This window comes from Pelodiscus sinensis, chromosome 5, assembly GCF_052426305.1.
Source record: "Pelodiscus sinensis isolate ZL-2025 chromosome 5, ASM5242630v1, whole genome shotgun sequence".
Lineage (NCBI taxonomy): Eukaryota > Metazoa > Chordata > Testudines > Trionychidae > Pelodiscus > Pelodiscus sinensis.
The window spans coordinates 108481297-108625475 of NC_143056.1; the positions used below are offsets into that span (position 1 = coordinate 108481297).

The 144179-nt window shown below is 44.1% G+C and overlaps 1 protein-coding gene across 6 annotated transcripts; it reads left to right on the forward strand.

Annotated features, from left to right (window-relative positions):
- Positions 1–323: 323 nt before the first annotated feature.
- Positions 324–115600, forward strand: STK33 (serine/threonine kinase 33). Of its 6 annotated transcripts, none has more exons than XM_075927997.2 (14): positions 327–566; positions 45202–45481; positions 50687–50803; positions 52513–52626; positions 54738–54773; positions 55967–56105; positions 57146–57234; positions 71339–71423; positions 73169–73244; positions 81774–81886; positions 82159–82244; positions 111165–111410; positions 113531–113614; positions 114786–115600. In XM_075927997.2, the coding sequence occupies exons 1-14, from the start codon at positions 436–438 to the stop codon at positions 114951–114953; spliced, it is 1764 nt and encodes a 587-aa protein (XP_075784112.1). In that variant the 5' UTR covers positions 327–435; the 3' UTR covers positions 114954–115600. The 6 variants fall into 6 exon arrangements, with proteins under 6 accessions (XP_075784116.1, XP_075784112.1, XP_075784115.1 ...); XM_075927996.2 differs by having other exon boundaries at positions 337–566; positions 54738–54842; XM_075928002.2 differs by lacking the exon at positions 327–566 and adding an exon at positions 588–824 and having other exon boundaries at positions 54738–54842.
- The last annotated feature ends 28579 nt before the right edge of the window (positions 115601–144179 follow it).

Genomic DNA, 144179 nt, shown 5'->3' on the forward strand with positions numbered 1-144179 from the left:
TAATTTGCACAAGTTCTCAAGCACAGTACCTTGAAGTACTGTACTGCATTTGCAAACCAAAGGCAGATTCAGCACCCTTGGCTAACATTGGACCGACAGCAACATCTGGCCATAGGCAGATGGGGTGTAATCTGGCATCCCCGAGAGTGTTGCCCCCCGTTTTGAATTGACAGCATCCAGCTAATGTCAGTTTCGTGTGCCGTTTAGAAGTTAACCTCCTGCATCTGTGAAGGGGGGGAACCTCTTCCCGCCAGTGAGGGGCTGAGGTGCGGGGAGGATCCTGCCCCAGCAGTGTGGGGCAGGGACTGTGAGGGGGGAACCCCTTTGCCCACCACAGCCGGGGGGAGTATATCTGTGACTCTCAGGGCGGGCGTCCCTCCTCCTCCCGCCCCCGGCAGCTCGGCCCGCGGAGGGGACCAGCGGCTCCGCGCTCTGATGAGGTTGTCCCCGCGCGGCCCCTGTACCCTGTGCAGTTCCCGGGCAGGGGCCGAGCGAAAAGTTTCCGAGCGAGCGAGCGAGCGGCCGGCGGCCGGGCCCGAGGGCGGCGGGGGACGAGCGGGGCCGGGGTGAGTGCCCGGCGCGGCCCGAGTTCCCGGGGGCTAGAGTCGGCCGAGCGGGAGCTCGCACGTTGTCCGGTTGCTGTGGCAACGCCCTGGATGCGCAGGCCGGGCCGGGCCCCCTGCAGCGCGGGTGGGGCAGCCCCGGTCTCTGCCCCGGCGGCACAGCCTGCCAGAACCGGACAGCTGCTGCGCCGCGGGCCGTGCTCTGAGCCCGGCGCTGCAGGGCGGTATCGCGCGGCCCCGGCCCCCGCTGGGCGCGGAGAGGTAAGCGCAGCCTCCCCGGCCTGCGGCCCCTGCCGGGCGGGTGGGTCACAGCTCCGGGCGCGCCCCGGCTCTCAGGCTGTCCCCACCCGCCCGGCTCCTGTTCTCGCTGCCCGCCCCGCCGCTCAGCTGGACCAGGGGTCCCCCCGCCTGCCTGCGAGGGCTGGAAAGCGGCGCCGCGTCGCTGTGATCGCCCTTGGCGCCCTGCTCCGCCCGCCCAGCCGCCCGCCATCCTTGGGCACCGCTCGGAAGTTCCAGCGCGCCCTTACGCGGGGCGCTTCGGCGGCAGGGGCAGAGGCCTGTGCCCGGCCTCGGGGCTGCCTGTGAGGCAGCAGTGGGCGCTGAGCGGGCTTTTGTTCCAGCCCCCTTGCTTGCGGCGGGGGTGGCGGTTTTCGGTGCAGCTGCGCTCACGTGGGAAGTGGGACTGCGATTTCATGGCTTGATCCTTGTAGGTAAACCCAGAGAGCGGAGCTGGTTTTGCTACCGACTCCTCTCTGGTGCGTCCTCAAGACGCGGGCGTGCCCCTGCAGACTATATCTCCTCAAAGTTCGTCTGCATTCAACGTGCAGCGTGGAAACACCATGGCTTCATTCGGGTTTCAGTTGTTAGGCATGACGGGGTTGTTGCCAGTGCAGCCCTGCATTTGTACAGATATTGTCAAGGCCAAGTCATCGGCTTCTGGTTTTGTATGACACTGCAGCCCCTGCCTGCCCCAATTAAGTTGGTAAATTCCATCGTAATAGTAAAACTATTTATAAGCAATTGAGGAAGGAGACTTCAGAACAGCTCTAAGTCCTGCTGCTGCTGCTGGCACTTGTTTTCAAATCAGTTGGATTGTATAAAGACTGTCACTGTTTTCTGTTTTGAAATAAGGTTAATGTTAACAAATTTCATTAAAGCAGTATTTTCAGCTGAAAGATATAGGTAAAGGTTGTCTTCAAAATAAAACAGGTGGGCAGAATGCATAATAGGTCTTGAGAAATGAAGCAAATATATGGTTTGTTAAAAGGGCACTTACATTTTTGTGTAAAATGCCCTTCCTTAAAAGAACGTAATGGTGAAAGTCCTCTATTTTCTAAATACCTAATTTAAAATCTACAATTCTATTGTAATTAAATTTAAAACAAAGACAACCCCTCTGATCTAATGGTCTGCAGAGCCTTAAAGTTTTGTGCTCTTCTGAAACTTCACTTACCTGTCAAATACTACAGAGCTATGCTGACCTCCTAGATCAGTGTATTTCAGACTACTTGTCATTACTCAGTACTGGGTTGCGGCAGGGTTATCAGTTTGGGGCTGCTAAGGCAGCTACCTGCCTGACCTGGCACCACAGACTGTGCAGCGCCCAGAAGTGGATGGCAGCAGACCTGCCTCCTAGGTGAGGGGAGGAAGGGTGTGCACAGGGCTCAGTGCACTGCTCCTGCCCTGAGCGCTAACTCTGCACTCCCATTGAGGGAACCTGCTGCTGGCTGCTTCTGGGATGCAGCATGATATGTGGTGTAAGGAGAGGCAGGAAACCTGCTGTTGCATCTTCGCAGTTCTGTTGATTGGGAGTCGCTCAAGGTAAGCCCCTTATGCCCCATCCCTGACCCCCACCCTCAAGACAGAGCCCCCTTCTACACCCCAAAGTTTTCATCCTCAGCCCCATGTTGGAGCTCACAGTCTAATCAGATTATTTTGGGTTGTGGGCATCAACAATTTTCTTCAACTGTTCCAGATGTGAAAACTTTCTCTAGCAAGGCAGTTAGAAGATTATATTGTTAAAGGAGGATTGCCATAAGAGACAAAACTTTTGCTAATGTGACACATTATAGGAACTTTTAAAAATACACTTTAGAAAACAAATTTCTCTGAGTTTTTATGTTGAGTCTCCTGCTTCTCATCCCCCACCACCACCTCAAAGAACTGTTATTCTGGTAACAGTACAGCGGCTAAGAGTTGAGTTAGGATGGAGACTTTTTAGACCTGGTCTCTAGGCCAAGGCTAGTCTGATCAACTATTGCTGCCATTGCTTCGAGGGATACCATTTTCCAGAAATCCATTTAGTATATTTTGTAAACACTAAATTCAGTTAAAACATTTATTACTGATTTAAAACAAATATAAAATATTTAATAATTCTGTAAAAATTTAACTAATGCTACAATAGGAGTGAGGACACATTTGTGTGTTTTATGCCACCAAGACTGATTTTTTTTTAATTCATTCACAGAAATACCTAGACTTGTGAATTTTATTTGGCAGTTATTTTTGTTTGCATTATAGCCATTAATTTCTGATCCTTAATGTAAATTAGTTGGAAAATGATAAATCTCTATTAGAAAATATCCTGGTTGCTATGATAATGGCAATTAAGTAGATATAATTAGTGGGTGTTTGTAAAATTGCAGTTGAAAATGACTGCCTTCCAACAAGGTTCACTTGTGTGTGTTTTTTTTACTTTGTCCAGCCCAATCCAAAATAATAACTTTCCTATACTTTTTCTGTTTCATTTGAAATGTTTGTTTACTTGTGCTAGATCAGCATGGCATCTGGATAGGCAGATAAAACTTCTAGGTTTTCCAGACTATTATACTAGATGAATACACCTTTCCTCCAGCAGTTTATTAAGATGTACAGTTCTGATTATTAAATCCTTCCTGAAATATTAAAATAATGTCATGACTGCAGGGTTTTAGAATATGAGACAATAGACTAATATAATTTTTGTGTCCTTGCTGTAGAATAATGAACTATTTTTTTCTAATTTCCAGTTACTTGTCATCTTAAATCTCGCAAAAATGCAGCATTGTGTATAAAAGACAACAAGAAAGAGGCCGTCTTATGTTAAATGCCCTTTCTGGAATTTAAGGATAGCCTACAAGACTTAACTACTTTCTGTCCTCAATGTTTTGTTGAACATAGTTAAAAGTTATGAAGAGCTATGTATGCATCTTAATGAAATGCTTATCTGAAATGGCACTGATAGCCTGCTGTGAGATCAATTTGCAATCAAAAAACTGAATGTACTTGATGCTCAATTTAGCCCACACTAAATATTTCACATTCTCTGTCTATAGTAAACCAAAAGGGTCTTAAGAATTCAAGTATTAGCATTTGCTCTTTACACTCAGTGGAATAGTACTGTTAAAGCCTATCTGTGATGGAGTGTGAAGTTTCAGGTGCCACTGTTTGAAAATTATTTGTATATCAGTGGCAGGCAACCTGCAGCATAAGGGCCACTCTGCGTCCAAAGTGCTGCTACTTTGTTGGCACACCATGCAAATTCTAGGTATGCAAGTGCAGTTAGCAAAACTGCCCTATTCTGGGAGATTGTATTGGTTACGACAATTATGCGGCCCACTCACTTGCTTAGGTTGGCTATTGCTCCCTTACCTTGTTGGTGTGCATAGCAGTTTGTGTTTTCCTCTTTATATCAGTGTATGCAACTGTGGATATAAAAATTCCACGTTATTTCTATTGAAGCTCTTTTCCAAGATGCATATTTATAACCTCTATTGTCAGTTACCTAAGCCCCATTACTAAAAAAATGTTCATTTAAAACAACTTTCAAGCCTTTTGCAGATTAGAGAAATGTCATTTCTTGAGATTATAATTACATTTATATTAGGCTTTCTGATATTGAATCCTCTGTTTCTATCAAATACAATCCCCTCTCACCAGTCCTTTAGTTGTTCTTTCTGAAATTATTTTTTAAACTTTATTTTATGGTAGAACCTCAAAGTTACAAACACCACAGGAATGGAGGTTGTTCATAACTGAATACAGGCAGTCCCCGGGTTACGTACAAGATAGGGACTGTAGGTTTGTTCTTAAGTTGAATTTGTATGTAAGTTGGAACTGGCATCCAGATTCAGCCGCTGTTGAAACTGACCAGCAGCAGCTGAATCGGACACGCCTGGGGCAGAGCAGCTGGGGTGCTGCTGGGTTGGTCCCGCAGCGCTGCTCCTCGGCGCTACTGGACCAACCCGGCAGCACCCCAGCTGCTCTGCCCCAGGTGTTCCCAAGTCAGCCGCTGCTGAAACTGACTAGCTGCTGACTACAGGAAGCCCGAGGCAGAGCTGCTCTGCCCCGGGCTTCCTGGAATTAGCCGCTGATCAGTTTCAACAGCGGCTGAATCTGGACGCCTGGGACAGAGCAGCTGGGGCGCTGCCGGGTAGGTCCCCACAGCGCCGCACGTTGGCGCTGCAGGGACCAACCCGGCAGCACCCCAGCTGCTCTACCTCAGGTGTCCCCAAGTCAGCCGCTGCTGAAACTGATCAGCGGCTGATTCCAGGAAGCCCAGGGCAGAGCAGCTCTGCCTCGGGCTTCCTGTAGTCAGCCGCTGATAGTTTCAGCAGCGGCTAACTTGGGGACGCCTGGGACAGAGGAGCTGGGGTGCTGCTGGGTTGGTCCAGTAGCGCTGCACCTCGGCGCTGTGGGACCAACCCAGCAGCCCCCCAGCTGCTCTACCCCAGGCGCTGGCGAGAAAAGCCTGGTCTGCTGGGGGGGAGCGCAGCTAGTGCGCCCCCCCCCATGCCCAGCAGACCAGGGAGACACGGAGCGGCTTTTCTCGCTGCGGAGGACACGGGCGGTGGGACCGCGGTGTGTCTTGGCGGTCCCGCCGCCCGCGTCCTCAGCGGCGAGAAAAGCCGCTCCGTGTCTCCCTGGTCTGCTGGGGGGTGGGGGGCGCTAGCTCCGCGTCTCCCTGGTCTGCTGGGGGGAAGCGCCCCCCGCGCCGCCAGAGGCGGTGACAGTGGGGTTCGTAACTTGGGGTCCGAAGTAAGTCGGACCGACGTAACCCGGGGACTGTCTGTAAAGCATTATGGTGTTTCTTTCAAAAGTTTACAGCTGAACATTGACTGACAATACAATTTTGAAGCTTTACCATGCAGAATAAAAATGCTACTTTTTACCATTCTAAATTAAATTAAACAGGCATAGAAACTGTTTCCTTGTAAAATCTTTTTTAAACTTTATCTTTTTCATCATTTATGTTTTTAATGCAATCGTTGTCGAAGTGCAATCCATGGACATTATAGGTAGGCTGTGGCTGGAGGCTCAGGTGCCCTGCAGCATGGAGCCTGCACTGGTGCTCCAGCCCTGTGTGCCCACCACAAGGTTGGAACGCCAGAACCAGCTTTCTGCTGTCTGGAAGTTTTCCCCACTGTTTTCATTGGCTGTAATCATGGCCAATGGGAGTAGCAGAGGCAGTGCCTGGGCGTGGTGGGGGGAGGGAAGCCAGGTAAGCGCCCCCCATCCCCTGCATACTCAGACCTCTCAGCCCTCCCCTGCACATCCCTCCACTGTGTTCCCATATCCTCACCTCACTCCAATACCCTCCCTTGCTCCTGCACCCTCCCTCCCAACCAGACCCCTCCCACGCCAGCCCACTCCTGCACCCTCCCTCCTACCCAGATTCCTCCACTCTCAGCCTGTTCCTGTATCCAGCTGCACTGATAGCCACAGTGAGCCCCGGTGAGGCCAAGAGCAGTCAGTTCTTAGCACTGCCCAGACCGTGGTGCTGGGCCCACGTAGCCCTCAAAGCTGTACAGAATGGCATTTGGGCACTCCCGCGGCATTTCATGGAGCTCTGGGCCCCTTTGAATGGCTGGGCCTCATGGCAATTGTCCCCTCTGCCCTCCTGTCAGCAGGCCTGCCTACACCCTACTTCCTGTCCAGACCCCATGCTTCTACCCCCTCCTGGACCCATTTTGTCATCATGGGTGGTTGGCTGGTGGTCGCTGGAAAGGTTTGCATTGAGTGGAGTGGGCCATGGGCCAAAAAGTTTGAGAACCATTGTTCTACTGTATGTTAGTCCCATTGTCCTAGGCATTAAGCATAAAACTGAATACAATTCCAGGCCCAAAGTATTTTTAAGATAAGAATTTGCTGGATTAGGATTTTTTAAAAAATATTTTGAAATATGCACTGATCTTTCTAATACATAAAGGCTGCGTCTAGATTGGCATGATTTTTCGGAAATGCTTTTAACGGAAAAATTTTCCGTTAAAAGCATTTTCGGAACAAAGCATCTAGATTGGCACGGATGATTTTCCGCAAAAGCACTTTTCCGCAAAAAAGCCCCAATCGCCATTTTCGCAGTCGGGGCTTTTTTGCGGAAAACAAATCTGAGCTGTCTACACTGGCCCTTTTGCGCAAAAGCTTTGCGCAAAAGGGACTTTTGCCTGAACGGGAGCAGAATAGTATTTCTGCAAGAAGCGCTGATTTCTTACAGTAGGAAGTCAGTGCTTTTGCGGAAATTCAAGCAGCCAGTGTAGACAGCTGGCAAGTTTTTCCGGAAAAGCGGTTGATTTTCCGGAAAAACTGGCCAGTCTAGACACAGCCAAGGTGTACTACCAAAAGTCCATCTAAACCAGTATCCTGTCTTTTGTCAGTGGTCAATGCCAGGTGTCCCAGAGGGAATGAACAAAACAGGGGCTCATCAAGTGATCCCTCCTCTCTCAATCATTCCCAGTCCTGACAAACAGGCTAGGGAGACCATCTCTGTCCATCCTAGCTAATAGCCATTGATGAATCTATTCTCCATGAATTGATCTTTCTGAACCCTTTTGTAATCTTGGCCTTCATAACATCCTATATCAAGGCGTTCCACCAGTCGAGTTTGTTGTGTGCAGAAATACATCCTTTTGTTTGTTTAAAACCTGCCAGTTAATTTAATTTGGTGACTCCTATTTCTTGCTTTATAGGAAGGAATAAATAATTTTTCCTTATCTACTTTCTCCACACCAATCATGATTTTACAGACTTTTATCATATCCCTCTGTAGTTATCTCTTTTCCAAGCAGAAATTTCCCAGCCTTGGTGAGAGATGTGGCAGATCCTTAATATCCCTAATTCATACCCAGAATTTTATATACATGGTTAGGATTATATTTTCCAACGTGCATTACTTTGCATTTATTAACATAGAATTTCATCTGCCATTTTGAGACCCAGTCACCCAGTTTTGAGAGATCCTTTTGAAGCTTTTACAGTCTGCTTTGGATTTAACTACCTTGAGCAATTTTGTATCATCTGTAAATTTTCTACCTCATTGATTATTTCTTTCTCTACAGTAACCAAGAAAATTCCCATTCACTCCAATGAGAGTAGGATGAGATTGTAGAATGAGATTAGGTTTCTTGTGTAGTAATTTCTATTTGTCCAGGGACCCAGAGATAAGAATTCTTTCCTTGAATGTCTAAAAATATTAGTTTTCACAATCGCTAGAGAAACTAACCAAAGTCTTAGAGCATGTCTGTTTTGCAAGGGAAGGTGTGAATATAACATGTCTAGGAATACACATACTAGCTTTATCTAGCTAGAGTTGGTAACAATAGCAATGAAGACATGGCGGCATGGGTTTCCTCTTATGTTAGTTGCCCCTGTTGTGTACATGGGTTGCTTGTCCATGCTGAAGCCTGTGCCACCATGTTTTCATTGCTATTATTGATACTCATGCTAGCTAGATGAAAAATAGTATAGATGTGCTTACCTGAGTGACAAATATTCCTCATTTGCAGTTTATACAAGTATACTGGAGTTTTGGTCTCATCTGATTTTTCTGGAGATGAAAATATGGTCATAGTGATAAAAATGGGTGAGGTAATACCTTTTATTGGACCCACTTCTGGACCAACCATCTTGTCTTTCTAATATCCTGGGACCAACATGGCTCCAGCAATACTACAGATGGAATATGTCCAGAGCTTGTGACATGAGCATGTGGACTTTTTTTTTTTTTCAAATTATTGCAGTGTTGAAGACCATTGTTTTAGCCCTTGTCTGTTCTACAGAACTTCTCTTCGCTTTGAGGGATAGATCATGCATCCAAATTCAGTCTTAGTGTAAATGGATTAAATTCCCTTGAATGACATTATGAAATTGATTTTTTATTCTGTTTGTTGAACTTGCCTTTTATTCAAACCTTGTGGCAAACCCTTCAGCTGGAGAACTGAAAGTATTAAGAATTTTAGTTTTATATAATACATTATTATAATTCTGACTTGTGGAAAACTGATTTTGGTGAGTCAAGAATGGAATTAATTATCTTTAAGAACTTATTAGAAATAAATGGAAATGACTGGAATATCTAAAATATTTTAATTACCTATAAAACACATTTAGAGCTAAGGTCTGCACTGATACATGCAGTATCAATAGTCGATATGGGAAAAGACTGAATATGCGGGGATGGATGATGGTCTTTTTATCGCAGAAGATTTTCCCTGGCCCTAATAATTAATACATTTCTAGGGTATTTCAGATGAATTGCGTTATATTTCATATGTATGAGGAAAAAAGGAACACATTTTACACCTTTTTTCAAAGACCATTCTTTTTTCCTTCATGAAGACATCTAAGTGTTCTTTTTGGTATTTCTTTGTTAATTTTCACTTTTTATAGATATGCAAAATCATCTTTAGTTAAAGATTCATCCACAATTTCTGCTAGGCTTCTTGTAGTCTTGATTAATTATCTGCTTCAAATGATGTTTAACTCTTTAAATCATGCAGAAAATTGAAGAAATAAAGGAGGCTATTCAGCTGTAATTTGAAAATTGTCCAATGTGGGTGTCATAGAATGGTATATTTGTGATAGTATCTGTGATGGGGAGTCTGCCTTGTACTGGCCCAATAAGAGTTAAAACCAGTCTAGGGAGGCTGAGTGGTAGGCAGCCACAGGTGAGACTGCAGATAATTTCAGAGCCAGATGGGACTATATAAATAAGAGCACAGGGAGGTGGAGGAAGACACTCACTCTTGCTCAGTCTGTGGAGCAGGAGGAACCTGGCTTCCAAAAAAGCTGCAGAGGCTTCCTGAGACTGAGTAGTGCTGGGAAGCTCTGATCTGACTTCATTCCCAGGCTGCAGTGCCTTAGGCTACGGCTACGTCTAGACTGCATCCCTCTGCTAACAGTTTAAATGAGCCCAGGATTTAAATATCCCAGGCTTCATTTGCATACTCACGTTCCAACACTGTGCCAATCAGGCTCCGCGTCGAAAGTGAAAGTAAAGTGTAGCCATGGCTCTGACGCGTTTCTGCCGACAGCAGGGGCTTTTTCAGCAGATCCTTTACTCATTTTTTGAGGAGTACAGGATCTGCCGAAAAAGCCCCCATTGTCGGCAGAAACGCGGCAGAGCCATACCTACACTTTACTTGCACTTTCAGTGCTGAGCCTGATCGGCACAGCGTTGGAACGTGAGTATGCAAATGAAGCCCAAATAGAAGAAGGGAGCAGGTCCATACTAGGGATGTTACATTTAGTTTAATCAACTAATCCATTAGTTGATGGATTTTCCGTCAATTAGTCGATAAGTGGGGAAGCCAACAGGCTCTTAATACATTTAAAAGGCTGGTGTGCAGCGCGGGGGACCTGGGGCGAGCCAGGAATCAGCTGTCCTGGCTCACACTGGGTCCCTCCAGCTGCACTTTAGCCTTTTAAATGTATTAAGATAGAGGCAGCAATGGGGGTGGGGGTGGGGATGGGAGAAAGGGGAAGGGGAGTAACTAGTCGAAGGACTAGTCAACTATCTGATAAGCTTTTGCTTATCACTAGTTGACTAGTCGCTTACATCCCTAGTCCACACTCCTTGCCTATGATGAGTGGCCATTTCAGACTGTAGTTCGCCCCTGAGGCAAGGGGCTAGATGACAGAATGGGGGGGGGGGGCACTGTGGCAGGGCAGTACTCAGAGGGGATAGTACAGTGGTCTGGGAGAGATGTGAGTTCTAATGTAAGGTGGCAGAACCATTAATACATAAATAGGTAACAACAGTAGGTGTAACCAGCAGGAGGCACCTCAGTGGTGAGTTGCACCATATTACATCATCATATTAAGCTGTTTATTGTTCTGCTTCGCTTTTCTTCTCAGCTGAAATTTTAGCTGAACAATGAATGAAGGAGCGGGCCTTAGCGTTCTAATGGGTGGAACTATGGAAAAACGCTTCTGTATCCTGTAGACATACTTTATATCACGGTGCATTAAATATAACCACAAACCATGCATCGAATACAGTATTGTGTCGAATATATGGTTTTGATGTTTTTCTAGACTGAAAAATACAAATATGTTCTTTAAACAATACCTACTCTGGTAAATACTTTTGAAGATCTCTTATGTACATATAGAAAATTTTCCTTAGGAGAGTGTAGATAGCAAGCCAAGTAGAAAAATATGCATAGCAGACTTCTTAAAGTATTGTCTTCTTTTTTTCTAAAAGGACACTAAAACATATTTAATTAGAAAATAGTATGTGTATGTGTATATAAAATTTATAATTGTGGACAAAATAATATTTATACCTCTTGCCATCCGCAGACCTCTTAAGTATTTCACAGTATAAGAAATGTTCCACGTCGTTAGCCAAAATATCTAACTGTTCCATATAGAAAATGAACTTATCCTTCATAAAGCAGAATGTCTATTGATTTTGTTTATTTACTTTACTAAAATATGTTAATATTTTGAAATATCTCCAATAGCGTCCTTATTTTCTTTGTAAAACTAGCCATCCTGGTATGCTTCATTATATTTAGTGTAATTGTGTTTGCCTTGAAGTCAGCAGGTTAAGAGGTCAGCATCTTTTGTAACAGTTTTGTGCTATTCTCTTTCATCATTTATACGTAATTTTATTTGTGTTAGGAAAACAAACAAGAAGTCGGGAAAATGCAGTCCCTGACTTATTAGTCATCTTTATAAAAATAAAATGATCACTTACAAAGCTGATATGGAATGATCTCTGTACTTTTTATGGATTTCTGGGTTCCTTTGACGTGGAATGGTGATATGAGCAACATCTAAAAGATTTTCAAAAAGTAGTTGCTTCTCTTTTGAAGGGCCTTGCATGATACATGCAAGAACTAAACATTATATGATCTAACATAGTTTAAGAGAAGGAGAAAAAGGCAATAGAGGAGAAAAATACAACAGCCTGTTTAGTATATATGTCAAGATATGCGCTCTGTCTCTTGTCATATTAAAAGTATTGTTTTACAAGAATGTAGAGTGCACTTCTAAATACCATATATAACATTTTAAAATGATTTTTTAGTGATACTCGATATAGGAAATGTGCAAAATCCTGTATATGTAGTTGTCAAGTGACAAATCTTTTTCCAAAGGAACAGAGATTTGCATGTAGTATATGCTCATTGACTTTGAAGTAGTGATGTGATGAAAATCTGTTTTGTAAACTTTTTTTTATTCTTGATGGTCTCAAATCAGTGCATTTGTCAGCAAAATGGCACACTTCTCAGTGCAAATACTACATGCTCTCCTGGAGTTAAAATACTTTTAAAATATTATAAAAATATGTAAAGACGCAGCTTTTTTGGTCTACAGGTGTTTACTATGGAAACTTACAGTTGTAATACCTCATCTATAATTTTTAAAATTAACTATGACATTAGTAATCTGGATAATTAGTCTCTGATATTGCTGGTGCCTTTTTTGACCTCAAAAGACCTTGTTCATCGTGATATTTACAGCGAGTCTATTTTTCAGAGGTGAAGTGCAATCATAACTGCCAATGAAGTTAACAGGATTGTGAGTGCTCAAACTTTGAAAATTGAGACCATGGTGTGTTCAGATTTATACAAATATGCTCTGCATATTTTCTGCATGGAATTCTGAACGAGTCCAGTAATAAATGCATGTGCCTGTGATTTGCGACGTGTAGGGGAAATGTCGTCATGCTTTTGTTAATAAGATAACAATACACATTTTCTTATTCCAAATATAATTTACAATACATTTATCATAATAAAAGTATGTGTCTTCAAAGGAACTGTTCTCAGAGTTTGTGCCAGCTGACATTGAAATTCAGCAGCTGCAATGTTCGATGTGCAAGGAGAGCCTGCTGTCTCTACTGTTTGTGCCATTGTATACATCTGGATAATGCATTCAGTGGCAATCTTAGAGTCCTTTCATGATACTAGGAAGAAAACTAACTTCAGTATCAGGTAAAGCTGCAGGTTACCAAAACCTATTTGTTTTTGTGCTGAACTGGAGCCTTGACATGTAATAATAGGGAATGCAAATACAAACAGTTACAGTTAGTTTGCAAGTACATTGCCTATAGCTTGAAATGCATTCTTGGTAGATGAGAAGTGCTGTAACTTATTCAGCAGCGGAAAGTGAAAAATAATTCACATTTGCCCAGGGTGGATAAAAATCAACTATTAAAAAAAAACAACCCAGATGTTTTAAAATTTAAATTGGAATTTTTTTTTGATAAAATGCTTTTTGAAGAAAACTATCTAAAGATAATTTTAATTAAAATACTTTATAGCTCAAAGATATCTAAGTATAGAATAGGGATTATAAATTCTAATACTATAGTATGAGACAATATATTCATATAATGTTTAATTAAAAGTTTTGTAAATGAGTTCCAATAGTTCATGGATTAGAAGCCCCAATTTTATTAGGTTCCAGAGGCTTCTGTATAGATTAATCTTTTGATCTCCCCATTGGGACTCAAATAGTATCTTCTAGACTGAGCACTGAGATGCTTAGTTATGCAGTTCTCAAATTGTGGATGAGTATCTCCAGAGATAATGTGCTTGTTAACAGCAAAAATGTTTTTAAATAAAGAATATGGAGAGGTGAGAAATAACAGACCTCAACCCTATTGTCCCTCTGTAAATTTGTGTACACAGAGTCAATCCCTTACCTCGCTCTAAAAGTGCAGTTTCAAAAAGTTCAATGAATAGAAAATTGTTGGAGGTGGAATAGATCTGGACAAGGAGAAGAAGTATGGAGATAAATATGAGAAAGGAGAGACAGAGTAGAAACAACAGTGAAACTGTTTGAGTAGCATATTCTAGAAGTCCTGAGGTCTTTCTGAGTGTAGCCTTCATTGATTTGAGATTTATCATTCTCTCACTAGAAGGGAAAACTTTGTAATAGCAGAAGGCTGTAAAAGAGACCCAGTTTGGGAATATTTTAATGAAGTTCCTCTACCTATGGGTAAGGTAAGCATGCGTGCAAAATGCAAACAGTGCAACAAAGAAATGCAAGGCCTGGTTGCCCAAATGAAACAACATCATGAGAAGTGTTCCTTCTCAGGAGGAAGCTCCGTTGAAGATGATGAGAGGAACATATCTGAACATGCAAGATCTTCAGGTTGGTAAACTTTTTTTATTTCATACCTCTTTCTTAAGGACGGCCTGTCTTACTTCTGATTTATGCCTGCATTCTCATTCTTGAGCAAAAAATATAGTTGTTTTATGCAGTTGTGATAAAAATAGGTAGCTGAAATAGGTAGGTCTTCCTTTTACAATTCCACTTTTAAAGTAGCACTGAGTGTCAGTGAATGCAATGAGCAGTGTGGTAATAATAAATAACTTCATTGACTTATTTTGTTTAGGAGAATCCATCTTCAACATATAGAATTATGAAGACTGTCCACCTTCAAGATCTCCAACCTTTTTTTATAGTTTCAGAGTTATCCACCAATGATAGTGTTTCAGTCACATCATTTATGTCACATAGCCACAGTCACCTGTAGCAAAAAGAAAAAAACCCCTCTACAGTCACCTGTAGCAAAAAGAAAAAAAAACCCTCTATCATCCAGAAACACAACCACAGATAAGTTTGTGATAAGAACCAGCAGATTACAAAAAGAGGTAATTTAATGAAAAAAAGTGACTGGTTTCTTTATGTAACAAACTCTCCTTTCCATATTATTGAGAACTCACACTTCATTAACATGTTCAGTCATTAAGACCAGGGTATAGTCAATCCTACAGAACAGATGTCACAGGCAAATTGCTGGACAAAGTGTATGAAAGACTTTTTGCACACTGCTGAATTTCTCCACAGGGTAAAACTGTTATCCTGAGTTGGGTGGAGCAATGTCCCAAATGATCCTGTTGTATGTGCTTGTTTGACAACAGAAGTATGGAACGTCCTCCTTACAGAAACAAACGATACACCAGGAAAAACACTCCCAGCAGATTACTCACAAGAAGTGGCAGTAAAAGCTATAACAAACTTAGAAAAAAACATTCAAATGCATAGTACGCAGTTTGGTCACAGATAATGCTGCAAATGTTTCCAAGATGAGAAGAAGTTTAGAAGAGAGTGAAGAGAGTTCCAAGCTAATAACATACAGTTGCAGTGCTCATCTGATGCACCTCCTAGCCAAAGACGTCAGTGTTCCAGAAATAAAGACTAATGTTCAAATTGTAAAATACTTCTGTAACAACCAATTTGCAGCAGCTGCTCTGAAAAAAGTGGGAGGAAGCAAGCTAGCTCTCCCACAAGATCATAGAATCATAGAGCTGGAAGAGACCTCAGGAGGTCATCAAGTCCAGCCCCCTACCCAAAGCAGGATCAATCCCAACTAAATCAACCTAGCCAGGGCTTTGTCAAGCTGAGTCTTAAAAACCTCTAGGGATGGAGATTCCACCACCTCTCGAGGTAATCCATTCCAGTACTTTACCACCTTCCTAGTGAAATAGTTTTTCCTAATATCCAACCTAGACCTCCCCCATTGTAACTTGAGACCATTGTTCCTTGTTCTGCCATCTGTCACTACTGAGAACAGCCTCTCTCTATCCTCTTTGGAACCTCCTTTCAGGAAATTGAAGGCTGCTATCAAATCCCCCATCACTCTTCTCTTCTGCAGACTAAACAAACCCAAATCCCTCAGCCTCTCCTCATAGGTCATTTGCTCCAGCCCCCTAATCATTTTGGTTGCTCTCCGCTGGACCCCCTCCAATGCGTCCACATCGTTTCTATAGTGGGAGCCTAGAACTGGACACAATACTTCAGATATGGCCTCACTAGCGCCTAATAAAGGGGAATAATCACTTCTCTAGATCTACTGGCAATGCTCCTCCTAATGCACCTTTCTATGCCATTAGCCTTTTCGGCTACAAGGGCACACTGTTGACTCATATCCATCTTCTCATCCATTGTAATCCCCAGGTCCTTTTCTGCAGAACTGCAACTTTGCCAGTCGGTCCCCAGCCTGTAACAATGCTTGGGATTCTTCTGTTCCAAGAGCGGGACTCTGCACTTGTCCTTGTTGAACCTCATCAGATTTCTTGTAGCCCAATCCTCCAAATTGTCTAGGTCACTCTGGACCCTATCCCTACCCTCCAGCATATCTACTTCTCCCCCTAGCTTAGTGTCATCTGCAAACTTGGTGAGGGTGAATCCATCTCCTCATCTGGGTCATTAATAAAGATGTTGAACAAACCCAACTCTAGAACCAGTTCTTGGGGAATTCCATTAGGAACTGACTGCCAACCAGACATTGAACCGTTGATCACTACCGTTTGGGCCCAACAATCTAGCCAGCTTTCTATCCACCTTACAGTCCATTTATCCAATCTATACTTCCTTAACTTGCTGGCAAGAATATTGTGTGACACCATGTCAAAAGCTTTGCTAACGTCAAGGTATATCACATCCACTGACTTTCTCATATCCACAGAGCCAGTTACCTCATCATAGAAGCTAATTATATTGGTCAGGCATGACTTGTCCTTAGTGAATCCATGTTGACTATTCATGATCACTTTCCCCTCTTCCAAGTGCTTCAAAATGGATTCTTTGAGAATCCCCTCCATGGTTTTTCCGGGGACTGAGATAAGGCTGACTGGTCTGTAGTTCCCTGGATTGTCCTTCTTCCCTTTTTTAAAGATGTGTGATGGAACTCAGTAGTAGACTGTTATGAGCAAGAACTGGCCTAACCCAATGACAGTTTGTGAATAAAATTGTTGAAGAAAAATAGATGGCACCATCACAGCCAAAGTTCTCAACATTGGGCTTAAGAGAAATGTTGAACATACGCTGAGTACTCTGAAGCCTGTTTCCGTAACCTTGAACAAAATGCAGGGATATAGCTGTTTTATTGCTGATACTGTTGAAACTTGGAAGGAACTGAGTGGGATCATAAAAAGTGAAATATACCAAGACAGAGTTAAGTTACAAGCATTAACAAAAAAAACAAAAAACAACAACAACAACACTTTCTCCAGTTTATTTTCTTGCAAATATTCTCAGTACTTGGAACCAGGGTCAAACTTTTACTGGTGAAAAAAAGTTGGCAATAACATGGGTATCCAGCAATCATCCCTCCATAATGCCAACTATAATAAACTTCAGAATCCTAAGTGTGAACCGTTAAAGAAATAAAGGCTTGCTGCTGATGTTTTAAAGAAAGTTACACCAGTGTATTAATGGAGGTCATTTAAGCACTTGGATTCAGAGACTGTTGAAGTGATTATCTCATTTTTAACGTCTGCTGATGTAGAATGAATATTTTCTTTCTTTGGATTAATTCATTCAAAATTGAGAAATAGTTTAGGACCTGACAAAGCAGGAAAGCTTTTTTTTTTTTTTTTTTTTTTTTAATTTTCCAGATTGTGAACAAGCAGGATAGTGAAGATGACTGAGTTAGTTGCAGAAGCCAATATTTTAAGTTTCTCACGTTGACCTGGCTGATATTGTCTATTTTTGTTTTTTTAAATAAAATATTTCATTTAACCATATTTTAGTTAAAAAATGTTTTAACAAAAACAAACAAATGTGATTTTAAAAAAATGGATATTTAACTAAATTCAAAAATACATATGCTTGTTTTGTTATAATATGTTTGCTGTTGACCAAAATTAAAAAAAAATCGAGCATACAGAACATTATTGTTTAAGTTAAATGAAACAATTATCTGTCTGGTGATTTTCTCCTAATACAGCATGCAAGGAAATCCTTGAAATATTAATGATTAACTTGTTGAATTGGAGATAGTTCACCTCCCAATGACTTCATAAATATCTGCTTCAGTTACCTTTGGTAAATGAAATAACCAAACAATTATTCATTTTCTGATATAGCTGTTAATGTGATTTTTTTTTTCAAAATAAATCACTGTTTAAAAATGTATAGTGTTTATCTTCTAAAATGAAACCTACATCTATATCTGAGTTGTAAAGAATATATATTAAGGTTATGACAACCAACAAGAATTCACTTTTATATTAAAAAATTATTAAATCGAGTCTTCCTGACTAGTGATTTAAATCAGTTTGATTTAAATCAAATCCACTATGCTTTTGCCTCAAGAAAATCAGTGGTGTGAAGGAGAAAGTTACCTGATGTCAAATGAAGGTGCTAAAATGATCTAGAAAGTAACTGAAGACACTAGGCTTGTGGAAAGACTTCTTTCAAACTCTAGAGCTAATGTTTTTTATATCTAGTGTTGAGAATTACTCTGATTTGCTCATTTGACACTTGTTTTTATTTATTCATAAGTTCTTTTTGTGTTCCTGCTGGTGCAATTCCTTTTTCATGCAATGTCCTTTTGTCAAGCTGTGAACTGAAAATCATGTTCTGGATTAGCTTTCATTATGTACTGCATAACTAATGTTAGTGGACAAAGATTTTTTATAATTTACACTAGAGATGCAGATTGCTTGTTCTTTGTATTTAATATAAAGGCGTGTAAATGATATGTTTACACAAGCCAAATAAAATGTATTCCATAAAGTAAACATTTTAGAATTTAGAGGAAGTTTCCACAAATTCAGAAAAATTCTTGATAAATGGTGGTTGCTTCATTCTAAGGGGTTAATGCAGAAATACCAGATTGTAGGAGACTAATTTTGTTATAAGAGGAGTGAGATTCCACTGAAATATATTGACGTAATTCAAGACATATGCTCTATCAAAGAGCTATATCACAAATTTAAAAAACCATGCATCCCAACATGCCTTCCACATGTAAATTTGTTAATCCCACCATTTCCACCATTCTTTTCTATCTAGTCCTTTTCCAGAAACAAATAGAGATATTTCTTAAATTCAATACCTGCTAATGTTTAATTTCTGATACAAAGCAAGTACCAGGTTTCCTCACTGAGACCAGCAATTGTGGGACAAAGAATGTAAGACATGAGTAAATTTCTCTAAATAACTAAAAAGTTCAGAATTCTAAAATTTTTTTTGAGGAAAAACCCCACATAAAACCAGTGTAAGAGTTTTTACTGTAAAGTATCGCAAATGCGTTTTACTCCAGCCATTCTTGAAAAAGGAACTGATCCATACTAAGTAATTCGGTTTAAAAGTAGTGTACTCTCTGTACAGTATGAACACACCTAAAGAATATGCACCTACGCAGATTTAACAATGTACATTTATTTAATTAAAGAGTTTTGAAGACATAGGACTTGGCTACTTGCAGAAATTATTTGTTGTGTAAATTAGAAAAATGTTGGGGAAAAAAGAGCACCACAAGCCTGGCATCTTTTGGATTTAATATCTAAATAAAGGATTTTTAAGGTAACCCTTACACGGATGTGTAGGTTTTTAATGACCGAATACTCAGAGAGCTTATTTCTTCAGTCACTTAGAAAGCAGTTTGTAGAATTGGAGAAGTTCTGAAATGAAAACCATATCTTGCAAATTGATTCCATATTTCAGAAATAAATCGTGCAATTTTAAAATTAGAGATAATTGCTAACTGTTGAATATAAACTCTTGATTTATATCTTTGTAAACTGACCTCCAAGTTTGAGAAGATACAGTATTTTTTATAAATAAGTCAATTCTATCTATGCGATTAAAGAAAGAAAATGTGGAACAAAGATGCCACCTTGTGGGAGATAATTTAGTTGGTATCATTGCCTGCTTGTTAGGTTTTGGTTGTTTGCATCATAAGCACTCTTAGTTGCATTTCAGTTTCATTTTGCACTCAATTTTTTGGATTTGAATGATGTACCTATATGTAATAACTACAGTTGTGCCTTTCTAGGCTCATATGCATAATGAATTGCCAGAATCATTAAGTGTAATTTCTTCTGTGCCCCCTTCACCACATAATTTTGGCACCAAATTCCTTAATCCTTTGCTTTTCTGTATTAAATTGCAATTGCCTGACTTATTCATACTATCTGTTTATATAAATATTTAGAGCAGGAATGGGGAACCTTTTTTGGGCTGGGAGCCACTGACCCACAGAAAAAATCAGTCAGGAGCCACACACAAGTTAGAAGGAAAACAAAAAGAACAAACAAACCCAAACCCTCATTGATGTGGTTTCCTACTGAAGAAGAAAGACACTCCAGTCCCCTCATTCGCCTCACACAGCAGAGCTGGTAGGTAGGCTTGCCAGATACTTTCACCAAAAATACTGAACAAGGCCAAGGGTATTTACTGTTTTTTTTTGTTTTTTGTTTTTGTTTTACTGGACAGGGGCCAGATAAAACGGACTGCCTGGACGAAAACCGGACACCTGGCAACCTTAGGGGCAGGCTAGTAGACTTTGTGTACTCCCATGGGGCTGGAGCTCCATTACGGACACCCCAATACTGGGGAGGAGCCCTGAGCCTTGGGAGCTGGATCTAAGCAAGCTGGGGGCTGTATCTGGCCCCTGGGCTTGAGGTTTCCTACCTCTGGTTTAGAGAATACTGTTCAACATGTAAGCAGAGGCTGAACTACTGCTTGTTATCAGCCAGCTAAAAGGAGAGAGCTGCCCTGGGCATGGGTATGATCACTCTAGTTGTTTAGCTCTGCAAGGGTATGTCTACACTACCACCCTAGTTTGAACTAGGGTGGTTAATGTAGTCATACGGAGTTGCAAATGAAGCCTGGGATTTGAATTTCCTGGGCTTCATTTGCATAATGCCGGGCGGCGCCATTTTTAAAAAAGGATAGGAACTTGCATGTCCTGGCCACATTTCAATTCAGTATGTAGAATGTAATTCACCAAAATCCCTCTTGCAATTGCAGTTAGAAATTGGCTTTCAGTTCCTAATGTAAACTCTTGTGTGGTGTTTGCTGTTTAAATAGTTTCTATTGTTACAACTCTTTGTATAGTTTGTAAAGCACATTGGGATTAAAGGTGTCATATAAAATGTAAGTTATTTTTATTGTGTCCAACTTGTCTGAGCATATCCAGAACCATATTTCTTCTGTCATTTGGTTCTTAGAAATTGATTCATTTTAGGTGTTGTGTTTTGGAAAAAGGCATGCTGGTCTTTTAATACAGGGTCTTCAAGTATGAGTCAACCTGTAGTAAATCCTTTTAGAATATGCTTACTTTTGCTTTTTAGCTTTTTGTGTCGGGGTTATAGCTTAAATTATCTGAGTCCTACGCCTATGGGTTGCATTGGAGGGGGGAATCTTCTTTTTACCTTGGTTGTAAATGTGATTTTAAAATACTAATTGTATAAATAAATATTTGAACCATATGCATTCTTTTTTATTTTATACTGTATAGCTCTTTTGAGAGCTTTGATTAATTTCCTTTTGTGGGAGGAAATTAATCCTTTGGGAGGTAGAGAAGTTCCAGTCTGAGAATCTAAGGTTCACCAGCATATGTAGTTGGGAATTTACTCTTTCCTGCAATTTAATATTTCACCTTCAAACAAAGATTTGCTTCACTATATGACCTAGGTAAACAAACTGATGTACAACCAGTCATCAGGAGAAAAGGTGTTTTTCTGTTTTCTCTGTGGCTATGTATACACTACAGTAAACTTCCGATAATCCGGCACCTTTAGGACCCAGGCGGTGCTGGATTATCAAATATGCTGGACTATAGGAAGGGGGGGCTATGAGGGGTCTCGGGTGGGGTGGATGCCACCCCAGACATCTCATAGCCCCCCCTTCCGACAGTCCAGCTCTGCCCCAGGCATCCCTGATTCAGCCGCTGCTGGTCAGTTTCAGCAGCGGCTGAATCAGGGACACCTGCAGCAGAGCAGCTGGAGTGCTGCCGGGTTGGTCCGGTAGCGCCGACCCTTGGCGCTGCGAGACCAACCCAGCAGCACCCCAGCTGCTCTGCCCCAGGTGTCCCCAAGTCAGCCGCTGCTGATACTGATCAGCGGCTGACTCCAGGAAGCCCGAGGCAGAGCTGCTTTGCTCTGGGCTTCCTGGAGTCAGCCGTTGGTCAGTTTCAGCAGTGGCTGAATCAGGATGCCTGGGGCAGAGCAGCTGGGGGGCTGCCGAGTTGGTCCCACAGCGCCGAAGAGTGGCGCTCCTGGACCCCAAGTCAGCCGCTGCTGAAACTGATCAGCGGCTGACTCCAGGAAGCCCGAGGCAGAGCTGGTCTGCCTCGGGCTTCCTGGAGTCAGCTGCTGATCAGTATCAGCAGCGGCTGAATCGGGGACAGCTGGGGTGCTGCCGGTTTGGTCCCGCAGCCCCGAGGGGCAGCGCTATGGGACCGACCGGCAGCACTCCAGCTGCTCTGTCCCCGGCTTCTCTGATTCAGCCGCTGGTCAGTTTTAGCAGCGGCTGAATCGGGGAAGCTGGGGGCAGAGCAGCTCCAATGGTCCGGCTACCCGGAGCACTTCCGGGTTCCTGATGGTTCCGGACCATCAGGAGTACCGGACCATCAGGAGTGCTGGACCATCGGAGTTTTACTGTACTTTGTTACTTTGAAATAAGTTATTTTGAAATAATAACTCCTAAAATAACTATTTTGAAATAAGCTTATTCCTCTTCACAAACAGGAGTTATTATTTTGAAATAACAAGCCCATTATTTCAAAATAAGAGGCTTGGTAGTGTGGACGCTCACCTTCTTATTTTGAAATAACTCCCCAGTATAGGCATGCTCGATGTCATGCTATCTGGAGTGCCTACCTCAGTGTACACTGCCAAAAACAGGGCAGACTCCCCAAAGTGGCAGTGTGTTTTACATTTGAATTGCACCAACTCAGTAACAAATGCAAACTTGTGGCTCAGTATATCGGTCTTAAATATAGAGGCACAGATGAACACCTTAGACCACTGGTGGGCAACTGGTGGCCCATTGACCGCATGCAGCTTGTCAGGGTAAGCTACTGGTGGGCTGCCAGAAAAGTTATTTACCTTGTGTCAGCAAGAATGGCAGTCTGTAGCTCCCATTGGTCTTGGTTTGCTGTTTCTGCCAATGGAGCTGCAGTAAATGGTGTCCAGCCTACACAGCTTCCTGCAGCTCCCATTGGCTAGGAACAGCAAACTGCACCCAATGGGAGCTGCAGGCGGCTGCAGATGCAAGGTGGACAACTTGTCTGGTGGGCCACCAGCAGCTTACCTTGATGAGCCATATGAGGCTCATGGGCTGCAGGTTGTCTACCACCTTAGAGTATTTCTATACTGCAGAGTTTTTCCAGTAAAACTATACTTAACGTCCACACTGCAATTGTGTTCTTTTAACAGAAAGTTGAAAGAGCATGGGTTTTTCTGACAGCAGTAAACCTCTTTCTCTGAGGAAGAAACCTTTTTCTGAAAGAGCTCTTTTAGAAAAAGGCGTGTATGGACGGGGAAGAGGTTTTTTTTTTTTTTTTTTTTTCTCAAAAGAAGAGGCCTCCAGGAAAAAGCACAGGTGCCCTGGTGACCACTCCGTCCATAGTTATTACAACTTAAATGCGAGATAGTGTTCAATCAATGTGGACGCTATCTTTAGAAAAAGCAGATCGCTTTTTCAGTGCATTTTTGGTGTGTGAACTCTCTCTGTCAAAAGAAGTTTTCTGGAAGATCTCTTATGGAAAAGCTTCTTCCAAAAGAAGCCTGCAGTCTAGATGTCTGACACAATAGTCAGGTTGCTTCCAGTCCCAAGAGACCAGTTGCTTACGCCAGATCAAGTAGTATCTTAAATCTGATACCAAAGAAAACACCTGTAGCCAATTCTGTAATAAATTAACTGGAGATTTATGAATTAGGAAAAAGAGTAATTTATGGGTTAAAGTAAGGAAGCATGTAATACAAATGTTATTACAATTTAAGTCCTAAGACTGACAAAGTTATAGTGATCTGTCAATTCAAAATGTTTTCCAGGGTAAACTGTGGGAAAATCCTCTAGGAATCTATTGTTTCAGTTTAGAAATTGTGGTTCTGTGACAGTTCAAACAGCAAAGAGATGAAAAGTTTTCCCCTGTGTTCATATGTATAACTTCTTTTTATTAACCAAAGCTGATAGAGGGGTGATAGGAATATACTTTGAGACTTTGATCTCACAGGCAATGGCAATTTGCTTTCCATGTGCTGGAATTAGCGTTTTCCTGTTAAAATTTATCATGTGCATTACACAAGGCTACTTTCTCATTTGATGGGTTACTGAGGTAGAGGGGTACAGTGTGTGTATATATATGTTTACTATTACTTTATAACATGAGGTATAGTTGAGTGAGAACAATACATGCAACATTCTACAAGCATTACAGCACACTTTTATTAACTTAACATCCAATATTAATTTTGACAGTGCTAACACAGAGGTAAACAAACCAGTTTCTGGCTATGCATTTGTGTTTGGTGATGCCGGGGGCCTTGGCATAAACTAAATGAGATCAGGTCTTTCTGCCTCTCATACTACCTTGAATTTTAAAAGAAAGAGTTTAAGAATGACATCCCTTGCTTTTTTTTTCCCTGTAAATTCTATTTTTTTTTATAATTCCTTTGACTTATTCAGTAAAATAAGTGATACAGGACACTGTAAATTTGCACAGTACCATATAATAGTGCCAAAATATTAGTTTTTTTTGTCCTGAATTTTTACAAGTGGAAAAGTGTAGAGTCCTGCTCTTGGAACAGAAGAATCCCAAGCATTGTTACAGGCTAGGAACCGACTGGCAAAGTTGCAGTTCTGCAGAAAAGGACCTGGAGATTACAGTGGATGAGAAGATGGATATGAGTGAACAGTGTGCCCTTGTAGCCAAGAAGGCTAATAGCATATTAGGTTGCATTAGGAGGAGAATTGCCAGCAGATCTAGAGAAGTGATTATTCTCCTTTATTCGGCTCTGGTGAGGCCATATCTGAAGTATTGTGTCCAGTTCTAGGCCCCCACTATAGAAAGGATGTGTACGCATTGGAGGGGGTCCAGCGGAGAGCAACCAAAATGATTAGGGGGCTGGAGCAAATGACCTATGAGGAGAGGCTGAGGGATTTGGGTTTGTTTAGTCTGCAGAAGAGAAGAGTGATGGGAGATTTGATAGCAGCCTTCAACTTCCTGAAGGGAGGTTCCAAAGAGGAAGGAGGGAGGCTGTTCACAGTAGTGATGGATGGCAGGACAAGGAACAATGGTCTCAAGTTACTATGGGGGAGGTCTAGGTTGGATATTAGGAAAAACTATTTCACTAGGAGGGTGGTGAAGCACTGGAATGGGTTACCTAGAGAGGTGGTAGAATCTCCATCCCTAGAGGTTTTTAAGTCTTGGCTGGACAAAGCGCTGGCTTGGCTGATTTAGTTGGGATTGGTCCTGCCTTGGGCAGGGAGCTGGACTTGATGACCTCCTGAGGTCTCTTCCAGCTCTATGATTCTATAGTCTAGATGCACAAATAAAAAATATTTTTAGAAGAACAACATTTGACAGAGTGGGATATGGACACTGCTGTTTGAATGCTTCATGCAATGGAATGCTGTTTAATTTTCATAAAGGCAATTGCACACTTTTTCTGCACTAATGTTTTTATTTATCATGGCATAATCTCTTCTTTTTACAATGTTGCTTGCTTTAGTCAAGGTTTCAGTTCTTACTGTGATTTAGTCTTTAGGTCTCAGTAAAATCCTTAATTTAAGTGATGTCAATAATTTCCCTGTTTTCTCCTTTCCTTTAGTGGGGTCTTTGTTCAGGAGTCTTCTGGGTTAGGCAGAAAGCATCTTTTCTTACCTACCCCATCTGTTTGCTTTCTGTGACTTCCCTTACTTTGGATCCATAGATCTGTTCCACTTCTCAGTAGCCTAACCTGCCACTGCTGCCAATTACCCTCTCTAAGTTTGGCAGCTCAGAAAGTCTTTTTAAGGGCTAGTTTCATGTGGAACTCCTTGCCAGAGGAGGCTGTGAAGGCTAGGACAATAACAGAGTTTAAAGTGAAGCTAGATAATTTCATGGAGGTTAGGTGCATAAAAGGCTATTAGCCAGGGGATAAAATGGTGTCCTTGGTCTCTGTCTGTCAGAGGCTGGAGAGGGATGGCAGGAGACAAATCGCTTGATCGTTGTCTTTGGTCCACCCTCTCTGGGGCACCTGGTGCTGGCCACTGTCGGTAGACAGGATACTGGGCTAGATGGACCTTTGGTCTGACCCAGTACAGCCATTCTTATGTTCTTATGACTATGACAGTTGTGTGAATTTATGGTATCTGGGAGCCACATTTTAAGAATATGACTTTCCTTGTATTTGGATTTGCACAGTTATTAAGCACGTTATCTTCATTTTTATAGCCCACTATATTCCTTCCAAATATTTAAAATATTTAATATACTGCAAGACAGATTACAGTTATAGTTATACTTACTGTCTTTCTTGATTTAAAATATTCAGTTGTGTGTATGGTTCTGAAGACCTATGTGACTGTGTTTGGTGTTTGGGGTTACTATTGAAATTTGGTATTTTATGTGTACTACTTCTCTACAACCTGTTCAGAAGTTACGAGCGATGGGAAATATACTCTGGAAAGTCAAAGTCTATTGTGGCCAGGGAGAGACAGATTTAAGATTGCTGAAGTTTCTGCTTGAAGTACTTTGAACAGAGATCTATTTGTGTCAAAATCACTTTGTGTAAGAAGGGGATAGACTCCAAGGGTACAATCTGGATATTGATACAGACCTAGTTAGGTGAAATAAATACTATTGGGAATTATGATTAGGGGAGACTTTAAGTTCCCAGTTGTAGACTGGAAGACAAGTACTACTGATAATGATAATAATCCCGATAGTACAGGTTGTGATACCTGACACATTTATTCATTAAGTACTAATTGAACCAACACAAAGCCGTGTAATTTTAGATTTAATACTAGCAAATAGAAAAACTGGTTGTTGAGGACCATCTTGGTTTGAGTGAGTTTATTCAGTTTAAATTGAATGGAAGGATAAACAAAAATAGGTTTGCAGTTATGGTACTTGATTTCAAAAGTGTGAACTTAATTTGTTAGGAAGTAGGGAAGTGTACTGGGGTAAGGAATTCAAGGACTTGAATGTGGAGGAGATTTGAAGTTACTTTAAGTCAAAGTTGCAGAAACATGCAGAAGCCTCCAAAACAACCAGGGGAACAACATTCTCAAGGAAGGGTTGCAGACCAAATTAGATTAGCAAGCATCTCAAACAGATATCAAGAGAAAAAAATCTAAAAAGAATGAAAAAGGGACCATTAAAAGAAGTGTAGGGAAAAGGTGAAAACTGTGAAAAGCCATGCAGAGTTGTACCTTATAAATGTGGGTGTAATAAGTACTGCTAATCTGCTGCTGGGCCATCAGCTACAGTGGCCCTGCCACTACACCACCACCCTTCCAGAAACCCCATTGTGCATTGCGTCTGTCTTCCTCTTTGGAAGAGGAGTGAGGAAGGACATGGCAAACAAGTGTAAGGTCACCGGAGGAGTCTGGCAGGGAATTGAGGCAGCTTGGACAAGTGCTGCTTGGTGGCTTGAGGTGCTGGCAGCTTGGCCCCAGGGGGTCTCTGAGGCAGGGAAGCTACCAGCTCAGTCCATACTCAAAAGGGAGCTCAGGCCAGTGCTGTGTCCAGCTCAGGGGACTGGTGTCTTTTTGACTGGTGCTTGGGGGGCGGGTTGGTGGCACAGCCCGACACTGTAACTGTCTCAGCTCACCTGAGGTGGGGAGGGCGTGTTTTAAGGAAGAAGCACTTGGGAGGCGGGCAGGCCAGGCCAGGCCAGGGATTCTCCAGTCTCAGGAATGGAGGTTGTTCCTCAGGGCTCCTCCTTTTAAGGGAGAGTTTTTGGTGTTCTGATATGCTGAGGGCATAGCCTCTGCCAGAAAGGTGGGGCCTGTACCCACCATGCATGCTTATAAAAGTAGCTAAAATAGTAAAAGGTTCTTTAGCCACGTAACTAGAAAACAAGGGAAGAAGTGGGACTGCTAAATACTGAGGATGATGTGGAGATTAAGAATAGCCTAGGCATTGCCAACATATTACTTAATAAGTAATAAGTTCTTAATAAGAGTATGAGGAGCTTAGGGACAGAAGCAGGCAGCTAATGAGATCAAGGCTTTGGAAATAGAAAGTCAAAATGGAAGTCCAAACTTGAGTTTAATGGGACCAAATTTGAGTCCTGGATTATCTCCATCCAAGGATATTAAAGGAACAGGCACATATTATAGACTAAATAGCAAGAATGTTTTAATGAATCTGTGAACTTAGGGCTTATACCCCTATGACTGGAAGATTCCAAACATAGCAGCTATATTTAAGAAAGGGGAAAAAGGTGATCTGGAAACTCCAGTTGTATGCAAGATCTTAGAATATATTTTGAAAGAAAAAATAGTTAAGGACCTAGAGGTTAATGGAAATTAGGATAAAATACAATATGGTTTTACAAAAGTTAAGATTGTGCTACACCAACCTGATCTAGTCTACCTGGATTTCAATAAAACATTTGATGCAGCGCCACAAGGGAAATTAGTTAAATTGGAGAAGATGGGGATTAAATCAAAAGGGGGATAAGGAACTGATAACAAGAGAAACTACAATGACTCTTGCTGAAAAGTGAAATCACAGGCTGGAGGGAGTTTAGAGGAATTCCTCAGGAATTGATCTTGGGACCAATCTTAACAGTTTAATTGATGACCTTGGCAAAATAAAATGGGAATATTATAATCAAAATTGTAGATGACACAAAGTTGGGAAGTAACTGCTAATACAGAGAAGGACCAGAATATTGTACAAGATGACCTTGAAAACTGGAGTAATAGAAAAGGGTTGAAATGTGCTGGTCAGAATGAGAAGTCATGCACATAGTAACAACATGAATTTTACTGTAAATTGTGGATGTATCACTTGGAAGGGTCAGATGAGAAGAAAGACCTGGATATATTGGTCAATCACAGGATGACTATGAGCTGCCAATGGGATGCAGCTGCGAAAAAAAAGTAGGGTAGTCTTAGGATACATCAGGAAAGTATTTCCAGTAAACATATGGGAATATTATTACCTTGATAAAAGGTACAGTAATGGTAATACTCATTTGAAATATGTGTGAAGTTCAGTAGTTTATTTTAAGACTGAGCTTGATAAGTTTAGGGGATTCAATGCGGAGATTGTCTACAATGGCATATGGCCCATATGTGATTAACAACAAATACCCCTAGCAGCTAACTGGAGGACAGAATATTCTTTTTACAAGCTCATCTGATTTTAGTTAAACACAAAATAAATTCCATGAATATTATGTCAGACCTTGAAATGTGAGTTTGCAATAATCAGGGAGGAAGCCAGACTTTAGTCTTAGGCTGATGTTAAGGAATTCTGGTTACACAGCACTCCGAGGATTTTTAAGCACTAGTCAACAGGCAATAAGGAATTAAATTTCACTTGTCTAGGCTGGTTTTTTATTGTTGTTGTTATCCATGGCTTCCCAACAATAAGATTCTTCTATTTATAACCATTCTGTTAATTTGTTGACCATTCCCTTGGGACTATATGCTTGTGTGGCTTTTTTTTTAATACTTCACTGAATATTTCTAATGTGTTGGTTAGTAGCCACTAAGTTTGATGTCTGGTAGTGGTTTAATGTTATCACAATAAATTTATTTTCATAGATATGATTTAGTGCTCTGATTTTTAAGAATCAGAGGGTTGCTTAGACACTTCTTTGGAATTAGTACTTAGGCCATATGCACGCCCAAACTGGAGGTGTGGCTAAATACGGATGCATGAAAGTAGCCATAGATCTTAGTACATCTCTGCAAAAAATAAACCCAGTCCTTTGTGTCTATGCCTTGTTTCGAGTCACTGTTTTGCTAAATTTTACTTACAATACCTTTAATTACAAACACAAAAAGGAAGTTTACAAGAAGTGGAAATTTGGACAGAAAACCAGAGAAGAGTATAAATCTATTGCTCAAGCATGCAGGGATGCCAAAGCTCAATTGGAATTGCAACTAGCAAGCGATGTGAAAGGTAACAAGAAAGGCTTCTACAGCCATTTTAGCAATAAGAGGGTGATCAGGGAGGGTGTGGGGTCCTTATTGGATGAGGGAGGTAACCTAGTGACAAAAGATGTGGGAAAAGCTGAAGTACTCAATGCCTTCTTTGCCTTTGTCTTCACGGACAAGGTCAGCTCCTAGACTGCTGCACTGGGCAGCACAGTATGGGGAGGAGGTGGCAACCCTTCATGGAGAAGGAATAGGTTAAGACCCATTTAGAAAAGATGGACATACACAGATCCATGGGGCTAGAACTAATGCATCAAGAGTGCTGAGGGAGTTGGCTGATGTGATTGAAAATAGTGGCCACTGGTTCTGCAAAAACTCATGGTGATTGGGGGAAGTTTCCCCTGGTACTTTTTCAAACAATAGTGCAAATCTGATCACTACATTTCTCATTTGTGTCTTTTGAAAAGTATCGGGCAGCACTCACCTCTCATGAGTGCCCCCTCTAGCTAAGTGCATGTGCCTGTACGCTCTCTTCTTTCAAAGTTTCTTTGGCAACTCAACTGAAAAGCCTCTTCAGCAACTCAGCCCTCCAGCTGAGAAACATCGCCTGTGTGTGAATCACTCAAACTCCTTCTGGGTACACATTTAACGGGCCCATCTTGGCGCTCTTTGTATAGAGTCTCCGAGTCTGTTCCCTCAGTCCATTCCCCACTCGGAGACAAATGGTGTCCCAGGCCTTCTCCTCCTGGTGACAGCTTCCTCACCCTCTCTTCAGGGCTTTATCCCAGAATCCCATCCTAGTCTATTCAATGTGTTCACTCACCAAGGTGCTCTCCACTTGGAGCTGTCTGTGGTGCTGCTGCTCCCTCAGCCAGACAGTCTCTGATCTCCAGAGACACTGACTACTTCTTCTTTATTACCTTTTTGGGGTGTGACAGGACCACAGAGCTTCTGGCTAGGGGTGCTCAGGGCCTGGTCCACTCCATTACACTGCCTCTTTAGTTTTTTGAAGTTCTTTAATAAAAGGTGAAAGAGTCAATCTTTTGAACTTGCACAGAGTTCTTTGGGATCTGGGAAATGTACTCAGAGAGTCACAGATAAATGGAAGGTAGAACAGATTGATTAGCATAAGTAGCTAACCTATTCCAAGGGACCATTCAAGGCAAAGGGGCCTGCTAACACACTTCCAGTAAGGGGGAAAAGAAAGGGAGGGAGGTCAGCTGTAGGGAGTGGTTAGTGATTACAGACTGTGTAATATAAGCCATAAATCCAGTCTCTCTTCTGTCCCTGAGTATAAGCTCCCAGGCTAGTTTTTTGAAATCCGTGTGCAAGTTTCCTTTGAGACCACGGCAGTGGAGCTGACAGCCTCACTGGGCTGCGGAGCAAGGTGTGGGGGGCCTGGTCTCAGAAGGGATGGGGCTGGGAGCAGCCAGTCCTCAGTGCTGCCTGGAGTAGGGATGTTAATGAGTAACCCATTACCTGGTAATCATGACCCTTAATAGGTGATACTTACTGAATAATGGATACTGGGGAAGCTAGAGACTCGTGTGGGGCCAGAAGCAGCAGCCCTGAAAGCAGTAGTGGCTCTGCTGGCCCTGTGCAGGGCTGCCGCTTCCGGCAGCCTCATTGCATGGAGCCAGAAGCTGTTTCATCGCCTTGTAGATGTTTGGCATGGGCTGGAGCTTGAGCTCTAGTATCCTGTGAGATGGAAGGGTCCCAGAGCTTGGACTGCAGCTCAGGCCCAAAAATCTACATTGCAGTTAAGCAGCCCCTAAGTCCTCATGGGCCAGGCGTGGGTGTCTAATTGCCGAGTAGATATACCCTTGAAGTATGTTTCTCACTCACAGAAATTAGTCCAATAAGATATATTGCCTTATCCACTTTATGTCTCTAAAACAATTAGATCTGCCCAGAAGAGACTGTCAGTTCTCTGTGCTGCTCTGTTGTCTAGATTATGGCTTTCATCTTTGGTTAGACTCCCAGGCTATTCTTCTCCTCTGGATATTTGGGGAATGCTTAACAGTGCCCCCTAAAATGTTTGATCTTTGCAGACTAAAATTGATATGACTTAAATAAAACTACAGACAGTAACACTTTGTTGGAGAAAAGTGTTAATTATTTATTTGCGTCTATGTGGTTGATCCACTCAATTGCTTTGGGTGAATTTTGCATTCTTTATATTTAAGTTGGAGTTAAAATATTGTCATTTTTGGACCGTAACAAGCACACTTGCCAGTATAATTATAAGTAGGTGCTCAAGAGAAATATATCCATATCTTACTATATGTGAAAAGCGGTACTCTATTATAAAAATAGTTTCTTGTACATGTAGTTGCTTTGGCTTGCTATGGCAACGTTTCTTCCCTTTTTTTTGAATTCTCCTCTGTTTTCTCTCTCTCTGTAGATGGTGAGCTGATGTCAGTGAGTTCTTTTCCCCCAAAGTGCTGGTCTTGTCCCCTTCCATGATACTATCACTGTGTGGCTAGGTTACTCACTACAGGCGGATGGAATACACAGCCTCTGCTAAGGCTGCAGATAATGCTTTAACAGTCACTGTTGTGTAAGCAGCATGTAGACCAGGTGTGCCATCAGTGGCATGCGAGCTGATTTTCATTGGCATGGGGGTGGGAACTCAGTCCCACTGCTGCCCTGCCTCTTGAGCCTCATAGCTGGCCAGTCCAGGTAGGGAGATTTAGGTAATTGGCGGGAGCGGGAGGGGAGGAACCTGGACCTTATCAAGCAGCTGCTAAAGGAGGAGCAGCAAGATAAGGAGGTGTTAATGACTTAGATTTACAAACACCTAAAGCAGTGGTCTCCAACCTTTTTACACCCAAGATCACTTTTTAAGTCTCAGAACAGGCGAAGATCTGCTGCCCCGCCCCTTCCTCAAAGCCCCGCCCTCTCTATTTTCTTGTCCATCACTTGCTATCCCTAGCCCTTATACACTCTGTTAAACAGTTTATTTTTAAATTATGCAATATATAAAATTAAAATCACATGTTTATAGTTATGAAATAAATGGTCTGTTTTTAATTCATGCTATTTAAATGTCAAATGAAGCATTTACAATTATACATTTTGTGTTCTGCTATTTTGTAAATCTAAAATCAAGTATTGATAATTATATATTTTTTCTTCCAATAACAAAGTCTCAGTGTGACACCTGTGACTGAACAGTATCTGCCAGTGTCTTGAAGTCTGGGTTGTAGTCTGAGATTGCTAGTCGTATACAGTCCATCAGATGGGCATCTGTGATCCTTCGCTCAGCCTGGGAAGCTTGCTCCAGCACAGCTGGAGCTAGATGCAGCCTCCCTGGGCTGAGTGCAGGGCAGCCGGGCTGGAGGGAAGAGAAGTGGCTGCCTGGCCAGCTGGCCATGGCGCTCAGCCAGGTGCACCAAGCTCCACATGAGCAGGCGCAGAGGAGAAGCCACCGATCAGCTGGAGCGCGGGGCAGCCGCTTTCAGCTGAAAGCCATAGTCAGCTTGCTGGGGTGTTTCAGCCCTCTCGACCTCCCAGCTCCCACCATTCCTCGCAGCTACTCACCTGTGTTGTTGCTCGGTGAGCAGCTGCTCCTCAAATGAGGAAATCTAATGTAAATGTACTGCGCAGGTGTGCAGTTCAGAGAGGGCTCAAGAGCTACTCTTAGAGCCCCTGAGATCTACCGGTAGATCACGATCTACTGGTTGGTGACCACAGACCTAAAGAGATAGATAGGTGCCTAATGGTAATTGCATTTATTTTCATTTGACTTCTAATGGGAGTTAGACATCTGGGGTTTTCTGGAGTGCAGAGCAGGGTAGGCATGTATCTGCCTCTTCTGGCACCCAAATACCTTTGTATATCTGGGTCTAGAGCTAAAAAACAAAGCTAAAGGCTCTGATGGGAATTGTGAACAAAAGCATAACTCATGATTTTTCCATGTGTTATCAGAACTGGCTGAAATATGATGACCTATTTTTACAGAGGGGAAAAACAAAGTATTAACTTACAAATTCATTTTCATTTCAAAGTGTGCCAAATGGACCCATTTTTTATTTTTTACCCTTTTTCAAAATGTCCTACATCTTTTCTATTACCCCTCCAAAGAAGTTAGTGAAATTTTTCCTTTACAAAAAGCCCCTCCAAAAACTGGCACTAACTAGTTTGAAGTTTGAGTTAGTGAAAAAGCATGAAATTTTTTACACAAGAGGGACCATTTTGTCAGTGTCGACAGATTGGGATGAGATAGTTTTGTTTTAGAAAATATTCTTTTTCTGCTCCCTAAAAGAAAAAAAAAACTTCAAAAATTTCAACCAGCTCAGTATTACATTCATACACTTGCGTGCATCTTCAGCTCCTCTTAGCGCTACCAGGAGATGTGTGTATTCCACTCCTTACAGAGGCGAGTTTTTAATTACAGTGCAGACCTACCCTCAGCACACTAACTCAGCTAAAGGTAGTGTGTGTATGTCTCCTTGAACTGTAACTTACACCTCCAGCTGTAGTGTAGATGTACCCTTGGGGGCGTACCTGAGCTCACTCAAGAAGTCTGTGATCTAGCCAAGAATTAAGCTTGTGTATCCCAAAGTAAGAAAGAAAAAGATTCTTGTAACAGAATGTTTTTGAAGTGTTGCAGATATCTAAAACTCTGATCTTACTGATTTAAAAAAAAATCCTGTGTTACTAAAACGGTGAAATCTGCATCTTTATTTATTAATGAAGGTGCCGTAAGTAGGACTATTATTGTTGATACTTTTTAAAGTTGGCACACAGACCCATAAATAGAAGTGAATAAGTTAAATCTTGGCATGTCACTTTTGAAAGGTTGCTGATTCCTGCCTTAAATAAGAAAAAGGCATCTCAGCCCAAAGTTTCATGGCCACTAGTCAGCTCTCACCTAGAGCTTTTATGCCTAGTTTAATTTCTTACGAGGTTTCTGCATTTTTTCCTGTATTGCATGACTTGGCTGATATAATTAGCAACTTGACCACAACATTAGCTTTTCACGGGAGGATGTATTTCCCTATTTTCCATTTTCTTTATTTTCAGGGAAGCATAAGAATAAACTTCAGTGACTAATGGGGGAAAGCTGTCTAAATCGCACATTTCATCTCACACACATACACAAAACAAAAAAACACGGGAAAGAACAGAATTTCAGTGAGACAACATAAAAAACCATTCTGTTAAAGAACATGATTAACCCGTCACACATATCAACAATTTGCCTGGCTCTCTAGTTTTGTAAACTTGGTACCAAAGTACTGTTTACATACCTAACATTTTACTTGGCTCTACAATGCATGCCATTGCAAAATCAGGCATGCAGCTTTTTGTGTACAGCAAACTGAGCCACTTCTTTGGCTCAGTTAACAACTTTTTAAACAAAATTGAGATGAAACCAAAATACAGGCAGTCCCCGGGTTACGTACAAGATAGGGACTATAGGTTTATTCTTAAGTTGAATTTGTATGTAAGTCGGAACTGGCTCCAGATTCAGCCGCTGCTGCTGAAACTGACCAGGGGCTGACTACAGGAAGCTGGAGGCAGAATTGCTCTGCCCCCAGCTTCCTGGAATCAGCCACTGATCAGTTTCAACAGCAGCTGAATCTTGAGCCTGGGACAGAACAGCTGGGCTGCCAGGTAGGTCCCTGCAGGACCAACCCGGCAGCACCCCAGCTGCTCTACCCCAGGGTCCACAACAAAAGCCTGGTCTGCTGGGGGGGGGCGCACTAGCTGCGCCCCCCCACCAGACCAGGGACACGGGGAGCAAAGCCGCAGCGGCGGCAGGGTGCCGCGCCTCTGAGGCTTTGCTCTGGCAAAGCCTCAGAGGTGTGGGACCCCGCCGCCGCTGCGGCTTTCGTCCGGGTGTCCCTGGTCTGTTGGAGACGGTCCCCAGCAGACCAGAGGCACCGGGAGCAAAGTGGCAGCGGCGGCGGGGTGCTGCGCCTCTGAGCCTTTGGCACGGGACCCCGCCGCCGCTGCCGCTTTGCTCCCGGTGTCTCTGGTCTGCTGGAGACGGTCCCCAGCAGACCAGGGACACCCGGTGCAAAGCCGGGGAGGCGGAGGGGTCCCGCGCCTCTGAGGCTTTGCTGTGGCCCCGTTCGTAAGAGCGGATCCGACATAAGTTGGATCCGCATAACTCGGGGACTGCCTGTAGTCAAATTAACAACAGAGAATGTTTGAGAACGTTGTGAATAGTAATAACAACTAAAAGGGCTCTGGCGTATCTCTTAAGTATAATAATTTAACCTGCTTAATTTAAAAGATTGAATGGCCTGTTTTCACTGGTTTCAATGGTATTTTTTTATACATTGAAATTTTAAGACTGTGAATTACAGATGGTGAACCTATTTAAAGATTTTACACAATCTAATATAGAAGTGCTTCATCTTCTTGGTCTAACATTCTACCTGTACAGCCTACCCAGGAGCCAGCATGAAAGAGGAAAATTGAGGCCTCTAAGAAAAATGGCTAGTAAATAGGGGAGAAGTTATGTTGGTGTCTATTGTAAAAATGGAACTTTCACATTTATTTTAAAACAGAGTTGGACACTTTGTTCTGTGGGCATACACAGCATGTGTCACTGAGAATCCCCATGGCCAGTGTTCCCTGTAAGCTGTGCACTTGGGCAGAGGCCCAGAAGAGATTCAGATGCAGCCTAGATGATAAGCAGAGCACTCACAGTGCCCACAGCTGGCAGTATGTGTTTCTATTTGTGGTGCACATTTGCACATGCCTCATGCACATAACAAAATTTATTCCTTACATGGATAGAAAAAATAGAGGGAACATTGCCCATGGCTATTCATAAATGCAGGTGATATATAATCTTTGCATGATTATATAGTTATTAATTGGCAGGTGCAGCTTTTGCAGTACACAGTCAAACACTGATAAACAAAAGCTACTTGATGCAGTTTTTTTCCTGTTCAGTGTTTCAGAGAACAAGCTTTTTGTCCATTTCCCGGTTGTCTTGGATTGGTCTGCTGAGAGAATATTTTTGAACATCTGATAGATTTTTCATTAGCAAGGGATATATACTCAGTTTTTTTCTCTTTAATGAATGTACCCGACTTGAGAGAAACAATATTACTCCTAAAAGTATTTGTGGGTTCATGAGAACAAGTCTTAGTAAGGAATTTGGGCCTTCTGGGTTCTGTTCACGTTACAAATAAAATAACAATAACAGTTCAAAATAATAATAATAAGTAATACTAGAGCATCTGTATTGCACTTAAAGTATTTAGCAGTCATTAGTATTTTACAAACATTGACAACACCATAGTGTGGGAAGTAGCATTACCTTCATTTAACAGATAAGGAAAATGAGGCAGAGAAGAAATTACTTTGCATCCACAGAGGAAGTTAGTAATTGATAAATTTGCAATTTTGAGGTTTAGAAGCAGATCTACTCAGATAAAAGATTAATATCCAATTATGTTGAAACTCTTAATTCTGAGTACCATCTCTGCTAAAATCATGTTGGAATTGAAGTAAAAGAAAATGTAACATGTTAATGAGATGCATATTTAAAGTCTTGTATTTCATGTCCTGTGAGAACTAGGAATTAACACTTTTTACCCAATAGAAAGCTGAAATTTAAGTGTGTGAACACTCCTCTTTTCACAAACAGAAAAAGTGTCTATTAATGTATCTGCCTTGCCCAATAACAATTGTATGTATCCCTGAGTTAAGTCTCTCTGGATCCCTCACAGTTGTTAACTTTGATCAAAAGCACTTAAAACACTTTTGAGTTGTAAAGAAAAAGTAACTTCAGATTGTGCTTTGATCACATTTAATTCGCCATGGCAAAAATAGATAGTTTCAAGTATGTGAGAAAAATGTTCCTTGTGCTTCTAGTATCAGTTGCTAGCATACTCACATATGAATTATTCACTTTTTCTTCTCCCTCTGCTGCTTCCCTCTTTGCACCACATGTACTCCATTGCCCTGCTATATTAAAAAAAAAACAGTAAATTTCTCACTTTTCTCCACACAAGCCTTTTCAGTTATATAAAACTTACTTTTTTCATTATTTGATAGAAACAGGCAGTGATATTAATGCCAGGAATTGAGTGCTAGAATATTTGAGGATTTGATAACATTATATTTTCAAATTAGGAGTTTGGATCTTAACTCCTTATGTTTTGTTTTTAATGATAAGAAGAGAAAATAAAGAAATCAAACAATGCCCTTTGCTCACTAGAATTGCTCTCCTGTGGATTCACCTCTTATCTTTTCTCATTTTTCTATTTGTGGTAAATAATTCTCTGACACTTATTGTTGACTGTCTAACTGGTTGATTAGATCCTCTGAAATAGTGTCTAGTATAAGGAACTAATAAAGCATTGGAAAAGGGTTATTACATAGGTGCTTTTTAGGGCTGGCCTATTTTAGCTAGTTTTGTTGAGATTGTAAAAACTGCATGGAAGGTCATATGACTCTCAGAACATAATTAAAGTGCATGGAAAAAGAAGTCTCAAGAAAACAGCCAATGTAGGATCAATGTTTTCCACTGTTAGAAGTGCTTTGATTTACAGCTGAAGCAGGTCCTTTTTCTTTTTTCTTTTCCTGTTTTACCTTTTAAACTATTTCCTCTGGTCTGTTTGGGTCAGATAGGAAGATCCATGAGGGTTTTGTAAAAAGTATCCATCCTTTTCTGCATAGTTTAATTGATTATCATAACCAGAAATTTATCCTTTAATGCACTGACCAGCTGAGAGAGGACTCTAAGCTGATAAGCACCATTCCACAAGATTCTACCTTGCAAAATCCTTGAACCAGACAAACAATTCAGGATAACATATAATGTTAGCCCCCTTAAAAGAAAAATTTGTTGCTGTTTTCTTTTTTAAAGTAAGCAGAACTATTTCATGACCACAATTAAAGTCCTCCTTCATGCCCCTTTCCCTATTGTAAGCAGGGGAATGGTCCCGCTATTGTGGGGAACTTTCCTGGCTTCTATACCACCCCGGTGAAATGGGCCAGCGAAAGGATCTGAGTCCCCGCTCCCACTTCCTTTACCCCACGGCTCCCTGATCCTGAGGGCTCCCTCTCCACTCTCCTGTGTAACAGAGTCCTCGAAACCCCAGCAAGGCTGGGCCCAGGTTTCCTGGGGCTTAATCCCCTACCTTGTAGTCACTAGGGGCAGGAGTTAGGGTGTCCCCATTCCGAGGTGCTCTCTTTACACTGCAGGCCTTCATAAGGTTCAAAGCAAATACAATTTATTAAACATCAACTGATTAAAGAGAAAATAAGAAAAAATGAGAATGGTTAAATAAGAACACACAGCCCTGCTCTCTGTAGCACAGGGACATCAAAACAGCAGCCTGCAGAGTGTAAGGACAGTCCACAGTCTCTTCCTTATAGGCCCCTTAGAGGCCCTGGATGTGCTGCGGGGGGGGTGCCTGCAGGCTGGACACGCTTGCTCTGGCAGTGACCACACAGCCTAAAGCTCTAAGTGGCCAGACCCCTCTCCCAGTCCAGAGCCTCTCCCCACACTTTGCAGGTCCCAGCTGCTCACCACATCCAGCTGCAGTTTACACAATGCTGATATCACCCCTGACTCGAAATTCCTCCCCTGGTCTGAGTGTAACCATGCTGGACAACCATAATACATAAACCAGTGTTTTAGGAGGGCTTCAGCCGTTGTCTGCGCTGTCTGGTTTCTAGTTGGAACTGCAACAGTGAATCGGGTAAACATATCTGTGAGAACCAGTACGTTCTCATATCCCTCTGAAGATTTCTCTAGCCGAGTGTAGTCCATTGCTAAGACCTCCATTGGGGCAGTCTTCACATTAGTGCAGGTCAAAGGGGCCCGAGTGGGCGGAAACACATCCTTGGCTAGGGCACACCACTTGCACTGACGGATCCATGCTGTTACATCACTAGCCATTGTAGGCCAGTAATAGTTCTTCCTCATCACCTCAAGAGTGCTTCTGTCTCCAAAATGCCCTCCATGGTCATGCCTGGCTTCATAAACTTGTCGGCGTAGTGACACTGGAACCACTAACTGCCACACTTCTTCGCCATCACGAGGATGACAGATTACATGGAACAGCACTCCACGGTGCAACCTAAGTCGCTCCCACTGTCTGGTCAGCTTCTTAGACTGAGGGTATTTGGCCCCAAAACTCCGGTCTGGCCTTATCCGGTTCATGACTGCCTCTAAGACCGGCCCAAGGTCCCCTTCTTTTTGCAGGGTGCGAATCTCTTCTCATGAATACCCTGAGATTATTGCATCCTCCCCTTCTACCAGGTTTTGTGATACCTCTTTTACCATCACTTCACCCTCTGGCTTCGGAATCTCTAGCCACAAACAGGCCCGCACAACATCTGCAGGAATGACCAGAAAGTCCTTTTCAAGGTCTTCACCCTCTTCTAATTCCTCTTCCAAAGGCAATCTAGACAGGATGTCAGCACTGATATTCTGTCTTCCAGGTTTATACTGTACTTCAAAAGTGAATTCAGCAAGTTGGGCCACCCACCGGTGTTCAATCGCACCTAAGTTAGCAGTGGACAGGTATCGGAGAGGATTGTGGTCTGAGATTACAGTGAACTTAGAGTACATTAGATAATCCTTAAATTTTTCAGTAATAGCCCACTTCAAGGCCAGCAATTCTAGCTTAAAAGCACTGTAGTTTTTGTCATTTCTTTCTGACCTCCTCAGCCCTTGGCTCGCATATGCGATCACACGCTCAACCCCCTCCTGCTTCTGGCTGAGCACTGCACCCAGGCCATGTAGGCTTCCATCTGTTGTCACCATAAATGGCAGGCTAAAGTCAGGATATGCAAGCACAGGTGGTGTCATCAGCCGGCGTTTTAGTTCATCAAAAGCTGCCTGACAGGCATCATCCCATACAAAGCATTGATCCCTTTTTTTCCTTTCAGTTGGTTGGCCCACCAGTCCATATAGTGGCGCAGCAATGTGTGCGAACTTTGGAACAAATCGTCTATAATAGCTCATGAAACCCAAAGCTTGTCGCACTTGCTTGGCATTCTTTGGAACTGGCCAGTTTTCCAGAGCCCTAGTCTTCTCCTCGTCTACCTGGATTCCATCCTTCGAAATCACATGGCCCAAAAATTTGACTCTCTCACGTAAGAGGCAGCACTTGCTTGGCTTCAGCTTCAACCCATGTTCCTTCAGTCGTGTGAAGACTACATCCAGTTTTTCTATATGACTCTCGAAATCTTTGGAAAACACAATAACATCATCCAAGTATATTAGTAAAGTGTCTAGGATGTAGTCTCCCAACACCCCTTCCATTAGTCTCTGGAACGTAGCAGGTGCATTGCACAAGCCGAATGGCATACACGTCCATTCAGACAGCCCAAACGGAGTTGTCACTGCTGTCTTTTCCTGGTCCTGTTCTTCCATTGCAACCTGGAAATAGCCAGAAGTCAAATCAAGAGTTGAAAACACTCTGGCACTTCCTAATGCATCTAGGGACTCTTCCACCCGGGGTAGCGGGTAAGCATCCTTGTGTGTTACTTCATTCAATTTCCTGTAATCACAGCAGAATCGCACCCCACCATCCTTTTTTATTACAATCACTGCAGGCGATGCCCAGGGGCTGTGGCTTTCTTTAAGGACACCTTGAGCCACTAGGTCCAGGATGTGCCTTTTTACCTCCTGGAACACTTGTGGTGAAATCCGCCAGTGTCTCTGTTTTATTGGGATAGCATCTCCAGTGGGTATTCGGTGTGTCACTGTGGTGGTGTAACCGAAGTCTCGGTCATCCCTGGAAAAGACCTCTTGATGTTTCTCCAGCAGTGCCCGTAAATGGCCGACCTGCATAGGGGTTAACTGTTGGAGATCCACTTGGACTGGAATGATTAACTCTCCATCAGGTGCCTCTTGAGGTGTGGTAACCTGTGCTCCATTCTCCAACCTTGTCACTTGCAGCTCATCTCCCTTTTCTTCCAGGACTACTCCTCCTGGGGGTACTACTTCTTCGGGTCTGTGTACCTCTGCCACTCTAGTGTGAGGGTACAGCTTTATGGCCTTTTTACTTGAGTTTAGCAGCCTGACTGGCACTTTTCTCTTGCTGGCATTAGCAAGTACGTTCGCAACCAGTAGTCCATGAGGTAGACTGGCCCCTCGTGTTGGCTCAACAATCCATCGAATCCGCCTAGCACTGCTAACGTCCATCAACAATCTTCTCACTCTAGGGAGGTATAACTATCTTCTGTCTCCCTGCCACCTTAACATAGCCAATCTGTCCTGTGGGACCAGGAAAACATCCTTGTCTCTCCACTTGGGCCAGTACCCGCTTCAATGCAGCATCCCTCCTAGGCTCCCCATGCCGGTTCATTTCTTGGGTTCCTTCCCCCACAAATAGTAATTCTTTCAACTCTCTTATTATATTAATCCCGAGAATTCTGGTACTCTGTTCCCCATCAACATCTTCTCCGAAGCTGGATCCTTTAGGATAAAGATGCATTTTCCCGGGATTATCCGACCCATATACCCTACATCAGCTTCAAGGGTACGTCTACACTACAACGTTAATTCGAACTAACTTAGTTCGAATTAGTTAATTCGAACTAAGCTAATTCGAACTAACGGATCTAGACTAAAAACTAGTTCGAATTAGCGTTTTGCTAATTCGAACTAGCATGTCCACATTAAGTGGACCCTGAACCAGGCTTAAGGATGGCCGGAAGCAGTGCCGGCAGGGCATCAGAGGAGGACTTAGAGCGTGGAGATGCTGTCTCAGGCTAGCCGAGGGCTGTGCTTAAAGGGTCCCGACCCCCACCCCGGACAGACAGTTCTCAGGGGTTTTCTGCTTGCAAAGCAGTCCTGGCTTGGAGTGCCCGGAGTACCCACACTGGGCACATCACAGCACTCGGCCATCAGACCGGCTGCACTTGCTGCAGGCTGCCATCTGGGGAGAGGGGGCAATTGGGGGGCTGCAGGAGAGGTTCCACCCCAAAAACCCGCAGAGCCAGCTCAGTCCTCCCCATCGGGGGCATGTACCCCATTCCTCCCTCACCTCCTTCCACTTACCCCTCCCTAGCCCCCCTTCCTGATGTACAAAATAAAGAAAACGTTTCTTCCAACATTGACTCTGTCTTTATTGAACAAAACTGGGGGAGACTGGGAAAAGGAGGTGGGAGAGGGGAAGAGAGAGGCTGGGAGAGGGGAGGGCAACTAAAATGATCAGGGGTTGGGAACAGGTCCCATATGAAGAGAGGCTAAAGAGACTGTGACTTCTCATCTTAGAAAAGAGGAGATGGAGGGGGGACAGGATAGAGGTCTCTAAAAGCAGGAGTTGGGTGGAGAGGTTGCATACAGAAAAGTTCTTCATTAGTTCCCATAAAGAAGGACTAGAGGACACCAAAGGAAAGGAATGGGTAACAGGCTTCAAACTAGTAACAGAAAGTTGTTCTTCACAAAGCACAGAGTCAACCTGTGGAACTCCTTGCTGCAGGAGGCTGTGAAGGCTAGAACTAGAACAGAGTTTAAAGGGAAGTGAGATCAAGTCATGGAGGTTGGGTCCATGGAGTGGTATTAGCCAGTGGGTAGGAGTGGTGTCCCTGCCCAAAGTTTGTGGAAGGCTGGAGAGGGATGGCACAAGACAAATGGCTTGGTCACTGTCTTCGGTCCATCCCCTCCAGGGTCCCTAGGGTTGGCCGCTGTTGGCAGACAGGCTACTGGGCTAGATGGAACTTTGGTCTGACCCAGGACGGCCATTGTAAGCTCAGGGCTCAGGGTCGGGGGTCTCAGTGGACCACCTTGATTTTCATGCACTCCTGCTCCTGGGTGGCCAGGCTGGCACCTCTCCTGCCCTAGCCGGCCACGTTCCTGTGCCTAGGGCGGAGATCGTGGACAAGGTCCACGATGTCCGCACTAGCCCAGGAGGGTGCCCACCTCTTGCGGTCCCCGGCAAGCTCCCGGGAGCTGCCAGCCTGGTCCCGGGAAGAGGGGGAGGGCTGGGGGGCATCGGGTGGGTGGCTCGATCCGTGCCAGGTGCAGGGTCTGCTGGCTGGGTGCTGGCAGGCTTGCACCTGGCACGGGCACCGTAGCCAGCCCGTGCCCCTTTAAGGGGTCCGGGGCCGGGAGGAGGGCAGATGAATTTCCCTGGTGTTGGCCAGAGTGGCCACCAGGGCAACCTGGGGAGGGCTAGCCTCCCACTAGTTCGAATTAAGGGTCTACACAGCCCGTAATTCGAACTAGTAAGTTCGAACTAGGCTTAATCCTCGTGGAATGAGGATTACCTAGTTCGAACTAAGCGCTCCGTTAGTTCGAATTAAATTCGAACTAATGGAGCGCTAGTGTAGCGCCTATGAAAGTTAGTTCGAACTAACGGACGTTTGTAGTGTAGACATACCCCAAGGTACCCCACAACAGGGATAGCTAATCCATTAGCTGCTGTTAGCTGTACAAACCGGGTATTATGCATGGTCAGATCTCTCTCTTGTGCAGTAATGATGGTTCTTGGTGATGTATGTACTCATGGGAGTGCCATACTCCATCCTCCTCCCCCTTTACATCAGAGCTCTAGCAATGGAATCTGTGGTAGAGCAGGAACTGAGGAGGGATTGCCAGGCAAGGAACAGCATATATGTAGGCGGCACAGACACTGCTACCAAAGTTCTCTAATCAGCAGCACAGGAATGAAGACACACCTATAATGGAGCACCCACAGAGACATGCATCTCAAAGAACCATGGATTCTGTGCAAGGTTAGTATCTTTTTCTTATCTGGTGAGATTAAAAGATCTCTCAGTAAAAAAGCAGTACATCAAAGGAGAATATACTCTTTATTATTATGCTAAATTTAGGGGCTCTTTATTATTAGTGTGACAGCAATGTGTTCTTAAAGAAGAGAACTTTAATGAGGGACAGGAAAGGAACTAATGGACTTAAAAATACCCCAGTTATATTATCAGACATAGTATCCTAATATTAGGATTCCTAGGGTGATCAACAAGAAGGAACATTAGCTTTTGTGTGCAAAACCCACTTCAGATGAGATGATCTATAGAATATATGTTGAGAATTTCATCTCTATTTTCTGAAGAAATACAATCTTGGGTACAGTTAACTAGAGAGTATATTCCTTTAACGAGAGTATCTTCACCAAATGCAGTGGGTCCCATGTGAATCAAGAAATACACAAGTATCCAGCAGACCTTGCTTATTGCTGGGCCTCCCCATTTTGGCAAAGCCAATGTATAACTTCCCACAGTGCCAGCTAAAAGCAGAAATTAATATTTGTTGCTTTAATCCAAATCAGCCACTTTACAGATTTAATTAAGTATTTTGAAATATTTTAATAAATGTGTTTATATCCCTTTTATAAAAAAAGAAACATCTAGAAAATAAATGTGGAAAACAATCTTGTTCTGGGAATAGGAAAAATTCTGCAATTCCCCTAATGTGCCAGGTTTGGATAGAAAAGATTGAGGATAATTTTCTTAACTACAACTTCTGTTTTTCCAGATCTGCTGCACAGTCCAGTTTCAACTAGTTCCTAGTCAGTGCGGGAGATATTCATAATAAGAACATAAGGTTTTTTGTGCCACAGATTCACAAATTGTGACCTTCACATTCTTCTCCTTAACTTTTTTCTTCTTCCTTCAACAGTGGAGACGTTTTCCTGCCAGTCTTTGTGCTGCCATTTAATTTGCACATCAAGTTTGATAACACTGAACAGATGACTGATCTCAGTCAGGGAAAGAAGACCGTAAAATGCACCAAGTGCTCTGCTTCATTTCAGTCAAGCAATGTTGTATTTTTTTGCTCCAATTGCAACAAGGGTCCAGTGTGCTCCAGAGGTGCTCTGCTAGAAACATCTGATTTTTCAAGTTCCCATGATGACACCCAGTATCACCAGTCAGAGGAACAAATCTCTCTTGCAGCAGAGGTGAGCAGACTGGGTTTAGAAATACTGTTCCTTTCTACCCATTTTTCCCCCCCACAATGGCTTATGTTCATTTTTGCTTAGAACATACTATATACTCCAGTAGAGTGCTCTCAGAAATATGTATATAGTAGAATGGCCCATATATATATATATATATATATATATATATATATATATATATATATATATATATATATAGTAGTAGACGTGCGGCGCTCTGGGGACCTACCCGGCAGCACCCAAGCTGCTCTGGCCCAGGGCAGAGCAGCTCTGCCTCGGGCTTCCTGTAGTCAGCCGCTGATCAGTTTCAGCAGCGGCTGACTTGGGGACGCCTGGGGCAGAGCAGCTGGGGTGCTGCTGGGTTGGTCCAGTAGTGCCGCACCTCGGCGCTGTGGGACCAACCCGGCAGCCCCCCAGCTGCTCTATCCCAGGCATCAGCGAGAAAAGCCTGGTCTGCTGGGGGAGGGGAGCACTAGCTGCGCTCCCCCACCCCACCAACAGACCAGGGAGACGCGGAACAGCTTTTCTCGCCGCGGAGGACGTGGGCGGTGGGACCACAGCGCGTCTCGGCGGTCCCGCTGCCTGCGTCCTCTGCTGCGAGAAAAGCCTGGTCTGCTTGGGGGGGGGAATAGCTGCCCCCCCCAGCAGACCAGGGAGACGTGTAGCGGCTTTTCTCGCCACGGAGGATGCAGGCAGCCTGACTGCGGCGCGTCTCGGCGGTCCCGCCGCCCGTGTACTCCGCGGCGAGAAAAGCCGCTCCGCGTTTCCCTGGTCTGCTGGAGGGAAGCGCCCCCCGCGCCGCCAGAGGCGGCGACAGTGGGGGAGGCACCCCGCACTAGCGGCCCCCTCCCGGTTCGTAATTAGGGGTCCGACATAAGTCGGACCAATGTAACCCGGGGACTGCCTGTACTCTGAGACAAATTACATTATTGTTCTAAGAAATGTGTCTGGACTACACAATGAAATTAACTGTCAAGAAAGTGCTGGTAATGCATTTAGTAAACTATCTAGAAAAATCCATATATGGGTAGTCTTGACCCAATTTAGTAAAAGCATATGCTAAAGTTCTTTGCTAATGGATGATTTGTTGAATCATGTCCTGAACAAGGATGGACTTAATAACTTTTGCTGAATCAAGGCTTTGAATAGAAGTGGCCTAATTTTTAGAAGTGCTGAGTACTTTTAAATTCCCTTCAAGTCAAGAACGGGTGTGTTCAGCACATTTGAAAATCAGGCTTTTGATTTAGGAATCTTACTTTAGGTATTGACATTTGAATCTATATGTCAGTTTATTTCCCCCCTCCCCAATCTTTTTCACTTTTAGTAATCTTAGGTGTATTAATAGTACAGAAGAATAATTGTATGCTATAATAAAAGTTGGTAAAATTCAGACAAAAGTATCCTTATGTTGACTGTCTTTAATATCTCCTTAGGCCATTTTTTATGTAGAGTTTCTTTTTTTAAGTATTGTTCTTGGAGTAGTTAATGTATTGATTGGGGACATATTTTTCTTATATCACAATCTCCTCTCTAATATTGAAGGTTCTAAAATTGTACAATTGGAAGCTTTAAAAGCCTTTGTTGGAGGAGTTTGTATTAAATATACATCTGAAAAGAATAAAATGAAAAAAGCACTTAAAACTGAATGTCAGAAGAAAATCCATAATTTGGGATAGATTAACATAAATGGGCCCCCTTTAAAGAAGCACTTCTCAATTGATGGATGCAAAGTAAATATCATCTAAGTCAGTCCTATACTGAACATACTGTCGGTGACTTGTTTTCCAGAATTTCTGTAAGTGGGGAGGCAAAATAGGAAATGTGTTTAGCAAAGACAACTAAACTACATTCAGCCTCAGTAATTCCCTCAATTTAAATAGGACAGGGAATCAGATAATACTGTACAATAGTCTCTATTGGTAACGTCAGCTGCATGTATGGTAAACCTATAGCTGACTACTTGGCCACTGGTATGTAAGGAATATTGAACTCTAAACTTGCCAGGAGATATGTGATGCTTGAAAATAAATGAGGAAATTACACTGGAATGGCAATCATCTTCTAAAATATAAGAAACTCTTTTTATATGCTCCTTTGCATTATTTAATACAGTGTCAGATTCACAGAATTATATTTCATTTTATTTCAAAGAATATCTTATCAACTGAAGACATATTTTCTTGTTCTTCAGCATAATTATTGCAGATAATTGTTATTTTTAAAATTTATAACTAGCAGTTATACCTGCCGTTGCTCGGCTCTGTACCTGAAGGATTTTTTTTGGGGGGAGGATAAATGAAAAATATATATGTGTTGTTTCAGTTATTGTATTTTTTGAAAATGAAGGCTGGAGTGAGAGTTTAGAGTGAAGGGGGCAGGAGGTAGGTGGCTTAGGGTAGAAGATTGGGAGGTGTGAGGGGTCTCATAGCAGTGGGAAGAGTTGCTGAAGTCAAGGCAGGTAGGAAGTGCAGAACTCAGGACAGGAAGGTGGAGGGCTTACCGGGACCGCCCATGGTGGTGAGGGTGGTGCTGCTCTGGTGGCAACTCCTCCCAAGGGGGTTGGGACAGCACTTCCCTGCCAGCACCCTCTCACAGTTGTCCTCCCCTGCCACCTGCAGGCTGTCTGGTGGGAACCAGGCTCTGGAAGCTGTCCCCTCCCCCCCTGCCTGCAAGCTGTCTTGGGGTGAGTCTCTGGGGGCTGCCGCGTCCTGCAGCGACACTCCCCTCTCCCTTGCAGCTGCAGTTTCTCCATGGGTGGGCAGGCTCCAGGGTTGGGTTGGGGGGGGGAATCCTTACTGGTGTGCTGACAGGCAAGATGGTGGAGTCCCAGGGCTTCTGGCCACTCTCTTGGTGCTGCAACTACCCCCGTGGCAACTCTCAGTATCACATCCCTCCGCTCTCTGCCCCCTCCCATTTCATGTTATGGGAAATAGTCTCATTCCCAGCACTTCCCGCTTTCCAGGCACAACCAAACCCTGACCTTGGTTTAAGTTAGAGGAAGAGGAAGCTGCATTCCGAATTTTGTGGTCCTAGTTCATTTATGGTTTTGAAGGAGTTGTTGAACAAACGGACAGACACACTCTAAACTATATATAGAGACAAATGTTTATATGGTGGCCATCACCTTCGTATGCGGGTAAAACAAATGCCTTGAAGCTGTTTCTGTAGGTCAGTCTGTAACTAAGAAAGTCAAGGGCATTTGTTGGACTAGTCATACAAAGACCAGTATTATTCTTTATTGTGTTTCTGCTCTCTTATGATTATTCATTTACCAGCTCTATGTGAGTTTTTGTGTCCCCAACACACACTCATTTCTAAATACAATTACATTCCTTTCACACAGGTCCCATTTTAGAAAAGCACATACGCACATGTTTAATTTTGTGCAAATGAGTAAGGGTACATCAACACTAGCCCCCTAGATCAATCTAGGGAGGCTAATGAGGGCGACCAGAATTGCAAATCAAGCCTGGGATTTAAATATCCTGCACTTGATTTGCATGTTCCCGGCTGGTCGCCATTTCAGAAATTGACTAGCCCAAGTAACTGCCCATGTCTACACACGGCAGTGAAACGGGATTCCGGAATCAAGCCCTAAATCGAATTAGGTGGTATTCCTCGTGGAATGAGGTTTACCACCTAATTCGATTTAGGGGCTTTATTTCGGAATCCCATTTCACTGCTGCATGTAGACGTGGGCAGTTACTTGGGCTAGTCAATTTCTAAAATGGCGACCAGCCGGGAACATGCAAATCAAGTGCAGGATATTTAAATCCCAGGCTTGATTTGCAATTCCGGTTGCCCTCATTAGCCTCCCTAGGTTGATCTACGGGCCTAGTGCAGACGTACCCAATGTGCTTATCTTCAAAGATGTGAGTAGTATGATTAACATCAATACATGTCTAAAGCTAAGAACTTAAGTGCTTTTGCTCGATGGGCCTCAGTCATTAATTTTGGCTATAATGGCCAAAATGGCTGTATATGTTTACCTATAATGGCTATAACATTTACCTTCACCTTCACAAAAGATTTAAATGTGGACTTCTTTATTCTACCATCCAAAAAATTGAAAGATTGAGACTCAAACTGATAGGATCTAGAATTGGAAAGGAAATGTTTTACTCATCACATTGACTCTTTGAGATTTCAGAAATTTTCCTGTCCTTTGATTTTTTTTCAAAGAAGCGAAAGTGTACCATCCAGGAATTTGCTGATTCAGACCAGGGACTGGAGTGTCAATCTTCCATATCCTAGATGTATACCTATCCACTAGACTATTTGGTTTTCTGAGGTGGATCTGTCTCAGTCACTCCTGTTGGAGCTGTTCTACTTTTGTAAAAATAATTAAATATTTATTGAAACAGGAACTTAAACCCAAATTTACTACATCCCACGTTAGTGCTCTAAGCACTGGACTATAGTCAGTGGAATAACTCTATCAGGAGAGATTGAGAAATCCACTCACAATAGACCATGGATTCAAGCTGGGTCCTATGTGAGTTCCTGAATCATTTTTTCACTCCCTACCACCAAACTTCCTTTTGGCTTTGGCTATAAAGTTCATCCAGAACCTGCAAAACCTAATGAAATGGGTACGTTCTCACAAAAAGTTTGTTTTCAACACATCTTTATTTTCTGACAAAAACCCAGTTATTCAAAATTCTCTGAGCATCTTCAGCAGGAACTGTAGTGTGATGTGTGTGTGAAATTCGTAAACACACCTTAAAATTGGCAGTGTAGCACCATGTGATATTTCCATAGTCTATTGGTACTACTTTGAAAATACGAGTGAATTATGTATAAAGATGCCATGTTATTAAATATGGTTATTAAATATGTACCTTCGTTAAGCAGGTACAAATCTGCTGTTTAATGAAATAGTTCTGTTACAATGGGCTATATTCTGCCTTAATGTATGCAAGCACTCGAGATCTAAAAAAGACAAAACATTCTTGGTTTTTACATAATCCTATATGGATATTTTTGCCATCTTCAATTTATTGACTATTAATTTTAGGTGATGTGGAATCCTGTAATTTATTTTAAATTCATGTTTTATAAATCTTGTCCATCTTTTAAACTCTGTGATTTAGTATATTATGTATCTGACAATAGGAGGTATACTGAAATGCCAGAAATAAGCTAAGAATTTTAAAAATTAGTGAATTCTAGTTTAATTTTATGCTTCATATTTTTTGTACAAAGATGCCAAAATCAGAACTAGTAGACTCGTACAAAAAAATGCTCCCCCAGTCAACTCGCAACAGTAGCGCAGAAAACAAAGTTCGTCACACACGAATAGATGATGGAGCTGCTATTCAGGTATGTAGCCACTTTTATCATTAATATCCTGTGGATCCTAAGATTTAACTGTTCTGCCTCAGTAGATAGAGACATTTAGCTTTGTTTATATAACATTCAGTTGTTTCTTGGAATCTAAACACACCCTCCCCCCAGAACATTTTGATCTTTCAGCATCTTCTTCCTAAAATGGATTGTAGCTATTGTTCATTCAAAGGAATCGGAGTCATGATTGTCTGTCTTAAGGTTCCTGTTTACTATATTTAGCTAACCAGTAGCCAGATTCTTTTTTTTGGGAGCCCAGATTGTTTCCCAATCCCTGCTACCACAGTAGAGCTCCGAGACCTTTTGAAAAGGCAAATACAAAAACAAACAAACAAATCCCCCAAAACCAAAACACCCCCCCCACACCTCCTCTTGTTTTGAAAAGGCAAATACAAAAACACCCCAAAATAACATTCATCTCTTGTTTAAATGATAGGCTTACACTTTTTTTTAAAGTACCAAGAAAAGGGGTATTCCAGATATTTTAGAATCCCGTTCTTTGTGCTCATTTATCTCAGACCTAATAGAGAATACCTTGTGAGCCACCTGACTTCAAAATGCTTGGTTAATAAAGATTTGTTTTTCTTCATGAATGTTGCTTGAAAGGTGCATAAATCAGTGCTTTAAAATGATCAATGTGCAGCACTTCATTTGAAATCCATCCTGTGTTTCAGGACTTTAATTTGTTACAGCAGTGACATTATTCTTAACTGGGAGAACACTCCTCTTCTTCCCCCGACACATGAAAGAACATACTCAAATATACAGTTCATTGATTGGGGCTACATGCTAGTGAAGAGAAGTTAACCCAAAGATCCATCCAAAGGTGTGCTGAGAAGTCAGTACAGTGTTCACAACAGACATTGTTCTCTCTTGTATTTGCATCTGTTATTTTTTGGAAATATGTTAAAATTAACATAAGTACATTAGAAATGTCTTTGGAGTAAAAAGAAAACTGGAGCAGCAACCCAATAGTTTTCTTTGCTGGTCACCTTTAAAGATTCTAAGCTTTTGTTTAAAAGAAAAAAAAGTTTAAACTCTCAAATTATTAAGAACTTGAGCCGGAGGGCATTAAAGTCAGTTGAAAGACTCTGATTGAATGCCTATTGCAGTCATTGATAGCCTATCATGTACATATAGATTTACAAATCACAGTTTCATAGGAAGTTTGAGTTTGCCTCTTGTTAACTACTGTCAGTATAGAAGAATTGTGACTTATATGTATTTTCTTTCGCAACATATTTGCTGTTCTAAGGCTAAACTACCATTGAACATGCTGGGAGTCTTGCCTTGTTAGGTCCGCATGTTTATGTTTTAACTTACATTATTCATTTGGAACTGTGATCAGCATCTGGCATCCTAATTTGTAGAATAATAAATAGTTAGATGATGAAACAAAATTCTTTATTGATTTGCCCACAAAATTTTCAGGTGGAGAATTCTTACTGATATCTATATAACTCTTCACAGGTTTAGCTTTTTATATCAACTGCCACTGAAAACGAACCACGTGTTCTCTTAAAAATGAATGTAACTTTTAATTTTGGTGTATCTGAATAGGGTTCATTATTTGTTGAACAGATCTTTTAAACCTTCAAACCCAGATATTTTTAACAGTGATAGCTGTATTCTTCCACCAAAGATTTTTAAAACAAAACCTCTTTTTCTGGTCTCTGTTTTATTAGCAAATCTATTATTTTGGAAGAAAATTGGGACAAGGCAGCTTTGGGGTGGTAATTGAAGTAAAACACAAGGAAACCGGCAAAAAATGGGCGATCAAAAAAGTTAATAGGGAAAAGGTAAATATGTAGATCTGTGACTTATTTTAAACCTTTCTTACTTTTCCTTTGATTTTTCTATCCAAATCTGTTTCTGCAGTATTTTTGTGCATCTCCTCACTATTGTTGTGTATCCAAATGCCAATTGCAATCATTGCATATTGTGACACTGTACCGCATATTCTTCATAGTGAAGTTAATATGATATAATCGTATCTTAATTAGGATGTATTTTATGCAAGATAAGTCGCATGAGGTGTCATTGGAAAGGTTGTGATTTGCTGAATATTTGTATCCATGTGTCACATGGCCAGTATTCCTAACTTCAGATACAAAGTATCTGTATTTCAAATGTGCTTACATCTGGGAAATGCCCACTATACAAGATGCTTTCAGCCTAGATAGCGGGCAGGTAAGGACCATCAGGGAATAGTAAGCCTTAGGAGAAACTCATGTTCCACCTGGGGAGTCTTCCTGAAGATTCTCCATACTGTCTCTGAATAATGGCTGCTGTGACACTACAAGGACCGGTGCTGGACTCCATTTTGGTATGTCAGTATTTTTCCACTGACCAGCATGGGAACCAAGCTTTGAAATGAAGGGTTCTCACCATGTGCAAAAGCTACATAAGGCAGGGGGGTAATATGGTCTTGGTTCTTCACTGACATCCACCGAAGAAAGCTCCTAAAAACACCTTAGCAACAAAGACTGAACTGGGGGAAGCACTGGTCCCACCCCTTCCAGGAGTGCAGAGCTGCCCCCGACCTTTCCCAGAGGCCCACAGAGGCTGTTGGCTCTGCTAGTGGTACCCCAGGTCCAAGTGGCAACCCAGGGGAACCCGTCACACGTGTATTTATTCTTACTGTTTAGTTGATATTCTCACCGTCTCTTCCTTGTAGCAGAAAGTATGAGTCACATCAAATTTTAAATATTAAAAATGTAATATAAAATGTAATTTGGGATTCTTACTCCTACATGAAATCACAATTGAAGAAAAAATTTGCTGGATCAGACCTTTAATTATTCAACTCTATTAAGAGATTGTTGTATGTTAAGTGAAAGCCGTTTAAAGTTTATTTCTTTTTTGCCAAAGAATTTTTAAAAATCCAAAATAAAACAATAGTTTAGTTTCAAAATTATGTGAACATGGTTTGAGCTTTGATGCCAGATTTCAGCCAGCGGTAGACTGTTATATAGCTGAATAAGGTGCAATACTTCTAAAATTTAAATATTAGCAGCCCCTGTTATTTTGGTGTGTAACAGGCTGCTAGCTGATCCAGATTTAGAGCTATTGTGTTATTGCTCATAGTTTTACCATTATCAAATTGCTAAACTGACTGATTAATTCTCCTTAATTAAGTTAGTGCAAACAAGTTAGGAAAATAATTCTTATAATCATGTCTTATCATATGACAAAAATAGTAAGCTTGTGTTTGATCATATTTGGATGGGAAACCTCCAAGACGAGTAGGTAGTATCAAGTTGGATGGAAGAGTACAAAGCCCAGTGTGGTGTTCTGTCTGTTACTTTCTAATGAACAAGACAAAAATTATTTGTGTTCAGTTGAGATCCCCATGCAAATGTTCACAGGATTAGAGGTGGTAGCTCCATTGAGCTGGCCAGCTTCCAACTTGAGTAATTACATTTTGTTTATCTCCATTCCCCTGCTATCCTTCTTAATTTTCTGTCCTGAGTGTTTGTGTAGCATTGCTGTAAGTGTTAAACAGGGGCCATGTTCTTTCCATGTTAACTCAAGTAATTCCTTTTTGTGTTTCTCACACACGTGTGTTTTCCAATTTTTTCCATCTTAGGGAAAGTAATTAATCACTGTTTTCTTTCTTACATGTATTCACATGTTCACACAATGTTATGTGGTGCTTCGGAAACGTTTATAATGGAGTGACTACATATAAATAGAAGCTATTATTAATCAAAAAAGCGAAACTATAATGGTATCAACCCCAAAGTTATATTGCAGTTATTTTTGTAACTCTTTTTCTAAATGTAAGACCTATTAATTTTTGTTAACACATTCTCTACATATTGTTAACAGAAATTGCCATTGTGGAATATATACGGTCATATCATGAATATTGTTATGTTTTCTTATGCATTTTCCATCAATAATTAAGGCTGGAAGCTCTGCTGTGAAGCTACTTGAACGGGAGGTGAGCATCTTAAAAAGAGTGAACCATGAGCATATAATACATTTAGAAGAAGTGTTTGAGACCCCTAAGGTAAGGGTTCTTTACCTGCAATACCATGAATGCTATTAATATTTAACGAAAAGTAAAAAGATCTGTAGAAGCCTTCTTTTCTGCATTCTGAGGTAATTCCTCTTGGCTTCTGGTACACTTCCCTCTCTTACAGAATGTTTCTGCTCACGAGTGGTGACTAGAAAATTGTGGAGAAATTTGTATTTTAATTTTTCCTAAGTACTTTCTAGGCTATTCTAGGCAGTAAATTTCAATCCTTCTGCCAGCAGTTGAAAATATAACCAAAACTTCTGGTGATATCACTTCCATTTTAAAGGAACTAGCTTACTTGCTCTACATACTTAGGTGCCTGTTTCCAGTAAGAGAAGACAACTCTTCTTTTTGGCTAGCATGGGCTTGGCCATGGTGATCCTGCCACTTTTTACAAGCAGAAAACACTCAGCCAGAAGCTGGCTTTCAGTTTTGGTTTGTCCTGTTTACTCAGACATGGCTGGAAGACCAGAGCAATGTTCCCTCTATTTTTTTCCATCTATGTGCAGAATAATTTATGTGCACGATCACAAAAAAAAAAAAACCTACCTGTGGGCACTCTGCTAATCAAGTGGGCAGCATTTGAATCTCTCCAGAGTGACTGTACAAGCGCACAACTTACAAGGAACACAGGACCAGAGCTTGACTGAAGTTTTTTTGAAAGCGAATTAATGTCATTTTCTTAGTTGTTTACTATACAGTTTGTAAAAGGGGGTTGTTGGTGTGTTGGAGAGTACAGAGCTCAAGGACGTTGTAATGATGCCACTGAATGATGTCCATTACAGTGGCACAGATCATTTTTGATGAGCTGTAATAATATATTCTATCTTCTATTTAATAGTCAAAGGTTGTTTATGTAATGTGTATTATACCTTTATTTATAGTTCATTGAAGAATATCATATGTATCTTTAGATTTAATGATGCTTCTATAGGATTCTCTTTTTTTAATATGTTAACAATGTGTTGGATGAAGCACACTTAGAATAACCTTTAAAATCAAATTTTTAATTTATTGTACATGTTTTTGAAAATATGAGAATTTGAATATTTTGAGTACTAAAATAATTGTATATAAAAGGGGAAATCACTATTTTGGTTCTTTATTAATGTTAGCGGATGTTCCTTGTAATGGAGCTGTGCGAGGACGGAGAACTTAAAGAAATTCTTCGCAAGAAGGGACGTTTTACAGAGAATGAGACAAGGCATATAATTCAAAGCCTTGCATCAGCAATAGCTTATCTTCACAAAAAAGGCAAGGATGTACATTTCTCGCTTTTATTCATTGGCTCTGAATGTCATTTTGTTTGTTTAAGAGCAATAGTGATCTTTGTTTATATATTTTATTTACTAGTGTACTGTTGTCCGTGTGGCCAAAAAGTGAAATGTGGTACATTAGTGCTTTCCCCCACTATTTAAATTAACATTTCCTTTTACTTCTTTGTTCCTGCACCATTTATCTGACAATAACATGAATTTCTTCTTAAGTCTCCACCACTTTGCATTACAGCTTATTTCAGCAGCTAAGTAAATAGCCTATTACAGAGAAGAGAAAGAAACAGGCATGTAGTGCTCCAGATATTCCTTAATTGTCTGTCCTCCACTTAGTGGTATGCAGTCTACATCAGCATTTTCATTCACACCAGGGAAGTGTTAAAACCCTGTGCAGCGCATGACAGAGTTAACAAATTCAGGCAGAAAACTAGAGTTCAGTGTATCCAGTTATTTTCCCCTACATGATAGGAGTGTGAAGATTTGTATTTGAATAACAGAAAAACGTATTCATCTCTATATTTTGGAATTAGTTGGAGGAATTAGCAGCTCCTCTTTCTGTCCCACCCAGACATATGTTTCCTTGTCTGTGGAATGGCCCCTTCTTTAAGGCAAGTATGGCTTTGGTCTTCTCTCTATTTTTCGTAGGCAGAGAAAGGGGGAAAAGCAGTCTACAGTCCCATCCCCTTTAGTCTGTTGGATTTGAGATGAGACTAGACTTGTGAAAATATATGCACATTTTGTAAATCTATAATCCTCTGGTTTTTTTCTACAAAATATTCACAGGTCTTCTACTATACAATCAGAGCAATGCAAACTGTTTTTCTTAGTACAGATCACCAGGATGATGGATCCAAATTTGATCCAGTTTTGGAATCTTCATATAAGACTCCTTGGATCAAAGGACTAAATGCATTGATATTGAAACTGATTTGAATATGTAATTTCCATAAGAAAACATTTGTCAGAATATTTTGACTACAAGAGAAAAACATTTATATTTATTGTTCTCTTACTTGACAGATATTGTTCATAGAGATCTAAAACTGGAAAACATTTTAGTTAAAAGTGGTGAAATTGATGAACAACATGAAATTAAATTAAATATAAAGGTAAGATTAGAAATTATACCAAGTCTTTGTTTTGATCAATGGTTTAAATGCCCAGGTATCAAATTCAAGCTCTGAGCCATGCCTGTTTATAGTTTTAAATAGAGCTGTAATATTGTGTTACTAAGAACACAAGGAAACCTGCCCAACCTAATGCAGATATTATTGACATGAATAATTTTGGAAGCTAAGTGCCACTGCTGAAAGCCTTTTTTGGGGGGGGGGGGGAGGAGGAGAAGAGGGTTCAAATATCAGTGGTATGCTTTGAGGTTAGTTGAAAAAATCCTTAAAAAAGCATACCTTACTAATCTAGTTCTACCTTAGGTAGTAGTTTCAAAGTTTTAGTAACAGTAAATTAACAGGAATTCTAAGCTATAATTTTTAAATTATGACCATTGCCTATTTAATGTAAATGTATTAATAATTTAGGGAAAAAGCACATCTAGACTAAGCCCTCGATTTAAAAATAAATGTTTGTATAATTTTAGATTTGTGGGTATTAATAACAATTTACTAAATAAACTCAGTGTACCATGTACTTCTGGATTTTAATTGCAATAATTGGCTAAGAAATCATATGTTATATAATATACTAGTTATTCGCCATTTTAATAGGATCTGCTGTCAAATGTGCCTTTTGGGCAGCTCGGGAGAGCGGGGTACTAAAGCCCGTCATACTGGGACACTGCTTGCTCTCCTTCCCCTCAGGGAGCAAGGGGAAAGTATACAGTTTTCATCACTTACCCCTCTGCTCCCCATCTCACCAGCCAGGAGTGAGAGGAATGCACACAAGCTGTTTACCTTCCTCTCATTCTCTGATCATCAGGAGAAGAGGAAAAACAGTAAACAGCATCCAGGGACAAGGGTCTTTAGCACCCCCTGCCCTCTCCAAATGGCACTCTTGACTGTCGTGCGTTATTCCAACTTCATAGAACTGAAGTGTTGAATTCTGGATCTGCTCCAGTAGATACAGCCGTATGTTCTATATTGTGCCATACATGCAATATAAAACATACTGCTTTATCGATATAAACACAAACTATATATGCAAACATAACCACAATATCAAGCATACTGATTTATCCATATAGTATCTCATACATTGTGTAGTACTAGTGTACCTCATCTATGTGTATCCAGCCTATGTGTACCTTGCAAAACTTATTTTCATTCTGAGAAACATAAAATTCTGGATCTTCATCTCTCACCCAGTGTACAAGTAGCAGGGGGCACTTCTGACTTGGCATGAGTCAAAATACTCTTTCTGTTCTCACACCCAATTCTTTGTCTAGCAGTGCAAACAGAACAGTGACTCAGTTCTCCTGGCTTATCCAGTGACAGCCTTGTTTTCATAACTCCATTTAGAATTACTGCAAGCAAGATCTTTCTTTTCCTTCTCTCTGCTGTCCCTCTGGGCACAAAGATTTGTCTGGGTTGGATTCTTTAATGGGGATATCTGCAGAGGTCTTTCCCTCTGTTTACCTTGCCCTCCTCCTGGTAGAATAGGTCTGATGGAGCAATCTGAAGACCAAGGGACAAAAGTGAGAGTTTCGGCTGGGGAGACTCTTCCCTGGTTAATGGCAGAACAAGTGGTTGCAGGATAGGGGAGACACAGAATACAGCCTTCCCCACCCTGTTTTACAGGAAGGATCTATGTACAAGTATGTGGCTTGTAGAAAACCTCTCTTCTTATTTTCCCTATGTCCTTTCAATCATAATCTTACTCTCCCTTATTCTTCTCCCTTTTTTATCCTCTTCAAAATCAATTGCTGCCATTCCTCCCACAAAAGATTTTGTGGGGCAAGGAGCAATTAATTTAAATTATAGCTGTGCTCAGCCCATCATCTTTTTGTGGGACCTTCATGCTGTTGCTCCTGTTCTTGCTGCTCTCCTAAGATTTTTACATGTGTCCTTCAGCAGGAGAATTGCTGTGACCTGCACTCTGCCCTTGCCCATCTCTGCGGCTTTTCAGACTTGGGAGTGTGGAGGCTGTGAGCTTTATTTCTCTCTCTCTAGCTCTGAGCAATAGTGCCTGCCAGAATCTTCACAATTCATTTGACCACTAGAAGCAGCAGCAACAGGACTGTGGAGTCTAGTTAAATCCCGGGCTTCAATTGCAAGTTCGAATGCCTACATTAGCCACCCTAGTTCGAACTAGGGTGGCAGTGTAGACATACCCTCGTATAGCTCAGAAATATTGTGTATAAGGGAGCAAAGGGACCAAATACAATATTAATAGAAATGTATCCATGTTAGTCTAGTCTAGTCGAAACAAAAAACAGGACTATGTGGTACTTTAAAGACTAACAAGATGGTTTATTAAGTGATGAGCTTTCGTGGGCCAGACCCACTTCCTCAGATCAAATTGTGGAAGAAAATTGGCATGACCATATGTAGGAGGTTCTGGACTAGTTCACCCCCAACAAGGCTAATGTCACCCGTGTTTATTGGTCCTATGGGACAGTCCTGTAGCCACAGGCACAACCTGCAGCGGAAACCCGCCCTGTTCACATTCCTTTTCTTCTCTCTCAATGCACGCCCGAGGCTGCTTCTCCGGCCAACGGCGTAGGGGGGTTCGGGCCCACCCCCTCTCCGAACCCCGGCCCAGGGCCCTGAAGGCAGGGACTCACGGTCCCTCCCTAGCGGATGGGGGAAGTACTCCAAAACACACCTGCTCACGGGCTCCACGACCCCGCCCTGGGCCGCTTCCTATTCCGCCCTTCCTAAGGGCCGGTTCCTACCACGTATCCCAGCCTCACCTCTCCTTCCTCCTTGCTCACTGATTCTTCATTGAGTAGTGTCCCCGAGGGTGCTCCACTCGAGGTGCTGGGCTCGTCCCGGTGCCACAAACCGGAGGAATTTTCACTAGCAGTAGCCCCCTGCCAGACCGCGCATGCGCGAGTGCCCCTTCACGCCTTTCATCTGAGCGCAGTCCGGTCTTGTCAGTTTCTCTCCAACCGTCCGCAGCCGCAGACGGAGTTAGTTTAGGCTCCCTTCCTCTCTCTGAGGAGAAAGGGAAATTTTCCTAGTTATAGTTTGTTACTTGGTTAGTGATAGGTAGTTGACTGTTATACTGTTTCTAGTTGTAGTTCCCTTAAAAAAAAAAAAAAGCCATTTTTTTTTCTTCAGCGGCCGGTCAGTGCCTTCCTGACTGAAATTGACTCAGACTAAATAAACAACAAAGGACTCAAGGATGCCAGGATCACCTGGCTTCAAGAAGTGCCTCCAGTGCCAGGAGGCTATCCCCATCTCAGATGGACACTCCCGGTGTGTCAGATGTGTCGGGGACACTCATGTCCCAGCGAAGTGTGGCCACTGCGCGAAGATGACAGCTCGCGCCAGAAAGGATCGGGAGCTGAGTTTGAGAGTCCTTTTGTTCAGCAAGGCTCTCCAAGCTCCAGAGGTCTCCGAGCCGCGCTCTGCATCTACTGAGCACGCTGGGCAAGCCCGCAAGATCCACGGGACGCCGGGCGGCACCGCGGACAAGCCGGGGAGCTCTGGCTATGCGCCGAGACTCCCCGCGGGCAAGGCAGGCAAGGGCCGTAGCTCTTCTGCCCCAACTGCAGCCTGCCCCAAAAGCTCCGCTCCGACACCCAAGAAGGGGTCACGAGCAGAGTCGGTGCCGGCAACGGCTTTAACGGCCATTGCGGAGCCGGCAAGAGAAGCCCCAGCACCGGGAGTTCCGGCGCATGCGCGCCTGCAGCCAGCTGTGTCAGCACCCACAGCGCCTTGCCTAGGTGCTGCTCCGGGTTCCTCGGTGCCGGGCATATCGGCACCGGATGCACCTCCGCCGCAGGAGTCTCTGCCAGCCCAGCCTCCTGGTTTCACATTCCCGGATGATCAAGCTGCACCGAGCCTTTACTTTGCCGACGTTCAAGTGGCAGAGGCTTCTTCACTGTCTGCTGTTCTGCCACAAGCACCTCCTCAGCCTGCCTGCAATGCCTCGGTGCCAACCAAAGCACAGCAAAAGTCTGCAAGGGTCCAGACGCTATCAATAACGCCGGACAGTGTAACCTTCTCACCTGGACCTGATTCACCTGTCTCGTCCCATGCTGATTGCCGTCGTCGTATTCACCGTTACACGACCTGCAGGGAACCCTACTATAGGTCACCTCGTCATTCACCGCCACGTCGGTACTATCGGGACCGCTACTCGTGGTCTCCTTCACGCTACTATAGGAGATCCCTTTCACCACGATCCCCAAGATGTACAGAGTGTCCTCGTTGGTATGACACAGTGAGAAGATACAGCCGTTCTCCCTGCCGCAGCCGGAGGCATGACTGATGTTATCACGAGTGCTCTTCTCGTTCATCTCACTGCAGAAGGTATTCACGATCGCGGTCACCGCAATCTTCTCGGCATGAATCTCCGCACGGTCTGGACGAGTCTACTCCTTATGTTGCCCCACCATCCTTGGCTGGGGATTTGGATTCGCAATATCAGGAGGATAAGCAGGACCACACTCCTCTTCAGGGACAGCAGAGCCCTGATTCCCCGGCGCAGCGTTCCTCATCCTCGCCGGATGACGCAGTGATCCCTGCGGACTTGTCTCCTACGGAGGACCACAAGCAGTTCCAGGAGCTCTTCAAGAGGGTTGCACAATCCCAGGACGTTCAGACCGCGGACGTGCAACAGAAACAACATCGGTTGCTTAAGAATCTACAACCTTCCCAAAAGTCAAAGCTCGCTTTTCCCTTTGATGATGCTATACTGGAGATTGCCAACGACATCTGGCAGACGCCGGCCACATTGCTACCAACTAATAAGCGGTCGGACAAGAAGTACTTCATCACTCAGAAGGATATGGAGTTTCTGTTTACACATCCTCAGCCTAACTCCCTTGTGGTGGACGCGGCACAACAGAGAACAAGATCGTCTCAGACCAAGAATCCCTCAAACGACAAGGAGGCCAAACAACTGGATATCTTGGGCAGGAAAGTATATTCCTCCTCTACTTCTGCTCTGAGGATGTGTAACTTTGCAGCACAGCTAGCAAACCACGATTTCGATAACTATTCGAAACTGGTCCCTCTATTTGAGCACTTGCCGATTCCAAACATCAGATGCTCAAGGCAGTGATACAAGAGGGCTATACGGTCGCCCGAACAGCCTTGCAGATCGCCCTTGACATGGCTGACGCAGCTGCTAGATCTGCAGCTTCGGCCATAGTCATGCGTCGGGCGTTTTGGCTACACCAGGCCGCTGTCCTGAAGGAGTTGCAGGCCAAGGTGGAGGATTTGCCCTTCGATCGCAAGTCGCTATTTGCTCAGTCAACAGATCAGGTCTTCCACTCGGGCAAGGATACACGTACAACTTTGAGAACGCTAAGGATGTGCACCCCCCCCCTACAAACGTAGGAAATACATACCCTACAATAGGCAAAGACCATTCTCCTATGCGACGCCACGCACCAGGCCATATGAGCAACAGAGGCCAAGATAACGGCCCCAGAAGCGTCGCCAGCAACCTAACAAGATGTCTGTCCAGCAGCAGGGCCGACAGCAGGTTTGATGGGTTGATCGAGGGACTTCGGACCACCCCGTTAACAGAGACTCGGGACATCACAAAAGGCGTATTCCATCATCGTCTCAGGCCTTATCAGCATCGTTGGGCTCTCATATCCACCGACCGGTGGGTTCACGACGTAATCACTTCAGGATATGTCATCCCCTTCACCTCTCTTCCCCCTCCCTCCCCTCCTGCCCCGTCCCTTTTCAGGGACCCCTCTCACGAGACTCTTCTACATCAAGAGGTGTCGCGCCTTCTCTCATTGGGGCAGTGGAAAGGGTGCCGACACCCTTTTTGGGGAGAGGGTTCTACTCTCGCTATTTCCTCACCCATAAGAAATCAGGGGGTTGGAGGCCTATCCTGGACCTACGTCGGATCAACCGTCATCTGAGAAGGCAAAAATTCAAGATGGTCACGTTATCTTCGATCATCCCGGCTCTCGACAAAGGGGATTGGTTCGCGTCCCTCGATCTTCAGGACGCCTACTTCCATATAACGATACACCCGGCGCACAGAAGATTCCTTCGGTTCACAGTGGGGTCCGACCACTATCAATATCGCGTGCTGCCTTTTGGACTATTGGCGGCCCCACGGGTTTTCTCCAAGACCCTGGCGGTAGTGACGGCCTACCTGCGACGCCTCGATATTACAATCTTTCCATACCTGGACGATTGCTACGAGGCTTCTACACTCGACGAGGCTACGAGGGCAGTGTCTATAACTACCACTTTGTTCACAGCCCTCGGGCTCATAATCAATACCGAGAAGTCCTTCCTAACACCTACTCGCGACCTGGAGTTTATCGGAGCAAGATTCAACTCCCTAACCGTGAGGGCATACTTGCCGGTAAAGAGGTTTCAACTCATACAGGACCTGGTACAATCAATATCAATTTCCCCAAAGTCCCGAATACTTACCTGTCTGTAACTATTGGGACACATGGCAGCCACCACATATGTGGTTCCGCATGCCAGACTCCATATGCGAAGTCTTCAACATTGGCTGTTCACCGTGTACACGCCCCAGGTGCTCAGTACGAACAGGGTGGTTTCTCTGCCTAGTCAGGTGCGGACTTCCCTGACATGGTGGAACAGCCCCAACAACATGCTAACAGGGGTCCCCTTTCATGCCCGAAAACCATCTCTACAAATCACTACAGATGCCTCTCTGCTCGGCTGGGGCGCCCACCTTCGGGAGCTCCGTGCGCAGGGTCTCTGGACGCCCCAGGTATCGCTACAGCATATAAATTTTCTCGAGCTAAGAGCAGTCTTCAAGGCCTGCAAACACTTTCTGCCCATCATCCGAGGACACTCCATACAGATTCTCACCGACAACATATGCACGGTGTATTACATCAACAAGCGGGGGGGGGGGGTCACATTCCCGCTCCCTGTGTGTGGAGGCTGTGCGCCTGTGGAATTGGGCTATTCAACAAGGTATCACCATAACTGCAGCATACCTTTCTGGCAAGGACAATGTAATTGCCGATACTCTGAGCAGGCATTTCCTCTCACAGCACGAGTGGGAATTGCATCCCGAAGTGCTCCGCGACATCTTCTTGCAATGGGGCTTTCCCAAGGTGGACTTGTTCACCACTCGATACAACAGGAAATGTCCTCAGTATTGCTCACGAGCAGGCATCGGCACAGACTCTCTCGGGGATGCCTTCCTCCTGGACTGGGATCGCCACCAATTGCTATACATCTTTCCTCCTCTTCCACTCATTCCAAGGGTTTTGGAGAAGATAGCACTGGGTGGCGCAACAGTGATTCTGATAGCACCTTTCTGGCCCAGGCAGATCTGGTTAACACAGCTGTCGAGAATGTCAGCGGCCTATCCATGACGACTACCGCAGCTGTCCAACTTGCTATCTCAGAAACACGGCACGATTCTTCACCCAGCCATCGACCGCATGCACCTCACGGCATGGCTCCTAGTTGGCTCCAAGCTTCAGAACTCTCATGTTCCCAGGAAATGAGACGCATGTTGATTAACAGTAGGCGCAGTACAACGCGTAAATCCTATCTCTATAAATGGCGTCGTTTCCATTCGTGGTGCTTGGCAAGGGATCTTGACCCTCACTTGTCGTCTATACAACACATACTGGATTATGTGATACATCTAAAGACGACGGGACTGTTTCTTCCCTAAGGGTGCATCTAGCGGCAATTTCAGCCTTCCGTCTTCCTGTTGACGATTATTCAGTGTTCGCCCACCCTATCACCAAGAGATTTCTGAAGGGGTTAGGCAACTTGTATCCGACCCACAGGATCCCACCAGAGTCTTGGGACTTGCCTCTAATATTGGACACTCTGACTCGCACGCCCTTTGAGCCGCTTGCAACGTGTGGTCTACGGATGCTCACGATGAAAACTGTGTTTCTACTTGCCATCACGTCGGCGCGTCGAGTAAGCGAATTAGCAGCTCTTTCTGCTGATCCGCCGTATACGCAATTCTTCAGTCATGCAGCAGTACTGCGTGTCCAACCAGCGTTTTTGCCAAAGGTCAACTCTGCTTTCCATATAAATGAGCCCATAATTCTACCGACTTTCCACCCAGAGCCTCACTCCTCATTGGAAGAAGCACGTCTACACACCCTAGATGTCAGGCGAGCACTGGCTTTTTACCTTGACAGAACTCGGGTCTTTAGGAAATCTCAACGGCTTTTCCTTTCTACAGCCGAACGCTCCAAGGGCAAACTACTTTCTGCACAGCGTATTTCCCGTTTGGTCGTTGCTTGCATCACACAATGTGACGCCTTGCGCAACAAATCTCTTCCGAGCGGTCTTCGTGCTCATTCCACCCGGGGCATAGCAACATCCATTGCCTATCTTCACCGAGTACCATTGCAGGACATATGCTGTGCGGCAACCTGGTCATCCACCCTCACATTCGCTAAACACTATGCCCTTGTGAACATACTTACCTCCGATTCGAGGGTAACTCAGGCTGTCTTGTCTACAGCCCGAAGGTGATAGGTCCGAAGCACTCATGTCATGTTGGACCACTGCTGTGTACTCACCTCGAGTGGAGCAGCTTCGGGGACACTACTCGATGAAGAAAAGAGAGTTACTCACCTGGTGCAGTAACATCTGTTCTTCGAGATGTGTGTCCCCGTGGGTGCTCCATGTCCCACCCTCCTCCCTGCTTCGGAGCTTCTATTTATATCTTTCAGATGCTTCCGGTTGGGAGGAAACTGATAAGACCGGACTGCGCTCAGATGAAAGGCGCGAAGGGGCACTCACGCATGCGCGGTCTGGCAGGGGGCTACTGCTAGTGAAAATTCCTCCGGTTTGCGGCGCCGGGATGAGCCCAGCACCTCGAGTGGAGCGCCCACGGGGACACACATCTCGAAGAACAGATGTTACTGCACCAGGTGAGTAACTCTCTTTTCTCCGTTTTTCTATCCCCCCTCTGCGGTGCCAGACCCGGGTTTAAATCCCCCGCCGGTCCTGTCCCTTCACGTCATCTCCTCCGCCCAGCAACCCCCCTTCCCTCGTGACGTCACACGCCGGCGCCTCTCTAGCCCCTCCTCCCTGGGCCTCGCCCAGAGGCTCTCCTTGCCCCCCATCATTCGCCGCGCCGAGCCCCGACTCAGCAGCGCGGCCCGCCGCCCCGGAGGAGCGCCGGCTCTCCACCCCCCGGCGTGTCCATCCGCTGTCACCCTGGGTACCCCGAGTGCAGGGCGGGAGCGCCCCGTCACACCACTCCCCCTTCACTTCGTCCCTTATACTCGCCCCATCCCCCGAGTCTCCCTCGGGTATCCTTGAGAGGCAGTCCGCATTTTGGTGGGCGTTCCCCGGCCGGTGCACAATCTTGAACTTGTATGGCTGCAGACTCAGGTACCATCGGAGTATTCGTGGGTTGGTATCCTTCATGGTGTTGAGCCACTTCAGGGGGGCGTGGTCTGTTACCAGGGTAAAACAGGCCCCTGTGCTCGTGGCGAGGTTGCTCCAGCTGTCCCGTCTCGCCTTCTGTGCCCGAAGGTGCAATCCATCAAGGGACAGTCCTTTTTGAAGTGCCCCTCTTGGCCGCACTGGAAGCGGGCTCCTCGCGGGCTAGGGCTGACCTTAGGGTTGGGCGCTCCAGGGTCCCCACTCGCCTCAGGTTAGCTTCCGCTACTCCCCGGCGGGTTCCAGACCGGGGCCAGCTTCCGTTCTACCCCTGGCCCCCACGACGGTCGGCGGGTTGGTTCCACCCGATGCGAGGTGTCCAGCCCCCCGCCAGGAGATGTGCTTCGCCGGGGTCCCGACGGGGTAATGGGAGGGTGCTTCCCTCCCGTCTCTTCCGCCACCATAAATCGTTCTATCAAAATAATCGCTTCCTCTAGTGACTCAGGCCAGTGTCGGCGCACCCATTTTTGCCCTTCAGCGGGCAGGATCCTGATATACTGCTCCAGCACCACCTGTTCCGCCACCTGCAACCCTGTCTTGCTTGCGGGTTCAAGCCACCTCATGCCGGCCTCCCTTACCCGTTGCCCCAGAGCCCGGGGTCGCTCCTTTGGGTCGTAATGGGTGTCCCGGAACCTCTGCCGATGCGTCTCTGGGGATATGCGCAGCTGTTCCCAGGGGACTCGTCTCCCCACCTGGTGCGCCTCCCCCTGCCGTCGCCCCTTTGCGGATCTCCTTTAGCATTTGCCGCTGCTGGTCCTGGAACTGGGTCATCATTTCTTGCAGCACCTGGTTCTGATGCTGCTGTTGCTGCTTCTGGTTGTCTGCCAGCCACTCTATAATCTTGTTGACTTCCATATTGAACCTTGTGGATAAGCCAACGATAATATGTATGTGGCCAAGACCTATCTCTCCCGAGAAACACAAAAAAAATAATTGACCTTCTTCCCCCGCCCCTCTTCTTTTTTTTTTTTTTGTGTGTGTGTGTGCCACACCGCTCCCTAGAGCCCCTTCTTGTTCCCGGGGCTCAGGGACCTGCCCACATTCTCCACCACATGTAGGAGGTTCTGGACTAGTTCACCCCCAACAAGGCTAATGTCACCTGTGTTTATTGGTCCTGCGGGACAGTCCTGTAGCCACAGGCACAACCCACAGCGGAAACCCGCCCTGTTCACATTCCTTTTCTTCTCTCTCAATGCACGCCCGAGGCTGCCTCTCCGGCCAACGGCGTAGGGGGTTCGGGCCCACCCCCTCTCCGAACCCCGGCCCAGGGCCCTGAAGGCAGGGACTCATGGTCCCTCCCTAGCGGATGGGGGAAGTACCCCAAAACACACCTGCTCACGGGCTCCACGACCCCGCCCTGGGCTGCTTCCTACTCCGCCCTTCCTAAGGGCCGGTCCCTACCATGTATCCCAGCCTCACCTCTCCTTCCTCCTTGCTCACTGATTCTCCATTTTTCTCTCTCCCCTCCGCAGTGCCAGACCCGGGTTTAAATCCCCCGCCAACCCTGTCCCCGCACGTCATCTCCTCCGCGCCGCCCTGCAACCTCCCCTCCCCCGTAACGTCACACGCTGGCACCTCTCTAGCCCCTCCTCCCTGGGCCTCGCCCAGAGGCTCTCCTTGCCCCTCATCATTCGCCGCACCAAGCCCCGACTCGGCAGCGTGGCCCGCCGCCCCGGAGGCTCTCCACCCCCCGGCCTGTCCATCTGCCGTCACCCCGGGTACCCCGAGTGCGGGGCGGGAGCGCCCCGTCACACCATATAATAGATTTGTCCTTTTCATATGTGTTCACTTTTTTTGACTGTATCCCTTTGGTATATATGGTTGTGCCAATTTTCTTCCACAATTTGATCTGAGGAAGTGGGTCTGGCCCACGAAAGCTCATCACCTAATAAACCATCTTGGTAGTCTTTAAAGTGCCACATAATCCTGTTTTTTGTTTCGAATACAATACGTTACCCTTTCAATATTTAATGTAAAGTTGGGGAAATTATTCCCAGTGTTAAAAATGAGTGGAATGAATGAATGAAATAGTGAACTGCTCAGTTTAAAGAAAATAAAAATAAATGTGTTAAATTAAAACATTGCTCACTTCAGACTTCTCATGAGACACACCTCTCATTTCCATGAGAGTCCAAACTGGTTAGCAGATATAAAAATAACCTTGGGTGTGCTTCAGACCCACAAAACCATATAATGCAGCTTTCTAGCTAAAATAAACAATAGTGAATTTTAATTTGTAATAGCGAGACTTTCTAAATTGTCTTTGCATCTCTTATCTTTTAACCTACTCGCACTCAGCTTCACACAGGATAAAACTTTACTTTGGTTTTTAAACTATACATAAGGAAAAAAGATGTTTGAGGGTTTTTCAGTCCAAATTTCGGAACCTTTATCTTCATTTCTTGGTTCAAGGAATGTGCTGGGATCCCACTCTGTTCTCTGGATCAGACCAGCAGAACATTGCCCACAAAACTGCTTGTAATAATTATTAATTTTCCACCCCCTGCCTTGAATATTAAGGAGACAGCCTGAGAGCTTAAGGGTGCCCTCAGTGACTTAATAGGAAGGCATTAATATTTTGAGCGCAGTGGAGAATGTGTTTAGCGAAGAAGAGTGCATTGGACCCTTGGACCCAAGCTGCTGATCAGCCAACTGACTGTCTCTGAAGAGCTGCAGAAGAATCTTTCTACACTCTTTTCTTTGGGTCAGGCAGCTGAAGCATTGTCTCTTCCCTGTTGCTGCTTTTTCCCTTTCGACTTTCCTACTGCAGTGCAGGGAGCATGCAATCAGTGGGAGGAGTGGGCCCATATGGGAGCATGCTCTAGTCTAGGGTGGGGCAGACTATAGTCTGTGGGCCGGTGCAGCCGAATGAGCCATTGGATCTGGCCTCCCCCACTTGGCACTCAGTGAAGCCAGTTGCAGGGCTATACGTGCACCTCTGAATGCTAAGAGCCCGAGAGAGTGGGCGAGAGGTTTCTCACATGGCTCCCACCCCCAGTAGCTCCCATTGGCTAGTTTCTGGCCAGTAGCACCTGCCTGTTTTCAGGAGAGGCAGCATGTGAAGTGCCCCTCCCTTCTCATTTCCCAAGCTCACAGCAACAAACACAGGCCTCTGAGCACACAGGCGCGGAAGGTAGGGACCCTGGCTAAAGAACCTGCTGGGCTGCTGGCTGGGAGCCACCCAGGTAAGGTCTCCTAGAGAGAACATACCACTGGAACCTCAGCCCCTCCCTCCTCTAATGCTCTTCCCCTCCTTCATCCCTACCCCATGTAACCCAAACTTTCTGTACCTCTGTTGCAGCTCCCGTACACCTTCCAGACATTGCATCCCCTCCAGTACCCCTCCTCAGGTCACAGCCCCCTCTTAGACTTGCACCCCAGTCTGCTAACTCGGGTCAGAACCCAAATCCCTGCCACTCCCTCTAGCACTCCTGCCCCAGGTTACAACCCCCTCCCAGACCATGCACCCCTTCCTCCTATACCCTTCCTCTAGGCCAGAAACCTCTCTTGAACCTATACCCCTCCCAGACCCTGCACCTCAATTCCCTGCCCCAGGAAACAACCCAAACACCTGCATCCCTACCCTAGGTCACGTTCCCCTCCCAGACTCTGCACCCTCTTCTGCATCCCAGTTGGCTGCCCCAGGTCACAATCCCCTACTTCACCCAAAGTCCCTCCTAGATTCCCCATCCCAATCCTTTATGCCTTCTGCACCCAACCTCCATCCCATACCCCTGTACCTCCTCCATTAATATCATGGAAGAGTGTGGCCCTCAACCACTTACCAAATTATTGGAGTGATCTCTCCTATCAGAAATTATTGCCTTCCCCTGCTCTAGTCACTGCTAGAGTAAGGAGTTGTTTTCTGCAGCAGTCCAAACTCTGTGTGGTTCTCTATAAACAGCTCTCTGGTTTTCCAGAAGTTTGTTTTTTCTTGACATGACCTGACTTCTGGTCCTCCCTCTCCTTGCTCTACCATGGTCTGTATTTGATGTAGGGATGTGGAAGGTTCATTGGGGGGCTGGAGCAGCTCCCAGCCCACTGTGAGCAAAGGGCTGCTCCAGCCCTATGGGGCTTGGCACAGACAGGGATACCCCAACCTGGCTGAAGCAGGCCCTGATGCACTGCAGGCAGAGGCTGCTCTGGCTGGCCTGGTGAAGCCACTGCCTGTGGTGGGGGAGCTGATCCAGCCTGTCCCCCTTTTTATTCGGTTAACCGGTTAAACATTATATTTAAGCGGGTAACCAATTAAATGGGATTTTACATCTCTAATTTGATCAGAGATTTGATTCGTAGTAGACTTCAGGTGAGCCTCCAGTCTGACCTGTCAACAAAGAAAACAAAATGATTAACAGGAATTTGACCATTGGCCTTAGCATATTTCTCTTTGGTGAGCTCTTGGTCTACTCTAAGGTTATCTTGCATACCAGGAAGACCTTTTAAATATCTTGTGCTTGGATAGCAGAACAAGTTGCCTAGCAAGGTAGTTTTGGAACAAACATTATCAATGTTTGATACAGTTCAACAGACATGTATGAAAGAAATGGGGTAGAGTCCTTCCTGCTTGATCTAGGAGACTGAGTGACATGATTTGACAGACTCTCTCTGACTACAGCAGTTTTGCTACAATGTACTGTGAGCTAGACAGAAGAACTTCAGCTTTGTGCCTATGTGGAGAGTTTCATTACTGTGTTGTTTCCTGTAGGTGACTGATTTTGGTTTAGCTGTACAGAAAGCAGGTGGTAGCGAAAGCATGTTTCAGTCTACATGTGGGACTCCTACATACATGGGTAAGTTCAGCATTTCACACTGTTTGTGGGTGTTTTTATTGTCATCACATGAAGAAATGCAATGATAACTCACCATGTTCTTTCTTGCTACAGATAACCAGAGAGAGGGGCCTGTTTCTAAGCTCCTTTTGTCAGGAGCTCCCCCTTCCCTTATAGGCACAGGCATTCCAGATCAGACCAATGACCTGTCTAGTCTGGTATCCTGTCTCTGGCAGTAGTCTAGACCAGTGGTTCCCAACCTTTTTTTATACCACGGACCAGCAAATCCATTCACAAACTTGTGGTGGACCATTTTATTTGCATATTCATTATTTACATATTTATATATGTAAATAATGAATACACAAATATGCAAACAAAATGTTGCCAGTACATAATAGATCAGAGTTTACAGATACAACACTAAAAGAATTTCACGGAAAGAAAGCCCGAGCCTGTCTCTGGAGTTCCTGCAAGCAGGGACTGCGAGTCCTCCCTGCTGTGGGGGCCGAGCCCAGCGATCACTTCCTTCCTCCTTGCCTGCTACCACCACTGGGTCCTAGTGCTACACCTCCTTGCTTGAGCTCCTTCCCAGAGTCCTTGTCCGCTGCTGCTGGGTCCTAGCCCGACACCTACCCCTGCACTTGGGAAGTGTGTCACTGCCCAGTAGTCAGCAGTTTGCGGCCCCACAGGCATTTCAGCATGCAAAAAATTGGTATCTCAAAATATTTTTTAAAAGGAGGATTCTTGATTTATAGCTTTTGATACATTTGTCAAATTCTGACAATGGAAATACTACTTTACATGTATTGTGTACCAGTTGTGATATGGTGACAGTATTTTAAAGTACATTCTGTAGCTTGGTAGCTTCAAAGCAAGAGTTAGATGCTTTGAAAGGGAGACTTTAAGTAACAACAAAATGTTAAATAACCCATGAAAATATTATTGAGGTTGAGACAATTCATCAGACTTTGTTGAGGTGCTGGGAGAACACCTACTAAGACAGCCAGTGTCAATTTGCTGCATAGGTCGAGGTACTGATGCATGAAGCATTTAGCTTTCTCTCTGGGGCAAAACATGTCATCTTCATTGATTCTGGGAATGAGGACTTCAAGTCTTGCAGTGAACTCATGGCCTTCAGTCCCATGATGTAGTAGATAAAGCACCACCAGTTTGGTCTCAAAGCAGCATTTTTAAAACATATGGCTATACCAACATAAAAATGGTTAGTGAACACATTACAGTGTATGCATTTTGTAATGCAGGACACGTAGAAATAAAGATATAAAGCTATTTGCATATTGAAGAACATTTTTATTTTCATAAAGATTGTTAATTTAAATAAATGTAGAGCACTGTACAGAATATGTGTTAGATGATACGTGCTACCAAAAGCCCTTATATCTTACAAAGAAAAAGTGAAACACGTAGTTTTCGAAAAGGAAACATGTTTATGTTGCGTCATACAATACTTTAACTCAGTATTCTAGAAATAATGTTTTAACACTTTACAACTGGAAAAACAATACCACATTTAGTCACACAGTTACTGTCACAATCCCATTAGCAGCTAAATGATAAAAGTGAGGACATGTCAACATGAATTGTTAAGGCCTGTACATTATTCATTTAAACATCTGCTGTTGGTTCTTTTTTCATAAGGGAATAAATTATACCACATCAGCACATTCTTCATGCTTTGTGTGTAAGCATTTAAAAGTAATTTTTTTCTATTATTAATATTATTTTTTCTGCTTGGTTGGTAGCCCCAGAAGTTATCAGTGCCCATGATTATAGTCAACAATGTGACATTTGGAGCATAGGAGTCATTATGTACATGCTGTAAGTAGTTTGTAAAATCAATATAACATCTATTGTCCCTTTATAATAAAACTGCTTATGAATTTTCCTTAAAATAAAAGGTAAAAGAGTTATAGTCTAGAGATCTTTGAAATAACAACTGATGTGAAATCTATTACAAATGAATGTTCCAAAAAGTGAGCTAAATGTATGCTCCTATTTTGAAGAATATATATTTAGTTTATGAACTAGTTTATGAACTAGTCTTTAAATAACATCTGATTACAGAAGATTGCATTGTAATTCTAAAAAAATAAACTAAAGATTTAGGTGTTGTCTTTTTAACATTCTGGCTTGAGGGAATTGGCCACTGACTTGGAAATTACAGGGAGAAGCCTCAAATGGAATGTGCAACCTTAGTAAAAAGGCTGCATACTCAAGGTAGCGTGCAAGGCTTGGTCTAAATGGTGCTGCAGTGTGAACTGGATGTTGCTCCAGCAGCCTTGTGTTGATGGCATGAGCTAGAAAGTATCTAATGCACGTTAACATAGTCCTGTATGAAATGTGACTACATCAATGTGAATTAGGTACCTTTTAGTGTGTGTCACCACATCTGCATGTGATAATTGCAGCAGGACACAGAGCATTCTACAGTTCATGCCACTCTGTTTTGCACTGCAGCATCTTGGGTACTTTTTCCAGTTTATAATCGCTGGCAGGCAGTTATGGCGTGCAAGGGCTGCATAGCCTCCCTGCACAGGTGGTCTGTCCTCATGTAGCTGTAATGAAGAAATTCCACTTAATTCTGGGTCTTACATGTCAGACTGAATTTGAGTCTTTGTGATTTACTTAGATAGCTATCAAAGCATGCTGTAGTAGGAAGGAAAAATCCAGCTTTACATTTACAGGACTGTATGCATGTCTTTCATAAAGCTTCATGTAATTTAGCAGCATTACTATGTTTAAACAGCAATACATTAATTGTCACCAAATTATGATCTGTTATTTCTTAGAGAAATATCTCAAAATCAGCAGATAAATCACATGAACATAACCCAATTATTAAAAACAATTTACGACAAAAAACTTATAGCATAATACAGTCTATAAAGGATGAAAAGTCAGAATTACATAACGTAAAGGTCACATTGCTTTCAGATGCTCTTTTTGAGTTAATATTTGCTTATTCTTAATTTTTCTCTTGGTTTCTTTCTCTTAGCTGGCTTCTCTCTAAATCATGGTTTTAATGCATTGATTTCAGAGCTGTGCTTCCTTCTATTTGATCCACTGGCATGCTTTCTATCCTAAGACATCTCTTTACATGCAATCTGATCCTTTTATGTCCTAGCCTTGGTACATGCAAACTCATGTGTACATGTACAATTTACGTTCTCATACCTTCCCTTTCTTCTGGATTTTTAAACATCTTTCTTCATATGTTAGTTCCTCGATCTCTCTTTTTTTGTTTATTTTGCGACTAACCCACCTTTGTTTTTGTTCACAGCATGACAAAGGCCTCATCACCCCTTTATTACCTGTGTTCTTATTTGTTTCTTCTGTGTGTTGTGTTAAGTGCACTTTATTATGCTTATGCATCATGAGTTTATGGTCCCACTTTATGATATTAATGTTGGCATGGCAATTGTTACAGTTGCACAATATATAGAATTATAATAGCATATATTATAAAATGGTCATCTGAAATAGGGTGATTTGATTGCAGACACAGCTCAGAATTCTTTTTAGCCAATCAGCATAATTCACTGCTCAGAATTTGTAAAATTCAGTGAATAGTGTAGGTAGCAGTCACAACTCAGAACTTCTGACCTTATTCCTTCTTAGCAATATAAATATTTTTAAATTAGCATTTTATAATTACAACCATGTCAGAACAATGTTGCATTATTGACACCTGATTGTACTGAAAGCACAAGATTGAACATGAGTTAACAGATTCCACTTCACACTTTTTATTGCTTAATTTGAAAATAGCATTAGAGAAAGTCATAGGATATTCTTCAGTTTTTAACTCTGTTTTTGTAAGTGGCACCTCCCTCATCATCATGGCATAAGAGTCTGCTCTTCCCTTACAGAGTTTAAAGAAGCTTATTACAACTATTACTGCCACTATCACAACTTTGATCGTTCTAGGCTACTATTAATGCCTCCCTAGACATGCTTCATCATGACACAAAGTGTATTAGTGCCGTGACAGGCTTGATCTCTACTTATCTGGGGAGCATAAGGTGACTCATGAATTCAGTTTTCATGAATGATAATGTGCAGGACTGTCTCTGCATAATGGGGCAAGGCCAGCATGATGCATTTTTATATATAATTTAAATGGCGATGTACTTTCCATTTTGTTTCTATTTTAATATGTGGTAATAGAATAATGAACAATAGTAATCAACGAAGAGAGTCCATTAAAGTGCAGAAGTATGTTAGCCCACTGGTGAATAAAGGCATATTAATGCCCAGTGTAAGTATGTCCTAAATCCTGTTGTGTATTGGTAAAGAGTTTCTTTGTCATGTGTAATCAGCACTGCTTTGTAGCAATTCAGAGAGTGCTAATAGAGACAGCTAGCTACTTGCTCTGTAGGTAGAGCTTTTTCCTAAGGAGGCAAATGTAGCCCTTCCTCCTCTCCCCCACGCCACTTGACTAGTGTATATATTGCTCATCGCAGCAGTGTGTAACTAACAACAGATATGGGGTACACAGCTTCCCCCCCCACACTGTCCATTACTTACAGCATCACAGATTAAAATGAAGCCATGCCTAAAATTTTATTTTCTTGAAATTGAGTTCCATGTGGATAAGTGCCAGGGAAGGGAGAGGAAAAAGTAGTGAAGAGTAAAAGAGAACAGAGTAGTTTCTGTTAAAAGTGATTTTGAGATTGAAGCTTTAGGGGAGGAAAAAGTGCTAAAATATTAATTTTATGTTTTACCTTAACAATATTAAAAATTAAAACAAAGTAAAAGAAATCCCAGGTAAGAATTCTATACCTTGATATAAAGTGACAGACATCCTTCATTAGAAGATGCCAACTACATTTTAAGTGGCTATTTCTGTGTTTTGAGATGACAGCTAAAAACTTCATTTGTGGCAAATAATTATTTCATGAATTTAGGTTTTATTTCTGTTTTCAGTTATGCACAAGCAGAATGTATTCACTGTTTGAAATTATTTGCCATGTAAGTCTTTTATCTGTAGATTGTTCATAAGCAACTTGTTACAAATATTTGAAATTTTATTTCTGTTGGTTAGTGTCATGGTGTATATGTACCTCATCCTGTGAGGGCTAGGTCACAGGGGTGTATAGACGTCACTTGTACTCTCATCAATCCATTGGTGACCTGAATCAGTCCATCACCCCGAGGAAGCATGGCCTGATAACTTGAGTCCATGTAGTATTTCTTTGGTCACAGGTCAATACAGTCTAGTGACTAGAGTCTTTACAGTAGTCCTTGGGTTGCAGGGCAGCATGGCCAAATAGAGTCTATATAGTAGCACTTTGGTCACAGGGCGGTATAGCCTAATGGGTAAAGTCTATGATGGGAGGGGTACCTTTTTTTTTTTTTTTTTTTTTTGTGGGTCAGGGGTCGCTAACCTGCAGAGATATCAGTGAGGGGGTGCACAAAAGTGAGAAACCAGAAACAAAACGCCAAAAACCAACCACACACCCATGTGCGCGCACACAAAAATTGTTGTGGTATGATGTTCTTTTTTATTGTTTTTATTTAGAATTTTAATGTGATGGCTGAATTTGCTTTTTGCAGCGAACGGGTTCCCTGCTGCAGCCAGCCTGTTGTGGGAAGTGGGGGGAGAAAAGCTGGCCCACTGTGGCCTCCCCTTCCTCCCGAAAGGTGCCCCATGCAGGGAAGGATCTCCGGGGCTTCCCTTCCCTCCCACTCTGGGAATGGATTCCCCCCTCCCTCTTCTCTCCTCTGGTCCCGCACACCTCCTTACCCACAAAAGGAGTTTTGCTAGCAGCCTCTGCAGCTGGTGGAGGTGGGAAGGCAGCTGCAGCCTCTTTTTCATTGCTGTCTCCCAAAACGCCACTGGGCTCCATCATGTGGAGCTTCTCCCTCCTGCCAGATCTCATGTGTGCGCCTCTACCACACGCAGAAGAAGAACCAGAAGTATCCAACTGCACTGCAGGGGAGGCTGGGGGAAGATTTTAAAGCGGTCCCGGGACCTTCCTGAGATGTTTCACAGCTGCTGGAAGAAAAGACAGTAGAAAAATACACTCCTTGGACTTTAGAAAAGCAGATTTTGACTCCCTCCGAGACCTGATGTGCAGAATCCACTGGGATGCTAACATGAAGGGGAAAGGAGTCCAGGACAGCTGGCAGGATTTTAAAGAAGCCTTATTGAAGGCACAGAGAGAAACCATCCTGATGTGTAGCAAGAGAGGCAAACATGGTAGGAGACCGGATTGGCTTACAGTGGAAATCCTTGGTGAACTTAAGCACAAAAAGGGAGCTTACAAAAAGTGGAAACTTGGACAAATGACCAGGGAGGGGTATAAATGTATAACTCGAGAATGCCGGGGGGTTATCAGGAAGGCGAAAGCGCAATTGGAATTGCGACTAGCAAAGGATGTGAAGGATAACAAGAAAGGTTTCTACAGGCATGTTAACAAGAAGAAGGTGATCAGAGAGGATGTGGGGCCCCTACTGGATGAAGGCCGTAACCTAGTGACAGATGATGTGGGGAAAGCTGAAGTACTCAATGCCTTCTTTGCCTCTGTTTTCACGGACAATGTGGGCTCCCGGACTAATGTGCTGAGTGACGCAAGATGGGATGAAGATGGACAGCCCTTGGTGGGTAAAGAACAGGTTAGGAACTATTTAGAAAAGCTAAACGTACACAAATCCATGGGTCCAGACTTAATGCATCCGAGGGTACTGAGGGAGTTGGCAAATGTCATTGAGGAGCCTTTGGCCATTGTCTTTGAAAAGTCATGGTGATTGGGGGAGATCCCGGATGATTGGAAAAAGGCAAATGTAGTGCCCATCTTCAAAAAAGGGAAGAAGGACGATCCAGAGAACTATAGGCCGGTCAGTCTTACCTCGATTCCTGGAAAAATCATGGAAGGGATGCTTAAGGAATCCATTTTGAGGCACTTGGAAGAGAGAAAACGTGATCAGGAATAGTCAGCATGGATTCACAAAGGGCAAGTTGTGCCTGACCAATTTGAGTCTATGATGAGGTAACTGGCTCGGTGGACATGGGAAAATCAGTGGATGTGATATACCTTGACTTTAGCAAGACTTTTGATACGGTCTCCCACAATATTTTTGCCAGCAAGTTAAGGGAATGTGGATTGGATAAATGGATGGTAAGATGGATAGAAAGCTGGCTAGAAGTGTAGTGATCAATGGCTCGGTGTCAGGATGGCGATCGGTTTCTAATGGAGTGCCCCAAGGTTCGGATCTAGGATGGGTTTTGTTCAATATCTTTATTAATGACATGAGGATGAGGGGATGGATTGCACCCTCAGCAAGTTTGCAGATGACACTAAGCTAGGGGGAGAGATAGATACGCTCGAGGGCAGAGATAGGTTCCAGAGTGACTTAGAGAAATTGGAGGATTGGGCCACAAGAAATCTGATGAGGTTCAACAGGGATAAGTGCAGAGTCCTGCACTTGGGACGGAAGAATCCCAAGCATTGTTACAGGCTGGGGAACAACCAGCTAAGTAGTAGTTCTGCAGAAAAGGACTTGGGGGTTACAGTGGATGAGAAGCTGGATATGAGTCAACAGTGTGCCCTTGTAGCCAAGAAGGCTAATAGCATATTAGGTTGCATTAAGAGGAGCATTGCCAGCAGATCCAGAGGTGTGATTGTTCCCCTTTATTTGGCTCTGGTGTGGCCACATCTGGAGTATTGTGTCCAGTTCTGGGCCCCTCACTACAAAAAGGATGTGGATGCATTGGAGAGGGTCCAGCGGAGGGCAACCAAAATGATTAGGGGGCTGGAGCATATGACCTATGAGGAGAGGCTGAGGGAGTTGGGTCTGTTTAGTCTGCAGAAGCAAAGAGTGAGGGGGGATTTGATAGCAGCCTTCAACTTCCTGAAGGGAGGTTCCAAAGAGGATGGAGAAAGGCTGTTCTCAGTAGTGACAAATGGCAGAACAAGGAGCAATGGTCTCAAGTTGTGGTGGGAGATGTCCAGGTTGGATATTAGGAAAAACTATTTCACTAGAAGAGTGGTGAAGCACTGGAATGGGTTACCTAGGGAGGTAGTGGAATCTCCGTCCTTAGAGGTGTTTAAATCTCGGCTTGACAAAGCCCTGTCTGGGTTGAAGTAGTTGGAATTGGTCCTGCCTAGAGCAGGGGGCTGGACATGATGACCTTCTGAGGCCTCTTCCAGCTCTATGGTTCTATGATTCTATGACCCCTCCACCCCTCTGAAAGCCAGATGAAATTGTTTGGTGGGCTGGATCTGGCTCGCGGGCTGGAGGTTCCCCACCCCTGGTCTATAAAGTCGCTCCTATGCCACAGGGCAGCATGGTCCAATGGCCAGAGTCTCTGAAATTCTCAGGATCCAGAGGCAGGTCCTTCCTCTCCAATGACCAGCCCAGACTGAGCCTTTTATACTGCCCCAGCTTTTAGTATAGCTGGGAGGCAGGACTTCCTCCACCCCTCCCCTGGCCCAGTGCAGAATATGCACACCCTATCACAGTTTTTATTGAAACATAGGTCAGATATTTGTGCTGTCTGATGTAATCATAAATACTTTGCATTTATAAGTCCAAAATTTAGTTCAATTAATACTATATAGTAATCACTTAGAATTTGGTGTTTCTATGAAGATTGCTGGTAGTAAACTACAATATTCATTGAAATCAAACACAAAATGATCAAGAACATAGGCAAAGGAAAATCATTTATTTAGTATTTGCACAAATGTTTTAATGCATATTTGTCTAGCTTTGTTTTGAATGTGTTTGTTTTTATTCACATTAGTCAGCATAGGATAAAATACAATGTAATATGGATTGTGTTACCTGAATTGGCAGACATGAAGTCCAAGACCTTGTAGTCTAGTCATTTGTTTTTATATTGTACTTATTATCAAGGATGTTGTTATATAATTTTTATGATATGCAGAAATAACAAGGGCTATCTGGTACACACGCATGTCTCCTAGATATTTTTCCTGACACTTTTGTAGACTTATCTTCTTACTCCATTTTTTTGGATACATTAGTGTAGACCAGTGTTTCTCAAACTGTGCTCCATGGAGCCCCAACGCTCCATGAGACATCTCCAGGGGCTCCTTGAGGTTGACAAACAGGAAACATCGATAGGTACAACACATACAATCAGTGGACCGCTGGGCTCCAGAGCCCAAAGGGCCCAGAGGGCTCCAGAGCCCAAAAAGTTTGAGAACCGCTGGTATAGACTATACCAAATCAGGCAGTCTCCATATGTAGCTCAATGAAGTGTCAAAATATGACTACATACTACGGCTGTGAAATTGTAACTGTGTACATAGTTAACCGCTATTCTTGGGCTCTTCGGTTAACCTTAATGGTTATACTCATTCTCCCTGTGCACACTGGGTCTTGGGGAGCTACCTGCCTCACACACTGTGCTGCTGCCTCTGTGTTGGAGGCCGCAGCATGGGAAATGAGAGAGTGACAGGACAGGCAGGAGTCAGCACACCCGGGAAGCTGCCTTAAAAGCCAGTTTCCAGTGCGCACTGGCTCTCAAGGTGCTGATATAAGTAAATACATTTTAACATGTCCCTACATACAGTAAATGCCAAATTTAAAAAGATCAAAGTTACTAAATTTCATCTCGTGCATTTTTTTCCTGAAAGGACGTTATGATTTTCCAGGTTTCTCTTTCAAAGATTTATGTAAATTATTTTCAATTTATTGATTTAAAAAAATGTTTTAACTGCTAGTGGTACAAACTCAACCTGGCCTCTGAGAACTGAACTAGGCATTTGGGGGATTGGAACTGCTGTTTGAACAATCTCATGCAAAATAATTTATTAGGTTTAAAAGTCTGCTGGGACCGTGATGACTGTGGTTCAACTACCTGCATAATACAAACCACAGAGCATCATCCAATAATTCCTAAATTGAGCCCAATGACTTGTGGTTGAACTAGACCATATCTCCTAGAAAGACAACCAGTCTTGATTTAAAGATTTCAGCTGATAGAGAACAATCACATGTCTTGGTAAATTGTTTCAGCAGTCTATTATCCTCATTGTTAAAAAATTGTTCCTTATTTCCAGTTTGAATTTTTCTAGCTTCAGCTTCCAACCATTGGATCTTGTAGTACCATTTTCTGCCAAATTAATTAATATCTCACAGATATTTATCTTCTCCCTGTGTGGTTACCTAGTGACTGTGATTAAGTTATCTCTTTAACTTCTCATTGATAAACCCCTTAAATTCCCCTAGTGAGACACATTTTTCAGATCGTGAACCATTCTAGATCCCTTCTGAAATGTCGCCAGTCATACTGGTCTGTTTTATTTTGTGTGCCTGTTGTTCCATCACTGGAAAATAGTAAGAATTTATTAATTTAATTTACTTTTGTTGCAGATTATGTGGTGACCCACCTTTTGTAGCAAGCTCAGAAGAAAAACTTTTTGAACTAATAAAGAAAGGAAACCTGCACTTTAATAATCCTATATGGCAAACAGTTAGTGAGGCTGGTAAGTACTCATCTGAAAAAACAAATGCCATCAATACAGCAATGAACTCCGCAAACAATTACAGTATTGTGGATGGCTTTAAGGAATGTGTATTCTCATAAAAATAAATTTGAATCCATGAAATAATTTAAGTGAATTTTTTCTTAAACTAACTTCATCTCATTATAAGTAAAATATTCTCGACTGAATTAAAGCACTAAAAGACATGTGGGAGATGTGTTGGGTTTATTACAATGAATAAAAATGAGATTGATAAAAGTTTCTTTTTATAGCTAAACATGTATTGCAGCTACTTCTGAGAGTAGATCCTGCTCACCGAATCACAGCTAATGAATTACTTGATAACCTGTGGATAACAGTAAGTTATGAGGTTTTTCAAATTTCTTCCTCTTTTATGTGTTTTTTCTAACCGAACTTTGACCTTCTAGCCATGGATTCTGTATTGCCTCTGTTCTTTCCAACAAACAGACGTATCCTCCTATTTGAGTCTAATCTAGTTCCCACTGAAATCAGTAGGAGTATATCCACTGACTCCAGTGATTTTGAGGTCAACATAAATTTGCCTGGCTGTTTCATCTCCATTAAGAAGTACAGCAATCAAGGTTTAGCTGACTAAATCTCACAAAATACCTATAATTTTGGTCAATATCTGTTTTTTAGATCTGCAAATTGAGCCACAGAAAAATAATGACTGTCCCATGACAGGTAACTTATAGAGCCAGGAAAAAAATCCAGAACTTCTAAACATATTGTCCGAGTTTGGTAATTACTGCACAATGATGCAGGACATCCAAACTATGAGAATGTTGAACACTCAGGTAGTTATCAAAACACACGTATCCCATTGTGCAACTTATTGGAAGGTAAGACAGAAGGGACGAAGATGGGAAGATAGCAACAAAATAGTAATGGTACCAACCTCATTGCTCTTGCAGCTGGACTCAGTGCTAAGAGAACACAGAGGCATTCTGGGAATGTATATGCCTCCATACCGTAGGAGATGGTATCCTCCCTACCAGAGACAGAGAGACCCTACATTTGGCAGACAGCAACACCATAGGCCATTCGACCAGAATCGCTCCAGGATGAGGAAGCTGTGGCAGCAACCCAACAGCACTCGTTTGTCCAATCACCAAGCCTCCAAGCAGCAAGTTTGAAGCTTTGGTCGAGGGCCTGCAGGACTTCTCTACTCCACCAGTGCCTTCTGAATAGGTTATATTCCATTGCCGTTTGTGCCCTTTCTGTAGCAAGTGGACAGCAGTTACCGTGGACCACTGGGTCCTAGAGGTTATCAAGTGCAGATATTCCATTCCCCCATTTCAGTTCCCCAACCTCCCTACCCTCCCCATCCCTCTTTAGGGACCCCTCTCACAAAACACTGCTTCATCAAGAGGTGCATCACTTTCTTACGGATAGGAGCTATATAGAGGGTATCAGTATCAGGGCAGGGGATTTTACTCCAATTACTTCCTCACAGGAAAAAAAGAACTGGCAGTTGGAGACCCATTCTCGACCTCCACTATCTAACCATACCTCTGCAAACAACTATTCAAGATGGTCACACTCACCACAATTATTCTGCCACTGGATGATGGAGACTGGTTTGCAGCCCTCGACTTCCAGGACGTGTACTTTCATATAACCATACACCCAGTGCACAGATGCTTTTTCTGCTTTACGGTTGCTTCATACCATTTCCAGTACAGAGTTCTTCCTTTTGGATTTTTATCTGCTCCCAGAGTCTTTTCCAAGACCATGGCTGTAGCCGCGGCACACCAACGTCACAGAAGCATTAACATATTTCCATACCTAGACAATTGCCTCATTCGAGGCAACATATGTTGCACATATATATAGGTTGCAACAGTGATCTGTATTTTTATATTTCAATCAAATAACATCACAGCATCTACAGCCACTTCTGTCAAGGATGAGTGTACTGAAAAGTGGAGACCCAGGAATTTGCTGATTTAACAGAGCCCTAGATACAAGTTATCAAACTTAATTATAAGTTGTGCCATCCTGACAAAACTCTCTGAGGTCAATAGGGCTGCAGACAGCAATCTTTCTTCTTCAAGTGATGTCCCAGTGGATGCTCCACTGTAGGTGACGGGTCACCTGGAGCTGCAGATCAGAGCCTTGCAAAGCAGTTGCTCCCATTGAGCCGCACATGCACAGAAGGCATCTGGCACCACTCCTGGCCGAGTGTGCAGCTCACATGGCTCAACCCCTCTCTTTCAGTTCCTCTCTAACTGCCTTCATCAGCGGACAGAACTCCAACATCTCTCTCTCAGCCTATTACCTCATGTAGTGCTTCTATAGTTAACAGTTAGTTAGTTACCTTTAATAAGTTTATAATAGTTAGCTCAATAGTTTATTAGTAGTTTCCCATGTTTATTTTACAAAAGAAAAAAGAAGAGTTTCTTCCCCTCAGGGGACTTGAACACAGCTTTGCTGCTCAGGGGCAGCACAAACTGCATTTCTACTGGCTCTTCCCCGTTTAAAGAAAGAAAGAAGGAAAGATCACAGATAACTTATATGTCGAGCCCCTTGAGCTTCAAAAAATGTGAGGAGTGCCGAGAGCCCATGCCAGTATCACTATGCATACAGTGTTTGGGGGAAACCCACGCACCACAGAAATGTGAACACTGTTCTTCCCTCATGGTGAGTGCTAGGAAAGATAGAGAGCTCTACCTCAAGATGATACTATTTGATAAGGCTTTACAGCTAGCTGATGCTCATAAAGCCTCCCAACTGTGGGAAGACCCCCCCCCCCCCACAAAAGAGAGCAACCTCTCAGCTCAATGGAAAAACTTCCAAAAACAGAGCTTCTCCATCTCGCTCTCTTCCACCTTCCTCCTCCCCAAGAACCAGCAGGGGAGAGAGACATGGCACCTCAGGGACCTCCACTACCAAAGCAGCTGGCAGAGTTTCCGTGCTAATGCTGAGACCATTGCACACTTCCTCGGTGCCTAGAGAAGCCCGAGAGCACTCCATGAATGCGGCAGCACATGAAAAGCTGGCACTGCAAAAACCATGGCGCCGCAAGGAAAATTGACTCGCTCAGCTAAAGCGGCACCAGCTTTAACAGTACAGTGTGCTCCCATGGTCCGATGGTGCACACTGACCCACAACTGAGGTGGGAAGCAGAGGAAGTGCCACAATCAGCAGCTGATAATTCCAGCAGGCATCAGGACTCATGCCGTCCTTCTGCAGTTCTATCACCTGCAGTGTCCTCAAATACTACAATCTCCAGAACGGTCTCACCATGGTCCTTTACCTGATGATGACCAGGCGACTGCATTCTCCTCATGAAATGCATCACCGATAGGGTCACGCCCACACCATTATAGATTCAGACCACATCAAAACCCCTGGTAGTCACACTGGGCTTACCTTCTCCCATCTGCACCTTACCCACCGCAGTGGGTGCCTTGGGAATATTGGGGCCCACACAGACATCGGTCCTCAATTCACTCCACACCGGCAAGAAGAGGCTTGCCTCCAACCCGGTCCCTCCCTCCTATGGAAGACTCAGAGGAGGAGGACGGACAAGTGCTTGACAGAGACCAAGACTCTCATACACTTGATGCATTCCCAATAGACAATTCTCCATCAATATCAGATGACACGGTCATACCATCTGATACATCCCCAATAGACTACATTAAGCAATTTCAAGAGCTTTTTAAAAGAGTGGCGACAAGCCAACAAGTCTCTCCCCAAGAGATACAGGGAGAACAACACCGTTTGTTAAAAAAATCTACACCCTACATTACACAGGAAGATTGCCTTACCTATAGATGAGGCAATTATGGAAATATCAGTTGAGTTATGGAAAACACTTGCATCTATTCAGCCTATCAACAAGAGGGAAATTAGAAGATACTTTGTTCCCCCAAAGGACATGGAATTTCTGTTCACACACCACCAAGCGAACTCCTTGGTGGTGGAATTGACCCACAGAGGTCCAAACTACCACAGTATAGATCAGGCAATCAAGACAAAGATCACAAAAAATTAGATCACTTCGGCAGAAAGGTCTATTCTTCTTCTACACTGAAATCGAGAACTGTGAATTACTCTGCTCATTTGGCAAAACAGGATTTTGATAATTTTTCAAAATTGGGGGATTTCATGGAACACTTCCCTGATTCAGAGACCTGTCCTGAAGGCAATAGTCCATGAGGGCCACACGATTGCCTGTCCTGCCCTACAAATAACACTGGATATTGCTAATATCACGGCTAGGGCGACAGCTACAGTGGTGGTAATGCGCAGGGCATCCTGATTACAGGCCTCCTGTGTTCCTTGAGAACTTCAGTTCAAAGTCGAAGACCTACCATTTGACAAACTAAAGTTATTCGCAGCCAAAACAGATGAGATCCTGCATCGTAGTAAAGATTCAAGAACTACGCTCTGAACTTTGGGCATGTATACCCCGCCCTATAGTCGTAAACAATAAACCCTCTATAATCCCTGTAATCACAACAGATATGGACAATATAATCGACCACCACAGAGGCTTTACGAGGATACCAGGTCAAGACAGAAGCCATAGAGAAGATGCTCCAACCAGGGCTGCCCGTCCACCAACCAAACCACAAAGCAGCAAATTTGAGGGTATGGTAGAGGGTCTGCAAAATCTCCCTCATGATCCAATGCCAGTGCAATACCGCCATCTTTTCACCCACCATTTGCGTCCCTTCTTAACACAATGGGAGTCTATACCATCAGACCGATGGGCATTGGAAATAATTTGCGTAGGATATACTATCCCCTTTACCTCTATCCACCCCCTACCCTGTCCCTCTTCAGGGACCCCTCTCACGAGGTCCTACTAAAATAAGAGATTAATCATCTCCTGATGTTTGGGGCTATATAGAGAGTACCCGAGGAATTTCATGGAAGGGGGTTCTTCTCAAATTACTTCTTGACAGAGAGAAAAAATGGAGGGTTGGAGGCCAATCCTCGAACTCCACAAACTGAACAAATTTCTGAAGAAACAATGATTCCATATGGTCACGCTAAATACACTTATTCTAGCATTAGATCAAGAGGACTGGTTCGCAGCCTTCGATGTGCAGGATGCCTACTTTAATGTCGCTAGAGTAAGTATCTCATATTAAATGATGATATTGATATAGTAGGCATCCGAAAAACTTGGAATGAAGATAGTGGCACACAGTAATACGAGGGTACAAAATATATCAGAAGGATATATCAGGCCTGCTGGTAGAGGAGTGGCATTATATGTGAAAGAAAGTATAGAATCAAATAAAATAAAAGTCTTGAATGAACCAAACTATACCATATCTCTATGATTAGTAATTAGATGCACTAATAAGAATATAGCAGTAGGGATATATTACAACCCATTTGATCAGGTTGGTGATAGTGAATGAAATAATCAGGGAGATTAGAGAGACTATTAAAATTTTAAAATCCCACAATTATAAGGTGGGATTTTCAACTATCCCTATATGTAAAGATACTATAGGGGAGGCTCAACTTAAATGTATACCCCAAAATTAAAAAAAAAAAACCATAGAAAGAGAACCAAAAAATATGCCGCTGTGACCAAACAAAAAAGTAAAAGAAGCAGTGAGAAACAAAAAGGCATTGTTTAAAAAGTGGACATTAAAGCCTAGCGAGTTAAATAGAAAGGAGCATAAAGTCTGGCAAACGAAGTGTAAAGATACAATTAGGAAGGCCAAAAAGGAATTTGAAGAACAGTTAGCCAGAAAGTAATAGCAACAAATGTTTTAAGTACATCAGAAACAGAAAGCCTGATAAACAGCCAGTGGGCTACTGAACAGTCGAGACACTGAATGAGTACTCATGGATGATAAGGTCATTCCAGAGAAACTAACTGAATTATTTGCATTGGTCTTCATGGCTGAGGACATGAGGGAGATTCCCAAACTTGAACCATTCGTGACAAATCTGAGGAATTGTCCCAGATTGAGGTATCATTAGAGGATGGTTTGGAACAAATTGATAAACTAAACAGTAATAAGTCACCAGAACCAGATGGCTTTCACCCAAGAGTTCTGAAGGAACTCAAATGTGAAACTGCAGAACTATGAACTGTGGTTTGTCATTTAAAACAGCTTCTGTACCAAATGACTAGAAGATTTTTTTGTGATACCAATTTTTAAAAAGGGCTCCAGAAGCGATCCCAGCAATTACAGGCTGGTAAGCTTGAGTTCAGTACCAGGCAAACTGGCTGAAACTATAATATAGAATATATACAGATGATATGCAGATATACAGATGAATATATGAACTTTGTTCGATAAAAGTCAACATGTTTTTTGTAATGGGAAACCATGCCTCACCAATCTATTAGAATTCTTTGAGAGGGTCAACATGCATGTAAACAAGGAGGATCCAGTGTATACAGTGTACTTAGATTTCCTGAAAACCTTTGACAGGATTCCTCACCAAGGGCTCTGAAGTAAGCTGTTGCAGGATAAGAGATAAGGTCCTCTCATGGATTTGTAATTGGTTAAAAGATAGGAAACAATGGGGGGTATAAATGGTCAGTTTTGTGAATTAAGAGAGGTAGTGATATCCCTCAAGTGCCTACTGGGACCAGTCCAATTCAACATAATCGTAAATGATCTGGAGAAAGGGGTAATCAGTAAAGTTGGAAACTTTGCAGATGATACAAAACTGCTCAACTGTGAAGTCCACAGCAGACTGTGGAGAGCTTTCAAATGATCTCACAACACTGGGTGACTGGGCAACAAAATGGCAGATGAAATTCTTTGTTGATAGTTGCAAAGTAATGCACATTGGAAAACATAATCCCAGCTATACATAAAAAATGAAGGGGTCTGAGGGTATGTCTACACTATAAAGTTAATTCGAACTAACAGCCGTTAGTTCGAATTAACTTTAATAGGCGCTACACATACAAACCACTAGTTCGAACTTAATTCGAACTAGCGGAGCACTTAATTCGAACTAGGTAAACCTCATTCTACGAGGACTAACGCCTAGTTCGAATTAAGTAGTTCGAATTAAGGGCTGTGTAGCCACTTAATTCGAACTAGTGGGAGGCTAGCCCTTCCCAGCTTGCCCTGGTGGCCACTCTGGGCACCACCAGGGAAACTTGTCTGCCCCGCTCCCGTCCCCGGAGCCCTTAAAGGACCTCGGTCTGGCTATGGTGCCCGTTCCAGGTGCAAGCCTGCCAGGACCCAGCCAGCAGACCCTGCACCTGGCACGGCATGAACCCGCCACCCGCTGCCACCCAGCCCTCCACCTCTTTCCAGGACCAGGCTGGCGGCTCCCAGGAGCTTGCCCGGGGCTGCAAGAGGCGGGCGCCCGCCTGGTCTAGTGCGGAGACCGTGGATCTCATCGAGGTTTGGGGGGAAGCCTCCAGCGTCCACGACCTCCACACTAGACACAGAAAAGTGGCCGTCTAGGGCAGGATAGCTGCCAGCCTGGCCACCCAGGAGCAGATTTGCATGAAAATCAAGGTGGTCCAGTGAGACCTCCGACCCTGAGCTTAGAACATAAGAACATAAGAATGGCTGTACTGGGTCAGACCAAAGGTCTATCTAGCCCAGTAGCCTGTCTGCCGACAGCGGCCAACACTAGGTACCTTGCAGGGGATGGACCGAAGACAATGACCAAGCCATTTGTCTCGTGCCATCTATCTCCAGCCTTCCACAAACAGAGGCCAGGGACACCATTTCTACCCCTTGGCTAATACCACTCCATGGACCCGACCTCCATGAATTTTTCTAACTTCTCTTTAAACTCTGTTAGGGTATGTCTACACTACCCCACTAGTTCGAACTAGCGGGGTAATGTATGCATACCGAACTTGCTAATGAAGCCCGGGATTTGAATTTCCCGGGCTTCATTAGCATAAAGCCGGCGCCGCCATTTTTAAAAGCTGGCTATTGCGAACCCCGTGCCGCGCGGCTACACGCGGCACGGGCTAGATAGTTCGAACTACGTAGCCATTCCGAACTATCCATGGAACGAGGAGTACAGATAGTTCGGAATGGCTACGTAGTTCGAACTATCTAGCCCGTGCCGCGTGTAGCCGCGTGGCACGGGGTTCGCAATAGCCGGCTTTTAAAAATGGCGGCGCCGGCTTTATGCTAATGAAGCCCGGGAAATTCAAATCCCGGGCTTCATTAGCAAGTTCGGTATGCATACATTACCCCGCTAGTTCGAACTAGCGGGGTAGTGTAGACATACCCTTATAGTTCTAGTCTTCACAGCCTCCTGCAGCAAGGAGTTCCACAGGTTGACTATTTGATTTGTGAAGAAGAACTTTCTGTTATTAGTTTGAAGCCTGCTACCCATTCATTTCATTTGGTGTCTTCTAGTCCTTCTTTTATGGGAACTAATGAAGAACTTTTCTTTATGCACTCTCTCCACACCACTCATGCTTTTATAGACCTCTATCATATCCCCCCTCAGTCTCCTCTTTTCTAAGCTGAAAAGTCCCAGTCTCTTTAGCCTCTCTTCATATGGGATCTGTTCCAAACCCCTCATCATTTTAGTCGCCCTCCCCTCTCCCACCCTCTCTCTTCCCCTCTCCCACCTCCTTTTCTCAGTCTCCCCAAGTTTTGTTAAATAAAGAGAGTTTCTATTTTTGACCACACGTTTTCTTTATTTTGTACATCAGGAAGGGGGGGTAGGGAGGGGTAAGTGGAAGGAGGTGAGGGAGGAATGGGGTACGAGCCCCCGATGAGGAGGACTGGAGTGGCTCTGCGGGCTCCTCGGGGTGGAAACTCTCCTGCAGCCCCCCGATTAACCCCCCCGGATGGCAGCCTGCGGCTGATGGCCAAGTGCTGTGATGTGCCAAGTGTGGGCACTCAGGGCACTCCAAGCCAGGACTGCTTTGCAAGCGGGGAAGCCCTGAGAACTGTCTGTCCGGGGTGGGGGTCGGGTCCCTTTAAGCACAGCCCTCGGCTAGTCTGAGGCAGCAGCTCCACGCTCTAAGTCCTAATCTGATGCCCTGACGGCACTGCTTCCGGCCATCCTTAACCTCGATTCAGGGTCCACTCAGTGTGGACATGCTAGTTCGAATTAGCAAAACGCTAATTCGAACTAGTTTTTAAGTCTAGATGCGCTAATTTGAATTAGCTTAGTTTGAATTAACTAATTCGAACTAAGTTAGTTCGAATTAGTGCTGTAGTGTAGACCTACCCTAAATTATCTGTTACCACTCAACAGAGAGATCTTAGCATCTAAAAGGATCCATTCAATCTGCAGTAGCAGTCAAAAAAGGAAACAGAATGTTGGGAATCATTAAAAAGGGATAGATAATAAGACAGAAAATACTTGATTTCCTCTTTATAAATCCATATAAAGTGCAGATGTGGTTGCCTCATGTTTAAAAAGATACATTGGCATTGGAAAAGATTCAGAAACAGAAAATAAAAATGATTAGGAATAGGGAACAACTATCATATGAAGAGTTTAATTAAGACTGGACTTTTCTGCTGGGAAAAGAGACCACTAAGGAAGGATATGATAGAGGCTTAAAAAATCACGAATGGTATAGCACAAGTAAATAAGGAAGTGCTATTTAATCCTTCTTGTTACACAAGAACTAGGGGATCACCAAGTGAAATTAAGGTTTACAACAAAAGGAAATATTTCTTCACAAAATGCACGGTCAACCTATGGAACTCCCTGCCAGAGGATGTTGTGAAGGTGAAGACTTTAACAGGGTTAAAAAAAGAAACTAGATAAACTCATGGAGGATAGGTCCATCAATGGCTATTAGCCGTATAGGGCAGGGATGGTCTCCCTAGCCTCTGTTTGTCAGGGTTGGGAATGGGCAACTAGGGATGGATCATTTGACGATTACCATTTTTGTTCATTCCCTCTGAAGCACCTAGCACTGGCCACTGTCAGAAGACAGGATACTGGACTAGACTGACTTTTGGTCTGACCAGTATGGCCATTCTTTTATTCTTCTACCACCACTCTGGTAAATTAAGCTGCAGTAATGCATAACTGACCTCTAAACGAATTCCCATGATAACTGACTTTATTTAAATAATAGGTACATTTAACGTGGCTGCTGCCTTAAATGGAGAAGGATCTTCTGTTGAATATTTCAATATCTCTGTTCAGACCTGAGTTCTGCAATTGTTTTTATTAGTAATCTGTTTGGAGTAAATGAAATAAAACATTTGTTTTCTTATACATGAGGCGCCAATAATGTAGTGTGTTAGAAGAATAGTTAAAAGTTTTTTTCCGTTTCTAGTAATTAACTCACTAGATTTGCAAAGGAGTGTAAAGCGAGGATATGAGGACTTTCAGTGCTAAGTGATACTACTTATGAGTTGTCTTCAGTGTTCCTTAAGTTGTCTGAGGGATCTGTAGCTCCTGTTTAACTTCAGTGGGAGTTGTAGGTGCTCAATATTATTGAAAATCAAGCCACTAGTTTCTACTTCATGCTTATGCTTTGATAACATTTTTTATTTTTGCAGTGTCCAGATGGGTAACATGAAAGTGCATTATCATGTAGAGATTTGTAGTGCATTAAAAAAAATAAAAAATTAACCCCTCGGTACCACATGACACACAAGCTCCTGCATAAAAGTAATGCATTTGACATTACAGTTCCCCACAAGGAAATTCAACCACCTATAACAGAAAGTTATAAAGTAACAGGTCATCCTGCAGAACAAAAAGTGAAATGTCAAAGATAAATGTGGCAAAATAATAAAACATTTTTTTCTAGAATTACATTGCATGTACAGTAAAATCAACAAACGCTATGACCAGTGTTAGATAGTAATTACCACAGCTAGTAATTCCAGACCATATGTAGTTTGGCTGTGGGCTGTGCAAAGAATTGTTGATTAATTATTTACAAATACTAATTAATACAATTTTATTTCTAGTTTTGATTATTTTTGATATACACTATTTCGCTGCTTTTTAACTTTTCCTTTTCATCATCTGAAAAAATAGGCAAAAAATAAGACTGTAATCGAGGAATCTTGTTAGGGTCAGAAGAAGGCGAATTATTGTATGGAAAGTAGGATGCTGTGTATAAAGGATCTGCTGGTATTTTATATTTTGCACACCATCAACATAATCCTATTCAGGAATTTTTAGAACCAATATAGTTTATTATGTGCATAGTTTAGTCAGTCCTATAATTTCCTATCTAGTGTTCAACACTGATATTTGCACACAGCCTATATTCCATTTTCTTTCTATCTAGCACTGTATATTTTAAGCGAGAAGGTACTACATCTCTTTTTTGCTTCACTGCCCACTGAGAATGTCTGAGATGTTTTCTCAGCTCTGAGACTGGCAGAGGGTGCTGTTTCCTTTCAGACAAGGGGTTTAGATATTCTCCTGCTGTTAATATTTTTTTCTTGGTACAGTCTATGGACATTGTTGAAGGTGAACTCTTCCACAGTTTGGATGTTTTATCATTTTCTGGTGCTGCTGCTGTGATAAAATTTCTCTCTGGTGAAATTACCAGTACATTATTGTGCTTGACTTGGAACCAGGAGGCACAGCATTTTTCGGAGTATAAGCTCCTAGACAGAGAATGTGATTTTTTGTTGTCATTTCTTTTGGCTAGACATTTCTCAAAATCAACCTTCTCTGGAAAAAAAACCTTGTACTATTTAATTTATAGCCCCATTTCAATGAAACATTTAAGTGTGAATGTTAAACCCATTGCTGTTCTGCAGATTACATAAATGTGTGCTTCACTCCCATTTAAGTTACTCCTATTTAAGCATGTTCCTAAAGTTACATAATGCCATAAAGCCCAGATTTCTAAAGGTATTTAGGCATTGCCTCAAAAATGAAGTTACTGGGTCAGGTCCTAACTGTTTGACTCTCACAACATTCTTGAAAAATAGATCAGTGTTTATATCTATAGAATGTATATCGCTGAGAAATGTGAGTTCCCTAAGGAAATTAATGAAGTTCTGAGTCTCAAAAGTGATTTTAGGAGCCCAAGTCATCTCTCTCTCTCTCTCTCTCTCTCTCTCTCTCTCTCTTTTATTTATATATATATATAAAAAATTTTTCCTGTGGGATGACAGAGTGATGTCATGCATCACTCTGTGTCCCTCAACCCCTCCCTCTGCTTGCAGCCCTTACCTCCATCCTCAGCTGCATGGCTTCCCCCGTGCTCCATGCAGCTTCCCCCCTTTTCCCCTCCCGCGTGCATGTTGTGGGCAGGAGCTACACGGCCTCTGGCCGGGCATGTCCCAATCCCCCCAGAGGCTGTGGAGCAGAAGAGCCAAGCTCGGCACAGCTTGGGCCTGGCCCCTCCTGTTGGCTGGGGGGAGGCAAAGCCAGGGCTGACACAGCCTTGGCTCAGTTCCTCCCGGTGGCTGGGGGGCCCAAGAGCCAGGGCCGCCAGGGGGCAGAGAGGAAAAGTTGGGCCGGGGTGGCCTTAGATCCTCTCCGGCAGTAGGTAGGGGGAGAAACCAGGACTGGGTGGCCTCGACCGCGGGCCTTCCCCAGCCAAGGGGGGTGTTGGTATGCGTTGTCAGCAGTGGGCACAGCTCCCAGATGATTTTTCAATGAGATTTAGTCTCCAAAATCAGCTAGGTTTTGCAATGCTGAGCAGAACAATGACTAAAAGAATGTTTAAGTAGTTTAGGTATGGAAGTAATCCTAGTAATGGTATTGGTCCATGAAAATGGTAGATTTATAAATAATGCAGAAAACGCAGAATTGTGCAATAAATATTTCTGTTCTTTATTTGGGGAAAAGCAGATATAGTCTCTTCATATGGTGATAACACTTTCCATTCCAGTAGTATCTCGGGAGGATGTTAAACTGAAGCTACTAAAGCTCGACCTTTTTAGATCAGCAGATCCAGATTCTTTTATCCATAGGTGCTGACTTCATGGGGACTGCAAGTCTGGAGTACCCACAGGGGAAAATTAGTGGGCACAGAGCACCCACTGATGCCAAGCTCCCCCCTCTGTCCTCCTCCCCCTGCACCTCTCATGTGCGGCTGTTCCAATTGACTTACTACTCCTCTGTCCTCCTAGCACTTCTGGAGGGCTACGAACAGCTGATTCCTAGTGTTCAGGAAGCTTCAGGAGGGAGGGGGAGGAGCAGAGATGGGGCACACACTGGGAAAAGGAGTGGTAGAGACTTGGGGAAAAGGGTGGAGCAGGGGCAGAGTGGGGCGAGTCAGGCAAGTCAGGTAAGTCTGCATGTATGCTTGCATCCAAGTGTTTTAAAAGAGCTGGTTATGAAATTCACAAGACCATGATTGTTGACTTTCTATAAATCTTGGAGAACTGGGGAAGTTCCAAAAGACTGGAAATAAAGCTCATGATGTGCCAATTTTTAAAAATGGGTAAGTGGAATGACTAGGGTAATTTTAGTCCTTTCAGCCTGGCATCGATCTCAAGCAAAATAACGGAGTGACTTATATGGGACTCAATTAGTAAAGAATTAAAGAAGGGTAATGTAGTCAATATAAATTACCATGGGCTTATGGAAAATAGATATGTTCAATCTAACATGTTTTATAAGTTTGATTGCTAACCATGAACATTGATGTCATTTATTTACATTTCTGTCCGGCATTTGGCCACACGGCATTTTGATTTAAAACTAAAACAATAGAAAATTAACCTGACACATTTTGTGTATTAAAAACTGGCTAACTGATAGGCTTCAAATTAGAATTGCAAATGAGGAATCATCTCCAAGCATATGTTTATCCAATGGGATCTCACTGGGATTAGGCTCTATCCTTAACATTTTTCTCGATGTTTCAGAGGGATAGTCGAGTTAGTTTAGTAGTCTAATAGCACCTTAAAAACTAAATAGTTGCAAGAGGCTGATAACCCTTAGTTTGCACTTGGAAAGGAAAATGACCAACACCAGATTCTACACAGACATCAAGAACCATTAGCACCTTCATTGGTTGGTTGGTTAAGTCATTAAGGTGTGGAAGATAATGTGTGAGCCATCCGATATCCTGGTTCATACCATTTGCATAAGAATTAAACTTGTGAATGAAGTTAAGTTCCAACCTGGTGGTCTCCAACCGTTTTACACCCAAGATCACTTTTTAAATCTCAGAACAGGTGAAGATCTACCGCCCTGCCCCTTCCTTGAAGCCCCGCCCTCTCTGTTCTCCTCCTGTCCATCACTTGCTATCCCCAGCCCTTACTTACACACTCTGATAAACAGTTTATTTTTAAATTATGCGATACATACAATTAAAATCACATACAATTAAAATCACGTGTTTATAGTTATGAAATAAATGGTCTGTTTTTTATTCATGCTATTTAAATCTAAAATGAAGCATTTATAATTATACATTTTGTGGGGACGGAGTACTGTGCCTGGGGGCAGGGGAGAGGGAACAGGGTGCTGGGAGGGCAGAGGACAGGATTCTGCAGCAGGGGACAGAGTGCAAGTGGGGACAGAGTTCGGGGAGTGGGGACGGGAGTACGGACAGAGTTCGGGGAGTGGGGATGCGAATGGGGACAGAATTCAGGGAGTGGGGACAGGGGAGTGGGGACAGTTCTGTAGCTGGGGACAGAGTTCGGGGAGTGGGGACATTTTCAGGGTGAGGGATTCTATCCTGGGAAACTGTGAATCTGAAGAGTTGGTGGTCATGGTGGATGATCAGCTGAACACGAGCTCCCAGTGTTACAATATGGCCAAAGCAGCTACAAGTTGGACCTCCCTGGTCTGGCACTCTTGAGACCTGACCAGTCCTGAACTAGGCATTTTGCTGGATCAGGGGAGGTCAATGCTAGTCCATCTGCTGCAAGTCTCCAGGCCCCACTCCTGGCTGCCGGGCTCTGCTCCCTGCCCTGGCTTCCAGGCTCCAACCCCAACCTTAGCCCCTGGCTGCCAGCTCTCTGCTGAGCTCTGTTCTCAGCTGCCAATTCTGCTGCCCCCAGCTCCCTACCACTGGCCTTAGCCAGGCTCTGCCATTCCCAGCCATCATCTCTCTGCTACAGGCCCCAGTCGGGCTACCACTGAGCTCTGCTCCCAGCTGCCGGCCCTGGACAGCTCTCTGAGCTGCAGCCTGGTTCTCTGGTCTGGCAACATCTATGGCTTTGCTGCACCGGAGAACCCATGGGATCTCTGGCAAAGCCAGACCACAGATGTTGCTTGACCAGAGAATCCAGAATTAGAAAATTCTGACCTATAATGTGATCCTGGGATGCAGAAACAAGGAAATTTGAAGCGGGAGTAGAGAGATAAATTTACTTCTATATTTGACACTGCTGTAACTATTGCTGAAATACTGTGTCTAGTTCTGGTGCCCACAACTCAAGAAGGGTATTGATAAATTAAAGACAGTCCAGAGAAGAGCCACAAGAATGACTGAAGGGTTGGAAATACGCTTTACAGTTATCAACTCAAAGAGCTTGATTTAGTTTAAAAGAGAAAGTTAAAAAGTGATCTGGTTATAATCTATAAGTACATGGGGAACACTCTGTGATGCCGTGATAGTTGCTCTGTACAAGAATAAGGGTGCAAGAGCCAATTGCGGGAACTATAGAGGTATCTTGCTGCTTTCTGTTGCTGGGAAAATCCTCGCCCACATCATCCTGAATAGTCTGATTTTGACAGTTTCAGAAGTGAGTCTCCCCGAGTCACAATGTGGCTTCTGCCCTAATCGCAGTTACTGTTGATATGCTCTGTGTAATGAGACAGGTGCAAGAGAAGTGCCTTGAGCAAAATATGAACCTCTACTCTGTCTTTATTGATCTGATAAAGGTATTTGACACGGTTAATAGAGATGCATTGTGGATCATCCTCAGGAAGCTGGGTTGCCCGCTGAAGTTCATCTCGCTCATCAAGCTGTTTCACGACGACATGACAGGAGCGGTACTCTCGGATGGTGTACCATCTGAGAAATTTAACATCTCCAATGGTGTGAAGCAGGGCTGTGTACTCGCCCTGGTGCTTTTCAACCTGGTCTTCACTCAAGTCCTGATGCATGCTGTCAGAGACTTAGATCTTGGTATTTACATCAGATACTGTTTGGATGGTTCACTGTTTGATTTGAGACTCCTTATTGCAAAGACTAAGACACTGGAGAGGCTTATCACCGAAGCGCTGTTTGCTGATGACCACGTACTTATGGCACACCAAGAGAACCACCTGCAGACCATCATTAATAGATTCTCTGAAGCATTCAAACTGTTCGGTCTCACAAGTAGCCTCAGAAAGACAGAAGTCCTCTTCCAGCCTGCACCAAACAGTGCTCCTCCACAGCCATGTATCACTATCGATGGTACACAACTGAAGATAGTGGACAGCTTTAAGTACTTGGGTAGCAAAATATCAAGTGATGGATCCCTTGACCAAGAGATTACAGCGAGGATCCAGAAAGCCAGTCAGGCACTTGGGAGATTGCGTATTAAAGTTCTCCAGCACAAAGATATTCGCCTTTCAACTAAACTCAAGGTATATACTGCCATGGTGTTCACCTCTCTCTTGTATAGCTGTGAAATATGGACCCTGTACCATAGGCACATCAAGCGGATGGAGCAGTTTCATATGCACGCCCTACGATCAATCATGTGAGTACACTGGCAGGACCTAATTACTAACCAAGAAGTGCTTGATAGAGCTGGTTCCACAAGCATCAAAGCTAAGATCCTCCAGACCCAGCTTCGATGGTCTGGCCATGTTCTCCACATGGATGAAAGCAGAATTCTGAGGCATCTGTTTTATGGGAAGCTGGTACTTGGTAGTTGCAAACAGGGGTGCCCGAGGAAGAGGTATAAGGATAACCTGAAGACCAACTTGAGTGGACAGGCCTTCAATCCCGACAATTTGAACTAGCTGCTGCAGACAGGACTAATTGGCATTCCCGTATGAGGAAAGCAGTGACAAAGTTTGAGGACGACCGCCGCCAATGCCTCGCAGCTGCACGGGAAAGACAACATAGAGCTGTGTTCTCTCCTGTCCTGATAACCGGCATCCCATGCCCTATTTGTTCCCGCATGTGTGCTTCAACCTTTGAGCTCCGGAGCCACATGCGTTTCCATAAATGAAATGCACAACATGTCTTCCTCGGCTCCCGAGAGACAACCAACAACAACAGCAACATGGGGAACAAATATTTAAAATCAAGCTTTTTAATCTAGCAAAGAAAGATATAACATGAGCCAATGGCTGGTAGGCAAAGTTAGACAAAGTCAACCTGGAAATAATGTGTACACTTTTAATAGTAATTAATCAGTGGAACAGTTTACCAAAGGCCATCACTGGCAATTTTAAAATCAAGATTGAATGTTACTCTCTAGGAATTATTTGGGGACTATTTTATGGCCTCTTTCATATAGAATGATCACGGTGGTCCCTTTTGGCCTCGGCATCGCTGAATATATGCCTTTCTAATTCTAAGCTAAGTGCTTCATTTAATCGGGAAGGATGGCTGAATCAGAGCCTGACAGAGAAGTCACTTCCTTTATTGCATATCCAAAGAGAAAACATTGGTGTTTTGTCGTCCTTTATCCTCACATGTGGCAACTGCAGATCTTCCTGAACACATTCAGAACCTGTGTGCACAGGAAACAGAGTATGGTGGTACCCCAGCAGGTCCATCCTGCGTGTGTGCCACAAAACACAGTTCTTCTTCGGGTAGTCCCTGTGGGTGCTCCATGTCTGGTGTCGGGCTCGCCCCGGCACCACGAATTGGAGGCTTCCCAAAGCTGTGTTTGGCTGGACCGCGCATGTGCGAGCGCTCGAGACCGTTCGCACCTTTTCTTTCCGAACGCGGTCCAGCCCCCACCTCAGTTCCTCTGAGTCGCCTCTGGCCACGGACGGAGCTCTCTCCTCTCCTTTCCTCAGAGTACCTCAGCATCCTGTTAATAGTTAATTTACTCTTCGGTCTTATCTGCCTTCCTTTCCTTATCTCCATTAAAGTTAAAAAAAAAGTAGAAATAGAGACGGTTCAGTAGTTCCTCCTGTCCCTGCCATTGCTGTTGTTCAGTTGGCGCTTAGCCGCTTTTCTCTCTCCCCCCCAAAAAAAACAAAAAAACAAACAAACAAACAAAAAAACACAAAGAATAAGAGAACAGGATAAGAGAAGTAAGGCAATTCAGAAAATAAATATATCTACAAACATATACCACGAACTGAGTGGTGTGCGGGCAAGAGCACTCAAGCGGCAAAATGCCAGGTTCTCCGGGATTTAAAAAGTGCTCCCTCTGCCATGAGGCTATGCCTTGGAGAGGCACACCTGCCACAGCAGTGCACTCACTGTGCCAGCCTAACCTCGAGAGCCCGCAAGGACCGTGAGAGATGCCTAAAAATGATACTTTTTGACAAGGCACTCGTGCCTCAGAATGTTGGCACCACTAACCCCACTGCTGATGCAGGGAGGAGACGGGCTCCCTCCCCTGAGGGTACCCCTCCTGTGAGGGAGAAACCTTCACCAGCCAGGTCCCTGTCTGTTGCTCCGCAGAAGCGGATAAGCACAGGAGACAAGCCGGGCACCTCCGGCTCCTCTATCGGCTCTGCACCGGTCTCGGGCTCAAAGAAGCCGACCGGCACCGCACCGCGCTCCCGACCGGCCACGGCACCGGAGCGCCATTTAAAGGACTCTGCCCTGCTGGCACCGGCAGTTCTCCACGCTCAGCTGCAGCTCCCCCCCTTCCATCTCAGGAGCTGTCCTCAGCCTGGGCACCGGCAGAACTCCAGCCTGAATTAACAGCTCCCCTTGCTCCGCAGGTCGCTGTCCCTTCAGCACCATCCTCTGTATGTTCAGAGCTGCTTCCCCCGGCACCGAGGAAGGCAACCTCAAAATCCTGCAGGCATGCATCTTCTCCTCTGCCTTCTCCTACACCTTCACCCGGACCATATCTGCAGCGCTGTTCCCCTGCACCTCACTCCACCAGGGATCAAAACACTGGAGCCCACAGGAGTTTGTCACCCTATTATCACCATCGCAGAGAACCTGTTCCCTACCTAAGGGATTCTCGTTCGCGCTCTCCTTCGCGATGTTCTCGCTCGCCTGTGCATTCACCACGCCATGCATATTATGTCAGGCATGCTAGTGTCACCTCTTCACGACACTCATCCCCACGGTATTTGGACCGTCACTATAGACATTATGACGGACCCTATTATTATGTCTCAACTCGTCACAGCCACTCCCACTCCCATCGGAGGTCTCCGTGCTCCTGTCGCTCGGTTAGTCCGTCTTCTCATCATGATCGGTCGAGGCCGCGATCACCATCTCATGCTCCACCCCCTCCAAGAAGTCCAGATCCACAGCAGAACCATTCGGACCCTGAGGAGGGACAGATTTCGGATGCAGAAACAGACATGCCTGCCAATGTGTACTCTTCATCTCATGCACCAAATGATGCTGTGACCCCAGGTGATACCTCACCACCCGATGACCTTAAGGAATTCCAGGACCTTTTTAAGCGGGTGGCACAAAGCCAGGAGGTTCAGCTGTCTGAAGCACAGGTGAAGCAGCATAAGCTACTGAAAAACCTTCATCCCCAGCAACGACGCAAGATCGCACTCCCAGTTCATAAGGCAATTTTGGATGTGGCACACGAGATCTGGCAGACTCCCACAACGATCTCCCCTACTAGCAAAAGAGCAGATAAGAGATATTTTGTCCCATCTAAAGACATGGATTTTTCTCCTCAATCATCCTCAACCCAACTCCTTAATAGTAGATGCAGTCCACTATAAGAGCAAGGCTTCTCACTTCAAAACTGCACTCCCGTATAAGGACACAAGAAAGCTTGACTTCTTTGGACGCAAGATTTATTCATCATCGACCCTAATGCTTAGGATCGCAAATTATGCTGCCCTTCTCTCGAATCACAATTTTGACAATTATGCCAAGTTACCTGACCTAATGCAGCACCTTCCAGATACTAAGAGACCTCTGCTGAAGGCGATTGTCCAGGAGGGATATTCTGCATGTAGACCATCGCTCCAAATCGCCCTCGATGTTGCAGATACGGCAGCTCGAGCCATGGCAATAGGTATTGCCATGCGCAGAGCCTCTTGGTTAATGGCAGCAGGAGCACGAAAGGAGCTCCAGAACAAAGTCGAAGATTTCCCATTTGATCGTAAGAGATTATTTGCTACTTCAACTGATGACGTCCTGCATTCGGGTAAGGACTCACGCACCATTCTGCGGACTCTGGGGATGTATACCCCCGCCCCTTTAAGCGTAGGTGTTACTATCCATTTCAAAGGAGATATGACTATCCATTCCAGAAACATCAGCAGCGTGGTCCCGAGCAGTCTCGATTCCGACAGCGTCCGCAGCGCAAGCACCAGCAGTCCAATTGTGTGCCAGCCCGGGCTAATGCCAAACAGCAAATTTGACTCGTGTCGAGGACACAAACACATCTTCAGTGCTCACAGTAGAAAAACCCACCACCACCCTTCTCTTTCACCACCACCTCAAGCCATTTTATCACCAGTGGTGCGACATCACCTCGGACCGCTGCGTTTTGGAAGTAATAAAGTCAGGTTTCACAATACCTTTCATCTCCTTACCTCCCACTATTCCACCCTCCCCGTCCCTCTTCAGGGATCCATCACACAAGATTCAGCTCCAGCAAGAGGTACGTCATCTTCTTGCTATAGGAGCCATAGAACTAGTTCCTTCAAGATTCAGGAACAGAGGGTTTTACTCCCGATATTTCCTCGTCCCCAAAAAATCTGGGGGGTGGAGACCTATTCTTGATCTGAGGCGTTTAAACCGATACATCAAGAAGCAGCGTTTCAAAATGGTCACGTTAAGCAAAATTATACCATCATTGAGCAAGGAAGATTGGTTTGGGGTCCTCGATTTACAGGATGCGTATTTTCACATCGCCATTCACATAGCACACAGGCGCTTCCTCCGTTTTGTAGTGGGGCAGGAACACTACCAATACAAAGTGCTGCCCTTTGGCCTCATCTCAGCTCCCAGAGCTTTCTCCAAGACCCTTGCAGTAGTTGCTGCACATCTTCGCAAGGTAGGGGGTCTCCATTTTCCCCTACCTAGACGACTGCTTGCTCAAAGGCCACACTCACTCGGAAGCTCGCCACATGCTCACAGTAACGAGGAGTCTCTTCAGCTCCCTTGGTTTGATTATAAACATGGAGAAATCACATCTAGGGCCGGCCCAGACTCTCACGTTTATAAGAGCTCGCCTCGACTCACAGTCAGCTCGGGTCTACTTACCTGCAGACCATTTCCAAATCATATGCGATCTAGTTCACACAGTATCGCTCTCCCCAACACTTCCCGTACGTACTCACCTTCAGCTGTTGGGTCATATGGCAGCCACCACGATGGTGGTCCGCCACGCACGATTACATTTCTGATGCCTCCAGCAGTGGCTGACCTTGGTGTACAAACCCACCAAACACAGCATCCAAAAGCGGGTGGCGTTGCCTATCTATGTTTGGAATTCCCTCCGATGGTGGACCGAGCCCAACAACATGTTGACGGGCATTCCCTTTCACCAACCTCAGCCTTCGAAGCAGATAACAAGAGATGCCTCACTCCCCGGCTGGGGTGCGCACATGGACATGTATACTATCCAGGGTCGATGGTCCAATACAGAAATGATGCACCACATCAACTTATTGGAGCTCAGAGCAATCTTTCATGCCTGCAGACATTTCAAACCTCACATACAGGGCGCAGTTATCAGGATCCTTACGGACAACATCGCTGCAATGTACTATGTCAACAGGCAGGGTGGTGCCAGATCCCGCTCCCTCTGTGCAGTGGCGGTTCACCTGTGGTCCTGGTGCAACCGCAACAACATTACTATCATAGCTTCGTATCTGCCAGGGGTGAACAATTCCATCGCGGACTCGCTGAGCAGATACTTCCCACACGACCTCGAATGGGAGATCTGCACGGACGTGCTCCTATCTATCTTCCACCGCTGGGGTCGACTCACCATAGACCTCTTCATCACTTCTGCCAATGCGAAATGCAAGGTCTATTGTTCCAGAGCAGGGATTGGCCTCCACTCCCTGGGGGATGCATTCCTCTTACATTGGTGCACGGTACTAATGTATGCGTTTCCCCCTGTGGCTCTAATTCCAAGAGTACTGCAGAAAGTTGTCCTCGACAAAGCCCGAATCTTGCTGATAGCACCGGCCTGGCCTCGGCAAGCCTGGTACTCCACGCTCCTACAGCTCTCGATTCAAGCGCCTTACCGGCTCCCTCGTCTCCCGGACCTCTTAACGCAGCAGAGCGGATCCCTTCGCCATCCGAAATTGCTCACCCTCCATCTGACTGCATGGGTGTTGGTTGGTTCAACACGTCGGAGACCCTTTGTTCAGATCAAGTGAGACGTGTTCTGCTCAATAGCAGAAGAGATTCCATGAGAGAAACATACCTCGCAAAGTGGTCTCGCATTACGCACTGGTGTGACACTAAAGGGTTGTATCCCTCTGTCTCACCATTGCAGGCTGTTCTGGACTATGTTTTGCACCTTCATACATCAGGTATCTCCATACCATCACTTAAAGTTCATCTAGCAGTGATTACGGCGTTCCACCGCCCGATCGATGGCCGGTCGGTTTTCGCCCACCCCATTACGAAGAGGTTTCTCAAGGGCCTCCTCAATCTCAACCCTCCACGTAGACCTTCACCTCCTGCGTGGAACCTCGACCTCGTGCTAGATGCGTTGACACGGCCACCATTTGAGCCGCTTGCAACTACATCTCTTCAACTACTTATGACCATGGTTGTTTTTCTTATTGCTATATCGTCCGCACGCAGGATGAGTGAGATATTGGCTCTTACAGCATCTCCCCCATATACGATCTTTCATAAGGACTCAGTGATTCTGAGGTTGCACCCGACCTTTCTCCCAAATCCACATTAACTAACCCGTTGTCTTGCCTTCTTTCTGTCCTAAACCTCACGCTTCTCCTCAAGAGGCTCTTTTGCATACGCTGGATGCTCGCCGAGCCCTCGCATTTTATATTGATAGAACTCGTGATATTCGAAAGACAGACCGCCTTTTTAGATCTGTTGCGGATCAATTTAGAGGTCGTCCACTCTCTGCGCAGTGCATCTCGATGTTGATTGTCGCTTGCATTACCACCTGTTATAATCTGTGTAACAAATCCCTCCCATCACAACCTAGAGCACACTCCACCCATGCAATGGCTACCTCGACGGCCTTCCTGAAAGGAGTCCCTATGCGCGACATCTGCCGGGCAGCTACTTGGTCGTCAAACGTCACTTTCATGAAACATTACTCAATTCTGCAACACTCCACCTCAGACTCCGCTGTAGCCTCGGCGGTGCTCCAACGCTGCCGTAACACGGATCCCGTAACGCAACCTTAGCTCGGACCACTGCTCCGGAGTCACCAGACGTGGAGCACCCATGGGGACTACCTGAAGAAGAAGAAGAAGTTACTCACCTTCGTGCAGTAACGATGGTTCTTCGAGGTGTGTCTCTGTGGGTGCTCCACGACCCACCCTCCTCCCCGCTACGGAATCTCGTTTGTTTCTCTCATTTCAGATGAGGCGGTGAGAGGAACTGAGGCGGGGGCTGGACCATGCTCGGAGAGGAAAGGCGCGAACAGCCTCAAGTGCTCGCGCATGCGCGGTCCAGCCAAACACAGCTTTGGGAAGCCTCCGATTCGCGGCACTGGGGCGAGCCCGACACCAGACGTGGAGCACCCACGGGGACACACCTCGAAGAACCATCGTTACTACACGAAGGTGAGTAACTTCTTCTTCCATGAACTGTATTCTAATTCATAGGAGTGGTAGTGAGATGAAACATGGAAATGATAGAGAAATGATATAGATCAACTGGGAAAGTCCCCAGTGGGGGATGGTAAATAACTAAGGTTGGAAAGATGGAAAATGTATAACCCCCTTTGAAGACAGATAAAAAAGCACAAAGGCTTCTGTGGCCAAGAAAGAATGAACAATATTTGCAGTTGGAGCAGATATTAAAGCCCTAATAGAGGTTAAGATTATGAAAACAGATACCCATATCAAATTAACAGCAGTTCAGAAAGTGGTTACAAAATGACAGATTTAAAAAAACCCTTCACTCTATTTATCAAATGGATGCTAGACAGATGATCAGAGACCAATAACACTGATCTACAATTTTTTAGAAGTCATCTGCTTCAGAGATAAAATGTGCTATTTATTATGTATTTTGAAGTGTTGAATTCAAATATGACAATTAAAACAACCGATTGGCTACTGTTTCCAAGATATTTAAGATTTTACATTTTGCGTCTAGGCATATTGTGTAGATAGTAGAGTTTTAATCATAAATTGTAAACATAGGTCTTTTCATGTGTTTATGGTTGCTTTACATGATAATATTTCACCTGTCCTGTTTATGTAACACTTTAAAAATCAGCAAAAGGGTTATATAAATAAAATTTATTATGAAACAAAAGGCAAAAAACTATTATGTACATAGTTTAGTCCTATTCAATATCTACTTGGCGCTTCTTGGCTTGTCTCTTGTATTCATTAAATGGAGCATCTCTTGTCACTGTCCAGCAATAGTCTGCAAGCATTGATGGGCTCCATTTGCCCTGATAGCGTTTCTCCATTGTTGCAATGTCCTGGTGAAATTGCTCGCCATGCTCGTCGCTCACTGCTCCGCAGTTCGATGGAAAAAATCTAGATGAGAGTGCAAAAAATGTATCTTTAGTGACATGTTTCAACCGAGGCTTTTGTATGCCTTGAGGAGGTTTTCCACCAACAACCTGTAGTTGTCTGTCTGCCTTGTTGTTTCCGAGAAAATGTATGGCCACTAACTGGAAGGCTTTCCATGCCGTCTTTTCCTTGCCACTCAGTGCATAACACTTTGTGTTATGAGGCGTGGTTCAGAGGAGGAGGATGGGAGAAAATGTGGGTCCAGTGACATTGATGGTTCAGGACCAGAAGTTTCATCCTGTTCCTCTTCCTCGTATGACTCAAGTGAGAATGATTCTGGTGTATCAGGAACCGGCAGTCCTTCTCTGTGGGGTACTGGGCGTATTGCTGATGGAATGTTTGGATAATGCACAGTCCACTTTTTCTTCTTCGACACACCTTTCCCAACTGGAGGCACCATGCAGAAGTAACAATTGCTGGTATGATCTGTTGGCTCTCTCCAAATCCAATGCACTGCAAAAGGCATAGATTTCCTTTTCCTGTTCAACCACTGGCGAAGATTTATTGCACAAGCATTGCAGCATATGTGTGGGGCCCACCTCTTGTCCTGATCTCCAATTTTGCAGCCAAAAGAAAGGTGATCGGCTTTCTTAACCATAGTGGTTTTACTGCTCTTTTGTGATGCAAAAGTCACTTCACCACAAACATAGCAGAAGTTATCTGCACTGTTCACACAAGTACGAGGCATCTCTGTTCACTTTGGCTAAACAGAAATGTGTCCCTTTGCAAAATCAAACACTGACAAATAAGAGAGCACGACACTGTATGATTTCTAGAGCTGATATAGGGCAATTTGTTCAGCAGAGTGATGTAAGCTTCGTTATGATTGCATCATCCATGACTTCTAGGAATAACATGATGCAATTCATATCATGTATGATGCAATACCAGCTTCAGATTGCATCATTCATTGTTTTGCCTAAAAAGCAAGTACTGTCCAAACCCAGTCATAGATTTATTCATAGATCCAGTCAAAGATGTATTTTAGTCATTTCTGGTTTAAATTGAGATCCCTTCCCTTTATAACTCTCTTATCATCCGCCATTCGCAAGTCAAGGGTCGTATATACTGACCCAATAGCATATCTTGAAAACTAGAGCCAATCAACAATTTTAAGCATCATTTTCATTCTCAGTGACCCAGAATTAGTAAAGTTTGACTACATTTATTTCAGAAGCATTTTGGCTATAGAGCAGTGTAATGATTTACATAAATAGAACATAATTTTTCACATATTCACTTTTTGTTAAGTATAAAAATAGCTTAGCTAATGGGAGAAAATGCCAACGGAGTAGGTGGAATTGCTGTTAGTGATTCTACTAGATTTGATCCATCTCAATCAGGAATAATGATAATGACATCAGGTCTGAAAATGTGGCGGGAAAGGAACAAAGACTACTTGTCTACTTGTCTAAACCAGCTGTTCAAGGAAAAGGTACATCCTTTTTCTGAGGACTGCGAGAGGCAAGGGAAAAGTGTCTGGGGACTGCATCCTGTGTTGGTCAGGGAAATTGCTTTGTTTTAGTGTACAAGTTTTGTGTGTTAACAATAAATTGTGCCCAGAGGCAGAGGACTGCAATAGACTCAGGCATGACACTAGTTCTTTCCTGGGATGGTGAGATATTTCTCCAGCTTACATAGAGACTAAATGACCCATCTGATAATAATTTTAACCCAGTGATTTCTATGATTCTAAAGAGTATGCATTTGAAAAGAGTGATGAAGTCAACACATTTAAGATAGAGATGGGAGTTGGTCTCTCACAGACATTTTTTATGCTACAATTGAGTTCAGAATTTGGTTTCCACATTTTTTCCACTAGAAGCGAAAGAGTATATTTTATTAACACATTTCAAGAAGAGAAGCAGTTATACATTTTTTCCAGTTACTTTCTCTTTTGTTTTTATGAACTATATATCCTAGTTGATTTTACTGCTATCCTTGCAAGTATCCCATGTTAGTAATTTTATATTTATATTGCATTTGTTGTGTGTGAGAAGCGGTTGTCTCTTTTAATTGCCATATCTCCTATATATTGACAGATGAACTCTGAGTTCTCTTAGCTAATCATTGTCTCTCCCTTCATTTTGAATGGAAAATCATAAAAACGAGTGGCTTCATCATATTAGGTATGTGTGAGGCAACAGGCTTGCCGCCCCCTTCCCCCCCCCCCCCCGCTTCCGCCCATCACCTGATTATATGGTTATTTTATTCTTTATTTTAAAAAATGCTCTATAGGTTACTGACCCTAAAATTACTCCGTGTGCACCACATTTCATCAGTCTATTTAAGCTTATTTGCCTCTGTCAACTTTCCTCATGGTGTCAGTAGCATTTCTGGACAAGTTTAGAAATCTTGTTGTCAGCTTACTACATTTCCAACTTGATGTGAAGACTCCACTGTTATTTCTATAATGTGACTCAAAACAAGCCCTTTCTCAACAGTTGATAGGATTTTGTCTGTGCTTGTTCTAACCTGGCAATACACAGTTTGTTTCCTTATAAAGACTCAATTATGACTTTCCCTATATATTCACTCAAAGTGCTGTCCTGTGTTAACTCCTAAGAACTTGAAGTCTTGTAAGTATGGAGGGAACAAAGCACCTGAAGAGGTTCAGAGCCTGTACTTTGAACTATTCAGTTCCCTTCTGCCATTGTCTTTTCCTGTAGTTCTTTTGCCCTTACAGTGTGCAAAAGTGTGTTTTTCAATGTTTTACTTGTTGTTGAGTTTTCATTCTTTTGGGCTTTTTAAAATCTCAGATTCACAGAAATAATTAATAGTTAAACTGAAAAGGATTTAATAAAATTGTTAGCCCTGGATCATTCTTTTTACCACAACCCAGATATCTCCCACTCTGGTTTCTGAAGTACATACTCCAGACCACTTTGCTTTCCTTGAAAATTCTCACTGACAAACCTTTAATTTTCCTGAGTTTTCTGTAGTGTGGCAAGTTGGCTCTTAAGATCAACAGTTTATTGATGCTCGCTAAGCTGAAACTGTGTGCCCTTCTAGATATGTACTTGGTGTTTTCCTGGAGGAAGTACTGCATTTTACATTATTCACAGATAACTGTACATCTCTTCATTTTGAATCCTGAATCTTACTGAAACACACTCTTAAAACCCCAACAGAAAAAGCTGAAAAGGAAGACAAAAGAAAATGAAACAATGTAAAGACAGCCAATTAGTAATCCACCACTCTCTTTACCCACAATTAGCGCCAGATGCTAGCCAATTAAACTCAACAGGTGTTCAAATGAGCCAATACAGACAATTAACTTAAATGATTCCACTTTCTTAAAAATTGTCAGAATACAAACTCCCACTTCTCTTTGTGTGATGTATAATTATCTGCAGCTCTTTAAGGCCTAATTTTTTTAAAAAGGCCTAAACTCAGCTTCTGATTTTGTGGGTCCAATTCAATGTACTTACATATTTAACTGCCTGATTGTGCTTGCAATGAGGTACGTAGTTTACTGTCTGTGCCATCCAATTTGCCCACATTTAATTGCAGATGTTAGTAAATGAATCCGTTCCTGGTTTACTCAGAACATGTGCGGTATTTCACACAAAAGAAATTCATTCCAGGCACTAACACTCAAGTATAAAAAGACAAAGTCTGAGTCAGAACTCTTAACTGACGTGGTGTGTCTAGCAATTAGATCGAGGACTTGAAGTAAAAATGTATGTATTCTGCTTCTTATTCTGTCATTGATTCACTGTGTGACTTTGAACAAATAACATGTCTCAGTTTACTTATCTGTTCAGAGGAGAGAATAAAATGACTAACTGCTTTTCCAATTAATTCTAGTAAAACGTTTCTTATTAATGTATGTAAAACTCTTTGAGATTCTCCGATAACAGTGATATATTTACTGAGTATTATTTATTAGAATTCCTTTCAAAAAATCAACAGACACATTTTGCTCTTCAAAGCAAACCTGCTTTGCACACAACTTCTCTCTAAACTTTCAAAATCACAACACAGAGAGCAGGAATGTATAAATGAATGACATAGGCTTTACAAAACTGAACCAGCAAGGTAAATAGAATAATTGTTTAGGTTCCCATAGTCTCCTCGAGCAGAGGGAACAAGAGCCTAATGGCTCTATTAAAAGGCAGCACTGCCTTCACAGCATCCTTTCCTCTGACTTGAAAACAGTTCCCTTACTTTTGTGGGGGTTTCAGGCCAGGAGGAATGGGTGCATTCTCAGAGACCCCATTCACATCCCCCCCACAGATTTAAAGTAATACTGGTGGAGAAGGGTAATCCCTGGCAGTGGAATTCCTGTTAAGAATCACAATGGTGTTTTGTAGGAAGACTTGGAGGTATGATGCAGCCACAAGGCTATTGCACATTTGCTGTTTGATTCTGATCCAAATAGTTGCTTACGTTGCAGGAGAGGGTGTTCAAACCATGTCCATTTCTTGAGAAAACATTGCCATAGAAGTGTTCAAATAGAAGATATTTACTGTATTTAGGATCTAAGTCAGAAATAGAAAAAAATTAGTATTTTCATATACAGGACTTACAGCAATTAGGCAAATTGCTTTGGTGTTAATTTTCTGATATAGTGTTCTAGAGTCAATATGCAGGAAAAATAATAAAACCAATTGCTATCCTGTAGGGTGAAACACAGATTGTCCAGAGACCATTTAATGTCCTAGAGCTGATGAAGGAATGGAATAACAACCTGGACATTGGTGAAGTTTGCAATGCGGAAGAAGAACTGAATAACACAGCTACTGCGTTGCATCAGGATAATATGAGTGAAGAGCAGGAAAGTTTTGTTAGCAACAATGGAAACTCAGAGCTTGGTACAGAAACTGAAATGGAGAGTGGGAACAGCAAACCCTGTACACCAACAAAACAGGTATTTTTTGTTGAACAAAGAAAGCACTATGTATGAGCTAAGTATTACTTTTGGGCAATCAATTGCTAAGGTAAGGAATGGTTAACATGACCTAGTGCTATAGAGGATCGCTGAAACCTAATGAAAGATTTATACATAGGGTACAGAATCTGAAGAAATACAAGGATACATGATGAGCTATGTATTGTACAATTGCCCTCTGAAGAGAAACAAATACAGATTGACCCAGGGTACCAATCCTTTAAGACTCTCTTGTTCCTGTTCACTACCTTAACCTGGCAAGTGAGCAAAAACTTATCTGAAAAGGAACAGGATATTAAGAAACTGATATTTAGGGCAGGTGAAGAGGAATCTCTGATGGACAGTCCTTTCTTTCTTTCCAAATTCCTTTTGCATTTTTGTCATGTGGTTCAATTTATTTTAGATCCAAGGGAAACAAGGACAGTCTAGGGATACTTAACCACTTTCTTATTTATATCAAGCTTTAAGCAGTTAATACAGTTGTTTAAGTTTTACAGGCCTTAATAACAATGACTTATACAATTTAAACCTTAAATACTATAAATTCTAAAGCAATTAATACAGCTCAAAGCAATGCAAGAGCAATTAATAGGAAGATCTACTATAATACAATAATAAAGCCTAGTTCATTTACACTTCACCCGTATGCTACCTACTGTACCAGGCAGAAGGTCGTGGTTCCTTTTCTTCCCATGCATTGGAACACCATGTACTGGGTCGCCAGTATGAGGGGCCTATTTACTTCTAGTTACATTGAGCAGGACCTGTTGGTCAACCCTGCCCATTCCCACCCATCGATTGTTCTTACTAAGCTCATTTTATAGCAAAGTGAGACTTGGTCATTCTAATAATATTTACCAATTTATTACATATTGTGTAGGATACGTAAACTGCCCAATGCCCCTATTTGGGGTACATCCTACTCAGGATGTTGCTGCTATGTGCCTAGTTGACAGTTGTATGGCTGCATCTGCAATTTTTGCTTATCAGAAACAGAAGTACTAGTACAAGGGCGCTTGTTGTGTGTTCTTGATGTGGTCTCACGTACCAGGCTTAATCAGCATTGTTATTCAAAACATTCCTGCCTCCCAAACCTTGCCTGTGTGCTTATGTGCACCAGACTTGACACAGGCTTGGGTTTTGCTTTTTAGAGATCTGCAATCCGTGTTCAAGGCAGACATCCCTATTTATTGTCAAGGCAAGGTAGTCCAGGCTCCCCTACAATTTTGTAAATAGGAGTCTTACATCCCTGGGGAAAAGGCAAACAATATTTAACAAGGCAACAACTATATAAACGGCTAGTGTCATGCTGAAGCCCAAGCTATAATGCTTATAACAGTCATTGCTTTGATTTCTCAGATGACTTGTTGCTTAAAATATTGAATTTTTACAGCATGCAGCTGAATCCCTGACCTGAAAAAACCAAGAGCCATAATGCAAATGCTGGTGGTTCTGTATTAGCTATGACCTCTGTAGCTCTTAGATTTAAATGCAGAAAGTTCCTGTGCAGCAAGCTGGAGTCTTCAATGTTACATAATATGGTGTCTGCTCTTGTGAATATGGCACTGCAGTGGGACTGTGTTATGGCAGAATATTCTATGGACTACAGGGGGTTAGCGTTTGGGGAGCCCAGCCTAATGATACCTACACAAGCTATGCAGAGCTGGACTCCCCAAATGCTAACTCCCTCTAGTCTATACAGTGGAACTGTTCCCAAGACCATTTCCTCTGGGGGCCTTAATGAAGGAAGGAGCTGGATTTTGCCGTAGGGGAAAGGTATACTTAAAACTCATATGGAAGAGTTGAGCTGTGTACAAAGCTTACTGGTGTTAAACGTGCAAGTATAAAAATCCGAATCCTTATAAATGGGTCTAACTTTTGTCAGTTTACTATTGAATCTAGCCATCTGACTATCAAAAGAGCAGTGTTTGAGGGTACCCAGTATGTCTACACTATTATTAAAAAGTGTGTGGCACCAGTTTCAGAGCCCAGACTCCAGACCAGGTCCTTTATTACAGTATAATCATACTGTAGGCCCTTTCCTAGCCTTCTTAGTATGCTTGGTTTATTACTCCCGCTTTTTGATTCTTCTTTCACAGGTCAATAAGAAAAAAAATAACACAAGTACTTTACCAAATGGGACACTTAAAAAGAGGAGTGCCACTTCCAAGCCATCCAGTGCTGTAAGGGTTCTCTCAAACACCTTTTCCAATTATCTTCAGTTTGACTTAATTTTATGTTTTCTGTGCTGACATTTTAAGACACTTTTAGAATAAGAGAAAAAAGTGTTAAACTAGAGACTGGTGAGTTCTTATTCACCTTTTAAAATACTGTTTCACATTAAGATTTACAGTTGCTTTCTGTTATGGAACAAAAGTTCTTGAAGACCCAGCATGTCCAATTGAAATCAGTGGTAGTTTGTGTACCTAGCATCTTGGAAAATCAGGACACTTGTAGGTTGCTAAACAAGCCCCCAGTTTTTTAAATGTTGTGATAAATTCTTATGTTATGTATGTTGAAGTTTCTTTCACTTAAAAGGATTCAGGGTGAGTGAGTGAAGATTGTTGTAGGATGAGATTTTTTTAGAAAAAACATTAAGGGCTGCTCCCTCAGCTGATGTAAATTGGCATCATTCCATTGCAGTCACCGGCTGATTTCTACCAGCTGAAGCTCCAGCCCAAAGAGTGCTGTTACTGTAGTAAATTGCACTTTGAGATGTATTTAGGGGTTGGCTGTTGACTGCTTAATCTATCCAAATCTATCCTGTTAAATTGAGAAATCTGGAAATTAGAGAATAAGATATGGTCAACTAAAGAATATTGGTATGCTCATGCATTGGTCAAGTTTTAATCATGATGCAGAACAGAAACAGAATAATCCTAATTACACATTTATAAAGGATAAAGATAAGAGCTTTAAAAGATATTGGGACTTGTTATGATAATTGAATAACAATAATGGTGATGCTTATATTTGATTGTTATAAATCTTGGTATAGAAGAATGGCTAGCAAAGACTAATATCAAGTAATTATCATTGGATATAAGTAGTCCTAAACAGGTATTAAGAATGTAGTATTCCAAAGCATGGGATTTTAGATTAGAGGTATGAAAGCTATGTAGATATACTACAGAGGATGTTAAGAATTACATTTTTCATAAAACAGCTTCTCTTGCACTTTATAATATTCTCTACTGTCTTTTAAACTACTTGTTTATAACTTACACTGCTGTAAAATAACACTGGCATTCTACCTCTCAATAATTCTTCTGCTTTTTGTCCAACGTTGTCTAATATTATTTTCATCCCTCATAGTTTAATATATATTTAACTTCTTTTTGTTTTAAATTATAGCCCTTTACAGGTAGGTCAGTATCTCCAGTGTCAAATTCTAGACGAAATCAGGAGAATCAAGAGAAGAAGGGGGAGACAGAAAAATCCTGTGCGTCTCCAAACCAGGGATTGGGAAATAAAAACATACAAAAACCCAATACCACGCTCAGAACCAAAAAGAAGTCATAGGGTTTCCAGCAACTTTGAACAACATAGAACTGAGGCAACTTGTGCCAAAATGAAGATATTGCATAAAAATGGACAAGACCATTCTAAACTGTTAACCTTTTTGTTCACCAAAGCCCTGTATTCAGCAGAGCGTGCTGGCTTTCCTTTAACACTGAAGCAGATTCCAAAGCAGTGTGAACTCCTAACCAGTAAAAGGACATCCACTGATAGTATTGTTATCAGACTGCAGATTATCAAAAGTCTAAATTTGTATGTAATATTTGTTCTATGCTAGCAGGCACTGTGCATGTGAGTAGCTCACTACTATGAATCCACTCGCTATGTTTTACTTAGATTCATTAGTTTTGTCACAAACACTTATGGGGAAAACAGAGATCAGATTCTGTAATGGGGGTTCCTAGTGCCCTTTGCACTATAAGATTTTTTTAGGAGATTGCTTATAAACTTGCTTTACACATTATAGCACAAGTACTTGGGTCATGGAAATTTGTTACTGCTATGTTAGGTCACCGTAGATTGCTTATAAAACTTATTTTAAACTTGATAAATGGAAGATGTATTTTTGAAGTATGATGAAATTGCTGTGGTTCTTGCTGATAAACTTCTGGTATGTTGATGAAATACTTAAATAAAAGCAGATGTTAGAATATTCGTCCCTACATAGTAATTTATCTTTGTGTTCAAAAGGACAGTGAAGTGTGCTGTTAAGCTAAGGCTTGTGGTGTATTTGTGTAAAATGCAAATGTATTCTATTGTTCAAAACTCAGTGCCTCTTTCTCTGAAGGTAAGTCTTACCTGTGGACTTTCACATTGCTCCACTGAGGGAGCTAACTACACAGATGCTTTGTCACTTAACTTTTTATTACAAGTTATTCAATCACTTATGCTAAGGACATTCACTGTATATTGGGGGACTATATATTTAGGTTTTTTTCCTGTTGTTTCCACAAAAATCCTTGAGTTTCTTTTGTGCTTGTCAGAACTTAGATGTCACACATTATCACCTGCTTCCATTTGGGTCATGAATAATCCTATAACATTCAAACAGATTGTTCAGGAGTTTGGAAATTTTAAGAAAAATCACATTATGATGAATCAGTTTAAAATCTCTAAATTGTGCAATATCAACACAATGAGAACCACTCAAATATTCCCTGAAGATTGTAAATACATCCTTGCACATTTAAGTACCTTATATGAGGTATTAATCTTCTGATTGATGATTCTATCTTGAGTTCAAGAATGTAAATTCTCCACACTATAGAAAATTTGATGAGTATAGATTTCTATATTCATCTGATTTTAATTGTATCAGAATATCACTTTACCCAGGCAGTTTTTCCAATATGTTTCCTATATATATATGCACTCTTGGTTGTCTCAGCAAAGCCATGTTCCACATACTGAATCTAACTGTATCTCTGTGTTTATTTGAAGCGGACAAAGCCTCTTACAAAGTCCATCTGGCTTTCTGAGTCGTACAACACCAACATGTTAGTTCTTTAGGCCACAGACTGACCTATCTCTTGTTGGCTATTAACTCTCATTGCTCATTCTTATCCTTTAGTGAGACAGTCACTTGAAGGGCATGTCGGAACTCACTCTGTTACAGCTGTGGCTGCATCATTAGCCAACCTCAGGTCAGTCCTACCTGATCACAGTAGTTGCATAGCTGCAAAATGAAGTTCTTTCACTGACTTTATAGAGTGTTGAGGGTGCCTGTGTTCCATGTTCAGAAAAGCTCTTTTATAACAAACGGCATTTTTAGAAGCCCAGCAGACGTGCTGACAATCTGCCACTGCTGCTCCTTTGAACCGTGGGAACATGAACATTTCCTGTCCCACATCAAAGAAGTACATTATTGCATCATTTTTACAATGCTGGCACTGTACAAGTAACATTTACCTTTTAAAGTCAAGAGAATTATTTACTTCCCACTCTCCTGAGAAATTATTTGAATACTTTTTTATTTGAATACTCCTGTTTGGCTAATCAGTGTCTGGGCCCTCTCTTCACAACTTCTGCCTTGTCCTGGCATGCTGTGCTTTGTTGCTGTTGCCATATCTCATCTGTCTGCAGTCTGTCCTCTAGCTTATCTTTTTCATAGTGGTCTCTCTAACTCTTTTCCTCCTGTGTGCACAGTGCTGGTTTTGTTTTATATTGCTTTAGGGGGTAGCCAAGTTAGTCTGTACAGGATAAACTTAAAGAACAACAAATGGTCTGTTAGCACTTTATAGACTAACAAAACATGTAGATGGTATCATGAGCTTTCATGGGCATAGCCCACCTCTTCAGATGACTGGAGTTTTGAGTTTAGTATATGCAGACACAAAATAAATAGGGGAGAAGAGAGAGGGGAAGGAAACAAAAGGAGGGGAGGCAAGAAACAAGAAGCAGAGGGTATGGAAATATCAAAGAGAAAAACAGGAAAGCAGAACTGGCAATCAGTAAGCACCTGAAGAGTGGATGGTTAAAATGAAGCAGGGATCAAAGGGTATCACTAGATAGGAAGGATACTAATGCAAGAATCAACACAGAGCTGTTTGCACCTTCATTGAATGTTAGGTTGATAATATCCCAGCCATCCCTCATCACGATTGAGGCCATTAGCATGAGAATTGAACTGGTGGATGAATTTGTAATTCCAACGCCTCTCTGTGTATTTGGCTAGTAGAATTTGTTTGTGACAAGACAGCCACCTGGAGATCTTTTAAAGAGTGATTAGGTAGATTGAAGTGCTGTCCAACAGGTTTCTGTATGTTCCCTTTACGAAGATCTGATTAGTGTCCATTGATTCTTTCTCATAGGGACTGTCCAGTGTGTCCAATATATATAGCATTGGGGCATTGCTGGCATTTGATGGCATAGATCAAATTACTGGATGTGCAGTTGAATGATCCTCTGATTTGGTAGCTTATATTGTTGGCTCCAGTGATGAATTCACTTGTATAGATATGTGGGCAGAGTTGGCACCATGGCTGATTGCAGGGCTGGATTTCTGGATGCTTATGATGTGGTTGTGTAGCATGGTTACCGGAAAGAATTTGTTTCGGGGTGTGTGTGTGTGTGGGTGTCTGTAAGCGAGAATAGGCTTTTCCCCCAAGGCCTCTGAGAGTAAAGGATCATTTTCCAAAATGGGTTGCAGATTGTGTATAATGCGTTGGAGGGGTTTGAGTTGTGGACTATAGGTAATAACATGTGGAATTCTGTTGTTCTCCCTTTTGGGTCTGTCTTGAAGAAGTTCGTGCCTGGGTACTTTTTGGCTCTGTCAATCTATTGTTTCACTTCTCCAGGTGGGTATTTCAGTTTTAGGAATGCTCTATAGAGATCCTGTACATGTTTGTCTGTCTGCGGGATCAGAGCAAATCCGGTTGTATCTTAGGACTTGGAGGTATACAATAGACTGAGAAATGTGTCTGGGATAGAAACTGGAGGCATGAAGGTAAGTGTAGCGGTTGGTGGGTTTCTGGTATAGGGTGGTAGAAATCTCTCCATTATTTAATTGTACTGTAGTGTCCAGGAAGTGGATTTCCTGTGGGGACTGGTCCAGGCTGAGGTTGATGGTGGGATGGAAGTTGTTGAAATCCTTGTGAAATTCTTCAAGAGTGTCTTTTCCGTGGGTCCATATGATGAAGATGTCATCGATGTAGCATAAGTAAAGTAAGGGTATGTCTACACAGCAAAGTTATTTTGAAATAACAGCCGTTATTTTGAAATAACTTCACTAGCCTCTACACAAGCCAACCGCTATTTCAAAATTAAATCAAAATAGCGGAGGGTTTATTTCAAAATTGGTAAACATCATTCCATGAGGAATAACACCGATTTTGAAATTGCTATTTCAAAATAAGTGCTGCATAGACACTTATTTTGAAATAGGGGGCCTCCAGCCCTTCCCAGGGTGCCCTGGTGGCCACTTTGGCCACGACCAGGAAAACTCCTCTCCTCCCCACCCTCCCCGGAGCCCTTAAAGGGTTAGAGTCTGTTTGGCCACAATGCCTGTGCCAGCTTCAGGCCTGCCAGCCCAGAGCCAGCAGTCACTGCCCCTGACCCAGTTGCCTCAACATGAGCTAGGCAGCCAGTGCCAGCCAGCCCCAGGAGCAGTCTGTAATTTCCCAGGAGCCTGCCAGGGGCCAGAAAAGGCGGGCGCCTTCCTGGTCCAGTGCGGAGATCATGGACCTGATTGAGGTTCGGGGGGAATCTTTCAATGTCCATGATCTCCGCACCAGATGGAGGAATGTGGCCATCTACAGGCAGATGGCTGCCAGCCTGGCCACCAAAAGCCACATGCGAAGCCAGAAGCAGGTGCACATGAAAATAAAGGAGCTGCGGCAGGCCTATGCCAGGGCCACAGGGGGCAGCTCCCAACTGGGGCAGACTCAGACCCCTTCCCCTATTTTGATGCCCTGGACTGCATCCTGGGGGACCGGATGGTCTGTGCCCCCCAGGTGGTCATCAACCCGGGGTCAGAGGGCCCTGGCCATGAGACCGAGAAGGAGGAGGAGGAGGATGGCCAGGAGCCTGGAGGGATTGTGCCATGCACCCAGGATGCCTGAGCCATCCCAGCGAGCCTGTCGCCGGTGTCATCCGAGGCTGGGGAGGCAATGACATGTGAGTGCCACCACTGTCCCCTTATGCGACATGGAGGAGAGGAGGAAAGGGAGACCACGGATCATGCAGCAACCTGTGCACGTGCCATGCCACCCCATGGCACGTGGCCCCATCTGCTGCCACACAGAGACCTTGGCCTGTTACCCACATATGTGTATGTGTGAAGGCACATGACGTGCTCCTGACCCTGGGGAGGGACACTGCACGATGCCCTCCCTCCACACACACCCTCTATACAAAGGCAGGAGACTTCTTTCTCCCTCCCCCGCCACTTCCCACTCACTATATACAGCACAGGGGCATGGGAGCAGGCATGGGCCAGCTCCCATTCCCGGGGATAGCAGGACATGCCGAACATGGCCTGTGTGCAAGCACATCGGCTCCGATGGTGTGGAGACCTGCCGTCCTCGCCTTGCAGAGGGGGGCTGGGCTTCACCCACTGTGTCCCCAGGGATAACTGACCACTTCTCTTGTTTCTCCACAGCTCCAGCCACTGTGAGTGCAGGGCACACCAGCCCTCCCAGGACATCCTCCCGCACCCAGGCCAGCAAGCTGACCCATAACCAGGAGGAGTACCAGCAGCAGCACCTGGGGATCCTGTGAGGCCAGCACCGCACCCTGGACTACTGGGTGCATGGAGACCTGCAGCTGCAGCAGGAGAGCTGGTGGGAGCTGCTTGACCAGGGCCGTGCCATTTCTGACCACCTGCAGACCCTGTTGTGGAGATTGCTGCCTCCTGCCACTCCAGCCCGTGCTGCCTCCCCAGCTACTGCTCCTCCTCCCACTCCTGCTCCCCCTCCTGCTTTTTCCTCTCCCTCCCCTCCCTCTACCCGCCCCACACTCCATGCCTCCACCCCCCATCCCCCAGCAACGCCGGGGCCTCCGCACCCGCAGTGCTGGGAGACAGGTGGGCCAGCAAGATCCCCAACCCTGAGCTTCTCCTCCTCCTTCCTCCCCTTGCCTCCCCTTTCCAGCTCCCTCTTCCCAGGTTTCCCCCTCTCCTCTCCCACCCACTCGCCTCCCCTCTCCCACCCTCATTCCCCCTGACCCCATTTTTGTTCAATAAAGAGAGTTTGTTTTTGTCAACATGTGTCTTTATTTACATGAGGAAGTGGGGCTAGGAGAGGGGTCAGTGTAAGGATGTGAGGATGAAATGAGGCACAAGCCCCCAGTGGGGCACACCAGGGAGACTTTAGTCCTCATCTGGGTGGAAGATCTCCTGCAGGGCCTCCCAGATATGGACATCCCCCCCGATGGGCCTCCTGGCTGGCAGCTGTGTAGTGCTGCGTGTACAGGCCAGCCAAGTGGTTGGCTTCCCCCTTCCTGTCGCACAAATTATGCAGCACACAATACACTGCCACCAAGTGCGGAACATTCCGCTCTGGGAGGTCCAGCCGGGTGAGGAGGCATCTAAAACAGGCCTTCAACCAGCTGAACGCCCCCTCCACCACGATGCAGGCCCTGCTGAGCTTGGCATTAAAGGCCTGTTGGGAGGGGTTGAGGTGTTCCGTATAGGGCTTCATCAGCCAGGGTTGTAGGGGACAGGCCGCATTCCCCACCAGGCACACAGACATGTCCATGTCTCCGACCCTGATATGGCGGTCGGGGAAGAAAGTCCCAGTGTGCAGCCTTTGGCACACGGAGGAGTTGCAGTAAACCAGAGTGTCATGTGCTTTGCTGGACAAGCCCACATTAATGTCCACGAAGTGGCCCTGGTGGTCAGACACAGCGTGCAGGTTGATGGAGAAGTATCCCTTCCGGTTTATGTACAGGGAGGCCTGGTGTTCCGGGGCATGGATGGGGATGTGTGTCCCATCAGTTGTCGTCCCCCCCCTGCAGTTGGGGAAGCCCAGAGCACCAAACCCCTCAATCACCGCGTCCACATCAGTGAGGTAGATGACTCTGTGGAGCAGCACTCTGTTGATGGCCCTGACCACCTGCAGAGGGACACACAAAACCGAGAGTCACTGGAGTGCCATGGTGGCTGAGAGTGCTCCTTCCCCGCCACTGCCCCGTAGTCCCACTCCCCAGGAGCAACCCCCCTTGCAATCCTTGCCATCGCAGGCAGTCCGTAGTGCAGCTGGGACAGACCAAACCCTCCCGGGGAAGGGGACTTGCACCACCTCCCCCGCTTTTCCCTAGGGCAGCCCATCCCCTCCTTGCATTCCCCCTCCTGGCACAATGGCTGGAGATTGCCATACCTGCATGAGCACAGTTCTAACGATGTATCTTCCCACGCTGAACTGGTTCCCCATGGATTGTAGCTATCCAGCGTGGAGAGCTTCCAGAGGGCGATAGCCACACCCTTCTGGAGGGGAATGATGGGCCTCATGTACATTTCCCATTGCTGCAGAGCAGGGGTGAGCCACTCGCAGAGCTCCATGAAGGTATCCTTCTACATCCTGAAGTTCTGGGTCCATTGTTCTTCTCTCCAGCGCTCCAGGATGATGTGGTCCCACCAGTCACTGCTGGTGTCCAGATGCCAGATGCGACAGGGCACACTGGCATCCAGGAGCTGCACCTCCACATTCCCCAGGAGGGTCCAGAGGATGGTGTGGGAGTTGGGCTGCAGTAGATGCTGTGAGGCAGCCTGCAGAAAGCGCCGCAAGGCTTGCAGCAACACGTCCAAAAGAAGCACCAGACTCCCATCGGGCAGCTCTGTCTCCATGTTGCAGAGTGCTGTAGTGTCCTGAGTGAGGGCAACCAAAGCATGCAGAGAAAAAAATGCTTTGCAGTCCCTCAGCGAGGTAGGAAAGTAAGCAGGAAAGTAAACATGAGAACCGGATGTCCAGGGGAGTCCCTTTAAGAACGGGCCTCAGATAGCCTCAGGCAGTAGCCATACAAAGTAACTCCTGACTTGATGCCCTGCTGGAACCGGTTTCAGCTGCCCTTAAATGCGATTCAGTATCGAATCAGTGTGGACATGCTATTTCGAAATAGCAAAACGCTATTTCGAAATGCATTTTGTGTGTAGACGCGTTATTTCGAAATATTTTATTTTGAAATAATTATTTCGAAATAAGATATTTTGAAATAATGCTGTAGTGTAGACGTGCCCAAAAGGTTTTAGGGGGCGGGAGCTGAGGAAATATTGTTCAAGGTCAGCCATAAAGATGTCGGCATGTTGTGGTGTCATGCGGATGCCCTTGGCCATGTCACTGACTTGGAGATACAAATTGTCTCCAAATTGGAAATAGTTCTGAGTGAGGACAAAGTCGCAGAGCTCTGTAATCAGGTGTGCAGTGCTGTTATCTGGGATGGTGTTCCTGATTGCTTATAATCCGTCTTCATGTTGAATGTCGGTGTAGAGGGCTTCTACATCCATGGTGTCCTAGATGGTATTATCAGGTAGATTACTGATGTTTTGAAGTTCTTCATCGAGTAGTGTCCCCGAGGGTGCTCCACTCGAGGTGCTGAGCTCGTCCCGGCACCGCAAATGGAGAAATTTCCATAGCAGTATCCCTGCTGGCCCGCGAATGCGCTCCTGCTGCCTCGCGCTGTTCGAGCTGTGACAGCTGAGTGCAGGCCAGCTCATCAGTTTCCTTTCAACCGTCCGCGGCCGCAGACGGACCTAGGACGTGCTCCCTCTCCGGCCTGAGGAGAAAAGGGATTTTTACTTTAGAGATCTATTTGCCACTTGGCAGTTTATAGTTAGTAGTTAGTTAGTGCTCAAAATCGTTGTTTTTCCGTCCTAATCTATAGCCTGTTTAGTAGCCTTAAAAACAAACAAACCTGTTTTATTGTTACCTGACAACCTACAAAATGCCTGGCTTTAAGAAATGTTCGCAATGTCAGGATGCAATGCCCGACTCAGACGAGCACTCACGCTGCGTTAAATGCCTGAGGGATGGGCACATTCTGATCAAGTGCTCTCACTGTATGAAATTGACAGCTCGCGCTAGGCGCGATCGGGAAATGCGGCTGAGAGTGAAATTATTTAACAAAGCCCTTCGGTCTGAGGCGAGCGCGCCGTCCTCCGCTGCCTCTGGAACTCACTTGGCTCGTTCACCTGCGAAGGAGCTTCACAAGTCTGCTGAGCTACCGCAGCACAGGAGCGTGCGGGACAGACCGGGTACCTCTGGCTCCTTGCCGAGGCACCCGACGGAGAGGCACCTGAGCCCCGAGTTTTGCCCGTTCTAATGACCCAATGCGGGCTCCTTGTAAAGGGCCACGGGTGGAATCGGCACTGGCAACGGCTCTAACAGCCGTGTTAGAGCCAGCAATGGTGGCCCCGGCACCGGCTTATGCTGCGCATGCGCAGCCAGTCACAATTCTACCGGCACCCATGCCTGCGGCGCCGGCTGCTGTGACCCTGCTCTCCGCGGTGCCGCAAGCAACAGTGCTGACTCCGGCACCACAGGCGATCATCGGCACCGCGCAGCTCTCTGCACCGGCACAGCTTTTAACTCCCACGGCACCACTGACTCATCTGCAGGACAGCCATGTAACTGGGACCTACTGATCATTTGGTGCTGACTAAGGCTCCATATAAGTCAAGGCGCGTTCGGACTCCTTCACTCATGCCTGACCGAGCTCAATTCTCTCCGGAACCCTGGTCACCAGCTTCATCTTGCTCAGACAACCATCATGCTCCTCATTATGTCTCCACTAGGGATCACTACCATAGATCACCTCATTGATCACCATCATACCGTCACTACCGCTGCCACGATTAACGACACTATTCTTGCTATTCTTGTTCTCCATCTCGTTTTTCTGACAGATCTATCTCACCAAGATCCTCGAGACGCTCAAGATATTCACATCGTTGCAATGCGTCCAGAGCCTACTCTCCCAGGCGCTCCCCGACTCACTGTCAGAGATATGATCATTACTATGATGACCGTCTATCTTCTTGTAGCACGCGATACCCGCGATCACGATCTGCACAACCCACTCGTCTAGTGTCTCCACTTCGCGCACCTTCGCCAACGATCCCATCAGTGCTGGCGGAAGACACTATCTCAGTGACTAATCATGACGAGCATGAGAACAACTATACCCCAAATAGGGAACCACGGACCCCTGAGTCTCCAGCCAACCATTCATCATCACCTCCGGATGATGCTGTCTTCCCTATAGAACTATCCCCCATGGAAGATCATAAGCAGTTTCAAGAGCTCTTTGCCAGGGTTGCACAATCTCAGGGTATTCAAACTATGGACGTACAGCAAAAGCAACACCCCTTGCTAAAGAACTTGCAGTCCTCACAAAAATCAAAACTGGCTCTGCCCTTTGATGAGGCTATCCTGGAAATCGCAAATGATATATGGCAGACTCCCGCTGCTTCCTTACTGACTAACAAGAGATCGGACAAGAAATATTTTATAAACCAAAAGGGTATGGACTTTTTGTTTACGCATCCCCAGCCCAATTCCCTCATTATGGATGCCGCCCAACAGAGATCAAAGACGGCTCAAAATAAAAATACCGCAAGTGACAAAGAGGCTAAACGGCTGCTGGACATTTTAGGTAGAAAAGTGTATTCTTCTGCCACTTCAGTTCTCCGAATGTGTAATTACGCGGCCCCCCTTGCGAATCATGATTTTGACAATTATTCCAAATTAGTCCCTCTTCTAGAACACCTACCAGACTCTAAGCGCCAAATCTTAAGGGCGGTAATACAGGAGGGCTACGCAACGGCCAGAACAGCACTACAGATTGCCCTGGACACGGCTGATGCAGTAGCTAGGGCCACGACTACTGCTGTAGTCATGCGTCGTGTGTCTTGGTTACACCAAGCCGCTGCCCCGAAAGAGTTGTTGAACAAGGTAGAAGACTTACCGTTTGATTGTCAGTGTCAGGATGAAAGCCCCCTACCGTGCCTCAGTGCCCCCTGACTGTTCTCATCTAGCCCGTCTCAGGGCAAGTTACAGTCTGTATGGGTTGCTCATCATTGGCATGTTGTCTCAACTGCTCTGCTTACCTAGTCAGCCTCATGCTCCGCCCGCAAACCAGGGCTTTGTCTCCAGCCCCTAGCCAGGGGGAGTCTTGCTTGGTCCTCTTCCAGCTGTTGCTGGCTGTCCCCAGCTTGTCTCCCTCCAAGGAGCTCCTGCTTCTTCTGCAGTCAGCTCTCCACTCGCTCCCCATAAGCAAACTGTGCTTCTCTATTTATAGCTGTCCGCTGGGCTCTCACTCGCCCTAATGGCTTCAGCTGGGCTTTTCCAAGCCAACCCGGCTTTTCTGTGTAGCTGACAGCTGGGCTCTCATTAGCCCAACAGCTTCAGCTGGTCCCTCTATTCCCGGCCCTGGCTCAGGGCCTGAGTCCTGGCCTTAAAGGGCCGGTGCAGGGCAAGCGCCCTGTCACAGTCAGTCTCTCTTCGCCCAATCCACTGATCAGGTGTTCCACTCGGGCAAGGACTCCCGTACGACTCTTAGAACGCTTGGGATGTATACGCCTCCATATAAATGTAAGAGGTATACGCTCTATAACAAACAGAGACCCTTCTCTTACGCAACATTCCGTCCCAAGTCATATGAACAGCAGAGACCAAGACAACGCCAGCAGAAATGAAGACAGCAACCTGGCAAGACATCCGGTCACCAGCAGGGCCGGCAACAAGTTTGATGGGTCAGTCGAGGGACTGCATGCAACCCCTTTGTCAGGAGCGTTACACAATCAGATAGCTTTATTCCATCATCGGCTGAGGCCTTATCAACATCGCTGGTCTCTGATTTCCAACGACCGATGGGTTAACGACATAGTTGTTTCAGGATATTCCATCCCTTTCAACTCAATCCCCCCCCCCACTTCCCACCCTCCCCGTCCCTTTTCAGGGACCCCTCTCACAAGACTCTTCTACAGCAAGAGGTGTCTCGACTACTTACTATAGGAGCAGTGGAGAGGGTACCCATTCAGTTCCGAGGGAGAGGTTTCTACTCCCGATACTTCCTCACCCAGAAGAAGTCAGGGGGTTGGAGGCCTATCCTGGACCTTCATCGACTCAACCGTTACCTGCGGAAACAAAAATTCAAAATGGTCACTTTAGCTTCTATCATCCCGGCTTTCCACAAAGGGGATTGGTTTGCGTCCCTCGACTTACAGGACGCCTATTTCCACATAGCAATTCATCTGGCCCACAGGCGATTCCTTCATTTCATAGTGGGCTCAGAACATTACCAATACCGAGTGTTACCCTTCAGTCTGTCAGCAGCGCCACGGGTGTTTTCCAAAACCCTGGCGGTGGTAGCTGCCTACCTCCGACGCCTCAATATCACGATCTTCCCGTATCTCGACGATTGCCTACTAAAGGCCCCTACTCGTGAAGAGGCTACATGGGCAGTGACCACCACCACAGAAGTGTTCGAGACGTTGGGCCTCATAATCAATTTCGGCAAATCGTCCCTGACACCGACTCAGGACTTGGAATTTATCAGCGCGAGACTCGATGCACTGAGTGCAAGAGTATACTTAGCTACAACAAGGTTCCAGTTGATTCGGGATTTGGTGCAGACTGTGTCAATTGCTCCCAGATCCTGCATACTTACGTGTCTAAAACTGCTCGGACATATGGCTTCCACCACATATGTGGTGTCACATGCGAGACTTCACCTACGCAGCCTCCAGCATTGGCTTTTCAAGGTGTACACACCGGGGGTACACACCGTGAGCAAGACAGTATCCATTCCCGAACACGTCAGGACTTCACTAACATGGTGGGACACCCCCAAGAATTTGCTATCAGGGCTCCCCTTCCACGCACGAAGGCTCACAGTGCAGATCACAACGGATGCTTCTTTGTTCGGTTGGGGGGCACATCTGCAAGATTATCGAGTCCAAGGGCTCTGGATGGCTCAGGAGTCCCTTCAGCACATAAATCTCCTCGAGCTGCGAGCTGTATCCAATGCATGCAGGCACTTCCTCCAGAGAATCTGAGGTCTTGCAGTCCACATTCTCACCGACAATATATGCACGGTGTACTATATCAACAGACAAGGCGGGGCGCGTTCGCGATCCCTTTGCGCGGAGGCTATACGGCTGTGAAACTGGGCAGTCCATCACAATATAACCCTTACTGCATCGTACCTCCCAGGCAGACAATATCATCGCCGATGCCCTCAGCAGACATTTCCTTCCTCAGCACGAGTGGGAGTTAAACAATGAAGTGGCTCGCGGCGTTTTCCATCTCTGGCGGTTCCCAAGTATAGACCTCTTTGCCACTCGTCACAACAAAAAGTGTCATCATTATTGTTCATGGGCGGGTGCCGGCAAAAATTCCTTGAGAGATGCTCTCCTGCTCAATTGGGGTCGTCACCAGTTACTCTATGCATTTCCACCTCTTCCTCTCATTCCGAGGGCACTGGAGAAGATAGCGACGGAGGGTGCGACAGTGATCTTCATAGCACCCTTTTGGCCTCGACAGACTTGGCTGACACAATTGTCCAGAATGTCAGTCGCTCAGCCACGGTGACTACCACTGATGCCCAACTTACTGTCTCAACGGCACGGTTCGATGGTGCATCCGAGCATCGATCGCATGCATCTCACGGCATGGCTCCTACCTGGTTTCAGCCACCAGAAATGACCTGCTCTCAGGAAATGAAACACGTACTGATGAATAGCAGACGTCATAGCACTCGCAAAGCCTACGCCTACAAATGGCATCGGTTCCAAGCGTGGTGTCTGGAAAGGGACTTTGACAGAGGGGTTAGCAAATGCTTCGCTGAAAGTCCACTTAGCAGCAATCTCAGCCTTTCGCCCTCCCATCGACGGGCATTCGCTGTTCGCTCACCCGTTAGTTAAAAGATTCCTAAAGGGACTCGGGAATCAAAATCCGACCTACTCAATCCCACCAGAGCCGTGGGACTTATCCTTGGTACTGGACACGCTAACTCGTCCTCCCTTCGAGCCGTTAGCAACTTCAACTCACGATGAAAGTGTCATTCCTTCTGGCAATCATGTCAGCACGTAGAGTTAGTGAGTTGGCAGCTCTTTCGTCCTACCCACCGTACACATTATTTTCTGAACAGGGGGTTCTGCTTTGCGTTCATCCCCCCTTCCTTCTGAATGTAAATTCTCCCATATAAACGAGCCCATAAGCCTGCCAACATTCTATCTGAAACCTCATTCTTCACCAGAAGACTCACGTTTACATACACTCGATGTCAGACGAGCACTGGCCTTCTATTTGCATAGAACACGCGCCTTCAGGAAGTCTCGGTGTCTTTTTATAGCTACGGTGGAGCGTTCCAAAGGTCAACAGCTCTTCACACAACGTATTTCCAACTTGATCACCTCCTGCATCACACGTTGTTATGCCCTACGGCAGGAACCCTTTCCAGGACGACTTCCCACTCATTCCACCAGAGGAATGGCTGCATCCACTGCGTACCTTAGAGGGGTGCCCTTGCAGGACATATGCCGTGCAGCAACTTGGTCATCTGCTCTTACCTTTGCCAAGCACTATGCCCTTGCGAAAATATTGAAGAATGATTCAGCGGTGGCGCAAGCAGTCTTGGCCACGGCGCAAGCAGTCTTGGCCACAGCGCAGGGACCATAAGTCCGAAGCACACCAATTGTGCTGGACCACTGTTGTGTACTCACCTCGAGTGGAGCACCCTTGGGGACACTACTCGACGAAGAAGAGAGAGTTACTCACCCTGTGCAGTAACGTCTGTTCTTCGAGATGTGTGTCCCCGTGGGTGCTCCACGATCCACCCTCCTCCCTGCTTCGGAGCTTCTGTTTATTTTTCAGACGCTTCCGGTTGGGAGGAAACTGACGATCCGGCCTGCGCTCAGCTGTAACGGCTCGAACAGCGCGAGACAGCAGGAGCGCATGCGTGGGCCGGCAGGGCTACTGCTATGAAAGTTTCTCCGTTTGTGGCGCCGGGACAAGCCCAGCACCTTGAGTGGAGCACCCACGGGGACACACATCTCGAAGAACAGATGTTACTGCACAGGGTGAGTAACTCTTTCTTTCCTCAGGAAGTCGGTGTCGTGGAGGTAGCTAGGAGTGCTGGTAGCATAGGGTCTGAGGAAGGAGTCAATATAGCCAGATAATCCTGTTGTAAATGTGCCAATGCTTGAGATGATGGGCTGTCTGGGATTTCCAGGTTTGTGTATATTGGGTAGCAGATAGAAAGTGCCTGGTCGGGGATTAAGAGGGGTGTTAATGTAAATTTGTTCCTGAGCAGCATCAGGGAGCTTCATGAGCTGTTTTTTCAGGGTTGTTTGGTATTCCTTAGTGGGGTCATAGGAGAGAGGCTTGTAGAATCTGGTATTGGTGAGTTGTCTGTTTTACATTGTTATTGCCTCTCTCTGTCTTCCAGTGTTTTTCCATTCCCTTTTCTGACTGACCTTCCTCAGATGGGAGGTGGTATTTGCCTTCCTTTGTGGTGGTAGAAGGGGAGGCAGAAGGATATTGTTTTCCCTGGTTTCAGAGCAGGTGGGAAAAGAGCTTAACAGCTGCATTACTATTGCCCCACTTTTGGCACCTCTTGTCACACCAACAGGAAGCTGGGTAGTAGTACTAATGGAGGAGGTCACTGGTACCTCCAGGCAGCAGCAAGTGCTGCAGGGATGCACCTTTTCCCCACCCCTCGATACCCTCCTTGCTGGGGAACACTGGTGTACCTCCTAGAGCAACACTTTTCACATACGTATGCCAAAAAATGGTCGAGTTTGTGATATAGCTTAGTGGAGAGTTCATCCTCCAGTGTTGGAAAGACACCTGTGGGTTTTTTTCTTTTTTGTTCTTCACTGAACAGTAATACAGTAATAGCCACTCCCTCCTTGACACACCTGAAAACATTCCCAAATTGGCCAGTCTGATTTTCTGGGTGGGATATAGTAACCAATGAGGTGTACAGGATTGGGAAGGGCTTGTGTCTTTACTTGTTAGGATCCCAAAGGCTGGAGAAGCCTTTATTTAATCAATAATTTCCAGATGTTCATAGGACAATCTAGCAAAAAACTTCCCCTGTACTATAGCTCCATGCATTCTTTTACCTTGATTCTTACTTCTGTGTCTTTTTCTTCATTCCTTGCCAGTGTCCACATTTTCCCCTCAGTTGAATTTTTCTTTCTCGGGCCTCTCTTTCATCCCTTCTTTGATGTGATCTTTTTTCCTTTTCCTGATTGTGCCTTGACTACTTGCTGGCTTCCTCTCCCCAGTTCTTCCTACATCACCACTTACCTGCTCCACTGAGCTCAGTAGATTGCAAAGGACTTTACCCAGTTCCCTTCTGTTTCCCCCTTTCCCCACTCCTCCTACTCTTTTGCTTCCCATTCTCTCTTACTTATAGTCACTTAGCCAGATTCCATTACTGTGTTCTCCTCTTCTGCTTCCCCATCCTGTTCTGTGTCTCCCTCTTCTACTCCTTTTCCTAATGCTTTTCATTCTGTCCTGTTTCCACCTGCTTGTCACTGTGTCATTAAGATGAAAGATGAGTCAATGGTAACATTCAGTTCAACATATCGTGTCTCTCACAGACGTGCACCACAGCCTTTTCTGCTACTGCTAACTTTTGGGCTGCATCTTCGTTGACATTTTCCTTCCAATTTGCAGCTAGTGGTAGCAAAGCTGGGGAAGTTGATGCAAGTTGTCTATCAACATTTTAACCACTGCCTTGTCTAACCCTGTGCAGGGCAGGTCTAAATGACACGGTTGTTTAAATGTCGGTGGCTGCTGGCTGCCTGTCTACATTAGCGCTCCCACTGTTTCTACTACTAATGGAACTACACCGGTGGGAAATTTGAAATACTCATGTAGACAAGGCTTTAATCAACAGTAATCTGAGCCTTTAAAAATGCAACACCAGTTCATTTATTTCTCATTCTACACATAAAATTTTAATAGGTACAATCACCCTTAAGAACGTTTCAAATATTAATACTATGAACAATTACAAAGCAGAATCCTTTTTCTGTATGAAATGATCATCGTCTCTGAACTGAGCGTGTAGTTTGCCGCGCAGACATCAGGCTTACTGTAAATCAGAAACTTACTCGTTGCTATGTTAGACTTAATTAAGTGCAGAGCAATGTCAGGCTTTTTTGTCTTACACTAGTCAGTCTCTTCTGAGAGAAGTATTTTGCCGCTCCCTTCAGGTGTTTAAAGTTTGCATGCAAAATGTTTTAAAATAGTTGAGGCACATCATGGGGCTAACACAGATAACCTTTTGATTTCTAGACACCGAAAAAGAAGTATTTTCCTTACAGAATATTAGTGCACTTAACATATTTTCCCCGAATGAGTTAACAGCAAGAGTTTACTGATTTTTTTAAAATATTGTGACAGCTGAATACTTGGTAAATCTGCCCCTGTGAAAAGCTGTATTTTGTAATTCTATACTTGTTTTTAGACATATTACATTTTTTTGGTCTGAGCAGCTGTAAAATATTTGACTTGAGAACATTTGACATTGTTCTGTACCCCACAAGGTTCACCTGAGAGAGAGAAGTGACATTGGAAGTCAAACACAATAAATGGATTTCACAACCCATGAGTAGAAAGACAAAAAGTATTTTCTTTTTCAGATTTGAGCTGTAAAGCCAGGTGGTGCAAACGCTATTGATGCGGCAACATGCACTGGTAGAGGGATGTTATATAAGACAAGTGTCATAATTACGTTTAGGGTCAGGTAAGATTTAAGAATCACTGCAATGTTTTATTTTCATTTATTTCCATGTCAGTGTTAGCTCTTGCTGTTTGTTGGTGAATTTGTAATCCAGAGGATGGTATGCAGGCAGTCTTTCCCCTTTCTAGTACAGTCCTCTTACTCTTCACTTTCTAACTGTAGCCCTTGATGCTGAATATCCTTTTAAACAGACCAGGAACACTGTTAAACAGCATTTTTCCCTGATTGCATGTTACAGTATGTTCTGTGTAAGTAGTTAAGAAGCATTTCCTAATTGGCTGTGAAGGAGATTAAAAGTACAACATTGTTTCCTCTCCTTTGTGAAACAAACTTGCCATTTCCGCAGTGATACCTTTTGTGGGACTTCTTTCCCTATGCTGCTTTCTTCCTCTGGGTATTTGCACTTGTGTGTTTTAAAACTTGCTATTTAGTAGCCCCTGCAGTGGGATGCTCCAAGTCATCCTATTCAGATTGCTTAGCAAAGGATCAGTTAAATACTCTCCATTTGTCTGGATTTTAAATTTGGTCCATATTAAAGTGTAATCACACCTCTGTTTCCAGCAACACACTAGTTGAGATAATGTTCAGGCTTATTTTAAAAAAGTATGGCTAAAGGTGTTATGCATCATTTGTACCTACCTGCTGGCATTATATATTACACAAGTGTCTGATTATTTTTTCCTACTTGCTTCATGTCCATTGGACAAAAAATGTCAGTCGCAACAGGTTCAAGGATCCATCTGTTTCCTGTCTTTTTCTCATCTATCTGCATTAAACAGGTTTTAGGCTATAAAATGGTGTACACTCTCTCTCTCTCTCTCTCTCTCTCTCTCTTCCTGAAGGTTAAATGCAGAAACGATCACTTTCAGCCCATTTGATGGAGTATCAAGTGGTAGATTAAAATGGGATCCTTGGATTCTGGACACTTACCTGGGACAAAGCAATAAGTCTAGGGCAATGTTGTAGGTTGAAATTGAATACGAGTCTGATTGCTGCTGGTCAGTTGCTTGGTAGGGGAATGTGAAGGGGAAGTTCAGATCCTAGGAGTGGCTGGGAGGAGGTCTGTCTAGAAAGTTGGATTGGGGTGGAAATAAAAATGACCTGAAGAGGGGAGAGGAGGGTGGGAACTAGAGGGAAGATACTGCTGGTGAACCCGGAATGCTAATGAACACAGGCACTGGTTAGCCTTAATTCATCCTTGTGTAGAATTTTGCTATTCACTGACTAAAAGGCAGGATAATTTTTGTAATCTAGATGCCTGAAATCTGATTATCCCAGAAGAATAGCACACAACTCCTGTTGATTTGGCCATGAGATGAACATGGACATCTCTGGGATGATCTGGTTTTAGGAACATGGTTATCCAGAGTAAGGGGCAGGATACAAGTTACACTTTTAGTTACACTTAAAATATCTTGGTGTAGATGGGGGAGGCAACTGCTTGGATGAGTAGGTAACTATGTAGGATACATACCAAGCATGTTCTGGTGTGTCTGTACTCACTAAGCATTCCTCACCTGCTGTACTGCTATTTATACCTGTGCTGGGCAGGGGCGTGTGGTTTATGTCACCTACATGCTATTGAAAAGACTGTGGATTGGACATGTACCTTTAAGCTTGTTGCACTCTTGATATATGTAGGAAGATGCTAGAAAATTATAGTTTTCATAACAGCTTGAATGCTAAGATCTTGCTGCCTCACACCTTTCATTGTTGTTCACTTATCTACATCAAGTATGATTTCTGAACCAGAAAAATGGGCTTAAGTTGTTTTTCTACCCTAATCAAAACAAATGTCTATTAGGATGCCCCGATATATGATGCAATTTGAACAAATATTCTTGGCAGGTATAATTTGAATTTAATAATAGGAAGTTGAATTAAAAAGTATGCTAGAAGTGAATTTATCATTCATGTTCATACTGTATTATATAATCGTATAGCATAACATATCATGCATCTGTTTATAATCTGCACGAAAAGTAGAAAATCAGTATAAGCATCACTGTATCCATTTTGGAGTCTGTTAATAAAATAAAAGACTGCAGTAAAAAGTAGTCCTTTTCCTTAAGTATCTGGTTTGCTAATTATCCAAAAAGATATATGGACAGGGTAGTCCATAATACTAGGGTGTTATAAATTATAACACTGCCTGCCAGAGAATGCACTAGGGAGAGAGTGCAGCATTCTCAGCACTAAAACTAAGAAATATTTTGAAAAAGATTGTACATCGCTGTATATGATCAAAGAAAAGGAGAGATTATGTGAGTGAGAGGAGGCAAAACCTCAGCAGCGCCAAGGTTCCAGCTATTGGAAATGACTGCTGCGGAAATAAGTCTCCACATAATTTATAATAAAGAGAACTTGGAGCACTTGTCAAAGACAAAAAGAATAGTCAGTTGCCCTTTCCCTGTTTACTTTGAGTGAATTTTAGTGCTAAAAAAAAGGCCTGATCGACAGCTCTGAACCCTTATGTACTTTGTTTATTTACAACAGGAGACATCCCGGGCAACTACAGTCTAAGAGTGCCTAGACCATTCTGCTATTTATGCCCCTAACTGACCTGCTGAGACCACCTCTAGCAGTAATGAGATACTTCAGTTGGCATCTCTGCTGAGATTGCCAGCAGACTGTGATGGTGTGAACACTTTGGTGTTAGACTGAGAGACTGAGCTCTTGTCACAAGGCTATTAGACATTCATGAGTTTCAGATATTCCCATTGTAGATTTGAATCTGTTCTGTAAAGTTAAGTGGGTCCATTTTGTATTCCCACTTCCTGGGGCCATTGCTCCCCCATCTTGTCATTTGCTAGTGAGTTACAATGAGCTAACTTATGAATGGGTGGCTTTTGCCCTGACACATGGCATCAGGTGATTTGGGAGGAGTTTGATCAGAAGAAAGAAGATTCAGAGATGCCAAAAGGGCCAATGTTGGGATTCCTTTCTTCTTAGCTGCCAAGCCTGAACAAATACACAATAGGATGATTAATATGGCTGATGGAAAGATTAATGGTGCAGAGAAGCTCATTGGCAATTAGAAGGACTTGAATAAGCTTCTGCATACAAAGGTAATGAAATAATATAAAGGGATGTACCTTAATGGGAGCAGACACAGGAAAGTGAAAAGGAATGGCCCATACTGCCAACAACTTTGTTATAGGAGGAGGGAGAAGTACCCCTCTCCTCTGCAGAGAAGCCACACACCCTGTATTTGGTCTAAACTTGGCCCCTTCCTGGGCCAAAGCATCAACTTGAGCCTACTCTTCCTCCCTAAGGCTGGCCGTTCCTTGGGTTTCCTTACAGAGACCTCTGCTCATGGAGATTCTTCCTCCCCTTGCAATCAGTTCACAGGAATCAGCATTTTCCTGTGGGGTTCCCATGCTTGGTAACAAGGAGGAGCAACAGAAGAACCTTTTTCCAGGTTCTGTTGAAGAGGAGTTGGCAAAGTGTTGGTGGGGAAGTGCGGGAAAGACACTAGGGACACAGAATAAGGGTAGAGGCAAAGGACCTTCACATAGATGCCTGGGACTCTAACTAGTCCTTAGAATCCATCCAGGCTGGGCTTGTGGTCTGTTCTTGTGTGTGTGTCTCCTTGCTTCCCTGAAATGCCTGCTGTGAAAAAACTCAGCAAGGAAACATTACTGAGATATTTACCTTGGAGAAGGGGGCAACAGGTCATATTGTTATTAATGGACTGATATATATTATGTGGTATATATAAGATTATGGTATTTTCCATATTTAAAAGGAAGCCTGGTCAGGCCATAATTGAACAGAAGAAAAAACAGATCACAATGGCCTAGAGGACTTTTTTAGATCTAACATAAGTTAGAATTAAATTTTTCTAATAAACATTAGACATGTTGGCCCAAATTCTGCCCTCCCATGCTTTCAGCATCTGGATTACACAGATGTAATCATCAGCAAAATTTGGACTTAAAGTTGACAGCCTTTAATGCACTATTGTTAGAGCTACTGATTTTTTGCTGTAACTGTCAGGGCAAGAAAATGCATAGTGAAAGCAAATTTTTCTATAACAAAAAGATCTTGTTTTTTAAATCTTGCTGCTGGATATGTTCAAGAAGTTAAGATATTTGGCTTACAAGAGACCTATAAATTTGAAATAATAATATTAAATTACAGAAATTCCAAATTCGACCTCCCTTAAATATTGTAATATAACCAGGAGTATTCTCTGGCTTTTAAATATTACCACACCAGCATTCTTTGATGGAGAAATTAAAAAATAGCAAATTGCACATCATATCTTGCCATATGTGAGCTTCTCCCCAGGGCTCTGCTCTACAGCAGCGTTAATTGACTCATGCAAACCTCCTCTCCAGAGTTGTGGCCATGTGGAATAATCAACAATGCTGATGAACAAACAAGTATAAAAAACAAAGAGCCGTGTTAATTTCAGCTCTATTAAAAACAAAATCGATTTTTGGAAAATTGAACTTTTAATAATAATTAAGCAATCTGACATAAATGGAGCAGCTAAAATTTTCAAAGGTAAAATAGGGATTTGGGATATCTTCCATTTTTGGGTGCCCCAATTGAGATGTTTTAAGAAGGCCTGATCTCTCTAAGGTACCTACTCAGGATTTTCTCAAACTCAAGGCCTTTTAAACTCCGGGCCTTAAATTGGGCACTCAAAATCATAAGTCACTAAAGAAAATGTGGACCATTGTATTTATATATGTTTGACTATAACCAAAAATAGATTAGGATACACAAAGCTGGCAAATAGAGCTGCAAGCTGTGGAGAATTAACAGTTATTCATTTAATAAAATTCCATGTTATAATTATATTGGTTTAGTTCATAATAAATATATAACAAAGTTAATAGGTTACCCATAGTTAACAATCACCATTTTTTATCTTGCATTTATGTATTTATTTGTCCTATGGTCTTCAAAGAAACACTACATTAAATCTTCACATCCCACCACCCCAAGTACAGGATACACGGTGACTTTGTCGTCTCTAATGTTATATCCAGAGCCATTACATTATAATAATATTAGGGTTGCAAAGTCAAGCATTCCAAAGTTAGGAAATGCTGGCATTAAGATTGCCTGTGCAGTCTTAATTTGCCCCCTTTTATGCATATGTATTAAGATACACACTTCAATTGCATTATCATCCATTGATTTTACCACAGGACCCCTGCCTCATTCAATGCACAGAATGGAAGGGTAGTTAGTCAATCTATATTTTTTCATCATCCAGTGTGTGGTCCCATCCAATTTTTACTGTGTGTCATCTCAACCTGCTTTTCTATGATGCTCTTGTGGTCTCTTAGGCTATGTCTACACTACAGTGTTATTGTGAAACAAGTTACAGGCAGTCCCCGGGTTACATGGATCCGACTTACATCGGATCCCTACTTACAAATGGGGTGAGGCAACCCAGCACTAATTGCTTCCCCCCAACAGACCAGGGAGACGTGAAGCTAGCGCCCCCCCCCCCCAGCAGACCAGGGAGATGCGGAGCGGCTTTTCTCAGCAGACACCTCAGCTTGAGAAGAAAGGACTGAGGGAAGTGAGGTGTGGGAGAATAAAACTGAGCTCTGGAGAAATGTTTGGCTAGAGTTTCCCCTACAACATGGACCAGTTCCGACTTACATACAAATTCAACTTAAGAACAAACCTACAGTCTCTATCTTGTACGTAACCTCGGGACTGCCTGTATTTCGAAATAACTCCCGAAATAACTATTTTGAAATGACACATCCAAATTACAAATCCCCATCAAAACAGTTCAGATCTATATTGAAATAGCATGTCCACACTCTGTGGAGCCTGAATCGCATTAAAAGCCCCTAGAAGCACTCCGAGCAGGGCATCAGGACAGCAGTCACTTCCTGTAGCTGCTTGCCAAGGCTAGCTGAGGTTCGTGCTTAAAGGGGCTCCTCTCTACAGCCATGTCTCAGATTCGTCTCACCCTTGCCTATCTCCTTGAGGGACAGCAAACGCTACCCTGCATGCTCTGGTTGTCCTTGCGGACGCCACAGGACTCTCAGCACGGAGCCGGACCAGTTGCAAAGCAGTCGCCAGCTCTTAGACCTCCTGCTCCGCCTTCTAGCACAGTGTATGCATGTGCTCTGCTTGAGGCCAATGACCAGCCTGGGATGGGGAACCCCCTCACCCAGCCCTGGGTGCTCCTTATGCATCAGAGTCCCTCCCAGCCTTCCCTGCACACCGTGTTCCACTGCTTCTGGTGACGGGAGACCAGTAGTGCCTGGTGGGACTGGATCACCATGGAGTGGTGGGACGACCAGCAGTGGCTCCAGAACTTCCTCATGCAGAAGGATGCCTTCCTGGAGCTGTGACAGTGGCTCGCTCCTGCCCTCATGTGACAGGGCACCTGCACGTGACCCACCACTCCCCTCCAGAAGCAAGTTGCCATCTCCCTCTGGAAGCTTGCCACACTGGACAGCTACCACGCCATCAGGAACCAGTTCGGCATGGGGCGATGGACTGTTGGGCTGTGCTCATGCAGGTATGACTCTCTTGCTATTGCCCCAAGAAGGCAGTGAAGCACTGGAATGGGGTTCCCTAAGTAGGGGGGTGGAATCTCCCTCTCTGGAGGTTTTGCAGTCCCACCTTCACAAAGCTCTCCCGGGGATGGTTTAGATGGCATTTCTCCTGCTGTGGGAAGGGGCCCTGGGAACTGCCGAGGGCTCTGGCAACCCTGTAATTCAATGTTCCTATGTTTTTATGGGTGATGAGGACAATCAACACCATCCTGCTGTGCAGGGTCATCATTCTAGGCAAAATGGACCCCATCATTGCTGGCTTTGCTGCCATGGGCTTCCCCAACTGCGCAGTGGAGGAGGGGAGAATTGACTGCACCCACATCCCCAAACTGGCCTTCGACCACCGGACCTCATGTCAAACATGCCCAATAATGTTAGGTGCCCAACTTAAGGAGTTTAGAGCCTGGGTTTTTTTCAGAATACTTTGCATTTTATCACACTTCATACATTCTGGGCAAACCTCTTATTGTCCTCAGTTGCAGCTGGGAGCAACTTTTGCAGAACAGACACCAAATGCCTCCAATTGAGTATTCAGAAACAAAGAGATGGACATTGATCACCTGTAGAAAGTATGTGTTAAGTGACGGGACTAGTGTCACATAGGAGCCCCAACGGAGACAGGGGTAGAATCCAGTGTTCTACCAGCCTTGCCCATGAGAGCATTCTCACTCTTCTGGGCAGTCCCTGCCCCAGGAATAATGGGTTCTGTTCCGGAGTCAGTATAACGGTGTTTGCTCATGGTTTTCGACCCTTCAACCCTTGTTCTTTCCATCCTCTTCCTCTACCCTTCTGCTCCTGCCATAGTTAAAGAAAAGAATACTAAAGAGGTGCTGCCTTTGTGATATTCAGCAAGGACATGTAAAACACAGCCCCACATTGGCATCTGATCAGGATTTGGATACCTGCTTCCACTAACATGGATTTTAAATATCTGCAAATAAATTCCAGAGGCCATGTCCTGTGAACTAGAGCAAAGACAAAGGTAAAATAACTACATTGGGGACACAGCAATGGGAGCTGAGAATTCCTTGTCTTGGCCCACCACAGGCTTCAGGGCCTACTATTCCACACACAATATCTCCTCTCCAGCGTGTAATTTGTCCTGGGTTGATCCACTGGAAATGTTCCCAGACACTATGGACATGGAAACAGCTTTTCCACGGTGTGAGCCTGCGTGTGGAAATGTGTTGGTGATGTGTTCCTTGTGAGTAACAGTCCTTGAAAATGTCCTCCTGTGAACTCATGCAGCTAGTGCCCTGCTGTGGCCCACCTGCCAATTGTAAGGGTTTTCTGGTGTGTTTTCAGCTCCTGCTGCATGTCTGTTGGGAATAGCCGTCTGTCCACGTGAAACATATTCCTTCATATGTCAGTTGACAGAGCGGGAGATACTTTCCTTACATACTGATTTGGGGAGGGGCTGGGGCAACAGATATGTATCTGGTGCAACAACGTTTGGTTCTGTATGTGCTGTGGAGAGGGGTGGGAAGTACTGGCATGGACTGGTATTGTGGTTTTTGTTCTCTCTTCCATTCCAAGGTGTCGCAGCAAGCAATGCATGTAAATATGTATACATTACTGTCATGGTATGTACATGCGGGTAAATGGATGTTCTGGTCTAGCAGATATAAAGGGGTAAGCCTGAGAGAAAGGCCAGCTGGGTGTAGGGTGCAAACTGCTTTTTAACTTTTCTTTGGATAAAAGACAGCTCCAGCTTTCTCACCAGCTTCTGACTGGTTCCTCCCCCCTCCCCTTTTCAATCCTGAAAACAAACAAAATCTTCATAGCTTTGTGTCCAAAGCAAAACCAAACTCAGTTTTTTCTCTGCTACTTATGTTTTTGGCGATTACTTACCACTTGGTTGCATTTTGCAACTGTCCACAGACAAATAGGGAAGTGTGGAAGAGAATAGACCCAAAGACCAAAAGTTAAGCATTAATTCCGTCACTAGTGCAGACACCAATGGGCTCAGAGTTCATTAGCAATAAGAGATTCAGCAAGCAGGTAAATTTGTGAGAAATATGGCATTATTAAGCTTAAGTCCTGGTAGGATCTTGATGCAAAAATTACTAGGTGATGGTCTATGACCAGGTTAAGCAAGAGGTTAGACTATATGATCATAATGGCTCTTCTGACCTCCATCTCTATAAATTTGTGAAAGTATTGTGAAACCCCGAGTTCCATGCTGAGACTCTGCTGTTTGCCACCAAACTGCTCATTGCTGGTGATGTGATTACTCAATCTCCATTTTTAAAAGTAAAAACTGTTTCTCGTTATCGTGGTTGCTGATTAATGTCTGAAAACATAACAACTAAAAAGGTTCAGGCTATGCCCACACTCAGGGCCAGCCCAAGCCATTCATACGCGCTGAGCCCCGGGAGTGTGGCACCACCCGTGGGAGTGTAACGCATGCGCGGCTCTGCCCCCGGGCGTGCGGCGCCCTCCACCCCCGGGCACCCAGCTCATGTGCGGCCCCATCCCTGGGTGCGCGGTGCATGTGCGGCCCCGCCCGGCACCCGGTGCCCACCCCCACTTGGCCCAGCAGCCCCGCACGGTGCCCCAAAATGGGGTGCCCCGGGCGGGAGCCCGCTTGGCCCATACCTTGGCCCGGCTCTGTCCACATTATAGAGTTTTTGCGGAAAAACGGACATTTTTTTCGCAAAAACTCACTGAGTGTCCATGCCTCAAGCATGTTTTTGCACAAGTAAGTTGAAAGTTCAGAAGGGTTTTTGCAGTGTTGGTATTCCTCATTCTATGAGGAAGAAGCCCTTTTGCGCAAGAGCTCTTACGCAAAAAGGTGTGTATGAATGGGGAAGAGGGTTTTTTTGTGCGGGAAGAGGAAAAAGCACAGGTGCCCTGGTGGCCATTCCACCCGTAGTAATCACAGCTTACATGCAAGAAAGCATCCAGCCAGTCTGCATGCTCTCTTTCACAAAAGCGCTTCACTTTTTCAATGCGCTTTTGCAGTGTAGATGCGCTCTTACGCAAGAAGTTTTCGCAGAAGATCTCTTCCAAAAAAACCTTCTTGTGCAAAAAGCCTGCAGTCTAGACGTAGCCTAAGAAACCAGAAGGCAAAGGGAAAGGACACAAATTGGACAGTCCAGATGAGACCAGCAAAAGGTTTAGAAAACCTGACTTATGAGGAAAGATCAAAAAATTGTCTTGAGAAAAGAGGGGGGAAGGGGAATCTGATGACAGTCTACGAAGTCTGAAGGGCTATTACAAAGAGAATGGTGAGCAGTTGTTCTGCATGGCCACCATGGAAGATACGGCATGAAGTAAAAGTCTTAATCAGCAAGAAGAGAGATTTAGGTTAGATATTAGGAAATGCTTTCTAAGTACAAGGATAGTAAATTCTGGAATAGTTTGCTGAGCGAGGTTGTAGAATCCCCATTTCTGGGGGTTATTAAAAGTAGATTAGACAAAGACCTGTCAGAGATGGTCTACATATACTTGGCTCTGCCTCAGCACAAGGGCCTGAACTAAATGGCCGCTCAATGTCCTTTCCAGCCCCCCATTTGCATGATTCTAAGAACACAGTGTGCATTACTTTTAATAATCTCCTAATTTTTGTATACCGAGTCATGATTTTCAAACTTTCAGGGTTGAGCACTGAAAAATGCAACACAGTTGGGCAGACTTATTTCCAGGTTCCTTACATATGTCCTACAATTCTTTTGTAGTATTTGAATACAGATGTGAAATCAGCAGAAAGCTAATTTTAATAGCATTTTTTCCAGATAAGGTCTATCAATCTTTTATCATGACATCTGTTAGCTTAACGTACTTTGCATTCAAGATTATTTGCTGTTGCAATGAACGAGTTCATTTAAACATCGAATCAATCAGTATTTTCACTGGAGGAAAATTTTTAAGTACCAATTAAGAACGAAAAAGTGATCCACATCCTCTAATACAATATTAATGTACTGTGATGGGTGATTCCCAACTGCACAGGGAAAAAATTCAGCTCTGCAGATGCTTACATGAGAAAAAGTGGGTATTTCTATCACTTACTATGATTTTATGAATTAGAAATGGCTCTTTTATTGCTCTTAATGAATAGAAACACCATCAAATTCAAAGATATCAAAACACAGAGGGCATTACTGTTTAATTAAAAGGAGTGTTTAGGAGCAATAATGGAGCAGATGAGTACTCAGTACAATGAATGGATGGTACTTGCAGTGCTACATTTTACGGCAACCTTTCAACAGTGCCTACAGCATAGCTATGAATCATGAGTAGGATTTTCAAAGGGCTTTGAGTGCCTAACTCCTTTATGCATCTTTGAAAATCCCAGCCTGTTTATGATGAGAGAGTTTATGATGAGATTACAGGAGCAGGTGAAAAGACTACTTATTTGGAAGAAAATTGCATACTTCAGTGTGTGAAATGGTCTCCCCAAGGAAGCTGTGGAAGCCCCATCAGTATGGTAATTTAAAACTAGCCTTGCCATGGCAATTGAAAATATAATGTATGGAACAATCCTGCGTGGAGCTGGATTATATCCATGTCTAGTAGCTCAAATTCTGTCGGTCCTTGCTGAGAAATAATAAGAGGAATGGCACAAGAAGTGATCAATGGGCAAAAACCAAAGACCGATGTAGGTCTCGAAGTCTGGATAAGAGAGGGGCCCTGAGGCAGGGCCATCCTGAGGGGGACACTGGGAATTCCAGGCTGGGGACAGCCTCCCTCACCCCGCCCTGCTTTACCTCTTCCCCAAGCTCCTTTCCCCGGCTCGGCCCCTTGTCTTCTCCCCCATGCAACAGCTTGGGGGGATTACTTAGGACCTGGTGTGGTGGCAACAGGTGTCTCCCTCACATCACATTCTGCTCTGCTCCACTGTGCCACTCTGCCGCTCCTCCCTGCCACATCCACTGCTCAATGGTGGTGGGAAGAGGAGCGCCCTGGGGCTGGGGTGCTGCTCTGCTTCCTGCCACTGCAAAGACGTGGGGCCCAGCAGGCTGGAAGGGCAAGGCAGCAGAGCAGGCTATCAGGCTGCTCCCACTCCTCCTGCCCGCGCGGTGAGTGCAGGAGGCCCCTGTAATGCCCCAGGTTCCTCTCATCCATAGTGTGGGGGCCTGAGGCAGCCACCCTGATTCATCCTATGGACAGGATGGCTCTGGCTGGAGATGAGTTTAGGACGGTGAACTGCTCACTGTGTGGCAGAGGCGATGGTGTGAGAGGCTGACAAAGAGCGAGGGAGGGTGTCAGGAAACATTTATTTTCAAATAAGAAAACACTGTTTTTAAACTAGATGATGGTCTGCTAACGATTTCACTTCACTCTCTTCCTTTGTTTTGCCTGGTCCCTCACTTTCTTCTGTGCTTTATCTGCCAGGGACTTTGCTGAATGGTTAGGTACTGACCTCAACTTGTAAAAATGACATAAAATACATTTTCTTTAAGTTGTGTTTGAGCTTGTCTAGACATAAAGATATTTCTTAGCACAGATACCTTGGGGAACATCTGAAAATGGGGGAAAAAGATAAAGG

What these genes read in the sequence shown, in the direction of transcription:
- STK33 (XM_075927996.2), top strand. Translation starts at nt 436, where the DNA reads ATGAGGTTGTCCCCGCGCGGCCCCTGTACCCTGTGCAGTTCCCGGGCA. An exon ending in GGAGTCATTATGTACATGCT is followed by an intron (nt 73,245 to 81,773) that starts GTAAGTAGTTTG and finishes CTTTTGTTGCAG; the next exon opens with ATTATGTGGTGACCCACCTT. An exon ending in CCTGTACACCAACAAAACAG is followed by an intron (nt 111,411 to 113,530) that starts GTATTTTTTGTT and finishes CTTCTTTCACAG; the next exon opens with GTCAATAAGAAAAAAAATAA.